The sequence below is a fragment of the Ranitomeya variabilis genome, chromosome 7, assembly GCF_051348905.1.
Source record: "Ranitomeya variabilis isolate aRanVar5 chromosome 7, aRanVar5.hap1, whole genome shotgun sequence".
Taxonomy (NCBI): Eukaryota; Metazoa; Chordata; class Amphibia; order Anura; family Dendrobatidae; genus Ranitomeya; species Ranitomeya variabilis.
Window position 1 is genome coordinate 75,424,560 of NC_135238.1, and position 144,179 is coordinate 75,568,738.

The window sequence follows — 144,179 nt, forward strand, 5'->3', positions numbered from 1 at the left end:
TTTCAAAATTTTCGCCAAATTTCCATTTTTTTCACAAATAAACTCAGAAATTATCGACCTAAATTTAACACTAACATGATGCCCAATATGTCACGAAAAAACAATCTCAGTATTGCTAGGATCCGTTGAAGCGTTCCTGAGTTATTACCTCATAAAGGGACACTGGTCAGAATTGCAAAAAACGGCAAGGTCATTAAGGCCAAAATAGGCTGGGTCATGAAGGGGTTAACACACTGACATGCTGCGATCTGTGAGTACATTGACACACTGACATGCTGCGATCTGTGAGTACATAAACACACTGACATGCTGCGATCTGTGAGTACATTGACACACTGACATGCTGCGATCTGTGAGTACATTAACACACTGACATGCTGCGATCTGTGAGTACATTGACACACTAACATGCTGCGATCTGCGAGTACCTTAACACACTGACACTGTACTAAACTAACATTTAAGGTACCTTCACACGAAGCGACGCTGCAGCGATAGCGACAACGATGCCGATCGCTGCAGCGTCGCTGTTTGATCGCTGGAGAGCTGTCACACAGACCGCTCTCCAGCGACCAACGATGCCGAGGTCCCCGGGTAACCAGGGTAAACATCGGGTTGCTAAGCGCAGGGCCGCGCTTAGTAACCCGATGTTTACCCTGGTTACCAGCGTAAAAGTAAAAAAAACAAACAGTACATGCTCACCTGCGCGTCCCCCAGCCTCCGCTTCCTGACACTGACTGAGCTCCGGCCCTAACAGCACAGCGGTGACGTCACCGCTGTGCTTTCACTTTCAGTTTAGGGCCGGCGCTCAGTAAGTGTCAGGAAGCAGAGGCTGGGGGACGCGCAGGTGAGCATGTACTGTTTGTTTTTTTTACTTTTACGCTGGTAACCAGGGTAAACATCGGGTTACTAAGCGCGGCCCTGCGCTTGGTAACCCGATGTTTACCCTGGTTACCAGTGTAAAACATCGCTGGTATCGTTGCTTTTGCTTTCAAACACAACGATACACAGCGATCGGACGACCAAATAAAGTTCTGGACTTTATTCAGCGACCAGCGACATCACAGCAGGATCCTGATCGCTGCTGCGTGTCAAACGAAACGATATTGCTAGCGAGGACGCTGCAACGTCACGGATCGCTAGCGATGTCGTTTCGTGTGAAGGTACCTTTACACAGATTTAAAGAAAAAAGTTGGTGACTGCTTCTTAAGGTGGACTGTTTTGTTTGTTTTACAATGGAGGTGAGTATATATGAACCAATTCTATGATGACAAAATGCAACTTCCAAGCCACACACTTATCTTTTTCCAACACTGTTTTCTGGGCTCTAGATGATTTTCTGCAGTGACTCTGTGTGATGGCACGTTACTGAATCATGATAGAGCACTGTGCACACGATCACTATTCCCTGGAATTGCCAGCATAGTGATTTTGTACGAGTTTGCATCTGCATACAGAGCTCCCGTTTTACTGCTCTTTTCCACAGCGCACCTCTATACTGCCCCGTCTCCATATAGAGCTCCCCTATACTGTCCCTTTTCCATTTAAAACCGACTATACTACCTCTTCTCAATCAAAAGCACCCTATACTACATGGATCTAAATACAGAGCCTCCTATACTGCCCACTACTCCATGCAGAGCTCCTCTATACTATCCATTTGACATACAAATCCCCATACATACTGTCCCCTTCCCCATACTGAACTCCCTTTTACCCATGCAGACCCCAATCCATATTAAGTCCTTCTATCTAAAAGAGACCTCCGAAAATTCAGCTCTGCAAATACTTATCTTCTACCAGTTGCTGTTCTTAGGCCCCTTTAACATATCAGGTTTTTGCCATTAGGCACAATCCAGCAAATTTTGAAAAAAAAAACCAAATCCGGCAAAAGTTGCCTCCAGATCTGTTTTTTTCTCATAAACTTGTATTAGCGACAAATTGCGACGGATAGCCTCACATTTCATCTGTTTTTTGCTGGATCCGACCAAAATTAGTTTTCCGGCGGCCGGAGAAAATGTACAGAGGAACATTTTTTCTGTCCGGTGAAAAAACGCACAGCGACGGATCCGGCAAAAAAACGGATGAAACGTGAGGTGAAATGATGGAATCCGGTTGCCGATTCCATTTTTTTAAAGAAATCGTGCATTTTCCATTCTGGAAAATTTCTCTCTCTCTCGAACAGGAAGTCGAAATTCTATCCCCAGGTAAAAAAAAAACTGAAAAACCGGATCCAGCGGAAAAACGGATCCGTCGCACCAGTTTTTCACAATTTGCAACGGATCCTTTTTTTTCAAAATTAGCTGGATTGTGCCTGATGGCTAAAAACTGATGTGAGAAAGGGGCCTTACACACTCCCATCCTCTGGTGCTGTAGCAACGTTTGCAACACTGCACATCAAGTTTGGGAGCTGATCCCAGATGTGTTGTAGTTTGCATCTTCATTTGTATTCATTATCCCTCCACAAAGGTCCCGGTAAAGGAAACTCCACTGTGCTTCACTGTTGCCTGCAGACACATACTATACCACTCTCCAGCTCTTCAGAAAAGAAAACAGCCTCATGTTTCAGCCAAATAATTCAAGCTTTAACTCTTCAACTCATGCATCCAGAGAACCTGCTACTGCAATTTTTATGCACCTCATTTCCCACAAGTATGTTTACATGCAAAGTTGAGTCAATTGACCTTGTTTTCATGTCAAAGGCATGGTTTGTGGCCGCAGTTCCTCCACGAAGACCACATTTGGACAGAATTCTCTGAGCAGTAGATGGGTATAGCTAGGTCCCACTAGTTGCTGGCGGTTATGAGCTGATTGCACTGCTGAACGTCTTTCAATTTTGAAGGGAAGTATGCATGATGTGCCTATCATCTGCTGCACTGTTTCCTTCGCCAACCACCATGTCCTCATTGTTGTCCATTTTTTTGGGTGCTTAAAAACAGGCAGATATTTATCCATCATGTAGTGCTATCAGGAAGGGATTTGATTGGCTCCAAATTTAATCCACAGCAGAACAACCCAAAACATACAATCAATGTCATTAGCAACTATCTTCAGCATGAAAAAGGAGTCGTGATAGTGATAATATGGCCCCAAGAGAACCATTATCATCGAGTATGTGTGAGATTGCATTAAAAATCAGAAGGATTTGCACAACCCTACATCCAGAAAAGCTTTCAAGATGTTTGGAGCTACCTCACTGCCAAGTTCATCCAGAAACTATGTGCAAGTGTACCAATAAGAATTGATGCTTTGATGCTGTTTTGAAGTCAAATGATGACCACATCAAACATTGATTTGATTTTGATTTCTCTTTTGTTATTCATCTTTACATTTTGTTAATTGATAAAAATAAACTCTGATCACTTCCATTGTCGAAAGCATTCCTACATTGCAGCATTTTTTGTCACCTATCTAAAATTTTTACAAAATACTGTATATTTTGCATTTTGCAGATTCCAGATTCCATAAGTGGTGGCAGATCACCGGCAGTGAACCCAAAGGAATAATTAATTTGGTTTCAGATTTTGCTGGTTGCAATGAAATAAAGTCATTTGCTTTGTGTTTTACATTGTTGCGTTTGTTTTTGTTAGATTATAAAGCACATTTGTTCAATGCTAAGGGAATTGTGTTAATAAAGTGATACAATAAAGCTTTTTAAATCCCTAAGATGCAGTACAAATGTGTTTCATAAGTACAGTACGTGCATGGCAAACAATGCAAATTACTTCTTTTTATCATGGTCACTATAATTCCATCCCCATGGTAGAATACTTTAAATAGTTGTAATCAGGTGTTCGCAGACAAACAATAATCTTGTATGTATTGCAGTTTTACAGAGATAAACTCTAAAGAAAAAGATATATATATTTTTTTCATGTATGAAACTGTTGCACATCAAACGAAAAGCTGGAATAAAATCCATTAACATAATTTTCTAAAATGTATTAAAGTTCAAAGAAAAAGTTTAATGAAATCAAACTTCAAAGACAAAAGAGAATATTTTCTTATTTTCATAAATAAAACTGAGGTGGAACATTATACAGTTGAGTTTGACACATTATATTACAGTAATTATTCAGCATAAACCAATCTGACATGACTGACGATAAAATACGTAGGCCTTTCTTCCTATATTTCATGAAAGAGGAAAGAACCAGCATTGCAAATCTACATTAATAATATGCACAGTCATGATTGAAACCTGAAAATTATCACCCACTATCCGAACGTTGAGATTTGCTATTTATGGAGCATTAACCTCTAATGTACTGAAGAAGGCATAGATTTATCTTTCTCAGTAGCAAAAAAGTAGTATTTAAATTATATTTTTTACCAATCCTCTTAATAGTTGCTAATTGTCCCACCACCGGGAATGGTAACTATCTAATTATGATGTGATGTGATTGTGATGTTGGTTCCCTGTTTAATGGAGCATCACTCCATTAATTGTGTAAGCAACTGGTGAAGATAGCCGACTAAAGTGCCCAACTTTTTTCATCAGTCCCATACAAAATGAAGGGAGTGTCAATCTGACTTCTTGATCTACAGTGCATTTAAATGGCGAATACAAAACCCTCTAACTCTTCTGATTAGTGGGGATCCCAGTGATCAAGTGATCATAAACATCACTTATTCTGTGGATAGGTGATAAACCGTAATTGTAAGACATCCCATGAAGATAAGGTTGACTTTTCCAAATATTTACAATGATATCCTATTTTTAGGGAATTCCTACCAGAAAATGCCCTATCTAATTTTTGGGAAATTTCGAATGTTTATAGGACTGAGGGAAGTGGTTAAAGATGAAGGAATCAATTATAGTCTAATTTATTTCTAATTACTCCAAATTTGTGAATTCAGGAAAATCCAAATTTTAAATATGTAATTTCACTGCCACTTTATTGGTTTTTGATGGCTGATACGGGGTTAAAAAAAACCTCTGATACTAACCTATCCTTTACCGTGCCGGTGCCACAACTTCTGTTGCCTAAATTGTCCTCTGATCAGCCCCTTCTCCTTCTTTTTCTTACTCCAGCTCTTTTTCTTCACACTCCAGACTCAGCATAGTGCACATCATTAACATGAATTTATAATTGATGAGCTGATAGGAAAACTGGATGGAGAGCAGCAGTAGTGGTGGGACAGGTATGGGGACGTTCAAAGGAGAGGTGAGTATAAGAGTTTTTTTGAACCCCTTCCTTGCAGATTTGATTCTCACTGAAGTAAATCTATGCAAATCAAATCACTTTCATAAATGTATCAAATCTGCTTGAATTGAGTTTCGAGGGTTTCAAATTCAAAGGCCCCCAAACACATTAGGCTAATGTCGGCCAAACCAGAAAATATCGAGGGGTTGGCCAGCAGTCTGATATGTGTGGACCTCTTAACAGATGATTGCTGGGAGAGATATGGATTCGCACTGTCCAATTTCAGACTGTTTATCCTTTATTCTTTAGATATAAGATGTGTCAGGCAACAGCTCTCTCACAGAGACCACAGGAACACTGGGCAGAACAATTTCTGTATATAGCAAGAGAGCTGTTGGCCAAATGTGTATGTGGGGCTTAGCAGTAATCCCTTTACTGTTGCACCAGATCAGTGAAGCTTTGGTTCCAGAGACTGTGATATGTGCTGCAACTCAGTGCAGTATGTAGTTTAAGCAACCGATACATTTACAATAGTGAAGCAGGCTTGGTATTTTATTTTGCTGATCTCATGATCCTGTAAGATCTTCAGTAAGTTATACTTTGATGACCTATCCTAAAATAGGTCATTAGTGTAAGTACAGTACATGGAAAAACCCTATTGAATATAGCCAAGTGTACTGCTGACTTTTATGTAAATAATCGAAAAATTCTGCTGATGACCATGAGTAAGGTTCAGCCAGTAATTATAAAGCTGCATTACTAATTCTAGCTCTAAGGATAAAGCTGGTTACTAGAAATGAGTGAATGTCCTCAGATATGTTTGGATATCACTCGAGTATCTGAGTGCTCGGATGTGCTCGGCACTTGATGAGTATTAGCCAGTGCTCAATTTCAAACTCAAATTCCCACCCCAAATGTTTGGCATCTCTTCCACACCTTATAAATATGCTGGGATTGCCTGTGAGTCACTGTAATTCCATAGCCATCTTGGTAGTAACATTACTGTGACTGACGGGCCGTATGACATCATCAGGGGTTATAAAAGGGCAGGCTCCCCCAGGGTCGGCACACTGACGCCAATATACAGCTCTGTGAAAGTTCTTGTAGGAGGGAAAGAGTGCTTGTTCAGGCATGTGTGTGCACAGTTTAATGAATCAAAGTCCTGTAGTGTAGTTACTGGTGCTGAGTAGATATTAGAAGATTGGGGCGCACTCTGTCATGTTTCAAGGTGCTGATGGAACGGGGTACGTGACCCCTCGACCAAGGCAAGAGAGATTTAACTCACACTCTTTATTTCAATGCTGGAAGTCTTTTATTAATTCATGTAAACAGACATGAACAGAATGTTGCTGTAAAATGAGCAACAAAGTTAGATGTTTTGACTACTCCATGGTATTTATCACCATGTCGATTGGTTGTTGTGACAAGGAGAATATTATTTCTAAAGAAGGATAGGCTTCAAAAGGTTTATGCAATAAGGTGCTGTGCTGTTATGGCTTCATGTGGTGCTCCAGCGCCTATTTTGCTGTTTGGCAGAGCCACTGCACAACCACAGAAATACCGCAATCCCATCTCATGACTGAGTTCCGGCTTTTACTTAGCCTGCCAAATATGATCAACCTTTATGGATTCTGCACAGTTAGGTGCCTCAACAAGCTGGTGAACAGGTGGTCTTTGAAAGATCAGGGCCAGACATGACAGTTTCTTCACACTCATCTCCCATCTGGTCTGCTCCTAGAAGCTGGAAAGGAAAGTTTTTTCAGGAGATTCTGGGTTCGGCTCTTCAAAGACCATTTGGAATGACATCAGGAAGGCTTGCTGTTCCAAAGTGATAGGAGCCCCTATCTCCCATAGGGGGTTGAGACATGCCTGGGTATCTCCAGAGAAGTGGGACTTTAGGAATCCCACCTTTGCCCGATCTGAGGAAAAGTGCCACATGCACTGCTCCAGAAACCCAAAGCACTGGTTCAGATACCCATAGTACAGTGTCATAAGATGTATCAAAATGTTTTCCTACAACAAAGAGGGAGGTGGAAAATAGAAGTCAGTTCACCACATCCAGAAGCACCTTGCTGGGTCAGTTGAAGCCATAAAGGGCCGTACCAGGCTAGAACGTGAAAATGGCTAAAGAAGAAAGGAAGGTTTTCCAGAGGCAAATGTCCAAATCATAAATGGATAATCCAGTTGGATAAAAAAATCGCCTTTTATTATACCAACATAAGAAATATAAAAGCTGGCCACCTAGAAGATGGCATGTATGGAAACTGGCACGTTTCAGCAAAGAGCCTTAATCAAAGTGTGTATCAAAGCATACTGAACAGAGATATGCTATACCTTACCTGATCCCAATACAGGTGTAGTGAATAAGGGTTGGATGATTGTAACAAAGTTTAACCATAAAGTATGAGGTGGAAACTACAGACACAGATTTGCTAACAAAGTAAGGGGAAAAAAAGGAAAAAAAGAGAATAAATAATACAAATAAAACATATCATACACAATATACAAACAATTATTAACGATTAAAATAATCAGCAATACATACATTAATTAATTATATTGTAAAACTAAATCTTGTCTGGAATTCATACCATGAGAGACTCTAGTTTGAAGCTTGATCCAAAATCAATGCCACAAAAATTTCAAAGATTTGTTATTACCATGGTGATCATGGTAAAAATATTTAGAGACTGCGGAAAAGTTTACCGCAGTAGTATTAACTGCATCGGACCAGACACCTCCTTATCCGTTTCTTCAGAGGTCCTGCAGTGCAAGCTACTGTATATACTCGAGTATAAGCCGGCCCGAGTATAAGCCAACACCCCTAATTTTGACATAAAAAACTGGGAAAACTTAATGACTCGAGTATAAGCCTAGGGTGGAAAATGCAGCAGCTACTGGTAAATTTCAAAAATAAAAATAGATACCAATAAAAGTAAAACTTATTGAGACATCAGTAGTTTAAGTGTTTTTGAATATCCATATTGAATCAGGAGCCCCATATAATGCTCCATACAGATCATGATGGCCCCATAAGATGCTCCATACAAAATAGGCCCCATATAATGCTCCATACAGTTTATGATGGGCTCCATAAGATGTTCCATATTAAAATATACCCCATGTAATGCTGCACAGATGTTGATTATGACCCCATAAGATGCTCCATAGACACATTTGCCCCGTATAATGCTCCACAAATGTGGATTATGGCCCCATAAGATGCTCCATACAGATATTTGCCCCATATAATGCTGCACATGGCCCCATAAGATGCTCCATACAGATATTTGCCCCATATAACGCTGCACATCGCCCCATAAGATGCTCCATACAGACATTTGCCCCATATGCTGTTGCTGCGATTAAAAAAATAAAAAATGACCTACTCACCTCTCAGGCCCCCGACACTTGCTATATTCCACTGCTGTGTCTTCCCCATCCTCTTCACTGACGTTCAGGCAGAGGACAGCGTGTACTAATCACGTCATCGCGCCCTCTGACCTGAGCGCCACTGCAGAGGACGCGGAAGACGCAGCGGCACCAGCGGTGGAACGGGGAGCAGGTGAATATCGCACACTGAGTTATACTCACCTGCTCCTGGCGTGATCCCTGCACGTCTGTTCCCCGGCACCGGCAGCTTCTTCCTATAGTGAGCAGTCACATGGTACCGCTCATCACAGTAATGAATATGCGGCTCCACCCCTATGGCTGCCAGCACCAGGGAACCAGGGACATGCAGGGACTGCGCCAGGAGCAAGTGAGTATTATTACACAGCTCCGCTCCCCCTCCCCTGCCGACCCCTGGGCATGACTCAAGTATAAGCCGAGAGGGTTACTTTCAGCTCAAAAAAGTGGGCTGAAAATCTCTGCTTATACTCGAGTATATACGCTATATATTTTATGTTGCAATACTCACATTCATTAAGGTAAATCACCCCTGTTGTATTGCGATTAATCACATTTTTAATTGTAAAATTTTGATTAGTAGTAACAGATTTAAATTTATTTTTCCCGCTCTCAGTTTTCGGTATTATGTTACTTATTAATAGAGTATTACTTGCTTTCGGTTACATTTTGGTAGTATTTAACACTTCAAAAAAGCCATCAAAAGATTTCTTGTATGCCATTATTCATCCATAGAGTACTGGAGGAATGCTTGGGACCTGCTAGCTGCAAGGTACCGATAGTTGGCCTCCCGGGAGTAGGTAGTTTTATACAATCGTCAGCAATGATTAGGATCCATGGAAGAGTTTGAGACACGTCATCACAACCTGTTTAACCAGCCAACAGTAGAAACAGATCATTTGCCTGGAAGGCTGCAACAGCTGACAGCAGGATCCAAGGTTACGTTCATCAAAATGGAGGGTCAATATTGCTGGTATACTGTGGGTGTGATCTGAGAAGTAAGGAAGCAGGATGAACTCTACTTGAGAAATGACCATGCCTGGGAGAGGCTTCTTGAGGTAGCTTGTGATGGGGCTACCACCCACAGTAGATCATACTGTCCTTGTGGTTACTCACCTCCTATGTGGGAACAGATGATGGTGCTGGTGAGACATGGGGCTGCCACTCATTTTTACATGTCAGGGGCTCCAGCTCCAAAGCCAGATCACTTACAGTCCAGTCACCTGGGAATCGGGATTCAAGAAGCAGGTGGAAGCAGTTCCCCCAGCCTCCAAGGAAGGATAAGAAGAAGCGGACACCTGAAGAGGATTGCTGTATTACTCTCTTATAATATTTTCCTGGCTTTGCACTTTCTGCAAAGCGATCATAAAAGAAAAAAGTGCAATAAAGACCAATAAGGTAGATATCTAATATATAAAGCTGAATGTGTGTGTGTATATGTATGTATGTGTGTATGTCCGGGATTGGCATCTGCACTGTCGCAGCTACAGCCACAAATTTTTGCACAGTCACACGTCCGGACCTCGAGAGCATCATAGGCTATGTTGTGAGGCAAAATTTTAACCCCGCGTGTGCCAATTCACTAAACAATTTTGCTCCTATCTACATAATGGGGAAAAAGTGAAAGGAAAAGTGTTGGAGGCAAATTGCAGCTGCCAGATGTGAACAAGGGGGATTTAACCCCTTTACCCCCAAGGGTTGTTAGCACGTTAATGACCGGGCCAATTTTTACAATTCTGACCACTGTCCCATTATAAGGTTATAACTCTGGAACGCTTCAACGGATCCTGGTGATTCTGACATTGTTTCTCGTGACATATTGTACTTCATTATAGTGGTAACATTTCTTTGATATTACCTGCGTTTATTTGTGAAAATAATGGAAATTTGGCGAAAATTTTGAAAATTTAGCAGTTTTCCAACTTTGAACTTTTATGCAATTAAATCACAGAGATAAGTGACACAAAATACTTAATAAGTAACATTTCCCACATATCTACTTTACATCAGCACAATTTTGGAACCAACATTTTTTTTTGTTAGGGAGTTATAAGGGTTAAAAGTTGACCAGCAATTTCTCATTTTTACAACACCATTTTTTTTTAGGGACCACATCTCGTTTGAAGTCATTTTGAGGGGTCTATATGATGGAAAATACCCAAGTGTGACACCATTCTAAAAACTGCACCCCTCAAGGTGCTCAAAACCACATTCAAGAAGTTTATTAACCCTTCAGGTGTTTCACAGGAATTTTTGGAATGTTTAAATAAAAATGAACAATTAACTTTTTTACGCAAAAAATTTAATTCAGCTCCAATTTTTTCTATTTTACAAAGGGTAATAGGGTAAAATTGACCCCAAAAGTTGTTGTACAATTTGTCCTGAGTACGCTGATACCCCATATGTGGGGGTAAACCACTGCTTGGGCACATGGCAGAGCTCGGAAGCGAAGGAGCGCCATTTGACTTTTCAATGCAAAATTGACTGGAATTGAGATGGGACGCCATGTTGTGTTTGGAGAGCCCCTGATGTGCTTAAACATTGAAACCCCCCACAAGTGACACCATTTTGGAAAGTAGACCCCCTAAGGAACTTATCTAGATGTGTGGTGAGCACTTTGACCCACCATTTGTTTCACAGAAGTTTATAATGCACAGCCGTAAAAATAAAAAATCATTTTTTCACAAAAATGATTTTTTCGCCCCCAATTTTTTATTTTCCCAAGGGTAAGGGAAGAAATTGGAACCCAAAAGTTGTTGTCCAATTTGTCCTGAGTGCGCTTATACCTCATATGTGGGGGGAACCACTGTTTGGGTGCATAGCAGAGCTCGGAAGGGAAGGAGCGCCATTTGACTTTTCAATGCAAAATTGACTGGAATTGAGATGGGACGCCATGTTGCGTTTGGAGAGCCACTGATGTGCCTAAACATTGAAACCCCCCACAAGTGACACCATTTTGGAAAGTAGACCCCTTAATGAACCCATCTAGATGTGTTGTAAGAGCTTTGAACCCCCAAGTGTTTCACTACAGTTTATAACGCAGAGCCGTGAAAATAAGAATTAATTTTTTCCCCACAAAAATTATTTTTTAGCCCCCAGTTTTGTATTTTTCCAAGGGAAACAGTGTAAATTGAACCCAAAAAGTTGTTGTCCAATTGGTCCTGAGTACGCTGATACCCAATATGTGGGGGGAACCACCGTTTGGGCACATGGCTGAGCTCGGAAGGGAAGGAGCGTCATTTGGAATGCAGACTTAGATGGAATGGTCTGCAGGCGTCACATTGCATTTGCAGAGCCCCTGATGTAACTAAACAGTAGAAACCCCCCATAAGTGACCCCATATTGGAAATTAGACCCCCAAGGAACTTATCTAGATGTGTTGTGAGAACTTTGAACCCCCAAGTGTTTCACTACAGTTTATAATGCAGAGCCGTGAAAATAAAAAATATTTTTTTTTACACAAAAATTATTTTTTAGCCCCCAGTTTTGTATTTTCCCAAGAGTAACAGGAGAAATTGGACCCAAAAGTTGTTGTCCAATGTGTCCTGAGTACGCTGATACCCCATATGTTGGGGTAAACCCCTGTTTGTGTGCACGAGAGAGCTCGGAAGGGAAGGAGCACTGTTTTACTTTTTCAACGCAGAATTGGCTGGAATTGAGATCAGACCCCATGTCGCATTTGGAGAGCCCCTGATGTGCCTAAACAGTGGAAACCCCCCAATTATAACTGAAACCCTAATCCAAACACACCCCTAACCCTAATCTCAACTGTAACCCTAACCACACCCCTAACCCTGACACACCCCTAACCCCAACTGTAAATGTAATCCAAACCCTAACCCTAACTTTAGCCCCAACCCTAACTTTAGCCCCAACCCTAACCCTAACTGCAGCCCTAACCCTAGCCCTAACCCTAGCCCTAACCCTAACCCTACCCCTAGCCCTAACCCTACCCCTAGCCCTAACCCTATCCCTACCCCTAGCCCTAACCCTACCCCTAGCCCTAACCCTAGCCCTAACCCTAGCCCTAACCCTAACCCTAGCCCTAACCCTAGCCCTAATCCTAGCCCTAACCCTAGCCCTAACCCTAACTCTAGCCCTAACCCTAATGGGAAAATGGAAATAAATAATTTTTTTTAATTTTTTAATTTTTCGTAACTAAGAGAGTGATGAAGGGGAGGGTTTGATTTACTATTTATAGCACGTTTTCTAGCGGATTATTATGATTGGCAGCCGTCACACACTAAAAGACGCTTTTTATTGCAAAAAATGTTTTTTGCGTTACCACATTTTGAGTGCTATAATTTTTCCATATTTTGCTCCACAGAGTCATGTGAGGTCTTGTTTTTTGTGGGACGATTTGACATTTTTATTGGTAACATTTTAGGGCACGTGATTTTTGTGAGGCAGAATGACCAAAAACCAGCTATTCATGAATTTCTTTTGGGGGGGCGTTTATACCATTCTGCGTTTGGTAAAAAGGATAAAGCAGTTTTATTCTTCGGGTCAGTAAGATTACAGCGATACCTCATTTATATAATTTTTTTATGTTTTGGCGCTTTTATACGATAAAAACCATTTTATAGAAAAAATAATTATTTTTGCATCGCTTTATTCTGAGGACTAACTTTTTTATTTTTTCGCTGATGATGCTGTATGGTGGCTCATTTTTTGAGGGACAAGATGACATTTTCAGCGGTACCATGGTTATTTATTTCAGTTTTTTTTATCGCATGTTACTCCACTTTTTGTTTGGCGCTATGATAATAAAGCATTGTTTTTTGCCTCTTTTTTTACGGTCTTCACTGAAGGGGTTAACTAGTGGGACAGTTTTATAGGTCGGGTCGTTACGGATGCGGCGATTCTAATTATGTGTACTTTTACGTATTTTTTATTTTTATTTAGCTAAAGGAATGCATTTATTGGAACAATATATATTTTTTTTATTATTACTTATTTAGGAATTTATTTTTTTTTTACACAAGTTATTTTTTTTTTTTTACATTTTTACTTTGCCCCAGGGGGGGACATCACAGTAAAGTGCCAGATCGCCGATCTGACACTTTGCTGTGCACTGTGTCAGATCGGCGATCACACAGAACAGCAGGGAGGCTTCCCGGCGCCTGTTCTGAGCAGGCGCTGTGAAGCCACCTCCCTGCAGGACCCGGATGCAGCCCCGCGGCCATTTTGGATCTGGGGACTGCAGGGAGGAGACGCTCGGTACAAGGTGAGCACATCGCCTTTTACCGATCGTCTTAGGGAAGCATGCAGGGAGCCCCCTCCCTGCGCGATGCTTCCCTATAATGCCGGCACACTGCGATCATGTTTGATCGCAGTGTTCCGGGGGTTAATGTGCTGGGGGCGGTCCGTGACCGCTCCTGACACATAGTGCCGGATGTCAGCTGCGATAGTCAGCTGACACACGCCCGCGATCGCGCTGGACGTACTATTCCGTCCTTGGGAAGTAGGGCCCACCCCACATGGACAGAATAGTACGTCCGATGACAAAGGGTTTAAAGAATGAGAGCGATGGCGCCAAAGAGTATATACCGTACAGTTGCTAAGGTGGGGCCCCGACATGGGATACTCACCACACAAATGGGGATATGAACACATACACAAAATGCACCACACACTACCACGTGCTTGAACACATATACCACCTTCAGCACCCATTTCACCACACACACACCAACCTCGACAATCTGCACCGTCGCAGCTACAGCCACAACATTTTGCACAGTCACACATCTGGACCCCAAGAGCGTCATAGGCTATGTTGTGAGGCAAAATTTTAACCCGCATGTTACAATTCACCAAACAATGTTGCCCCTATCAGCAGTTATTAACCCAGGCGAAGTCGGATAGTACAGCTAGTATTTAATACAACAGAATTTTATTAATAATATTGAATAATAAAAAAAAATCATAAAAGATGAAACAGGTATTGGAGCATGTAACCCATACAATAATAAATATATTAAAGATATCGCTAAACCCCTGGTAGGTTTTCAAGATATTGCATAATGCCCCAAAATTATATAAATTATATGAAATCACCTTAATAATAGAACATATGTCAAAGAAACCAGTGAAAATAAATATAGTGACAGCTAATTAAAATAATATATATGATACAAGTTTAAAAATAAATGTGCAAGACTATGTGCAAAAGTTGTATGCAAAACCGTGCAATTCCTAAAACACATATACTGCAGCAAAAAGCTGTGCAATCAGATGAAGCAAAATACAAAGTGCAAACAGTGCTAGACAGTCCAATATGACAATGTTAACAGCAAATGTGCTAATAAATTAGATCAGGTGCATCATAGAAGTATATTAAAACATCTCAGTAAGGCATAATTTACCTAAGGGAAACGTGCTGCTAGGTCCCCTATGGGCATTTCGGTGCTGTGTCTTCTTCCGGGGGCAAACTCCTTGAAAAAGCCATGCTGGTGAAACGTACATTGGAGTTGAAGTTCTGGGGAGCCATGAATCATTGCTAATTGGTATTTTTATATTCCTTCTGTATATTTTTTACGCACTTTATTTCAGGCTATGCCTCCAGTCTGTTCATCCACTTCTTGCACTTTATGAAGATTATTCTGATCTGAGGATCTCATCCTGGTAACTAATGGCAGTCAGGCTACCTCTGGTGAGCAGCCCTCCAAAGAAATGCCATCCCACACCATTACTGACTCATTGCCAAACCGGTAATGCTGACGAATGTTGCAAGCAGCAGATCACTCTCCATGGTGTCTCCAGACTCTGTCACTTCTGTCACATGTGCTCAGTGTAAACCTGATTTCATCTGTGAAGATCACAGGGCGCCAGTGGCGAATTCACAAATCCTGGTGTTCTGTGGCAAATGCCAAGCGTCCTGCACGGTGTTGGGCTGTGAGCACAACCCCATCTGTGGATGTCAGGCACTCAGACCATCCTCATGGAGTCGGTTTCTGACCATTTGTGCTGACACATGGACATTTGTGGCCTGCTGAAGGTCATTTTGCAAGGCTCTGGCAGTGCTCCTCCTGTTCCTCCTTGCACAAAGCCTGAGGTAGCAGTCCTGCTGCTGGGTTGTTGCCCTCCTATGGCCCCCTCTATGTCTCTTGGTGTACTGGTTTGTCTCCTGGTAGCACCTCCAGCCTCTGGACACTACGCTGACAAACACAGCAAACCTTCTAGCCACAGCTCGCATTGATGTGCCATCCTGGATGAGCTGCACTACCTGAGCCACTTGTGTGAGTTGTAGAGTCCATCTCATGCTACCATGAGTGTGAAAGCACAACCAACTTTCAAAAGTGACCAAAATATCAGCCAGAAAGCTTTGGTGCTGAGATGTGGTCTGTGGTCCCCACATGCAGAACTACTTCTTTATTGAGTGTGTCTTGATATTTGCCAATAATTTCCATCTGCTGTCTGTTCCATTTGCACAACCCCATGTGAAATTGATTGTCAAACAATGCTGCTTCTTAAGGCTTATTTCACACTTGCATCATGTGACGTACGTCGCAATCCATCGTTTTGGGAAAAAAACGGATCCTGCAAATATGCCCGCAGGATGCGTTTTTTTCCCATAGACTTGTATTGCTGACGGATTGCTACGTATGGCCATATGTCGCATCCCTCGTGCACTGGATGCGTCGTGTTCTGGCAGACCGTCGACACGAAAAAACATTCAAGGGAACGTTTTTTCGTACGTCGCGTCCGCCACTTCCTACCGTGCATGCGCAGCCAGAACTCCGCTCCCTCCTCCATGGACTTTAGAATGGGCAACGAAAGCGTTGAAAAACTGCATCCGCTGCCCACATTGTGCCACATTTTCACAACGTACGTCAGTATGTCGCGCCGACACTTAGCGATGGACCCGTACCGACGCAAGTGTGAAAGAAGCCAAAGTGGACAGTTTGATTTCACAGAAGTTTGATTTAATTGGAGTTATATTCTATTGTTTAAGTGGTCCCTTTATTTTTTGAGCAGTGTATATTTGATGTAAATGGAATCTTTCAGCTGAATCGAATAAATCAAATCTATATATATATATATATATATATATATATATCAAATTAAAATTTGGGAGATTTGCTTAACTCTACAAGCTATCTTTATCATGCCTCCAATCCTTTACCTGTTAAAATATTTAATGAAAACAGTCACTTTTACTTATATCTGTAACTGCTCCATTGTTTCTAACAAGAGCTTCCAAAAGGAAGAAGATTTATCAAAGATTTCATGCCAAATTTCTTGTGTAAATATATTGAAATATTTTGAATTTACTAAATTCATAAATTGTAAATGCCATATTTATCAATCCCCAGTGTCAAATGTCATGACACAAACCATGTATTGGAGGAATTGGGAAGGGCTTTTTTGTCACATCATAGAAAAGAAATAATGTTAATTATGACAACTTATTTCAAATTTGAAATTTCAAGTTCTTATCTTTCTCTTCAATATTTGATTTCCTTTATGTGCTACTGTAATAATTTTATGCTCATGCTCCTGTGTTCCCACTCAGAAGTACCATATAGTCCAGTGTTTCTCAACTACATTCCTCAAGTCCCACCAACTGGTCAAGTTTTCAGGATATCCTTAGTATTGCATAGGTGATAATTTCATCACCTGCTCAAGAATTAATTCCATCACGTATCCAATACTAATGAAATCCTGAAAACATGACCTGTTGATGGATCTTGAGGACTGGACTTGAGAAACACTGATATAGTGCAATGTAGAAGACATGTAGCTCTGTAGACCCACAGCAGCTTTTCACTGCTAAATTTTAAATGTTATTCTACCGTCAAATGTTCATCTAAATAATTCAATTTAAACTTTCCATGATCAAATATGGCAGCATCTCTCCATCCACAAAGACATTTTACATTTGATTGTTACTGCTTGTCCTGCTTGCAGCTAACATCTACTGTACCTTCTGTTTGTATTCCTACATTATCAGCTAGCTCCAATCAAATGTGAATACTCAGGTCCCATAGGGATGTTCTCTTTGATCTGTTTAGTATAAGCTCTATATTTCACTTTAAAATCAATGTGCACAACATATGTCCTCTATGTTAATTATAACTCCAGCTGCTTCACACAAGGTAACTACAGGATTCTATCTAAATACTAGTTACTGAATGGTGTAATAAGATGTACTAATATTTTTCAAATAAAAATCATAATAATTGAAACATTAACTGTAATTTCCTCCATACATTGCAAAATGTTTTAAAATAAATTTGTATGCCAAAATTACTCACCTCTATTACATCAATCCTCATTTTTCACAAAATTACTTGTTATAGGATCCAGAATGTTATTAAAAAACAATGTGAATCTGCCTCAAAGATACATCTATATTTTTAATATTAACATTTTAAGGTACATGGAGCTCATCATGTTCATTTTTTATTATTTTGAGCAAAAAGTTTTTTTATCATGTAGCATAAATAACAATAAATTAAAGCTCCAATTAATCATTTGCATTTTTTAAGTCACACTGGCCTTGGTTCCTCATTGTTTTTGCATCTGATTTTTTCTCTAGTTCTGTGTGTGCTGCATGTTTTTGCTTGCACCTAATTCATTATTCTGTTTATGCAAAATAAGGGAACACTTAAACAACAGAATATAACTCCAAGTAAATCAAACTTCTGTGAAATCAAACTGTCCACATAGGAAGCAACACTGACATTCAATTTCACATGCTGTTGTGCAAATGGATTAGACAACAGATGGAAATTATTGGCAATTATCAAGACACACTCAATAAAGGAGTGGTTCTGCAAGTGGGGACCTGTTGTGAATTAGACTTTTTGGCTCCCTCTTGTGGTTACTAGTGATATGACTCTGGGATTGTCTTTCCTCAGTTTGGCACCCACCTGGGTCGTTAGTCCAGGGGTGTGGCTATATAAACTTCCTGGATCCTTAGTCCAGTGCCTGGCATCGTTGTAATCAGATCCTTTCTGTTTGCTCCTGTCTGATGGTCCTGGTTCGTGCATAATTAAGCTAAGTCCTGTTTCTTTGTTTTTTGGTTATTTGCTTTGCTCTTATTTTTGGTCCAGCTTGTACTAAATGTGATTCCTGACTTTGCTGGAAGCTCTAGGGGGCTGGTGTTCTCCCCCCGGGCCGTTAGACGGTTCGGGGGTTCTTGAATATCCAGCGTGGATATTTTGATAGGGTTTTTGCTGACCATGTAAGTCATCTTACTATATTCTGCTATTAGCTAGTGGGCCTCTCTTTGCTAAATACCTAGCTCATTCTTACGTTTGTCTTTTCCTCTTACCTCACCGTTATTATTTGTTGGGGGCTTGTATCCAACTTTTGGGGTCTTTTCTCTGGAGGCAAGAAAGGTCTTTCTTTTCCCTTCTAGGGTTAGTTAGTTCTCCAGCTGGCGCGAGACGTCTAGAACCAACGTAGGCACGTTCCCCGGCTGCTGCTATTTGTGGTGCTAGGATTAGATATATGGTCAGCTCAGTTACCACTGCCCTATGAGCTGGTTTTTTGTGTTTGCAGACTTAGTAATTATTTCTGAGACCCTCTGCCATTGGGGTCATAACAGTATGCCAGGCCCACATTGAATGTTTAATGCATTGCAGAAGTGGGATAATAAGAAAGGAAATTCTGAGTTTTTTTTTTTTTTTTTTTCCTCTCTTCCTCCCCTTTACCTCTGAGTGGCTTGTGCTTGCTGCAGACATGAATGTCCAGACCTTGATTACAAGTGTAGACCAGCTTGCTGCTCGTGTGCAGGGCATACAAGATTTTGTTACCAGTAGTCCTATGTCTGAACCTAAAATACCTATTCCTGAACTGTTTTCTGGAGACCGATTTAAGTTTAGGAATTTCAGGAATAATTGTAAATTGTTTCTATCTCTGAGACCCCGTTCATCTGGAGATTCAGCTCAGCAAGTTAAAATTGTTATCTCTTTTCTACGGGGCGACCCTCAGGATTGGGCTTTCTCGCTAGTGCCAGGAGATCCGGCATTGGCAAATATTGATGCGTTTTTTCTGGCGCTCGGATTGCTTTACGAGGAACCCAATCTTGAAGTTCAGGCAGAAAAAGCCTTGCTGGCTATTTCTCAGGGCCAGGATGAAGCTGAAGTGTATTGCCAAAAATTTCGGAAATGGTCCGTGCTTACTCAGTGGAATGAGTGTGCTCTGGCCGCAAATTTCAGAAATGGCCTTTCTGAAGCCATTAAGAATGTGATGGTGGGTTTTCCCATTCCTACAAGTCTGAATGATTCCATGGCGCTGGCTATTCAAATTGACCGGCGTTTGCGGGAGTGCAAAACCGCTAATCCTCTGGTGGTGTTGTCTGAACAAACACCTGATTTAATGCAATGTGATAGAATTCAGACTAGAAATGAGCGGAAAAATCATAGACGTCAGAATGGGTTGTGTTTTTACTGTGGGGATTCTAGACATGTTATATCAGCATGCTCTAAACGCCTAACAAGGGTTGTTATTCCTGTCGCCATTGGTAATTTGCAACCTAAATTTATTTTGTCTGTGACTTTAATTTGCTCATTGTCTTCTTACCCTGTTATGGCGTTTGTGGATTCAGGTGCTGCCCTGAGTCTTATGGATCTGTCATTTGCCAAGCGCTGTTGTTTTGTTCTTGAACCGTTGGTAAATCCTATTCCTCTTAGAGGTATTGATGCTACGCCATTGGCGGAAAATAAACCGCAGTTTTGGACGCAGGTAACCATGTGCATGACTCCTAAGCATCGGGAGGTGATTCGTTTTCTTGTTCTGCATAAAATGCATGATTTGGTCGTTTTGGGTCTGCCATGGTTACAGACCCACAATCCAGTCTTGGATTGGAAGGCAATGTCTGTGTCTAGTTGGGGCTGTCAGGGAATTCATGCTGATTCCCCGCCGGTGTCTATTGCTTCCTCTACTCCTTCGGAAGTTCCTGAGTATTTGTCTGATTATCAGGATGTATTCAGCGAGTCCAGGTCCAGTGCTCTGCCTCCTCATAGGGACTGTGACTGCGCCATAGATTTGATTCCAGGTAGTAAATTTCCTAAGGGAAGACTATTTAATCTGTCTGTACCTGAGCATGCCGCAATGCGTTCGTATATCAAGGAGTCTCTGGAGAAGGGGCATATCCATCCATCCTCTTCCCCTCTTGGTGCGGGATTCTTTTTTGTGGCCAAGAAGGACGGATCTTTGAGACCTTGTATTGACTATCGGCTTCTGAATAAAATCACTGTTAAATTTCAGTATCCTTTGCCTCTGTTGTCGGACTTGTTTGCCCGGATTAAAGGTGCCAAGTGGTTCACCAAGATAGATCTTCGTGGTGCGTACAACCTTGTGCGCATTAAGCAAGGAGATGAATGGAAGACAGCATTTAATACGCCCGAAGGTCATTTTGTGTACTTGGTGATGCCTTTTGGGCTCTCTAATGCTCCCTCAGTGTTTCAGTCCTTTATGCATGATATTTTCCGGAAGTATCTGGATAAATTTATGATTGTTTATCTGGATGATATTCTGGTTTTCTCTGAAGATTGGGACTCACATGTGGAGCAGGTCAGGATGGTGTTTCAGGTTTTGCGTGAGAATGCTTTGTTTGTTAAGGGCTCAAAGTGTCTCTTTGGAGTACAGAAGGTTCCCTTTTTGGGGTTTATTTTTTCCCCTTCTGCTGTGGAGATGGACCCAGTCAAGGTCCGAGCTATTCATGATTGGACTCAACCCACGTCAGTTAAGAGTAGGGTTGAGCGAAACGGGTCGATCATTTTCAAAAGTCGCCGACTTTTGGCTAAGTCGGCGTCTCATGAAACCCGATCCGACCCCTGTGCTTGTCGGCCATGCGGTACGCGACTTTCGCGCCAAAGTCGCGTTTCAATGACGCGAAAAGCGCCATTTCTCAGCCAATGAAGGTGAACGCAGAGTGTGGGCAGCGTGATGACATAGATCCTGGTCCCCACCATCTTAGAGAAGGGCATTGCAGTGATTGGCTTGCTGTCTGCGGCGTCACAGGGGCTATAAAGGGGCGTTCCCGCCGACCGCCATCTTACTGCTGCTGATCTGAGCTTAGGGACAGGTTGCTGCCGCTTCGTCAGAAGCAGGGAGAGCGTTAGGCAGGGTCCACTAACCACCAAACCGCTTGTGCTGCAGCGATTTCCACTGTCCAACACCACCTTCGGTGTGCAGGGACTGTGGAAGCTATTTTTTTTTTTTTTTTCCCCTCAGCGCTGTAGCTCATTGGGCTGCCCTAGAAGGCTCCGTGATAGCTGTATTGCTGTGTGTACGCCACTGTGGAAACCAACTGCTTTTTTCAAAGCACATATCCTCTTGTTCCTTCCTTTCTGCACAGCTATCTTTTTTGTTTGTCCACACTTTTTATTTAATTTGTGCATCAGTCCACTCCTATTGCTGCCTGCCATACCTGGCTTAGATTACTGCAGGGAGATAGTAATTGTAGGACAGTCCCTGTTTTTTTTTTGTTTTTTTTGTGGGAGATTAAGATTGGCATTTCTGCTACAGTGCCATCCCTGTGTGTGCCATCTCTCACTGAGTGGGCCATAGAAAGCCTATTTATTTTTTCCGTGATTTGTGTTCTAAATTCTACCTCAACACAAAAACACTACATCAATCAGTGGGAGAAAAATATTGGCCTCAGTCAGGGCTTGTGTGCCACTGCTGTGTGTGCTATCTCTCATTCAGTGGGCTATAGAAAGCCTATTTATTTTTTTTATTTTTTTAATATTATTTGGTTTCTAAAGTCTCCCTGAAAAAAAAAAAAAACATAAAAAAACAGTGGGAGAGTAATATTGCCCTTTCAGCTTGTGTGCCAGTCTTGACTCCTGGGTGTGCCACCTCTCTCCCTCTCATTCAGTGGGCCATAGAAAGCCTATTTATTTTTTTTAAAAAATATTATTGGGTTTCTAAAGTCTCCCTTAAAAAACAAAAAATACATAAAAAAACAGTGGGAGAGTAATATTGCCCTTTCAGCTTGTGTGCCAGTCTTGACTCCTGGGTGTGCCACCTCTCTCCCTCTCATTCAGTGGGCCATAGAAAGCCTATTTATTTATTTTTTTAAATATTATTGGGTTTCTAAAGTCTCCCTTAAAAAACAAAAAATACATAAAAAAACAGTGGGAGAGTAATATTGCCCTTTCAGCTTGTGTGCCAGTCTTGACTCCTGGGTGTGCCACCTCTCTCTCATTCAGTGGGCCATAGAAAGCATTTTTTTTTTTTTCCTTGATTTGTGTTCTAAAATCTACCTCAACACAAAAACACTACATCAATCAGTGGGAGAAAAATATTGGCCTCAGTCAGGGCTTGTGTGCCACTGCTGTGTGTGCTATCTCTCATTCAGTGGGCTATAGAAAGCCTATTTATTTATTTTTTTTTTTTTCTTATTATTTGGTTTCTAAAGTCTCCCTGAAAAAAAAAAAAAAAATACATAAAAAAACAGTGGGAGAGTAATATTGCCCTTTCAGCTTGTGTGCCAGTCTTGACTCCTGGGTGTGCCACCTCTCTCTCATTCAGTGGGCCATAGAAAGCCTATTTATTTTTTTTTTAAAATATTATTGGGTTTCTAAAGTCTCCCTTAAAAAACAAAAAATACATAAAAAAACAGTGGGAGAGTAATATTGCCCTTTCAGCTTGTGTGCCAGTCTTGACTCCTGGGTGTGCCACCTCTCTCTCATTCAGTGGGCCATAGAAAGCCTATTTATTTTTTTAAAAAAATATTATTGGGTTTCTAAAGTCTCCCTTAAAAAACAAAAAATACATAAAAAAACAGTGGGAGAGTAATATTGCCCTTTCAGCTTGTGTGCCAGTCTTGACTCCTGGGTGTGCCACCTCTCTCTCTCATTCAGTGGGCCATAGAAAGGCTATTTTTTTTTTGGTTTTTTTTAATATTATTTGGTTTCTAAAGTCTCCCTGAAATAAAAAAAAAACTTAAAAAAACAGTGGGAGAGTAATATTGCCCTTTCAGCTTGTGCGCCAGTCTTGACTCCTGGGTGTGCCACCTCTCTCTCTCTAATTGTGGGCCATAGAAAGCCTTTTTTTTTTTTTTTTTTTTATATTATTTGGTTTCTAAAGTCTCCCTGAGAAAAAAAAAAAATAAATTAGGTGGGAGATTAATATTGACATTAGTGCTTGAGTGACAGTCCTGCGTGTGTGTCATCTCTGTGATTTTGTGCCACAGAAAACAGAGTGTGTAACATTGTGCCTGATTTTCCTTGTGGTCTCACCAACCTGTTAAGGGATATTGAAATCATACTGAAGTTATAGCTCACCGTGTAAGTTGTTTGACAGCAACAAATAAAGTTACTTTGGTTAAGATTTTAAAACAATGAGGAAGTCTGGTGCAAGAGGTCGTCGTGGGCGTTCATTGTCAGCTGGTAATGATGGTAGTGGTAGTGGAGCATCAGGTGGTCGTGGGGATAAAAATATTCCACCTAAGTCTGGAGCTGTGGAGCCAGTTTCGTCGTCAGGCTACACAAGGCCTCGAACGCTCTCTTTTCTGGGAGTAGGAAAACCGCTTTTAAAGGCGGAGCAGCAACAGCAAGTTTTGGCTTACATTGCAGACTCAGCCTCTAGCTCTTTTGCCTCCTCTTCCGAAACTGGTAAATGTAAAAGCAGCGCGTCGCTTGTGGATGTTCACGGTCAGGGACAAGTCGCTTCCTTGTCCTCCTCAGCAAAAACTACAACAAGAGAGAAGGATGCAGCAGGCGACACAACGGGTCACTCCATGGAGCTCTTTACACATACCGTCCCTGGCTTAGAAAGTGAAACATTTAACAGGCCATGCCCATTACAAGTATATTCTGACATGGAGTGCACTGATGCACAGCCACAGCCAGAGTACTATGCTGCTCCTTTGACTCAGACCACCACATTGCCCTCTCAGGGTACAGATCCACAATCAGACCCTGATGAGACTATGTTGCCCCGCCACGAACGCTATACCACCGACCGACACAGTGACACAGACGAAGTTGCACACGAGCTCGAAGAGGAGGTAATAGATGACCCAGTTATTGACCCCGATTGGCAGCCATTGGGGGAACAGGGTGCAGGCGGCAGTAGTTCAGAAGCGGAGGTGGAGGAGGGGCCGCAGCAGGCATCAACATCGCAACAGGTTCCATCTGCCGGGCCCGTATCTGGCCCAAAACGCGTGTCAAAGCCAAAACCTGTTGGAGCACAGCGTTGCCATCCGGTTAAAGCTCAGTCTGCAATCCCTGAAAAGGGATCCGAGTCTAGGAAGAGTGCAGTCTGGCATTTTTTTAAACAACATCCAACTGATCAGCGCAAAGTCATCTGTCAAAAATGTTCAACTAGCTTAAGCAGAGGTCAGAATCTGAAAAGTCTAAATACTAGTTGCATGCATAGACACTTAACCACCATGCATTTTCAAGCCTGGACTAACTACCAAACGTCCCTCAAGGTTGTAGCACCCTCGGCCAATGAAGCTAGTCAGCAACGCAACATCCCTTCCGTCACTGTAAGGCCACCATTTTCCGCACCACCGGCAGTATCTGTGCAGGTTTCTTTGCCAGCCAAAAGCAGTCAGGGTCAGGGAATCACCAGTTTTGTAGGAGGAAATATTGCATCTAGGGCACCGGCGGAAACAATACCGTCTCCAACCGTCTCTCAGTCTGCCATGTACACCGGCACACCCGAAAGTTCCACGATCTCCAGCTCTCCAGTCCAGCTCACCCTACATGAGACTCTGGTTAGAAAAAGGAAGTACTTATCCTCGCATCCGCGTACACAGTGTTTTAACGCCCACATAGCTAGACTAATCTCGTTAGAGATGATGCCCTACCGGTTAGTTGAAAGCGAAGCTTTCAAAGCCCTGATGGAGTACGCTGAACCACGATACGAGCTACCCAGTCGACACTTTTTTTCCAGAAAAGCCATCCCAGCCCTGCACCAGCATGTTAAACAGCGCATCGTCCATGCACTCAGGCAATCTGTGAGTACAAAGGTGCACCTGACTACAGATGCATGGACCAGTAGGCATGGCCAGGGACGTTATGTGTCCATCACGGCACACTGGGTGAATGTGGTGGATGCAGGGTCCACAGGCGACATCAATTTAGGGACAGTTGTGCCTAGCCCACGGTCTAGGAAACAGTTGGCTGTAGGCGTTCGCACCCCCTCCTCCTCCTCCTCCTCGTCCTCCTGCAGAAGCTACAGCTCTTCCACAGAACGCAGTCTGCCAACCACTCCATCGGCAGATGACACTGTTGCACACCAGTTGTCCCATTATGGGCCAGCTACTGCCAAGCGTCAGCAGGCTGTATTGGCTATGAAGTGCTTGGGCGACAACAGACACACCGCGGAAGTTCTGTCCGAGTTCTTGCAACAAGAAACGCAGTCGTGGCTGGGCACAGTAGATCTTGAGGCAGGCAAGGTAGTGAGTGATAACGGAAGGAATTTCATGGCTGCCATCTCCCTTTCCCAACTGAAACACATTCCTTGCCTGGCTCACACCTTAAACCTGGTGGTGCAGTGCTTATTGAAAACTTATCCTGGGTTCTCCGACCTGCTCCTCAAAGTGCGTGCACTTTGCTCACATATCCGACGTTCGCCTGTACACGCCAGCCGTATGCAGACCTATCAGCGGTCTTTGAACCTTCCCCAGCATCGCCTAATCATAGACGTTGCAACAAGGTGGAACTCAACACTGCACATGCTTCAGAGACTGTGCGAACAGAGGCGTGCTGTTATTTATTTGTGGGAGGATACACGGGCAGGCAGTAGGATGGCAGACATGGAGTTGTCAGGTGTGCAGTGGTCTAAGATACAAGACATGTGTCAAGTCCTTCAGTGTTTTGAGGAATGCACACGGCTGGTTAGTGCAGACAACGCCGTAATAAGCATGAGCATCCCCCTAATGCGTCTGCTGATGCAAAGTTTGACGCACATAAAGGAGCAGGCGTCTGCACCAGAGGAAGAGGAAAGCCTTGATGACAGTCAGCCATTGTCTGGTCAGGGCAGTGTACAGGACGAGGTAGCGGGCGAAGAGGAGGTGGAGGACGAGGAGGATGATGGGGATGAGTATATTTTTAATGCCGAACCTTTCCCGGGGGCACAGGAAATTGGTTGCCTGTCACGGCCGGGTTCTGGTTTTTTGAGGGACACAAGTGACGTAGATTTGCCTGCAACTGCCCCTCAACCAATCACAACCGGAGATTTGACAACTGGAACTTTGGCCCACATGGCGGATTATGCCTTACGTATCCTAAAAAGGGACACACGCATTACGAAAATGATGAACGATGACGATTACTGGTTGGCCTGCCTCCTTGATCCACGCTATAAAGGCAAATTGCAAAATATTATGCCACATGAGAACTTGGAACTAATATTAGCAACCAAACAATCAACTCTTGTTGACCGTTTGCTTCAGGCATTCCCAGCACACAGCGCACGTGATCGTTCTCACACGAGCTCCAGGGGGCAGCAGACTAGGAGTGTTAGGGGTGCACACATCAGAAGTGGCGTTGGACAGAGGGGTTTTCTGACCAGGTTGTGGAGTGATTTTGCTATGACCGCAGACAGGACAGGTACTGCTGCATCAATTGAAAGTGACAGGAGACAACATTTGTCCAGTATGGTTACTAACTATTTTTCATCCCTTATCGATGTTCTCCCTCAACCGTCATTCCCATTTGATTACTGGGCCTCCAAATTAGACACCTGGCCAGAATTGGCAGAATATGCATTGCAGGAGCTTGCTTGCCCGGCAGCAAGTGTCCTATCAGAAAGAGTATTCAGTGCTGCAGGTTCAATATTAACCGAAAAAAGGACTCGTCTGGCTACCCAAAATGTTGACGATCTAACATTCATTAAAATGAACCACAACTGGATTTCGAAATCTTTTGCCCCACCTTGCCCGGCCGACACCTAGCTTTCCTATGAAAGGCTCTTGCCTGTGAATTACTTTTCTAATGTCTAATTTGCTGCAGCTGATTGTACAGCATACGACATGTTTACACCTCCCTAAATGGCCAAACTCCCCACACGGGGCCGTGGTATCGCGACTTGGCGCAAGCACCCGTGAGACTGCTGTTTGTCTGAAGAGGTGGGTGTGCTCGCTTTTGGTTGACGGCATTGCTACTGGGTCCCTCATAGTACAATGTAGTGTCTCTGGCGGTGGTGGTGCGCACCCAACGTCAGACACACCGTTGTAACATGAGGGGCCCTGGGGCGGTCCCGCCGGCCTCTAGAGAGTTCCCCCCTACCCCAGCTCAAAATGTGCTCTACCACATGCAAAATTATGTCGCACAGCTCCACCAATCTTTAGTCTATTCGCTGACATCATTCAATGTCTGGCACTGACAATACAAATTTGTAGACATCTATGATGCAACTTAAAGTAGTCTGTGTCTGTGTCCTATATTGGCACCATTAAATAGTTACTGCCAAATTACTATGTCAGAAACTCAGCAGATGAGCCCACCCCTGTACCTAAGTATGCCACCTTTTTTTTTGTTTTGGTTGTTTTGCGAGACATTAACATCTATTTATATTTTGGGAGTACTGGGACAGACACTCCTTGCACTACTCCTCCACTCACCACCAAGCTGCCCGTGTATCCATGTAACCGCTGTAAAACTGCCATGAGCCTATTGTTTGTTATTTTAGGCCTTTGATAGCCTGTCTGCGGTCCCTACTTTAAATACTCCTCCACTCACCACCAAGCTGCCTGCCCGTGTATCCATGTAACCGCTGTAAAACTGCCATGAGCCTATTGTTTGTTATTTTAGGCCTTTGATAGCCTGTCTGCGGTCCCTACTTTAAATACTCCTCCACTGACCACCAAGCTGCCTGTGTATCCATGTAACCGATGTAAAACTGCCATGAGCCTATTGTTTGTTATTTTAGGCCTTTGATAGCCTGTCTGCGGTCCCTACTTTAAATACTCCTCCACTCACCACCAAGCTGCCTGTGTATCCATGTAACCGCTGTAAAGCTGCCATGAGCCTATTGTTTGTTATTTTAGGCCTTTGATAGCCTGTCTGCGGTCCCTCCTTCCACTAGTCCTCCACTGACCAGACCACTGCTGCCCGTGTACCCCTGGAACCAATTATAAAGTGCCTACAGCCAGCCCATTTTTTTATGTTAGGCCTTTGAAGCCTGTCTGTGGTCCCTCCTTCCACTAGTCCTCCACTGGCCAGACCACTGCTGCCCGTGTACCCCTGGAACCAATTATAAAGTGCCTACAGCCAGCCCATTTTTTTATGTTAGGCCTTTGAAGCCTGTCTGCGGTCCCTCCTTCCACTAGTCCTCCACTGACCAGACCACTGCTGCCCGTGTACCCCTGGAACCAATTATAAAGTGCCTACAGCCAGCCCATTTTTTTATGTTAGGCCTTTGAAGCCTGTCTGCGGTCCCTCCTTCCACTAGTCCTCCACTGGCCAGACCACTGCTGCCCGTGTACCCCTGGAACCAATTATAAAGTGCCTACAGCCAGCCCATTTTTTTATGTTAGGCCTTTGAAGCCTGTCTGCGGTCCCTCCTTCCACTAGTCCTCCACTGGCCAGACCACTGCTGCCCGTGTACCCCTGGAACCAATTATAAAGTGCCTACAGCCAGCCCATTTTTTTATGTTAGGCCTTTGAAGCCTGTCTGCGGTCCCTCCTTCCACTAGTCCTCCACTGGCCAGACCACTGCTGCCCGTGTACCCCTGGAACCAATTATAAAGTGCCTACAGCCAGCCCATTTTCTTATGTTAGGCCTTTGAAGCCTGTCTGCGGTCCATACTTTAAATACTCCTCCACTCACCACCAAGCTGCCTGCCCGTGTATCCATGTAACCGCTGTAAAACTGCCATGAGCCTATTGTTTGTTATGTTAGGCCTTTGATAGCCTGTCTGCGGTCCCTACTTTAAATACTCCTCCACTCACCACCAAGCTGCCTGCCCGTCTATCCATGTAACCGCTGTAAAACTGCCATGAGCCTATTGTTTGTTATGTTAGGCCTTTGATAGCCTGTCTGCGGTCCTTACTTTAAATACTCCTCCACTCACCACCTAGCTGCCTGTGTATCCATGTAACCGCTGTAAAACTGCAATGAGCCTATTGTTTGTTATTTTAGGCCTTTGATAGCCTGTCTGCGGCCCCTACTTGCAATACTCCTCCACTGACCACAATGCTGCCTGGAGTGCCTGCCTGTGTATCCATGTAACCGATGTAAAACTGCCATGACTGCCTACTGTTTGTTATTTTAGGCCTTTGATAGCCTGTCTGCGGCCCCTACTTGCAATACTCCTCCACTGACCACAATGCTGCCTGGAGTGCCTGCCTGTGTATCCATGTAACCGATGTAAAACTGCCATGACTGCCTACTGTTTGTTATTTTAGGCCTTTGATAGCCTGTCTGCGGCCCCTACTTGCAATACTCCTCCACTGACCACAATGCTGCCTGGAGTGCCTGCCTGTGTATCCATGTAACCGATGTAAAACTGCCATGACTGCCTACTGTTTGTTATTTTAGGCCTTTGATAGCCTGTCTGCGGCCCCTACTTGCAATACTCCTCCACTGACCACAATGCTGCCTGGAGTGCCTGCCTGTGTATCCATGTAACCGATGTAAAACTGCCATGAGTGCCTACTGTTTGGTATTTTAGGCCTTTGATAGCCTGTCTGCAGCCCCTACTTGCAATACTCCTCCACTGACCACACCAATGCTGCCCGTGTACCCCTGGAACCTATTTAAAAGTTCATAGAGCCTAGTTATATATTTTATTTACTATTAATAAGGCCATGATGGACTACGCTGTACCACGCTACAAGCTAACCAGTCGACACTTCTTTTGCGAGAAAAGCCATCCCAACCCTCCACCAGCATGTAGAAGACCGCATTGTCCATGCACTCTGGCAATCTGTGAGTACAAAGGTGCACCTGACAACAGACGCATGGACCTGTAGGCATGGCCACGGAAGATTACGTGTCCATTACGGCGCAATGGGTTAATGTGTTGGATGCATGGTCCACAGGGGACAGCCTACTAAGTCTGTCTGCAGTCCCTAATTCAAATTGTCCTCCACTGTCTAAATCGGAGCTTCCACCTTCTGGCTTTCGGCCTATAGTATCAGAAATTAAACTGCATTTGGCCTTCAACTTTGGTTAGGGCCTACTAACGGCTTCTGCCCCTCCCTGGTGTTGCCCTCAACTAAATAAAGCTGAGCTTCAACCTTCTGCTCCAAATTACCATTTTAAAAAATGCAATAGGCTTTTCCGGCCTACTAAAGGTGTCTGTCTGTGTGCCCCTGCCTGGTGTTGTCCTCAACTGAATAAAGCTGAGCTTCAACCTTCCGGCTCTCATTAAGTGGTTTTTAAAAAACAAAATGGTGGTTAGGGCCTACTAACGGCTTCTGCCCCTCCCTGGTGTTGCCCTCAACTAAATAAAGCTGAGCTTCAACCTTCTGCTCCAAATTACCATTTTAAAAAATGCAATAGGCTTTTCCGGCCTACTAAAGGTGTCTGTCTGTGTGCCCCTGCCTGGTGTTGTCCTCAACTAAATAAAGCTGAGCTTCAACCTTCTGCTCCAAATTACCATTTTAAAAAATGCAATAGGCTTTTCCGGCCTACTAAAGGTGTCTGTCTGTGTTCCCCTGCCTGGTGTTGTCCTCAACTAAATAAAGCTGAGCTTCAACCTTCTGCTCCAAATTACCATTTTAAAAAATGCAATAGGCTTTTCCGGCCTACTAAAGGTGTCTGTCTGTGTGCCCCTGCCTGGTGTTGCCCTCAAATAAATAAAGCTGAGCTTCAACCTTCTGCTCCAAATTACCATTTTAAAAAATGCAATAGGCTTTTCCGGCCTACTAAAGGTGTCTGTCTGTGTGCCCCTGCCTGGTGTTGTCCTCAACTAAATAAAGCTGAGCTTCAACCTTCTGCTCCAAATTACCATTTTAAAAAATGCAATAGGCTTTTCCGGCCTACTAAAGGTGTCTGCCCCTCCCTGGTGTTGTCCTCAACTGAACAAAGCTGAGCTTCCACATTCTGGCTTTCGCCCTATACTATCAGATATTAAACTGCATTTGGCCTAGTAGTGTGGTTAGGCCCTTGAAACAGTGTCTGCTGCTCTTGGGTTTGCTACTCCACTGAACAAAGCAATGCCGCCTGTTTAGTCCTGTTACCAATTTTGAACTGCATTTAGCCTACTTTATTCTTTGGCCCTATATCTGTTTCCTCCTCATCCTGCCCATTGCCCAGCCACTGCTAAATGAGTCTGCTGGTACATTGACCTAGACCACTACATTCCCCTTGTACTCTACACAGCCAGAATCTGACCCTGCTGAAAGTAAGGTTCCCCTTCCCGCATGTTATACCACCTTACACAGGGACAAAGAGGAAGGTGCAGATGAAAGTGCAGGTTCCTTCATCAGGTGGGGGGGCATACTCGTTGGCGACGTCACTGGCACAGGGCCCCTCAGAGTACGCAAAAGTGTCGCTGCTGGTGGGAGGCGCCCCCGCCATGCAAACACACCGCCGTACTTTGAGGGGCCCTGTGCCAGTGCCAATGCGAACGAGTGGGCCCCCCCCCTGCTTGCTCAGGATCACAGCACTTGCAACGTTTAAATACTTACCTTTCCCTTCAACACCGCCGTGACGTAGTCCGCATTTCCTGGGCCCACGAAAAACTTGAGCCAGCCCTACTCCCCCCACAACTTTCCCCCAATATCCTATGCCCAACTATTATTATACAGTTAATTAAGATTGGCAAGCTTCAGAAACAAGAATGGATGTTTTTGGCATTAAAATGGGCACTGTAGGTGTTTTCCTGGCCTCCACTCACTGCCGACTATGCTTCCCCATTGACTTGCATTGGGTTTCGTGTTTCGGTCGATCCCCGACTTTTAGCGATAATCGGCCGACTGCACTCGACTCGACTCTGGACAAAATCGGGTTTCCCAAAACCCTACTCGATCTTAAAAAAATGAAAGTCGCTCAACCCTAGTTAAGAGTCTTCAGAAGTTCTTGGGTTTTGCTAACTTCTACCGTCGTTTTATCGCTAATTTTTCTAGCGTTGTTAAACCTTTGACGGATATGACCAAGAAAGGTTCTGATGTTGCTAACTGGGCTCCTGCAGCCGTGGAGGTGTTCCAAGAGTTAAAGCGCCGGTTTACTTCGGCGCCTGTTTTGTGCCAGCCTGATGTCTCACTTCCCTTTCAGGTCGAAGTGGATGCTTCTGAGATTGGGGCAGGGGCCGCTTTGTCGCAGAGAGGCACTGGTTGCTCGGTAATGAGACCATGTGCTTTCTTCTCTAGGAAGTTTTCGCCTGCTGAGTGGAATTATGATGTTGGCAATCGGGAGTTGCTGGCCATGAAGTGGGCATTTGAGGAGTGGCGTCATTGGCTCGAGGGTGCTAAGCATCGTGTGGTGGTCTTGACTGATCACAAGAATCTGATGTATCTCGAGTCTGCTAAACGCCTGAATCCTAGACAGGCCCGCTGGTCATTGTTTTTCTCCCGTTTTGACTTTGTGGTCTCGTATTTACCAGGTTCAAAGAATGTGAAGGCTGATGCTCTTTCAAGGAGCTTTGTGCCTGACTCTCCTGGAGTCGCAGAACCAGTTGGTATTCTTAAAGAGGGAGTTATCTTGTCGGCCATTTCTCCTGATTTGCGACGTGTGTTGCAGAGATTTAAGGCTGGTAGACCTGACTCTTGTCCACCTGACAGACTGTTTGTTCCTGATAAGTGGACCAGCAGAGTCATTTCCGAGGTTCATTCCTCGGTGTTGGCAGGGCATCCGGGAATTTTGGGCACCAGAGATCTGGTGGCTAGGTCCTTTTGGTGGCCTTCCTTGTCACGGGATGTGCGGTCATTTGTGCAGTCCTGTGGGACTTGTGCTCGAGCTAAGCCTTGCTGTTCTCGTGCCAGCGGGTTGCTCTTGCCCTTGCCTGTCCCGAAGAGGCCTTGGACACACATTTCCATGGATTTCATTTCAGATCTCCCGGTGTCTCAGGGCATGTCTGTCATCTGGGTGGTATGTGATCGCTTTTCTAAAATGGTCCATTTGGTGCCTTTGCCTAAGCTGCCTTCCTCTTCCGATCTGGTTTCTGTGTTCTTTCAGAATGTGGTTCGTTTACACAGCATTCCTGAGAATATTGTGTCTGACAGAGGATCCCAGTTTGTTTCCAGGTTCTGGCGATCCTTTTGTGCTAGGATGGGCATTGATTTGTCGTTTTCGTCTGCCTTTCATCCTCAGACTAATGGACAAACGGAGCGAACTAATCAGACTCTGGAGGCTTATTTGATGTGTTTTGTTTCGGCAGATCAGGATGATTGGGTGACCTTCTTGCCTTTGGCTGAGTTTGCCCTTAATAATCGGGCTAGTTCCGCTACTTTGGTTTCGCCATTTTTCTGCAACTCTGGTTTCCATCCTCGTTTTTCCTCGGGACATGTGGAGCCTTCTGACTGTCCTGGGGTAGATTCTGTGGTGGATAGGTTGCAGCAGATCTGGAATCATGTGGTGGACAACTTAAAGTTGTCACAGGAGAAGGCTCAGCGTTTTGCCAACCGCCGCCGCGGTGTGGGTCCCCGACTTCGTGTTGGGGATTTGGTATGGCTGTCTTCTCGATTTGTTCCTATGAAGGTCTTCTCTCCTAAATTTAAGCCTCGCTTCATCGGTCCTTACAAGATATTGGAAATCCTTAATCCTGTGTCCTTTCGCTTGGATCTTCCGGTGTCGTTTGCCATTCACAACGTGTTCCATAGGTCTTTGTTGCGGCGGTACGTTGTGCCTGTGGTTCCTGCTGTTGAGCCTCCTGCTCCGGTGTTGGTTGAGGGCGAGTTGGAGTACGTGGTGGAGAAGATCTTGGATTCTCGTCTCTCTAGACGGAGGCTCCAGTATTTGGTCAAATGGAAGGGCTATGGTCAGGAGGATAATTCCTGGGTGGCCGCCTCTGATGTTCATGCGGCCGATTTGGTTCGTGCCTTCCACGCTGCTCATCCTGGTCGCCCTGGTGGTCTTGGTGAGGGTTCGGTGACCCCTCCTTAAAGGGGGGGTACTGTTGGGAACTATACTTTTTGGCTCCCTCTTGTGGTCACTAGTGATTTGGCACTTGGATTGTCTTTTACCAGGTTGGTGCTCACCTGCTTCGTTAGGCCTGGGGTGTTGCTATTTAAACTTCCTGGATTCTCAGTCCAGTGCCTGGCATCGTTGTAATCAGTTCACTTCTGTTTGCTCCTGTCTTCAGGTCCTGGTTCTTTGCAAGATAAGCTAAGTCCTGCTTTCGTACACTTGATCATTTGCATTGTTCTTATTTTTTTGTCCAGCTTGTACAATATGTGATTCCTGTTATTGCTGGAAGCTCTAGGGGGGATTTCAAATATTCCATGTTATATGCAGTCAGCACCAGAACAATAGAATGAGGGTAATATAGTGGTTAAAACAGAATCATATTAGTAAGCAAGCAAATAAATTTAAATATTATTGTTAACACTAAAGGGTTAAATTACATCAATGGGGGTATAACAAGGGTGACAAAAAGCTACAGTTATTTGAACAATTATAGAAATGTTAGTCCATTAGTAAAAGTTCAAAAGCAAGTAAGCATTGAGTGGTGATGAAAACTTCATCCAAGCAGAAGATTTGCTTTAAACATAAAACATAAAATTAAACATAAACATAAAAAGAGAAAATCCTCATGAGCAGTATCAGCAGGTCAAAGCCTGAGAGAGCATATCAGGCTACTAATATGGTCATGCAACATGCATAACACTGGTATACACGTAGGCGATATCAGAGAGACCGCAGGTCCCGGAGAGGAGCTGCTGAGCTTAGAGACTTGAGCCAGCAATGTCCAGAAAAACTGACCAGGCAGTGAACTCTGTGTGATCAGCCAGAGATGATGCCTGGCCTTGCACTGGGGGAAGTTCTGGAGGTCACAGGAGGCAAAGGTCTTAGGCAGTGAGCGTATCCAACAGGCCGAGGGGCTAAACAGTTGCGACGTCTGTATAAGCTTGTTAAAGGACCTTTTGGTCACATGATGCAGAAGGTCCTTTATTAAAAAACAAAAGCTGCTCACTGCAGCTCCAGCCGCCGTCCTCAACAGAGGAATGAGAAATTATAAGTCAGGAAAATAGCGGTCTCTTAGGAGCGCTCCAGAACTGAGACGCAAACTGGGGACAATTTTGTCAGGCATGCCATGTAGATGGAAAACATGTTTAATGAACAACGCCACCAAGGCCCATGTTGAAGGTAACCGTGGAAGCATAACCAAGTGCACCATTTTAGAAAAATGGTCGGAAAATACCCAGATAACAGTGCGCTACGAGACATGGGTAAGCCCACCATGAAGTCCATCCCGACCATCTCCAGGGCCTGTCTGTCACCAGCAGGGGGTAAAGTAGCCCAGCAGGCTGTTGCAGAGGAGACCGATTCTTGGTGCAGGAGACATACACCCGAATATAGTCCCCGACGTCATGAGCCATATGCGGCCACCAGTACATCCTCGCCAGAAGCTCAGATGTCCTCTTGGTCCTAAAATGTCCACCCACCCTGGACGAGTGAGCCCAAGAGAGAACCTCAGGTCACAAATTAGATGGAACGAAAGTCTTGCCTGGGGACACAGACTCTAGAGAAACCGGAGCCACAGTTCTCAGGCTCTCTGAAGGGACAATAAGCCGAGGCTCCTCCTCCTCTGATGATACTAAGGAGCGGGAGAGCTTCGGCACAAGTGTTCACAAGAAAATGGAGGGTAAAGTGGAACCGGGAGAAAACAGGGACTATCTGGCCTGGTGAGAGTTTAGCCACTGGGCGGTTTGCAAATACACCAAATTTTTGCGGTCGGTGAAAACTTGGAAGAGAAAGCGAGCTCCAGGAGGTGTCTCCACTCTGAAAAGGCCAACTTCATGGCTAGCAACTCCCTATCCCTGATGGAATAATTCCTCTCTGTCGGTGTGAAGGTCTTGGAGAAGAAGCAAGGATGCTTCCGACCTTCAGCATTCCTCTGGAAGAGGACTGCTCCAGCACCGACGGAAGAGGCATCCACCTCCATGGAAAATGGTTTATCAACATCGGGGCGATGTAAAATAGGAGCGCCAGCGAAGTGTGACTTGATAGAGAGGAAGGCTTTGGAGACCTCCTCCGACCACAATTTTGGATTAGCTCCCTTCTCCTGAGGGCAACTAGGGGAGCTACCAAAGTTGAGAAGTGGAGAATGAATTGGCGATAATAGTTGATGAACTCCATAAACTGCTGCACCGCTTTTAGAGAATGATGTTCCTGCCAGTCCATCACAGCCTGAAGCTTGGCGAGATCAATAGCCAATCCTTGGGCCGAAATGATATAGCCCAGGAAAGCCAAAGACTCCTCCTCAAACACACACTTCTCCAAGATGGCATAGAGGGAGTTTGCTCATAGGAGTTCGAAGAGTTTGCAAACATCTCTCCGGTGGGATTCATATCTGGAGAATAGATGAGAATATCACCCAAATAGACTACAACCGAGGTGGAGAGCATATTCCGGAAGATATCATTCACAAAGTCTTGGAAAATGGATGGGGCATTACAGAACCTGAAGGGCATCACCAGGTATTCATAGTGCCCATCCCTGGTGTTAAAAGCCATCTTTCATTCGTCCCCCACACGGATGCAAATCAGGTTGTAAGCACCCTGCAGATCTAGTTTAGTAAACACCCTTGCTCCCCAAAGCCTATCAAAGAGCTCAGATATCAGGGGCAGTGGGTACTTATTCTTAACAGTGATGCCATTAAGACCCCTGTGTTCTATGCATGGATGTAGTTCTCCGTTCTTCTTCTGCATGAAGAAGAACCCAGCCCCTGCGGATGACACTGACTTCCTAATGAATCCTCTTGCCAGATTCTCCTGGATGTACTGAGACATTGCCTCTGTCTCCCGGAGAGATAATGGATGGATTCGACCCCGGGGAGGCTCAGCACCAGGCAAGAGGTCAATAGGACAGTCATAGGTGCTGTGAGGTGGAAGGGTATCCGCAGCCCTCTTGGAGAACACACCCACATAGGGCCAATAGTGCTTGGGGAGAGAGGAAAGATCTGCGGGTGCCTCAGTAGTAGCAACCTGAACGCATTCCCTCTGACATCTACCCTCACAAGATTCACTCCATCCCAAAATTCTGCCTGTGGACCACTCTATATGAGGGGAGAGGTAATGTAGCCAAGGTATCCCTAACAGGACCTCATCAATTCCCTCAGGAATGACGGTAAAGAGATCATCTCCTGATGGGATGACAACATAGAAAGAGTAAATGAGATGGTCTGGTGTGTTATCTTTGAGGGCAGTGTCGACCTATTCACCATTCGTACGGTCACTGGTTTGGTGAGCATCACCAGAGATATTGCGTGCTGTTGGGCGAAGGCAGAAGACAAGAAGTTGCCGTCCACCCCGGAATCCCCACAAAGCTCTACCATATGAGTGGATGGGCCTAAGGTAATTGTCCCCTTAAAGGACAATTTGGGGGAAAACGTTGCTGTGTCTAGTATACCTCCTCCTACTACCACTAGACTCTGATATTTTACAGACCTCTGGGGACATTTCTAAGGCATAATGTCCCGACTGCTAGCAGACTGGACAGACCTTGAGTGCACGAGAGGTCTGGGACTTAAGGTACCTTCACACTAAGCGACGCTGCAGCGATATCGACAACGATGCCGAGGTCCCCGGGTAACCAGGGTAAACATCGGGTTACTAAGCGCAGGGCCACGCTTAGTAACCCGATGTTTACCCTGGTTACCATTGTAAAAGTAAAAAAACAAACAGTACATACTCACCCTCTGATGTCTGTCACACGTCCCTTGCCGTCTGCTTCCTGCACTGACTGTGAGCGCCGGCCGTAAAGTACAGCACAGCGGTGACGTCACCGCTGTGCTCTGCTTTTACTTTACGGCCGGCAGTCACAGTCAGTGCGGGAAGCAGACGGCAAGGGACGTGTGACAGACATCAGAGGGTGAGTATGTACTGTTTGTTTTTTTACTTTTACAATGGTAACCAGGGTAAACATCGGGTTACTAAGCGCGGCCCTGCGCTTAGTAACCCGATATTTACCCTGGTTACCACTGTAAAACATCACTGGCATCGTTGCTTTGGCTGTCAAACACGACGATACACGCCGATCTGACGACCAAATAAAGTTCTGAACTTTCAGCAACGACCAGCGATATCACAGCAGGATCCTGATCGCTGCTGCCTGTCAAACACAACAATATCGCTATCCAGGACGCTGCAACGTCATGGATCGCTAGCGATATCGTTTAGTGTGAAGGTACCTTTAGACCCCGCTTGCGACACCTCCATGGCCTCATATGGCTTGGACGCCTGCACCGGAGATCCCAGAGGTTTGGCGAATGTGGGAGCCAGCCAAAACCTCTGCCTACATTGGGCTAGCTGCATTCGCTCGTTAAAAGGAAGGTTGATGCAGGTAGATATAGTTATTAGCACCTCCAGTGTGGCAGGAATCTCCCTAGTGGCCAAGGCGTCCTTCACATGGTCAGCCAGCCCTCTCCAAAATACAGGGATGAGGGCTTTATCTGGCCACTCCAGCTCAGATGCTAAAGTCCGGAAGTGGACGGAAAAATGACTGACCATGGATGAACCCTGTGTCAATGCCAGCAGTTGGAGCGACGTATCATGGGTGACTTGGGGTCCCAAAAAGACCTGTTTCACAGTGCTCAGACACCTCGGAGCACTCTGCACCACATGATCGCCATGCTCCCACAGCGGCATAGCCCACTCTAATGCCCTGTCTGACAAGAGAGGAATAATTAATCCCACTTTAGCCCGCTCTGAGGGGAAACGTGCAGCCATGAGCTCAAGGTGAATCGCACACTGGTTCACGAATCCCCTACAAGACTTGTTATCAATTTATCTGGCAGCGGGAGGTGGGATAAGGTCAGAACAGGGGTGGCAGTGAAAAAAGTGGCTGCAGCCACGTTAGCAGCCTGAACAGCTACTGCGGTAACATCCACAGCTAAGGTTGTGAGCTCGAGAGCAGCCAACCTGCCCTCCAGCTGCTGGATGTGCCGCTGCAGTCACTGTTCGTCCACCATTACTAGCCAGACCCTGGCACTAGTGTAATGTTAGGACTGGTGAAATGCACCAAATAATATTTAGAGAGGATATGAGGTGCGTTCGCAGTCCAGGATCCACCGTGCAGAAAGGACACCAGCTGCTCATAATGGCGGGCTAGATGGCGGTATTATGTTAATACACACACGGGTTAGCTTCACCCGGTATGAAGGAAGCAAACCCTGTTGCATCACAGGGCCACGATACCGCACAGAGAGTGCAAGTCAAGGGTCACAGAACTCTGTCCCAAGACACAGGGAAAGAGTTCCTCTAGACTTCTTACGCTTGATACCATTACTGTGGTGTCAGGGGTAGAACTGAACTAATAATAATAATTTATCGCACACGAGTGCATACAACTCTGTTCTGGTGGATGCCACTAACCACCCTAACCAGGGCCTGGAAAGCGCACTAAGCACACAGTGCCACTCTGGCAGTTGCTGCTGAGATGCTGAATTGTGTGCAGGATGTGCAGAGTAGCACTGTTTGGCGCTAGGTAGCTTCCACCATTCGCGAGCAGGCAATAACACTAGGGATGGGAATGATTTGGAGCTTTCATCCATCAACAGGCATTCATCTACACACACACAAGTAAATCAGTTTACACTAGCGCATGGCCGAGCAGCCATGTGCACCTTTTACAGTAGTAGTGCTCCAGGACCTTCCTGATTGTCCAATAGGAACCACAACAGAACCTGAGCATGTGACCCCCGACCTACAATGGGAGGTCATCACATGGGCATGTTCAGTATGGGAAAAGCAGAACATAGTCCCAGAAAGGCCTGCTTGCTGCTGATCAGTGCTGGCTACAAAGGCAGAGCCTGGAAAGGCAGCAGTAACCATTTGCACAGTATCAGCTTGAGCCAGACGCTGGGACCGACATCTCCACTGAGCAGGTTCCACTGCAGCTGGAGGAGAATTGGAGACCACAGCGGACATGGTTCGAGATTCCTCCTGTGCAGCGGCGGGAACTCAACACCTTAATATGTGGTCCCTAAAAAATGGTTTTATAAATTTTGTTGGAAAAATTAAAAATTGCTGAAAATTGTAACCCTTCTAATGTTTTAAAAAAAAATTTACGTTTGACAATTAATGCTGATGGGAGGTAGATGTGGTAAAAATCATTTATTTTCTACTTTGTGTGGTATAAGTATTTTAAGAGTTAAAAAATTCAAAGGTTGAAAATTTTCAAATTTTTTTATTTTTTGCGAAATTTTTGATATTTTCAGAAATAAACACAATTCATATTGACCTAAATTTACCACTAATGCAAAGTACTATATGTCATGAAAAAACAGTCTCAGAATCACTGGTTTACGTTAAAGCATTCCAGACTTATTACTGTCATGACCCAACAGAAGTCATTCCAGCAGATGGCACAATATACACATATACACACAACAAGATGGTAAAGTGGAGAGGAGGGCCCTAAAAATAGGGAACAAGGTTCAGGGGCACCTCCCGAGCTCCAACCTAAGCCTGTGCCTGAACTCCCCTAATGCCCTATGCAGGTCCTTTTCCCCCCGCCATCACGTACCTCATCCCTAACTGTCACCTCACAATACTCTGGCTAGGTCACTGGCCGGCAAGGACGCTAGCCTCACCACGGCAGATAGTACAAACACAGGGGATAGTGACAAGAATGAGACGGACTAGCTAAATACACAAAACTTAGCTCCATGCTCTGCTGCCCAGCTGCACACCACAGAGAATACGGAAAAAAGACCCCGATATCCACAGAAGAAGCAGATTCAGCACTGTCACCAGAGAGCTTCGACATAAAGGCTGGTCTACCTAGAAAACTCTATTACCAAAAGTCAGCTGATGCTTAAGGTGACTATTTAAAGGATGGTGGGAGTGTTTACCACCCACATCAGTTGACCAGCAAACCACAGCTGCCAGCAAGGAAACTGACATTAACCCTTGCTGGCCTGAAAGGAAATAAGCTACATTTCACTTATATCAGAACCAGAGCTGCCACGAATCCAAACCTGAATCATGACAATTACCTCATAATGTGACACTGATCAGAAGTGAAAAAATTGGGCTGGCCAGGAAGGGAAAAGCAGGTTGGTGGGATGAAGGTAAAACTAAGTGGGTAAAACTAAGCTGTTTTCTTTTGGACCTTTAGGACCCTGCTATTATATGCTATTATAAATTTTAAAAGCAGAGTCTACCAAAAAAACACTATTTACATAAATCAGCTATTCAGTTAAGTACCGTATATGCAGATATTTTGTTAATATACTATCTTTACTTTGCTGCATTTAAAACATATCACACAATGAAATATACTAGAAGAAAAAAAGCAATGCTTATTCTGTTTTTATTGAGTTTCTTTCCAGATTTAAAAATGTATACATTTGTAAGTAAATCTCAACTCCCTGCTGCTTTTAATTTCTAAATACAATTCTAATTCCTGCTTCAATTTAAGCTATGACTCTAGTGAATAGATGTTCATAAATCTCTCTTAGAATTTTACATACACTCACTATGCCCCTTTACCTTGTGCAACTGTAAGCAATCTGCTATATTCAATTGTTTTAAACAGCCCCCAAAATCCTTACGCATTGATTTTATAAACCTTGCACCTGCGCCTGTGAGAAAGTTCCTCTAGGCTCAATCCCGTACTTTATAATTAGCTTCCAATGCGAGGACTGACCCTTACATGTCTTAACCAAATCTGTGAATCTAGCTAATCTTCTGTGCTGCTATTTTTTTATATCTTATCTCTGATTAATTGATTTACGTTTGAGTGTAGTAATATTTGAATATTCAGAAAAACATACTGGCATTTAATAATTCTATATATATATTGCTAAAATTGATGGGTAACATTCTGTTCTTTTCTTTAAATCCCTTGTGTAAACAGCCCTTTTGGGGAAGGACTCTGAAGTAGCTTTCTGCTCTAGAACTACTTGTATCTTTATCTTCTAACTACTCAAGTACATACACATATTTACAAAATTGTTACCCATCTGTTCAAGTAAGAAAAACTCTACAATGGTTACTAAAAAAAACTTGAAACTGAAAAAGGTAATTTTCAATTTATGTTTACAGAATATAACTAGTGGAAAGCAGACAGCTTTTGAATTGTGATTTAATAGAAAAGTAAAAAAAAATGAAATGGAAATATGACAAGTAGTGTTGAGCATTCCGATACCACAAGTATCGGGTATCGGCCGATATTTGCTGTATCGGAATTCCGATACCGAGTTCCGATATTTTTGTACTGATACCAATGCAAGTCAATGGGACACAAGTATCGGAAGGTATCCTGGATGGTTCCCAGGGTCTGAAGGAGAGGAGACTCTCCTTCAGGCCCTGGGATCCATATTCATGTAAAAAACAAAGTATAAAATTAAAAAATATGGATATACTCACCCATCCAGCGGCCCCTGGACCTTACCGATGTAACCGGCAGCCTCCGTTCCTAAGAATGCAGTGAGTTTAGGACCTGCGATGACGTCGCGGCTTGTGATTGGTCGTGTGAGCGGTCACATGAGACGTCACGTGACCAATCACAAGCCGCAATGTCATCGAAGGTCCTTCACTGCTCATTCTTAGGAACGGAGGGTGCCGGTTACATCGGTAAGCTCCAGGGGCCGCCGGAGGGGTGAGTATATCCATATTTTTTATTTTAATTCTTTATTTTTTACATGAATATGTTTCCTCTCCTTCAGACCCTGGGAACCATCCAGGATACCTTCCGATACTTGTGTCCCATTGACTTGCATTGGTATCGGGTATCGGTATTGGCGATATCCGATATTTTTTGGATATCGGCCGATACCATCCGATACCGATACCTTTGAGTATCGGAAGGTATCGCTCAACACTAATGACAAGTAATAAAGGTCATCAGCAACTTTGAGAGTGACCTCTACCCCCTTAAGTTTATCAACCCCAAAGCCGCTGATGAGTTCCTGTCAGGTATCACTAAGCATCTTGATTCTACAGGTTCGGTGGCCATGGACATGCCTCTAAATGTCATCAAATTGCTTTCTGCTGCTAAATACTTTAGGTACGGCAGGACCCAGGTTAGTGATGGTCTTACAGTAAAGCTCTATGTAGCAATGGTATACCTCATCTGTCAGGACCTGTTGGAGATGTAGGATGAGATGGTGATGGAGGGCAGAATGCATCCATCTCTGAGGTAAGGAATGTTCACTATCCCATACAAGTGCAAGAGGGAGACATGCAGCTTGTGGATTTGGCAGCCCATCAATCTTCTGATTGTGGACAACATGATCCTGGCCAAGGTGATTGTGACAAAGCTGAATATAGTCATACTATGGATCATCCACTCCAACCAGACCAGCAGCATCCCCATGTCTCATCCCAGACAGCCTCAGCCTCATGTGAAACATGGTCGAGAACATCAAAGTCTGTTGAGTAAATGCAGCCCTGGTCAGTTTGGATCAGGAAAATGTCTTTGACCAAGTTTCCCATGAACTAATAGGCAAAATACAGGACAGGTTGGAACAGGGTAATATGTGTTAGGTGTCAAGTTCCCGCCACTGCACATGGGGAATCTCGAACCATCTCCGCTGCGGTCTCCCATTCTCCTCCAGCCGCAGTGGAGCCTGCTCAGCAGAGATGTCGGTCCCAGCGCCTGGCTCAAGCTGATACTGTGCAGCTGGTTACTGCTGTCCTTCCAGGCTCAGCCATCGTAACCAGTACTGATCAGCAGTGAGCGGGCGCTCCTGGGACTAAGTCCTGCCTTTCTTCTTCTGAGCAAAGAAGATTCCCTCTATGCCATTTGGAGTAGTGTGTGTTTGAGCAGGAGTCCTTGACTTTCCTGGGCTATATCATCTCTGCCTGGGGATTGGCCATGGATCCCGCCAAGCTACAGACTGTGATGGAAAGAACCCCATTATCTTAAAGCGGAGCAGCGCTTTAAGGGGTTCATTAATTACTATCGCCAGTTCATTCCCCACTTCTCAACTTTGGTAGCTCCCTTGGTTGCCCTCACCAAGAAGGGAGCAAATCTCCAAGGCATTTCTCTCTATTAAGTCACACTTCGCTATCGCTCCCATTCTACATCACCCCGATGTTGATAAACCATTTATCATGGAGGTGGATGCCTCTTCCATCGGTGCTGGAGCAGTCCTCTTCCAGAAGGATGCTCAAGGTTGGAAGCATCCTTGCTTCTTCTTCTCCAAGACCTTCACACCTGCAGAGAGGAATTATTCCATCGGGGACAGGGAGTTGCTAGCCATGAAGTTGGCCTTCTCGGAATGGAGACAACTCCTGGAGAGGGCTTGCTTTCCCTTCCAAGTTTACACCGACCACAAAAATTTGGTGTATCTACAGACTGCCCAGCGGTTAATTCTCACCAGGCTAGATGGTCCCTGTCCTTCTCTCAGGTCCATTTCACCTTTTTTTCTCTCATTTTCTCTCCGGGGAGAAAAACATTTGCGCCGATGCTCTCTCCCACTCCGTAGTGTCATCGAAGGAGGAGGTGCCTCGGCTTATTTTCCCTTCAGAGAGCCTGAGAACTGCGACTCCAGTTTCGCTACAGTCTTTTCCCCCTGGCAAGACTTTTGTGCCATCTAATTTACCACTGGAAATACAGGACGGTCTCCCCGGCCAGTCATCCATGCCCGCCTGGAACCTATGAAAAACCCGCTACTGTCTAAAGTGTCCCTTTATGGAGGAAACATCACTACATGTCTTTTGAAATGGAGCTTCGCAGAGCACCTGTTAGAGTCTCTGGATGATGACCTGAGGGACTCTGAGAATCTGCTTGGGGGCCTGATAAAAGGTCATTGAGGGCCGTAAATGGCTCTGTGGCATGAGATTCCCCACCCCTGCTGTGTTTTGTCTCAACACGTGAATAAATACATCACATTTTTGCAAAGATATACCACAAGAGTGCGGCTCATTTTTCTATAGTAGGCAGTGTGAGAACTTACTAGGTGATGACCACCTGACAGCCAACAGCAAGGCACTGGATCATATACTAATAAAACCCACTGGCTCTTTTGGATTCCAAAAATGTTTCCTCAACTAAAAGGTGGGAACCTCAGAAAAGAATTTCTTCCCATTACTAAGGCGTGGGTCCCCTAGACTGGTAAAGCATATGCGCTAAGTCCTCCGCTAGGACATTAAAAATTGGTCGTGGCTAGGTCTTCCAGCAAGACAATGACCCAAAACATACAGCCAAAGCAACAAAGAAGCAGCTCAAAAAGAAGCTCATTAAGGTCATGGAGTGGCCTAGCCAGTCTCCAGACCTTAATCCCATAGAAAACTTATGGAGAGAGTTGAAGCTCCAGACTGCCAAGCAACAGCCTCAAAATCTTAATGATTTAGCGATGACCTGCAAAGAGCAGTGAACCAAAATCCCTCCTGACATGCGTGCAAACCTCATCATCAACTACAAAAAACATCTGACTGCTGTGCTTGCCAGCAAAGGTTTGGCCACCAAGTATTAAGTCTTGTTTGCCAGTGGAATCAAATACTTATTTCTCACTGCAAAATGCAAATAAATTTATAGAATTTATACAATGTGATTTTCTGGATTTTATTTTTTATATTCTATCTCTCAATGTTAAAATTAACCTACCCTTAAAATTATAGACTGCTCATGTCTTTGTCAGTGGGCAAACTTACAAAATCAGCAAGGGATGAAAAAATTATTTATTTCATTGTATATAAAATAATGTTAGAGGTAGATCAGCATTCTTAATGTGGGCATCATAAAAACCCTTAAAAATAGACAAGACAAGAAAAAACATTGGATTTGAGTTTATGTTCCGCTGCTGTCATCCAGTGGTGTTGAGAAGTCTGGGCCAATTCAGCCCATGCTCATTTTGATAAGAGACAGCCTGCAACATTTTCAGTTGACAGGTAGATGCAATTATTTTTTATAATACCCTTGTCGGCACTAAAAGCCCGCACTGACAAAACACTAGCGGAAGGGCAGGCCAGGAACTCCAAGGCATAGAGAGACAGTTCATACCACGTGTCTAGCTTGGATACCCAATAGTTGTAAGGCACAGAGGAATCACAGAGGATGCTGGCACAGTCGGCTAGGTACTCTTTCAGCATCTTCCAAAACTTTTCCCTCCTTGTCTGAGTACCTTGCGCATCAGGGCCTGGACAATGGGAGGGTCTGAGAAAATTGTCCCCGACCTTTGATCGTGTTTCCCTGCATCTGCTGCATCTAGTGTGTGTCTCCCTCATCTCTACTCCTTGGTTGTCCAAGGAACTGTGTCCTCTCACACCAGTGTTGTCAGATGGTTTTTCTTTAATCGTTTTTCAACTAGGGACTTCTAGTAATGAAACATTATTTTAGATCTCTCTGCCATGGGAAGGAGAGATGGAAAGTTCTCCCTGTTGCATGGGTCTGGAAGAATGACCAACTAGTAATATGTGTTGGCCAAAATATGTATAACGGGAGGGTCATGGAAAAGGCAGTGGAACATGAACTCAGCCATGTGTGTGAGACTGCCAACAGCCAAGACTTCCCTGTCCCCACCAAAAGGATGACTGTCCATCTTCTCCTCCTTGTGCTGATCCTCCTCCTTTTCCTCCCTATGCTCCTCGTCTTCAGGCCAGCCATGCTGAACAGACTGCATGAAGGTAGTGTGGGTAGTACCATCATAGTGCAGGCAACCAATTTATTACCCAAACCACGTTGAGAGGAGGAGATGAGGCTTGGCAGTGTAGCATCACTCTGTATAGTTTCTTGCTCCATCTCAACTTATTCCGCCTGCAAAGCCTCCTCTTTAATTGTGAGCAGCGAGCGTTTCAATAGACGGAGAAGTGGGATGGTTACACTGATTATGGCATCATCGTTGCTCACCATCTTGGTCGAGTCCTCTCCTCAAACTTTTGGAGAACTGCACAGATGTGAGGTCAGATATCCAGGCCCACTCATCAGCTCTTATGTGTGGAGGCTGACTGGAATACCAACTGACATGTTGCAGCTGGTATTTAACTGCTGCCCTCTTCTGCTCACAAATTCTTGCCAACATATGTAACGTTGAGTTCTAACTCATGGTGACATTGCTCACCAGTCGTTGAGCTTGAAGTTGCAAATGCTGCTCCATCACTGACAGGATGGCAGCAGCTGTAGCTAACTTACTGAGAAACTGCTGAATGACTAAATTGAGCACGTCGGCCACGGATGGTACATGTGTGAGGTTGCCAAGATTCAGAGCTGCCACCAGGCCGTTGTCTCACATGACGATGCTTGGTTGTAGGTTCAGGGGAACAGACACAGATCAGACTGGTCTGTTAGAACTTTTGACAACTCTGCAATGGTGTGCGATATGTCACCTAGGCAGTTTAACTTCAGTAGAGCCTGTTGCAGGTTAGCAGAGGCAGTGCTGCAGTGCTTTCAGCGTGTGACTGATGTTAACACTTCTGAGATTGAGGGTGAGGAGGAGATGCAGGAACTGCTGTAGAAGGAGGATAAACCCTGTTTGAACCAGGGCCCACAATCCTCAGTGCTGTTAAATCAATGAAAATTGGGATATTTTTCATATGGACCATCTACTCCTGTTTTTTTGGTATTGTGGTCTCAATATGAGAGAGTTCATAATTAACATTGTTTGGCCCTGACATTAAAAGGCATTGGGCCTTATCTGCATGATGGGAATACTTTGAATTTTGTTCTATGCATATGGTTTCAATTTTTGTGGTGCTGTGGATCCCTCCCCTGTTTGCTGCTGTCCTTGCTCTGCACTTCACCTTCCCAGGTTGGATCAGTGACTTGATTGTCCACCACGTCATCTTCCAATTCCATAACCTGTCCTCCTTTTGACTTGTTGTCTTGCCAACATGACTTGTTGCCAATTGTGTCTCATCATCATCCACCTCTTGTGACACTAATTGCAATTTTCCACCATCACCTTCTTGTGAGCATGGTTGGTGAAATTTTTGGGCATCACTAGATGTGATCTCCTCCTGAGATGGGCAGGGGGAGAGGCCAGAATCTATAAATGGAAATGTGAACAGCTCTTCAGAGCATCCAAGTGTTGGATCACTTATCTCCGGGCACTCGGCATGGTCGAAGGAAGGAAGATTAGGGTGAGGATTATGTCATACAGAATCATGGCTACTGAGACTGGATCATGTGGAATACAGAGTGGTGCTGGCAAAAATTACTGGAGGCATTATTTACTATCCATCCAACAACCTTTCAACACAGGTCTGGATTTAAGTGTGTGTTCCACGCCCCCCTATAAAATGGGACAGGAAGCTAGGTCGACATAATCTGTGTTTGTTATGCTCCTGCAACAGGCACAGTTACCTTGCCCTAAGCCTTGGCCTCTGCGCCCATTATCAGCATCCCGTCCACTTCTCTGTTCCTTACCACGCGCCATGCTCATTTTAAATTATGTATGATTTATCCCTGTTGAGAAAACTTTGCAGGATTAGTATCGCAGAGAAAATGATCCCACCTCTGATGGACTTGTTACAATGCAGAAGCAATGTAGCGCTGTTATTGCTAACCAACCAAGTCTAGCTGTTTGCTTTTGATGCAAAACTGGTGTACTATAAATGGTGTATAATATTTGCCTGCTGAAAAAGATTTGCAGTAATACTATCGGAAAATTTGCCCACCTCAGATGGACTTGTTACAGTGCAGGAACAATATTGCAATGCTATTGCTAACTAACCAACTCTGGCTGTATGCTTTTCATGCACAAACTAGCACAGTATAAATGGTGTATCATTTTTCCCTGCTGAAAAGTTTTTGCAGGACTTCTATAGCATGAAACTGTCCAACTCAGATGGACTGATAAGAGTGCTTCAGCAATATAGCAATGCTATTGCTAACCAAACAAGTCTGGTGGTATGCTTTTGATGCGCAACTAGCGCAACAGAAATAGCATATATTATTTCCCTGTTGAAAAAAATTTGCATAATTAGTATCGCAGGAAAATTTTTTCCACCTCAGATGGACTTGTTAGAGTGCAGGAGCAATATAGGAATTCTATTGATAACTAACAAAGTCTGGCTGTATGCTTTTGATGCACAATTGGCTCAGTAAAAATGCCGTAAAATATTTCCCTGCTGAAAAAAATTGTAGGATTACCATTGCAGGAATATTTTTGCCCACCTTAGGTAGACTGCCTACAGTGCAGGAGCAATATAGAGATCCTATTGCAATCCAACCAAGTCTAGGTGTATGCTTTTGATGCACAACTAGCGCAGTACAAATGGCATATAATATTTTACTGCTGAAAAAACTTTGCGGGATTAGTATAGCAGGAAAATGTACCCACCTCAGATGGACTTATTACTGTCAGGACTCTGAACATTTTTATTACCTTTTGTGCATTACTGCCCTTTCCAAGATGGCGTCTTTGGTATCATGTGCACTGTGTCTTCCTGCTATAAAACTCCACCCCAGCCTTCAGTCTGTGCTAGAGTATTCTGCCTTGCATCCAGCTCCTGACCTCTGATTACTCCCTGGCTATATACCTGCTCCTGTGAACCTGTGTGGTGATCCTGCTACTCTGCTCTGAGTTCAGGATAATATTTCTCTCCTCAGAACAATTTGCAGGATTAAGAGCAAAAAAGATTATTATTAGCTCTAAGAACTTGAAAGGCTTTTGGTATGAGTTGCAGCAGAAAAGAATTGCAATTAGACCTATCCTGTCCTACACGATCCCTTCAGCACAATCTCTCCTTAAATGCTGCTATCAGCAGTATGAATATTGATTATAGGTAGCCCTCAAATGGCTGCTGTTGCAGTTTAAAGAAATATTACAGATGTCTGATCCCTGCTTATAAGCAGCTACAACTCTGTCCCTAGCTCAGCAGAGCAGTACTTCTCCCTGCTCTGCCTGTGTCTGTTGGTACACTGTGTCAAGCATCAGGTCACGGGTCTTATAGAGACCCGATAAAGATATGTGGCCAACCAATCACAGTAATGCCAGAACCAAGATGGCTACAGCATTACAATGATTAGCAGGTAATCCACACATGTTGATTGGCTGTCTAAGAAGCGTCAAACATGTGGGGTGGTGACCCAAGCTTGTGTGTGAGCATTGAAAAATACTCGCCAAGTAACATGCATCTCAAGCACATTGATGCACGAGCGAGTAACAAGCAGTGACAAGCACGTTCACTCATCACTAGTGATTACCTCCCTAGACAAAATATGTGTGACTTAGGAATTTATTCACAATGACAATTTTTTTTTATTATTTTTTTTCTATTCCCAAAGAATAGTATAAGTAAAGTGAGCATAGTCTTAGCTAAACTTTGTAGCCGTTCACAACTTTGAAATTAAGTTTTTTCTTTTTTGTGAAAATAAGGACTTTTATTGCTTTAGTTACAATAAACTCTACAATAACTTTTGAGGAAAAATAATATTTTGTTGTTCATGCATTTTATAAATAATGAATTGTATGATAATAAGAAACAATTTCCTTCATTATTCTGTTAGCTAATATTGCAGTAACCAAGAATATCTAAATGTCAAAGCAATTGAATTTGTGGGCACTTTTTTTTTTTACAGAAACAAAACTTAATTTAGTCTACATTTAACAATTTTCCCTTGCAGCCACAGCTGTAACTAGATTTGAAGAATACTGAAAACAATGTATTGCAATAAAGTGCAGGCACAGTATAATACCGCTTAAAAATACAAATAATCGGTTTCTTAATTTGAAATCACAACTGTACAGAAGCAAAAATCTTAAGAACAATTTAATTTAGAAGAAACTAAATTTCATCCAAAAGGTGAAGCATATATTATTTGTGTAATCTGGTACTTATACTGTAGTGCTTTATATTGTAGTATATGATGGTTAAAACTACTTTTGTAGCAATAGATCTCCAGTTTGTTTGCGACTGCATTTGCTGATCAAAATATATTGATGTGTTTTGAAAGGCTTGTTTCGAACAAGGCTCAAAAGCTTTTTGTTGATGCTGATGTATGTCAAAAGTTATCCAGCATTTATACATGCAGTATTCATTACAGAGAATGAAAAAAGTGTCAATGAATATTACTATTTTGGGGGGCATCAAAGAGATAAATAAAATTCAATTTACATGTACTGGGTGGAAAGACAAAGTTTTAAAGCTGTGCCCCTAAAAAAAGCATTTAAACAAAATTATTTGTCAAAATGTATGTTTAATTACCCCTTTAGGTCCAGGCTATATTAGTCTTCAGTGCAACATATTTATAGATTTTTTATTTCCTCATTTCAAAATTAATGTTTTCATCATTTTGGGGAAATGCAGAAATATAGTTTATGGGGCAAATTGTTCATGTTTTTAAATATACCATTCATTGGATGCATATACATTAACATTTAATTTTATACAATTTAATTTTGGAAGAACAAGGAAAAAACACCATTTTGCCACATTGTATTTCATGTATTTATGTTGGTCATGGTTGACTTACAAAGGTATAATAAGTGAAGGATGCGAAGATACCAAATGTGTGACTGTTATATTCGGCTACGTTCACATTGCCATTTTGTTTTTAGAAATAGACAGTTAGGCTGTGGTCACATGTTATGATTTTGCAGGGGGGTTTTGGCAGCTTTTTTATGCAAATGTTCAGCTGCATGTGACAGTACCAGCAAAGTCTGTGAGATTTCAGAAATCTCATGCACACACCAGGGTATTTTTTCCTAAATGTTTTGTAACAGAGTGAAAAGTCATATACGGCACTCTTGGGTCAGTGAGTAAGGTGCCCAAGTAGGGTATCCAGCCCGTAAATCACGACTTCAAAAAACTTACCACTCAGATAGAATTATATTTAACAATTTAGTTCCTTTTTATTTTGTATTCAATGTCTTTTTTGACATTTTTTATCTTAATTCAGACCTTCATCAGAGCTGAATGCGGGGGAGAAGGAGGAACCTGGGTAAAATAGAGCAAAGTGTTGCGAACCTTTTCTCTATGGAGTGCGCTCTCCATAGCGATGCAGTTCGCAACACTTTGCACCATTTTACCCAGTTTCCTCCTTCTCCACAGCATTCAATTCTGATGAAGGTCTGAATTAAGACCAAAAACATTTGAAAAATACACTGAATGCAAAATAAAAAGGAATTCAATTCCTAAATATAATTCTATCTGAATGCCAAGTTTTTTTTTTACATCACGTTCTGTAAAAGAGCTTTGTTTTTGAAAAATGCAGCATTTCACTTCTTTCAACATTTTTGCAGTATTTTTCACCAATTATAAGCAATGAGTAGTGGAAAAAAACATTGCAAAAAAGCAGTGTCAGGTTTTGCGTCTTTTTTTTTTGTGCCAAAACCTGATGCTCGGCCAGGAGCACACACTACACACGCTGCTTAAAGCTCACTTATCTGTTGGCCCTAATCCTATAACTGACGCAGTGTATTATCATTGGCTCTTCCTATTAGGTCCATTAGTACGTAACTGATGAAGGTCCCGAACTTGGGACCGAAATGTTTGTTGGTACTAGAAAGTAAATCTTTCACAAGCATTAAGTTGAGTGCCAGGTTCTTCAGTCTATTATCACATGGTGTGGGAACCTACCTGAGCACCACCATTAGTAGTGCACACATATTTATCTTATGTACTCACCCACAAGCCTGACAGGCTGAGAGGCCCCTTTCTCTAGCACCAGTGAAACAGCGCCTGGTCAGCCTGGAAGTTAAACAGAGAAATGGGCATGTGGATTTGTGTATCAAGATAAAAGAGCAACCTAAGTTTAAATTATATATTTAATTGCCTTAAGAGCACACTGCACTCTAAACAATACTTTATAAACATGATGGTTACACTTATACAATGGTAAATTATGCAAATACAGATAGTGGTGGGAAAAAAGATTTAAGGAGAATATATGGGTCAGTTACCAGTAAATGAAAGTCCTGGTTTGTGGGGGAGGGGCTGCCACATGAGAGGCTTGTGGTCCCCTCTGTTCCTTGACTTCTCCCCATGTGATATGTCATCATGACCTCACCAAAGAAAAGCTGTGCACGAGCATTTAAAACCTTGGTCATTTCCTTTTCCACCCACGCCATGGTCCTTATCTACCTCCCGTGGAGGTTTGAAGCTAAATCTCCAAAACCTATGAAAGATCATAACTCCTTTCTGGATGGTTGTAGGGTAGCAGTACTGGCGCCATTGAATCAGGCCAGGCTTCTGCTAGGCGTTAAGACCAAACACAGCTTTACTAACTGGCTTCTAGTAGCTGTTCTATATATTTCCATACCCATAGGTGCTAGAACGGATCAAGACCCTGGAAGGCAGTCGGTCCGGTTCAGAGATCTCTGAAATATACATGATTTATGGCAAGAACGTATAGTATCTCCATAACTGTTCTTCTTTTTTTTTATCAGTTTTCCAAAGGATCCATTTTTTTCAGATTAATTTTTATTATTTTTTTAAAGTGTTACAGAAAGATAAACACCTTTATGCCTCAGTATTCATGGCATTGTCACAATAATCATCAGACACAGATTCTTATAACATTAGCAGGAAGACAAACACAATTGTTGTGTCGCAAATAAAGCTATGGAAGCTCTATCGGGGAAAGAAAGGTCTCCAGAGCAGAAAGAATAAATAAATTATACATTATATAAAAATGAAGACAAAAACTCCAAACCACCCTGCTCCATTTCAACACAAACCCCACTTCTGACTTAGTATCATTCCTCTACACTGTGTGCAAAATTATTAGGCAAGTATTTAAACAATATCATAATTTTTATGCTGATTTTCCATTTCCAAGTTGTATAAATTTGAATTCTTGTTCATTTTAAGCATATCAAGTGATGTCTATTGGTTAGTGATGAACGAATGTGCTCGGATAATATGGTAAGATTAAGAAACTGGTAGACTGAATGGATGGAAGGCTTATGACTGTTATTTAAAAGAAGGGCATCTATGTAGGTCATTGATCATAGAATCATAGAATGTTAGATTTGGAAGGGACCTCCTGGGTCATCTGGTCCAACCTCCTGCTCAAAGCAGGATTCACTAAATCATCCCAGACAGATGTCTGTCCAGCCTCTGTTTGAAGACTTCCATGGAAGGAGAACTCACCACCTCTCGTGGCAGCCTGTTCCACTCATTGATCACCCTAACTGTCAAAAAGTTTTTTCTAATATCTAATCTGTGTCTCCTCCTATTCAGTTTCATCCCATTGCTTCTAGTCTTTCCTTGTGCAAAGGAGAATAAAGATGATCCTTCTACAATGTGACAGCCCTTGAGATATTTTTAGACAACTATTAAGTCTCCTCTTAGTCTTCTTTTCTGCAAGCTAAACATTCCCAAATTCTGCAACCGCTCCTCTTGGGACATGGTTTGCAGACCAGTCACCATTCTGGTCGCTCTTCTCTGAATTTGTTCCAATTTGTTGATGTCTTTTTTAAAATGTGGTGTCCAAAACTGGACACAGTATTCCAGGTAAGGTCTGACCAAAGAGGAGTAGAGGGAAATAATGACTGCGTAATCTAGACTGTATGCTTCTGTTAATACATCCCAGAATTGCATTTGCCTTTTTTGCTGCTGCATCACACTGTTGACTCATGTTAAGTTTATGATCTATTAGTATACCCAAGTCTTTTTCACATGTGCTGTTGCTTAGCCCTATGCCTCCCATTCTGTAAATGCTTTTTTCATTTTTATTGCCCAAATATAGTACTTTGCATTTTTCTTGTTAAAAACCATTCTGTTAGTTGCTGCCCACTTCTCCAGTTTATTTATATCTCTTTGAATCCTCATTTTTATTTATATGTCAGAAATGTATTTTTGTACACTTGGAGTTGTTTAGCTATCATTCTCACTTTAACAGATGAAAATAAATAATTCAGATGGGAAAATGTATGTATTTCATTTAGTTGCATAATCATTCTGCACACTAATAGTCACCCAAAAATTATCCACACAGATATTCTTCTCAGAAAGGCAAAATCTTACTTTAAAATTATTATGCAGATACCAAACACGTTTAGTTTTTTTTTTAATTTAAGGATTGAAAAAACAATTTGTAAAAAAAAATCTTTAGTTTTCCAAGACCTGTAATATTTTCAATATTCAGGATATGGGATTTTGTAAGGGCTTATTTTTGCACCCTGAGCTGATGTTTTAAAATATACTATTTTGGGGTAGATACTATGTTTTGATTACACGTTATTGCATTTTATTGCAATGCTGCGGTGACCAAAAATGTAATTCTGGTATTCCAATTTTTTGTTTCAACTTTTGGATTGACCAACAGCACTGTAATTACTCAATAATAAAATTAATCACTGAAAATACACAATGCCTAATAAGTGTGCCCACAAAGTAGGTAGAAGAGAAAATCATGTCACAGAATCCCATTTGCCTCAATCTCAGAACTAGATGTAAGTGCGGCTCAGCAGCTCCAAAAAAGACTATAATAAGAAGAATAATGCTATATTTTTAAATATCATCGATTGCCTCTCAGTTATGACTCTAGATGCCATGTAGAGCCCTTGAATGGTAGTACAATCTTCACTGTTTATGCATGTGTACATTTTTGGAAATAAAGGTTCCCCATTTCTTAAAAATGATTTGGCCTTTTCTTTTTCTTTCAATGTTTTCCAATCTCTCCATCTCCATACCTTTCCAGCTGTCTCTGCACATCTCTTATTGGTGGAACCGATTTTTGATCCTTTTGCCGCTAAGAGTTTAGGTGATATCCCATATGACATTGAGCCATTTAGAGAGTATTTAAAAATAATTTTTAACAGCAAGTTTAATAATAATCTATTAGATTTTACTAATATATTGTGATTAAAAAGAATGGGTCAACATTGCAGCCTCATTTTTTTTTACCGAGAGAAGAGAACACAAATAAATTAACATGAAAAGACACACTATTTATCCATGTTTTTTCTGTACACTACAAATATTAAAAATATTTTTTGTTGGTGACAAAACAGTTGTCTAGGCAGAAGTCCAATTCTGCATAGATGTGTGCCAGGATATCTTCGGTTATAGTCTTCATTGTTTCAGTGATGTGTTGTCTTATATCATTCAAATTCTGTGGCTTGAGGGCAGATACACTGAGTTCTTGATGTAGACCCACAGAAAGAGGTAGCAAGATGATAGATCTGACAATCATGGAGGCCAGTACAACATGCCCCATCTGAATTTAAATATATTGAAGCTATACTTTTAAGAGGATGCATCATGATTCCACTCCTCACTGTGTCTGGGATGTAGCTACTGACAGCTCAGCCATCCAATCTGGTACAGGGGAGTGCTGATGTTGTCAGTACTTTGATTGACAGCTCAGTCATTCAGTCTGATACAGGGGTGTGCTGATTGATATGTTGGCCATCCAGTCTGAGACTGGGAGCCATTGGCTGTCTCCAGGTATTAATTATCTCAGGTGATTGCTAGACTACTTAACTGGGTTGTTACTCCCAGACATACATTCAGGTACTGTGTGGTTTATCTCTGTATGCTTTGCATTCTGTTTGTAGATCTCTCATTGCCTAACCTTGGACCTTGTTCTGACCATCCATATGTTTAACCCCTCTGATCCACAATCCTTCTGGCATTCTGACATAGGAAGGTTACCTGACTACTTCTGTGTCACTTCCTTCTGTTTATAATGTAGTATCCTGACTATCTCATCTCACAGTTTGACTCTTTTTCTTTTTCGCCATTAAAGATCCTATCCACACGGTCTGTGACCAGGTGGAGAATTTGACACAGATGATTCAAGATCAGGTTAAGGAATGCCAGAGTCTGGAGTAAACACGATGTCAGTTGCAGCCCTCCACTGCCAGCAGTGGCTGTGACATCAGTACCCTTTGATGTAAAGTTGATCTCTACCAAACCTATAATGGAAGAGAAAAAACAGTTTAGGTTATTCAGGGAGAGCTGTAGGTTTTTTTTAACCTTGCACCCCTGGTCGTCAGGGGAGGAGTTCCAGCAGGTGGGAATAATCATGTCTCTACTGTGAGGGGTTCCTCAAACCTGGGTATTTTCCTTGTCCGCACACGCCCCAGAATGGTTTTCTGTTGATGCCTTTTTTGACAGTTAAAGTCTCATATATGAAGAACCTGACAGGATCCAGGTTGCAGAGGCTAAGATCATGAACCCGGCACAGGGAGGTTGTAGAGCTGGTGACTACTGTACTCAGTTCTCGCAGTGGTCCACTGAAGTTCTGTGGAACTATGCAGCTCTCAGATGCCAGTTCCACAAAGGCACTTCTGACACCCTTAAGGATACTTTGGTCTTTCATGGTGTAGACCATGACCCAGGCCATACAAATGGACCCACAGAATCTGTGAGAGACTCGGTAAACACCAGGCTGCACCTATGCTTCCTCAGAGTAGGTCAAGTTGCCGGAGGTGGAGCCAATGGAGGTTAGAGTTACCAGTCTTCAGGTTGTGGAGAAAAGTCGTAGACAAGATCTTGGACTCTCTCTGTACTTTGGTCTCTCTGTACATTTTCTCAAAAATTGCCCAAATGGTCCTAAGGCTAGCAAACCGTCTAGAGGATTTTTGAGTCTGGGTGACAGCAGAGAAGGTCACCCAGACTCTTAAGTACCTTTTATTTCCTCTGATAGAGTACTGATAAATATGGTGTTATCCTTTGAGAACAAGGTGTTATCACATTGGCATTGATTGATTGTGGTCTGTAGCTAATTTTATTGATTTAGGACTGGTTCTGAAGTTAGGGTTAGGGACAGTTAGCTTGTAAGGAAGTAAACAATTAAAACTTCACACTTGACATTACACTATTTGCCCAGAATTTGGTTAAGAGCATACTGAAGGATTTCACCCACCAAGTGGGAGCACTCCACTCTGAATCCATTTCCTGTTTTGTTTTGGATTTTTTACCTGCTGGGTTGGCAAGTTGCCTAAAGCTCACCTTTACAAATTGTCTGGGCCTGAACGGATCGACATGAAAGAATATGCTAATTAAAGTTTACAAATTAATCATATCATTCCTTCCTCCTTCCCAGTAGCTACTGGATTTTTCTTTGTAAAAAAGAAAGATTGGGGTCTCCATCTTTGTCTCGATTTCCAAGAACTAAACAAAACCACGATTGAAATACTTACCCACTTCATCTCATCCCCAACCTACAAAATCAGCTTCTGGGAGCCAGGTTGTTTTCTAAATTTGATCTTAGTGGGGCTTACAATGTGATACTCATCTGGAAGGATGATAAGTGGAAAACAGCATTTTTAATGTCTGCGGGTCTATTTGAAAGCGCTGTCGTGGCATTTGGATTATCCAATGCACTTGGTGTGTTTAAAAATGTTATGAATTATATTTTCTCTGATTGCATTGGAAGATATGTAGTGATTTACCCAGATGATATTCAAATTTTCTCGCCCGATTTGGACTCTCACCAGGAACATGTCCATAAATTAAAGAAATGTGTTTTTTCTGTTCAGGAAATTTGATTCTTGGGGTTTATCTAGTCAGCATAAAGGCCCCGTCTCACATAGCGAGATCGCTAGCGAGATCGCTGCTGAGTCACAAGTTTTGTGACGCAACAGCGACCTCCATAGCGATCTCGCTATGTGTGACACGTACCAGCGATCAGGCCCCTGCTGCGAGATCGCTGGTCGTGTTGGAATGGCCTGGACCTTTTTTTGGTCGTTGAGGCCCCGCTGACATCGCTGAATCGGTGTGTGTGACACCGATCCAGCGATGTCTTCACTGGTAACCAGGGTAAACATCGGGTTACTAAGCGCAGGGCCGCGCTTAGTAACCCGATGTTTACCCTGGTTACCAAAAAAAACAAACAGTACATACTCGCCTTTCGGTGTCCAGGTCCCTTGCCGTCTGCTTCCTGCTCTGACTGAGATCCGGCCGTACAGTGAGAGCAGAGCGCAGCGGTGACGTCACTGCTGCGCTCTCACTTCTCACTGTACGGCCGGCACTCAGTGAGAGCAGGAAGCAGACGGCAAGGGACCTGGACACCGAAAGGCGAGTATGTAGTGTTTGTTTTTTTTGGTAACCAGGGTAAACATCGGGTTACTAAGCGCGGCCCTGCGCTTAGTAACCCGATGTTTACCCTGGTTACCCGGGTGCTGCAGGGGGACTTCGGCATCGTTGAAGACAGTTTCAACAATGCCGAAGTCGTTCCCCTAATCGTTGGTCGCTGGAGAGAGCGGTCTGTGTGACAGCTCCCCAGCGACCACACAGCGACTTACCAACGATCACGGCCAGGTCGTATCGCTGGTCGTGATCGTTGGTAAATCGCTATGTGAGACGGGGCCTTAAGGGTTTAAGAAGGACCCTGGGCAGAAAAGACCTGGAAACTATAGGCAGAGACTTGAAGACCTATGCCATAAAGTGAAGGAACTGGGAGCACAGGTCGTCTTCTCATCCATCTTCCCAGTGGATAGACATGGACCAAGGAGATTGAACAGGGTTCTACAGGTGAACAACTGGCTATGTCGATGGTGCCATGAGAAATATTTTGTGTTTCTTGAACATGGAGTGAAGTACCTGTATGATAGACTCCTTGCTAGAGATGGGTTACATCTTACAAAAACAGGAAAACACATTTGATAGACGCTTTGCTACACTCATCAGAAGAGCTTTAAAATAGAGCAATATGGGAAGGCAAATATACGGCCAGGAAGAAATATGCAGCTAACGAATTCTTTTGAGAACCCTGCTATTAGAAGTAGAAAGGAAGAACAAAAATAACAAACTCTGAATGTAAATAGAGGAGAAAGAGAAGTCAACTGCAAACTAAAATGTGTCTATACAAATTCACAGAGCATGGAAACAAACATGGAGAATTGGAGCTGCTGACATAGGAAGAGAGATATGATGTCATAAGCCTCAGTGAAACTTGGTGGGATGATACACATGCTTGAAATACACACATTGAAGGCTGCAACTTACTTATTAGAAACAGGATTAACAAGAAGGAAAGAGATGTTGCGTTGTATGTTAGGAAAATGTACTGTATATCTCCACAGAGATCCAAGCTTCAGAGACTGCTAGCTCTGTAGAAACTGTTTGGTTAAAATTTCAAGGAGAGAAAAATAGAAATGACACTATTGTAGGCGTTTACTTTAGGCATACTTGACAGACTGAAGATATGGATGAACTCTTTTTACATCAGAAAATTCTTATCTTCTCTTGCTGAAAACATTATCTTTCAAAAGGTAGAAGAGAGAACAAGAGGATCTGCAATCTTGGACCTAATTCTTACAAACTGTAAGGAAATGGTTGAGGAAGTAAAGGTAGCTGAGAATGTAGAAGGCAGCTATCATGCTATCCTCAAATTTCCAATTTCAAGAGGAGGAAGACAAATGAGGACTCAATCTTTAAGACTGAACTTCAGAAGACAGATTTTAATGGACTCAGAAAGAGGGTAGGAAAGGTCCAATGGCTAGATGTTCTAAAGGACAGAAATGTCCTAGCAGGATGAGAGATTTTGCTAAGCATTTAAAGAGACCAAGTTGGATGAACACAATCACTTAATCACTTGTTAAAAAGGAAAAAATAAATGTATATCAAATGGAAGGAGGGGCATATGTAAACAAGAATATAATGCAGGGAATGCAGGGCAAGAGTTAAAAGAGCTAGAGCCACTAATGAAGTAAGACTTGCAAAGGGAGACCAAAAGCAGCAAAATTGGATTTTGGGGTATGTCAAAAGCAAAAAAAAAATAATGTAGGATTGTTGCAGGATGAAAAAGATGAAGTGGTCAAAAATGATGTTGAGAACCCCTATTTTGCGTCTGTGTTCTCTAAGAAAGCAAATGTAAAATCAACTGATCTTCACAGTGCCATTGAAGGGATAAAATAATCCACTCTATCCATAAACAGAGAGATAGCGAGGGAACACTTAGCTACCGTATTTTTCGGACTATAAGACGCACCGGACGATAAGACGCACCCCAAATTTTCATAATAAAAATAAGGAAAAAAAAAAATGTTTCAAATGGGGGTACGTCTTACAGTCCGAATTCAGCTTACCAGTGAAGGGCTCGCCACAGGTGGAGAAGTGGTCACAGGGGCCTTTCGGTGGTCCAGGCTGGTGCGTTGGCCTCCAGGAAATCCCATCCCAGGCTGGTGCTCTGTGCTTGGGCAGGGGTGGAGGCTCTGTGTCCGGGGCAGGGGCTGGGCTCCGGGGCACAGGCTGGGCTCCGGGGCACAAGCTGTGCTGCGGGCAGTGGCTGGGCTCTGGGGCACAGGCTGGGCTCTGGGGCACAGGCTGGGCTCTGGGGCACAGGCTGGGCTCTGGGGCACAGGCTGGGCTCTGGGGGCACAGGCTGGGCTCTGGGGCACAAGCTGTGCTGACGGCAGTGGCTGGGCTCTGGGGGCACAGGCTGGGCTCTGGGGGCACAGGCTGGGCTCTGGGGGCACAGGCTGGGCTCTGGGGCACAGGCTGGGCTCTGGGGGCACAGGCTGGGCTCTGGGGGCACAGGCTGGGCTCTGGGGGCACAGGCTGGGCTCTGGGGGCACAGGCTGTGCTGCCAGCAGTGGCTGGGCTCTGGGGCACATGCTGTGCTGCGGGGCTGTGGCAGCGGCTCTCTGGGCTCAGTGGGGGCTCCGACGGCATATACTTACAAATTATGCGGCAGCAGCAGCGGCGGCGGTCCCGATGCAGCCATGCTGGTGCAGCTGTGGACGTGCTGCGGGCAGGGACTGTGCTGCAGGCAGGGGCTGTGCTGTGGGGCTGTGGCAGCGGCTCTCTAGGCTCAGTGGGGGCTCCGACGGCATTTCTTCAAAGCCCGGAGGCCCCCCGCTCATCCGACATGTTGCGGTGGCCTCCGAGAACATAGGCGCCAGGAAAATGGCCGCCGGGCCGGCGCATGCTCAGATTCAGATCTCGTTGACGAGATTTGAATCTGAGCGTGCGCCGGCCCGGCGGCCATTATCCTGGCGCCTATGTTCTCGGAGGCCACCGCAACATGTCGGATGAGCGGGGGGCCTCCGGGCTTTGAAGAAATGCCGTCGGAGCCCCCACTGAGCCTAGAGAGCCGCTGCCACAGCCCCACAGCACAGCTCCTGCCTGCAGCACAGTCCCTGCCCGCAGCACGTCCACAGCTGCACCAGCATGGCTGCATCGGGACCGCCGCCGCTGCTGCTGCCGCATAATTTGTAAGTATATTCCGACTACAAGACGCACCCCCATTTTCCCCTTACATTTTTGGGGAAAAAAGTGCGTCTTGTAGTCCGAAAAATACGGTAATTTAAATGCATTTAAATCTCCTGATCCTGGTGAATTACATACTAGGGTACTAAGAAGTATCGTTTCTCCTTGCGGAGAGTGACATGTTAAGCATGTCAAGTTGAGGACACTTAAAGCTGCAATACTCCTCTGGGAAATATGCAAATTGTCTCTTCAGAGAGGAAGAGGACTAGAACTCTAGTGCCACCTTTTGGAAGTAGCAATCCTAACAGTCAGTGACGACCCTTTAATGAGCCTTGTCACATGTCCAGTCGTTGGCTTCCTTCTGCTACTCTGTCACGCCCTACTGAAGGATCAATCGGGTGGACCCACTGGACCGCAAATACAGCGGTTGCTGATACCAGGAAGGGAGAGCCAGACCGGGGAAGCAGGTTCAAAAGCTTTATTGTAAAGAAATACAAATATAATAGGGGAGACACCCCAAAGGAAGGCCACAGGACCAAAACACCAGGGTGCCTCTAAGGAGTCCAAGGCTTGGAGTGACCCCTATACAGAGATTTCCCCTTGACCTCCAATAGAGGGTCCGATGAAGCAGAAACCTGTGCTAAACCGACCTAGGAGGTTGGGAAGAAATGAACGGACAAAAACTGGGCAGAATGAGGAACTTGGAAGCAGGCTGAAGACTGCAGGGAACCGCACTGGATACGGGACTCAGGATGCCGAGAAGACCAGACACGATCCTAGGGAAAAAGGTAAACAGAGTAAGACAGGCAAATTGGACTGGTAAGCCTAGCTAGACAAGACCTGGAGCAGCGACTTCATGATAATAGAAGTTGCCCAGGCGGCGTCCAGGAGTGACTGAGATCCTTATATCCCTCCAGCCTCCAGGTGATAGGCCGGGAGGAGGGGCAGTGAGTGGAGAGGGGCTGGCCCTTTAAGAAGCCAGAGAGCTCACCTGCCTTCCCCCTATGCACTCCCTAGGAGAGGAAGAGGAAGGAGGAAGTGCAGCAGACATGGGAGCAAGGACCCGGGCAGCATGTCTGCAGGGACGGACCCCAGAGCGCTGGCGGACGACCGGAGCGTTACCCTGCTGGCTCCGGACAGGACCAGAAGAGGTATGAGCAGGCGGGGAAGAGAAAGTGGATGCCCTGGACCGTGAGGTGGTGACAGTACCCCCCCTCTAGGCCCCCCTGGGCAGCGACTGGCAAGGAACCGACGTAGGAGACGAGGAGCATGGATGTTGCCCTCCGGTTCCCAGGACATCTCCTCAGGACCAAACCCCTTTCAGTCAACCAGGTACCATGTGGCACGCCCTCTCTTCTTCACGTCCAGAATGGCACTGACCTCATACTCATCATTGGCCGAAATCGGAGGCGGACGCTCTCCCGGATCCTGGGAGAAGCGGTTGAGGATCACAGGTTTGAGGAGGGAACGGTGGAAAGAATTATGTATTCACAGAGAAGGAGGCAGTAGTAGCCGATAGCACACATCGTTGAGTCTCCGGGACACCTCGAACGGTCCGATGTACCGAGGTCCGAGCTTGAAGAAGGGCACCTTAAGGCGGACGTACTTGGCTGATAACCATACCTTGTCACCCAGTTGAAACATCTGGGCATCAAGTCTTCTCTTGTCGGCATGGTCCTTCATACGCAGGGATGCTTTCATAAGAGCTTCACAAGTCTTGTTCCAGATGTTGGCGAAGTCGCGAGCCACAGCCTCTGCTGCAGGATTGGGAGTCGCGATGTCCAAGGGAGTCGGGATCCTCGGGTGCTGTCCATATACAATAAAAAATGGAGTGTTACGAGAGGACTCACCAACATGATTATTGTACGAGAACTCCGCCCAAGGCAGTAGGGACGTCCAATTGTCATGGTGTGCGTTGACAAAGTGTCGTAGAAAACCTGCCAACACCTGGTTTACCCGTTCCACCTGTCCGTTAGACTGTGGATGATAAGCCGAAGAGAAGTCCAAGGCAATATTGAGTTTCCTGCAGAGAGACCGCCAGAATCGGGACACAAATTGTACTCCCCTATCGGAAACAATGTTGGAGGGTAACCCATGCAACCGGAGGATATGTTGAACAAACAACTCGGCCAGCTTGGGTGCCGAAGGAAGACCAGGCAGAGAAACGAAGTGACTCATCTTGGAAAATCTGTCCACCACGACCCAGATGACAGTATTCCCGGAGGATGCAGGGAGATCCGTGATGAAGTCCATCACAATGTGTTGCCATGGTTTTGATGGTATAGGCAAGGGCAAGAGTTGACCAGCGGGAAGCCGTTTGGGGGTCTTGTTGCGGGCACAGGAAGAACAGGCAGAGACGTAGTCTGACACCTCTTGACGCATCCCAGGCCACCAGTAGTGCCGACCGATCAACTGTAGAGTCTTTGTCAGACCCGCGTGACCGGCTAGTAAGGAGGAATATCCCCAGCGAAGGACGCGTTCTTGATTCTGTTCGGGAACCAGCGTCTTACCAGGAGGTACCTGCGACAGTAGAAGCGGTGCAACCATGATCACCTTGGATGGATCGATGATGGGACGAGGTTCCTCCTCCTGATCGTTGGTAAGAAAAGACCGGGAAAGGGCGTCGGCCTTGATATTCTTATCTGCGGGACGAAAATGAAGACGGTAGTCAAACCGAGCAAAGAATAAAGACCAACAGGCCTGGCGAGGATTGAGCCTCTGGGCAGACTGGAGATAGGCCAAGTTCTTGTGGTCGGTGTAGATCACCACCGGGTGCACCACGCCCTCTAGGAGATAACACCACTCCTCCAAGGCCATCTTGATGGCAAGCAACTCACGGTCACCAATGGAGTAGTTCCGCTCACAGGGAGTAAAGGCCTTCGAAAAGAAGCCACAAGAAACCATACGTCCGGAGGCGGCTTTCTGCGTGAGGACGGCCCCAGGACCTGTGGAGGATGCGTCCACCTCCAGAAAGAACTGCTTCTCCGTGACGGGCCTGTGCAGGGCTGGTGCGGAGGAGAAGGCCCGTTTGAGTGCCTGGAAGGAACACTCGGCCTCTGGAGTCCATCCATTAGCAGGTACTCCCTTGCGTGTGAGTCCTGTGAGAGGCTTGACCAGATCCGAGAAGTGCTGGATAAACTGCCGGTAGTAGTTGGCGAATCCTACGAACCGCTGGATGGCTTTGATCCCGACCGGCCAAGGCCAGTTCATGATGGCCGACACCTTGTCAGGATCCATCTCCAGCCCAGAGTCAGAGACGATGTATCCAAGGAACGGCAGAGAAGACCGCTCGAAGAGGCATTTCTCATACTTGGCATACAAGCTATTCTCCCGTAATCGAAGGAGAACTCGTCGGACGTCTCTTCTGTGTGTGGGTAGGTCTGGGGAGAAAACCAAGATGTCATCCAGGTATACCACTACACATACGTACAGCATGTCACGGAAGACGTCGTTCACGAACTCCTGGAAAACGGCTGGTGCGTTGCACAGTCCGAAGGGCATCTGTTGTGATTCGGTTATTTGGCTCCCCCAGTGGTCTCTTGTGGTACTAGTGTCTTGTGAGCTTTTCACCTGTTTCTATCAGGATGTGGGAGTTTCCTATTTAGCCTTGTTCCTCAGTCATTCCAATGCCGGCCATCAATGTAACCAGAGTCTTTCTGTTGCATGTACCTGCTCCCAGTCTGCTGACCAGCTAAGTTGGACATTTCTGTCCTTAGTCTATTTTTGTATGTTTTGTCCAGTTTGCAGTTATGTGATTCTCTGCAGCTGGAAGCTCTTGTGGGCTGAAATTGCCACTCCGGTGCCATGAGTTGGCACATGAGTTTAAGGTAATTTCAGGATGGTTTTTGATAGGGTTTTGTAGCTGACTGCGAAGTCCACTATTGTATCCTTCTGCTATCTAGTTAGTGGGCCTCGCTGTGCTAAATCTGTTTTCATACTACGTTTGTCTTTTCACCTTAACTCACCGTTATTATATGTGGGGGGCTACTATCTCCTGTGTGGAATTTTCCTCTGGAGGCAAGCCAGGACTGTGTTTCATCTATTAGGGGTAGTTAGTCCTCCGGCTGGTGCGAGACGTCTAGCGAAAACGTAGGCACGTTCCCTGGCTACTATTAGTTGTGTGTATAGGTTTAGCATCGCGGTCAGCTCTAGTTTCCATCACCCGAGAGCTTGTCCGTTTTTCTATGTTTATGATGTTCCCCTGCCATTGGGAACCATAACAGTATGGCCGGCCTACATGTTTAATCTATGGGCTGAAGCAAGAGAGAAAAAGGAACTGTGTGGAATTTTTTTTTTTTTTTTTTCTCTGAAGTTGCACTCCAGCTCTAATTGCAGTCTCCTGCTTTCCTCTCCTCTTAACCCCTGAATGGCTCAGATTTTATCTGTTGAAATATGGATCTCCAGAGTCTGGCTACAAATTTGAATAATCTTGCTGCTAAAGTTCAGAATATACAAGATTTTGTTATACATGCTCCTCGGTCTGAACCTAAAATTCCTTTACCAGAGTTTTTCTCCGGAGATCGATCTTGTTTTCTGAATTTTAAATACAATTGTAAATTGTTTCTTTCTCTGAGATCTCACTCTGCTGGAGATCCTGCACAGCAGGTTAAAATAGTGATTTCATTATTGCGGGGTGACCCTCAAAATTGGGCATTTTCATTGGCGCCAGGGAATCCTGCGTTGCTCAATGTGGATGCGTTTTTTCTGGCCTTAGGGTTGCTTTATGAGGAACCTAATTTAGAGATACAGGCTGAAAAGGCCTTGATAGCCCTCTCTCAGGGGCAAGATGAAGCCGAAATATATTGCCAAAAATTTCGAAAATGGTCTGTGCTTACTCAGTGGAATGAGTGCGCTCTGGCGGCAAATTTCAGAGAAGGTCTCTCTGATGCCGTAAAAGACGTCATGGTGGGGTTTCCTATGCCTACGGTTCTGAATGAGTCCATGACAATGGCTATTCAGATTGATCGGCGTTTACGGGAACGCAAACCTGTGCACCATTTGGCGGTGTCTTCTGAGAGGGTACCAGAGAGTATGCAATGTGATAGTTTTCTGTCCAGAAGCGAACGACAGAATTATAGGCGCAAAAATAAGTTGTGCTTCTATTGTGGGAATTCAACTCATGTTATATCAGCATGCTCAAAACGAACAAACAAAGTTGCTAAATCCTCTGCTATTGGCACTTTGCAGTCCAAGTTTATTTTGTCTGTGACTTTAATTTGTTCGTTATCTTCTATTGTCGCGGATGCTTATGTGGATTCTGGTGCCGCTTTGAGTCTTATGGATTGGTCCTTTGCCAGGCGCTGTGGGTTTGATCTAGAGCCTCTGGAAGTCCCTATACCTTTAAAGGGTATTGATTCTACACCATTGGCTAGTAATAAACCACAATACTGGACACAAGTGACTATGCGTATGACTCCAGAACATCAGGAGGTGATTCGCTTCCTTGTGTTGTTTAATCTACATGATGTATTAGTGCTGGGATTGCCATGGTTGCAAACCCATAACCCAGTCCTTGACTGGAAAACAATTTCTGTACTAAGCTGGGGATGTCAGGGAAATCATGGGGGCACACCTTTGGTTTCCATTGCTTCATCTATTCCCTCTGAGATCCCGGCTTTTTTGTCTGATTATTGTGATGTTTTTGAGGAGTCTACTCTTAATTCTCTTCCCCCTCACAGAGATTGTGATTGCGCCATAGATTTGATTCCTGGCAGTAAATTTCCTAAGGGTCGTTTATTCAATCTGTCTGTACCTGAACATGCTGCTATGCGAGAGTATATTAGGGAGTCCTTGGAAAAAGGACATATTCGTCCTTCTTCGTCTCCTTTAGGAGCAGGGTTCTTTTTTGTAGCCAAAAGAGATGGTTCTTTGAGACCTTGTATTGATTATAGACTCTTAAATAAGATCACAGTCAAATATCAGTATCCTTTGCCATTGCTGACAGATTTATTTGCTCGCATTAAGGGAGCTAAGTGGTTCTCTAAGATTGATCTTCGCGGTGCGTATAATTTGGTGCGAATTAAGCAGGGGGATGAGTGGAAAACCGCATTTAATACGCCCGAGGGCCATTTTGAGTATTTGGTAATGCCTTTTGGTTTGTCAAATGCCCCTTCGGTCTTTCAGTCTTTTATGCACAATATTTTCCGTGAATATCTGGATAAATTCATGGTTGTGTATCTGGATGATGTTTTGATTTTTTCGGATGACTGGGAGTCTCATGTTCAACAGGTTAGGAAGGTTTTTCAGGTTTTGCGGACCAATTCTCTGTTTGTAAAGGGTGCAAAGTGTGTTTTTGGGGTTCAGAAGATTTATTTTCTGGGGTACATTTTTTCCCCTTCTTCTATTGAGATGGATCCTGTTAAGGTTCGGGCAATTTGTGACTGGACGCAGCCGACTTCTCTTAAGAGCCTTCAGAAATTTTTGGGCTTTGCTAATTTTTATCGTCGATTCATAACTGGTTTTTCTAGCGTGGTCAAGCCTTTGACTGATTTGACTAAAAAAAGGTGCTGATGTTGCCGATTGGTCTCCTGCTGCTCTGGAGGCCTTTCGAGAGCTTAAGCGCCGCTTTTCTTCTGCCCCTGTGTTGCGCCAGCCTGATGTTTCACTTCCTTTTCAGGTGGAAGTTGATGCTTCCGAGATTGGAGCGGGGGCGGTTTTGTCACAGAAAAGTTCAGATGGTTCAGTGATGAGACCTTGTGCGTTCTTTTCTCGAAAATTTTCGCCCGCCGAGCGAAACTATGACGTTGGTAATCGGGAGCTTTTGGCGATGAAATGGGCATTCGAGGAGTGGCTTCATTGGCTTGAGGGTGCTAGACATCAGGTGGTGGTCTTGACTGATCACAAGAATTTGATTTATCTTGAGTCGGCCAGACGTCTGAATCCTAGACAGGCGCGCTGGTCGTTGTTTTTCTCTCGGTTTAATTTTGTGGTCTCGTATCTGCCAGGTTCTAAAAATGTGAAGGCTGATGCCCTTTCTAGGAGTTTTGAACCTGATTTCCCTGGTGATTCCAAACCTACGGGTATCCTTAAGGATGGGGTGATATTGTCTGCTGTCTCCCCTGACCTGTGACGTGCTTTACAAGAGTTTCAGGCGGATCGGCCTGATCGTTGTCCGCCTGGTAGATTGTTTGTGCCGGATGAGTGGACCAGTAGAGTCATCTCGGAGGTTCATTCTTCTGCGTTGGCAGGTCATCCGGGAATTTTTGGTACCAGGGATTTGGTGGCTAGGTCCTTCTGGTGGCCTTCCCTGTCTCGGGACGTGCGTACTTTTGTGCAGTCTTGTGATATTTGTGCTCGAGCCAAGCCTTGTTGTTCTCGGGCTAGTGGATTGTTGTTGTCCTTGCCTATTCCTAAGAGGCCTTGGACACACATCTCTATGGATTTTATTTCTGATCTCCCTGTTTCTCAGAAAATGTCTGTCATCTGGGTGGTGTGTGACCGTTTTTCTAAGATGGTTCATTTGGTACCTTTGCCCAAGTTGCCTTCCTCATCTGAGTTGGTGCCTCTGTTTTTTCAGAATGTGGTTCGGTTGCATGGTATCCCAGAGAATATAGTTTCTGACAGGGGATCTCAGTTTGTGTCCAGATTTTGGCGGGCGTTTTGTGCCAGGATGGGCATTGATTTGTCTTTTTCGTCTGCATTTCATCCTCAGACGAATGGCCAGACGGAGCGTACTAATCAGACCTTGGAGACTTATTTGAGGTGTTTTGTGTCTGCTGATCAGGATGACTGGGTCACCTTTTTGCCGTTGGCAGAGTTTGCCCTTAATAATCGGGCCAGTTCTGCCACTTTGGTTTCCCCTTTCTTTTGCAATTCGGGGTTCCATCCTCGTTTTTCATCTGGTCAGGTGGAATCTTCGGATTGTCCTGGAGTGGATACTATGGTGGACAGGTTGCATCGTATTTGGGGTCAGGTGGTGGACAATTTAAAGTTGTCCCAGGAGAGGACTCAGCATTTTGCTAATCGCCATCGTCGTGTTGGTCCAGCCGGAGAATCTAGCTACCCCTAGTAGAGGAAAACAAAGACCTTTCTTGCCTCCAGAGAAGGGGACCCCAAAGCTGGATAGAAGCCCCCCACAAATAATGACGGTGAGGTAAGAGGAAATGACAAACACAGAAATGAACCAGGTTTAGCACAGAGAGGCCCGCTTACTGATAGCAGAATAAAGAAAGGTAACTTATATGGTCAACAAAAACCCTATCAAAATCCACACTGGAAATTCAAGAACCCCCGAACCGTCTAACGGTCCGGGGGGAGAACACCAGCCCCCCTAGAGCTTCCAGCAAAGGTCAGGATATAGATTTGGAACAAGCTGGACAAAAATACAAAACCAAAACAAATAGCAAAAAGCAAAAGGCAGACTTAGCTGATATAACTGGAACCAGGATCAGTAGACAAGAGCACAGCAGACTAGCTCTGATAACTACGTTGCCAGGCATTGAACTGAAGGTCCAGGGAGCTTATATAGCAACACCCCTAACTAACGACCCAGGTGCAGATAAAAGGAATGACAGAAAAACCAGAGTCAAAAAACTAGTAACCACTAGAGGGAGCAAAAAGCAAATTCACAACAGTACCCCCCCCCTTAGTGAGGGGTCACCGAACCCTCACCACGACCACCAGGGCGATCAGGATGAGCGGCATGAAAGGCACGAACTAAATCGGCCGCATGAACATCAGAGGCGACCACCCAGGAATTATCCTCCTGACCATAGCCCTTCCACTTGACCAGGTACTGAAGCCTCCGCCTGGAGAGGCGAGAATCCAAGATCTTCTCCACCACGTACTCCAACTCGCCCTCAACCAACACCGGAGCAGGAGGCTCAGCAGAAGGAACTACAGGCACAATGTACCGCCGCAACAAGGACCTATGAAATACATTGTGAATAGCAAACGACACAGGAAGATCCAGACGAAAAGATACAGGATTAAGGATTTCCAATATCTTGTAAGGCCCAATAAAACGAGGTTTAAATTTGGGAGAGGAGACCTTCATAGGAACAAAGCGGGAAGAAAGCCATACCAAATCCCCAACGCGTAGTCGGGGACCCACACCGCGGCGGCGGTTGGCAAAGCGCTGAGCCTTCTCCTGTGACAACTTCAAGTTGTCCACCACATGATTCCAGATCTGCTGCAACCTATCCACCACAGAATCCACCCCAGGACAGTCAGAAGGCTCCACATGACCCGAAGAAAAGCGAGGATGGAAACCAGAGTTGCAGAAAAAAGGCGAAACCAAGGTGGCGGAACTAGCCCGATTATTAAGGGCAAACTCAGCCAACGGCAAGAATGTAACCCAATCGTCCTGATCAGCAGAGACAAAACACCTCAAATAAGCCTCCAAAGTCTGATTGGTTCGCTCCGTCTGTCCATTAGTCTGAGGATGGAAAGCAGACGAAAACGACAAATCAATGCCCATCCTACTACAAAAGGATCGCCAGAACCTGGAAACGAACTGGGATCCTCTGTCTGACACAATATTCTCAGGGATGCCGTGCAAACGAACCACGTTCTGGAAAAACACAGGAACCAGATCGGAAGAGGAAGGCAGCTTAGGCAAAGGAACCAAATGGAACATCTTGGAGAAGCGATCACATATCACCCAGATAACGGACATGCCCTGAGATAGCGGAAGATCAGAAATGAAATCCATGGAGATATGTGTCCAAGGTCTCTTCGGGACAGGCAAGGGCAAGAGCAAACCGCTGGCACGAGAACAGCAAGGCTTAGCTCGAGCACAAGTCCCACAGGACTGCACAAATGACCGCACATCCCTTGACAAGGAAGGCCACCAAAAGGACCTGGCCACCAGATCTCTGGTGCCAAAAATTCCCGGGTGACCTGCCAACACCGAGGAATGAACCTCGGAAATGACTCTGCTGGTCCACTTATCCGGGACAAACAGTCTGTCAGGTGGACAAGACTCAGGCCTATCAGCCTGAAATCTCTGCAACACACGTCGCAGATCCGGAGAAATAGCTGACAAGATAACTCCATCTTTAAGAATACCAACAGGATCAGCGACTCCAGGAGCATCAGGCACAAAGCTCCTAGAAAGAGCATCGGCCTTCACATTCTTTGAACCTGGTAAATACGAGACAACAAAATCAAAGCGGGAGAAAAACAATGACCAGCGGGCCTGTCTCGGATTAAGGCGTTTAGCAGACTCGAGATACATCAGATTTTTGTGATCAGTCAAGACCACCACACGATGCTTAGCACCCTCGAGCCAATGACGCCACTCCTCAAATGCCCATTTCATGGCCAACAACTCCCGATTGCCCACATCATAATTTCGCTCGGCAGGCGAAAACTTCCTAGAGAAAAAGGCACAAGGTTTCATAACAGAGCAACCAGGGTCTCTCTGCGACAAAACGGCCCCGGCCCCAATCTCCGAAGCATCCACCTCAACCTGAAAGGGAAGTGAGACGTCAGGCTGGCACAAAACAGGCGCCGAAGTAAACCGGCGTTTCAACTCCTGGAAAGCCTCCACGGCAGCAGGAGCCCAGTTAGCTACATCGGAGCCCTTCTTGGTCATATCCGTCAAAGGTTTCACAATGCTAGAAAAATTAGCGATAAAACGACGGTAGAAGTTAGCGAAGCCCAAGAACTTCTGAAGACTCTTAACTGACGAGGGCTGAGTCCAATCAAGAATAGCTCGGACCTTGACTGGGTCCATCTCCACAGCAGAAGGGGAAAAAATGAACCCCAAAAAGGGAACCTTCTGTACACCAAAGAGACACTTTGAGCCCTTGACAAACAAAGAATTTTCACGCAAAATTTTAAAGACCAACCTGACCTGCTCCACATGCGAATCCCAATTATCAGAAAAAACCAAAATATCATCCAGATAAACAATCAAAAATTTATCCAGATACTTCCGGAAAATGTCATGCATAAAGGACTGAAAAACTGAAGGCGCATTGGAGAGCCCAAAAGGCATCACCAAGTACTCAAAATGACCTTCGGGCGTATTGAATGCGGTTTTCCATTCATCACCTTGCTTAATGCGCACAAGGTTGTACGCACCACGAAGGTCTATCTTGGTGAACCACTTGGCACCCTTAATCCGGGCAAACAAGTCAGACAACAGCGGTAAAGGATACTGAAATTTGACAGTGATCTTATTTAAAAGCCGATAATCAATACAAGGTCTCAAAGATCAGTCCTTTTTTGCCACAAAAAAGAATCCCGCACCAAGAGGGGAAGAAGACGGACGAATATGTCCTTTCTCCAAAGACTCCTTGATATATGAACGCATAGCGGTATGTTCAGGTACCGACAGATTAAACAGTCTTCCCTTAGGAAATTTACTGCCTGGGATCAAATCTATAGCACAGTCACAGTCCCTATGAGGAGGCAGTGCACTGGACTCAGACTCACTGAAGACATCCTGATAATCAGACAAATACTCCGGAACTTCCGAAGGCGTAGAAGAAGCAATAGACACAGGCAGGGAATCCCCATGAATACCACGACAGCCCCAACTTGAGACTGACATAGCCTTCCAGTCCAGGACTGGATTATGGGTCTGTAACCATGGCAGCCCTAAAACAACCAAATCATGCATTTTATGTAAAACCAGGAAACGTATCACCTCGCGGTGTTCAGGAGTCATGCACATGGTAACCTGTGTCCAATACTGCGGTTTATTTGCTGCCAATGGTGTAGCATCAATACCCCTAAGAGGAATAGGATTTTCTAATGGTTCAAGAGTAGTGTTGAGCATTCCGATGCTGCAAGTATCGGGTATCGGCCGATACTTGCTGTATCGGAATTCCGATACCGGGATTCCGATACTCTTGTGGTATCGGGTATCGGGTATCGGAACAACATTAATGTTAAAATGTGTAAAATAGAGAATTAAAATAAAAAATATCGCTATACTCACCTGTCCGACGCAGCCGGGACCTCAGCGCAGGAACCGGCAGCGTTGTTTGTTTAAAATTCCCGCTTTTACATGGTTACGCGAAGTCCCGGCTTGTGATTGGTCAGGGCGGCCATGTTGCCGGGCCGCGGACCAATCACAGCAAGCCGTGACGTAAATACGTCACGGCTTGCTGTGATTGGTCCGCGTCCCGGCAACATGGCCGCCATTAACCAATCACAAGCCGTGACGTCACGGGAGGCTGGAAACGCGCTCATTTTAAAAAGGGCGCGTGTCCAGCCTCCCGTGACGTCACGGCTTGTGATTGGTTGCGTCGCGGTCAACCAATCACAAGCCGGGAGGCTGGACACGCGCCCATTTCAAAATGAGCGCGTCCAGCCTCCCGGCTTGTGATTGGTTGATCGCGGCGCAACCAATCACAAGCCGTGACGTCACGGGAGGCTGGACACGCGCCCATTTCAAAATGAGCGCGTCCAGCCTCCCGGCTTGTGATTGGTTGATCGCGGCGCAACCAATCACAAGCCGTGACGTCACGGGAGGCTGGACACGCGCCCATTTTAAAATGAGCGCGTGTCCAGCCTCCCGTGACGTCCCGGCTTGTGATTGGTCAGGGCGGCCATATTGCCGGGACGCGGACCAATCACAGCAAGCCGTGACGTAATTTCGTCACGGCTTGCTGTGATTGGTCCGCGTCCCGGCAACATGGCCGACCTGACCAATCACAAGCCGGGAATTCACGTAACCAAGTAATAGCGCGATTTTTAAACAAACAACGCTGCCGGTTCCCTCGCTGAAGTCCCGGCTGCGTCGGACAGGTGAGTATAGCAATATTTTTTATTTTAATTCTTTCTTTTACACATTTATATGGTTCCCAGGGCCTGAAGGAGAGTTTCCTCTCCTTCAGACCCTGGGAACCATCAGGGATACCGTCCGATACTTGAGTCCCATTGACTTGTATTGGTATCGGGTATCGGTATCGGATTGGATCCGATATTTTGCCGGTATCGGCCGATACTTTCCGATACCGATACTTTCAAGTATCGGACAGGATCGCTCAACACTATTCAAGAGTAAAACCACAGCTCTTAGCAAATGAGAGATCCATGAGACTCAGGGCAGCACCTGAATCTACAAACGCCATGACAGGATAAGATGACAGTGAGCAAATCAAAGTTACAGACAGAATAAATTTAGGTTGCAAATTACCAACGGTGACAGGACTAACAACCTTAGCTATACGTTTAGAGCATGCTGAGATAACATGTGTAGAATCACCACAGTAGTAGCACAAGCCATTCCGGCGTCTATGAATTTTCCGCTCATTTCTAGTCAGGATTCTATCACATTGCATTAAATCAGGTGTCTGTTCAGACAACACCATGAGGGAATTTGCGGTTTTTCTATCACATTGCACCGAATTAGATGTCTGTTCAGACAACACCATGAGGGAATTTGCGGTTTTGCGCTCCCGCAACCGCCGGTCAATTTGAATAGCCAGTGCCATAGTATCATTCAGACCTGTGGGAATGGGAAAACCCACCATAACATTCTTAATGGCTTCAGAAAGGCCATTTCTAAAATTAGCGGCCAGTGCACACTCGTTCCAATGTGTCAGCACGGACCATTTCCGAAATTTTTGGCAATACACTTCAGCCTCGTCCTGCCCCTGAGACATAGCCAGCAAGGCCTTTTCTGCCTGAATCTCAAGATTGGGTTCCTCATAAAGTAAACCGAGCGCCAGAAAAAACGCATCAAGATCAGCCAATGCCGGATCTCCTGGCGCCAGCGAAAAAGCCCAATCCTGAGGGTCGCCCCGTAAGAACGAAATAACAATTTTTACTTGCTGAGCAGAATCTCCAGATGAACAGGGTCTCAGGGACAAAAACAATTTACAATTATTCACGAAATTCCTAAACTTAAACCTGTCTCCGGAAAACAGTTCAGGAATCGGTATTTTAGGTTCTGACCTAGGATTTCTGATAACATAGTCTTGTATGCCCTGCACACGAGTAGCCAGCTGGTCCACACTTGTAATCAAGGTCTGGACATTCATGTCTGCAGCAAGCATAGCCACTCTGAGGTAAAGGGGAAGAAGAAAAAAAAAACTCAGAATCTTCTTTCTTATAATCCCTCTTCTGCAATGCATTAAACATTTAATACGGGCCTGGCAAACTGTTATGACCCCAATGGCGAGGGTCTCAGAGGAACGTGGAAGTCTGCAGAATACAAAAATCCAGCTCATAGGGCAGTGGTAACTGGGTTGACCATATATCTACTCCTAACGCCAACACTAGAAGTAGCCGGGGATCATTCCTACGTTGATTCTAGATGACACGCGCCAGCCGGAGAATCTAGCTACCCCTAGTAGAGGAAAACAAAGACCTTTCTTGCCTCTAGAGAAGGGGACCCCAAAGCTGGATAGAAGCCCCCCACAAATAATGACGGTGAGGTAAGAGGAAATGACAAACACAGAAATGAACCAGGTTTAGCACAGAGAGGCCCGCTTACTGATAGCAGAATAAAGAAAGGTAACTTATATGGTCAACAAAAACCCTATCAAAATCCACACTGGAAATTCAAGAACCCCGAACCGTCTAACGGTCCGGGGGGAGAACACCAGCCTCCCTAGAGCTTCCAGCAAAGGTCAGGATATAGATTTGGAACAAGCTGGACAAAAATACAAAACCAAAACAAATAGCAAAAAGCAAAAGGCAGACTTAGCTGATATAACTGGAACCAGGATCAGTAGACAAGAGCACAGCAGACTAGCTCTGATAACTACGTTGCCAGGCATTGAACTGAAGGTCCAGGGAGCTTATATAGCAACACCCCTAACTAACGACCCAGGTGCGGATAAAAGGAATGACAGAAAAACCAGAGTCAAAAAACTAGTAACCACTAGAGGGAGCAAAAAGCAAATTCACAACAGTTGTCTTCCCGTTTTGTCCCTATGAGGGTCTCTTCTCCTAAGTTTAAGCCTCGGTTCATCGGTCCTTATAGGATTTTGGAAATTCTTAACCCTGTGTCTTTTCGTTTGGACCTCCCAGCATCCTTTGCTATCCATAATGTTTTCCATCGGTCGTTATTGCGGAGGTATGAGGTGCCAGTTGTGCCTTCTGTTGAGCCTCCTGCTCCTGTGCTGGTTGAGGGTGAATTGGAGTACGTGGTGGAGAAAATCTTGGACTCCCGTGTTTCCAGATGGAGACTTCAATATCTGGTTAAGTGGAAGGGCTACGGTCAGGAGGATAATTCTTGGGTTTCAGCTTCAGATGTTCATGCCTCTGATTTGGTCCGTGCCTTTCATAGGGCTCATCCAGATCGCCCTGGTGGTTCTTGTGAGGGTTCGGTGCCCCCTCCTTAAGGGGGGGGTACTGTTGTGATTCGGTTATTTGGCTCCCCCAGTGGTCGCTTGTGGTACTGGTGTCTTGTGAGCTTTTCACCTGTTTCTATCAGGATGTGGGAGTTTCCTATTTAGCCTTGTTCCTCAGTCATTCCAATGCCGGCCATCAATGTAACCAGAGTCTTTCTGTTGCATGTACCTGCTCCCAGTCTGCTGACCAGCTAAGTTGGACATTTCTGTCCTTAGTCTATTTTTGTATGTTTTGTCCAGTTTGCAGTTATGTGATTCTCTGCAGCTGGAAGCTCTTGTGGGCTGAAATTGCCACTCCGGTGCCATGAGTTGGCACATGAGTTTAAGGTAATTTCAGGATGGTTTTTGATAGGGTTTTGTAGCTGACTGCGAAGTCCACTATTGTATCCTTCTGCTATCTAGTTAGTGGGCCTCGCTGTGCTAAATCTGTTTTCATACTACGTTTGTCTTTTCACCTTAACTCACCGTTATTATATGTGGGGGGCTACTATCTCCTGTGTGGAATTTTCCTCTGGAGGCAAGCCAGGACTGTGTTTCATCTATTAGGGGTAGTTAGTCCTCCGGCTGGTGCGAGACGTCTAGCGAAAACGTAGGCACGTTCCCTGGCTACTATTAGTTGTGTGTATAGGTTTAGCATCGCGGTCAGCTCTAGTTTCCATCACCCGAGAGCTTGTCCGTTTTTCTATGTTTCTGATGTTCCCCTGCCATTGGGAACCATAACAGGCATCACCCGGTACTCGAAGTGACCATCACGGGTGTTGAAGGCGGTTTTCCACTCGTCACCAGCCCGGATGCGGACAAGGTTGTAAGCCCCTCGCAGGTCCAGCTTGGTGAAGATCCGGGCTCCCCGGAGCCGATTGAAGAGTTCTGGAATAAGAGGTAGTGGGTACTTATTCTTTACCGTGATAGCGTTTAATCCGCGGTAGTCAATGCAAGGACGGAAAGACCCATCCTTCTTTTTCACGTAGAAGAACCTGGCTCCCACAGGGGATGTGGACCTCTGGATGAATCCCCAGGCCAAGCTGTCTGTGACGTATTCTGACATCGCTTGAGTCTCAGCAGGGGACAGAGGGTAGATTCGTCCTGTAGGAAAAGAAGCACCTGGAACCAAATCGATGGGACAATCATAAGGCCTGTGCGGGGGCAAGATCTCTGCTTCTCGTTTATCAAAGACATCCGCATATGCCCAGTAGGCCTCCGGAAGTCCGGGCAAGGACGTAGGTGAGGGAGGCAAACGGATAGGCCGGATGGACAGCAGGCAACGGCTATGGCAGGCCGAACCCCAACACTGGACCTCCCCATTACGCCAGTCTATGACTGGCTCATGCATACGCAGTCATGGCAGACCGAGCATGAAAGGCGGGGAGAGAGTGGGTAGCACGTAAAAGGCAATCTTCTCAGCAAGGAGAGCTCCGATCTGAAGCTCCACCTCACTGGTAATGCCCTCAACGGAATCTTGTAGGGGTCTCCCGTCTATGGTGGTGATGATGCGGGGATGCTGCAGGGGGTGTATAGGAATGCCGAGGCGGAGAGCCATGTCTCGCTGAATAAAGTTACCTGCAGATCCCGAGTCCAAATACGCCAACTCTGAGAATCGCCTGTCACCGACCTTCACCTGTATGGAAACAGTTAACGGTTGAGAGGTATCACTCTCACCTAGGATGGCCTCTCTTACCTGTCCTAGGTGGAGGAGTTTTCCGGTCTTCTGGGACATTGCCGACGAAAATGGTTGGAGCCACCACAATAGAGACTGTTGTGAACTGTGTTTCTGGGCTCCCTCTTGTGGTCACTAATGGTATTGTATGAGTCATGTCTTCTGCAGGCCTGGGCTTCAGCTGTTTCATTAAGCTGTGGGTGTTCCCTATTTAGTCCTCCTTAGGACTCAGTCTCTTGCCTGGTATCGATGTATTCAGTCCAATTTGGTCTCCTCCTGATTCCTTGCCATCTGTCTCATGCAAGAAAAGCTAAGTCCTGTTTGCATACTTTGGATCATTTGCATTATCAGTGTTTTTTGTCCAGCTTGCTCAAAATGTGATTTTCTAGCTCGCTGGAAGCTCTAGGGTGCTGATATTCTCCCCTCACACTGTCAGTCGGTGCGGGGGTTCTTGAATATTCAGCGTGGATGTTTTTGCAGGGTTTTCTGCTGACCGCATAGTTCACTTTCTATTTTCTGCCTATCTAGATTAGTGGGCCTCACTTTGCTGAATCTAGTTCATCTCTACGTTTGTGTTTTCCTCTTGCCTCACCGTTATTATTTGTTGGGGGCTTTCTATATCTTTGGGGTTAATTTCTCTGGAGGCAAGTGAGGTCTTATTTTCCCTCTAGGGGTAGTCAGTTCTCCGGCTGGCTCGAGACGTCTAGAAACAACGTAGGCACGTTCACCGGCTACTTCTAGTTGTGTGTTAGGATCAGTTATGCGGTTAGCCCAGTTTCCACCTCCCTAGAGCAGTTCCTATGTTTTTGTAGACTTAGCCGGAATACCAGAGATCTCCTACCACTAGGATCATAACAGTATACCAGGCCCTAAAGGAAATGTTTAATGCATTGCAGAAGCGGGATTAAAAAGAAGTTCTGAGTGGTTTTTTTTTTGGTTTTTTTGCTGCAGTCTGTCTAGCTTCTTTCATCCCCTTATTCTCTGAGTGGCTTTGAGCTCTGCTGCAGACATGAATTTTCAGACTCTGACTTCTAGTGTGGATCAGCTTGCTGCAAGGGTGCAAAGCATTCAGGATTTTGTCACTCATAGTCCTATGTCTAAACCAAAAATACCTATCCCTGAGCTGTTTTTTGGAGATAGATCTAAGTTCCTGAATTTTAGGAATAATTGTAAATTGTTTCTGTCTCTGAGACCTCGTTCCTCTGGGGATTCCACTCAGCAAGTTAAAATTGTTATCTCCTTCTTGCGTGGTGACCCTCAAGATTGGGCCTTCTCTCTGGCGCCAGGAGATCCTGCATTGGTGAATGTTGATGCGTTTTTTCTGGCGCTTGGTTTGCTTTATGAGGAGCCTAATCTTGAAAATCAGGCCGAAAAGGCGTTGCTATCTCTCAAGGTCAGGACGAAGCTGAGGTGTATTGTCAAAAATTTCGGAAATGGTCCATGCTTACTCAATGGAATGAGTGTGCCCTGGCCGCAAATTTCAGAAATGGTCTTTCTGAAGCCATTAAGAATGTGATGGTGGGGTTTCCTATCCCTACAAGTCTGAATGATTCAATGGCTCTGGCCATTCAAATTGATCGGCGTTTGCGGGAGCGCAAATCTGCTAATCCTTTGGCGGTGCTGTCTGAACGGACACCTGACCTTATGCAATGTGACAGAATTCTGACCAGAGCCGAACGGCAAAGTCATAGACGTCAAAATGGGTTGTGTTTTTACTGTGGTGATTCAACGCATGTTATCTCAGCATGCCCTAAGCGCTTGAAAAGAGTTGTTAATCCTGTCGCCATTAGTACTTTACAGCCTAAATTTATTTTGTCTGTGACCTTAATTTGTTCATTATCTTCTTAATCAGTCATGGCTTTTGTGGATTCTGGTGCTGCTCTGAGTCTGATGGATTTGTCGTTTGCCAGGCGCTGTGGTTTTGTCCTGGAGCCGTTGGAATTTCCTATTCCTCTTAGAGGAATTGATGCTACGCCATTGGCGGAGAATAAACCTCAGTATTGGACGCAGGTGACCATGTGCATGACTCCTGTACATCAGGAGGTGATTCGCTTCCTTGTTCTGCATAATTTGCATGATGTTGTCGTTTTGGGTCTGCCATGGCTACAGACCCATAATCCAGTTTTGGATTGGAAAGCTATGACTGTGTCAAGTTGGGGTTGTCGGGGGATTCATGGCGATACTCCGTTGGTGTCTATTGCTTCTTCCACTCCTTCTGAGACCCCTGAGTTTTTGTCAGATTACCAGGATGTATTTAGTGAGCCCAGGTCCAGTGCCCTTCCTCCTCATAGGGACTGTGATTGTGCTATAAATTTGATTCCTGGTAGTAAATTTCCTAAGGGTCGACTCTTTAATTTATCTGTACCAGAGCATGCCGCGATGCGGAGTTATATAAAGGAGTCTTTGGAGAAGGGACATATTCGCCCATCCTCTTCTCCTCTTGGTGCTGGATTCTTTTTTGTGGCCAAGAAGGACGGGTCTTTGAGTCCTTGTATAGATTATCGTCTTCTGAATAAGATCACGGTCAAATTTCAGTATCCTTTGCCATTGTTGTCTGATTTGTTTGCTCGGATTAAGGGTGCCAGTTGGTTCACCAAGATAGATCTTTGTGGTGCGTATAACCTTGTGCGCATTAAGCAGGGAGATGAATGGAAAACAGCATTTAATACGCCCGAGGGTCATTTTGAGTACTTGGTGATGCCTTTTGGACTCTCTAATGCTCCTTCTGTGTTTCAGTCCTTCATGCATGATATCTTCCTGAAATATCTGGATAAATTTATGATTGTTTATCTGGATGATATTTTGTTTTTTTCTGATGATTGGGAGTCCCATGTGAACCAGGTCAGGATGGTGTTTCAGGTTCTGCGTGATAATGCTTTGTTTGTGAAGGGCTCAAAATGTCTCTTTGGAGTACAGAAGGTTTCTTTTTTGGGTTTTATTTTTTCCCCTTCTACTGTGGAGATGGACCCAGTCAAGGTCCGTGCCATTCATGACTGGACTCAGCCCACGTCTGTTAAGAGCCTTCAGAAGTTCTTGGGCTTTGCTAACTTTTACCGTCGTTTTATCGCTAATTTTTCTAGCGTAGTTAAACCTTTGACGGATATGACCAAGAAAGGTTCTGATGTTGCTAATTGGTCTCCTGCGGCCGTGGAGGCCTTTCGGGAGCTGAAGCGCCGGTTTACTTCAGCGCCAGTCTTGTGCCAGCCGGATGTCTCTCTTCCCTTCCAGGTTGAAGTTGATGCTTCTGAGATTGGTGCGGGGGCCATTTTGTTGCAGAGAAGCTCTGATGGCTCTGTGATGAAGCCATGTGCTTTCTTTTCCAGAAAATTTTCGCCTGCTGAGCGGAACTATGATGTTGGTAATCGGGAGTTGTTGGCTATGAAGTGGGCATTTGAGGAGTGGCGACATTGGCTAGAGGGAGCTAAGCATCGTGTGGTGGTCTTGACTGATCATAAAAATCTGATTTATCTCGAGTCCGCCAAGCGTCTGAATCCTAGACAGGCTCGTTGGTCATTGTTTTTCTCCCGTTTTGACTTTGTGGTCTCATAACTGCCTGGTTCGAAGAACGTGAAGGCTGATGCGCTTTCTAGGAGTTTTGTGCCTGACTCTCCGGGAGTCTCAGAACCGGCTGGTATTCTCAGAGAGGGAGTGATTTTGTCTGCCATTTTCCCAGATTTGCGACGAGTGCTGCAGAAATTTCAGGCTGATAGACCTGATCGTTGCCCACCAGAGAGACTGTTTGTCCCTGATAGATGGACCAGCAGAGTTATTTCCGAGGTTCATTCTTTGGTGTTGGCGGGGCATCCTGGGATTTTTGGTACCAGAGATTTGGTGGCTAGGTCCTTTTGGTGGCCTTCCTTGTCGCGGGATGTGCGTTCCTTTGTGCAGTCCTGTGGGATTTGTGCTCGGGCTAAGCCTTGCTGTTCTCGTGCCAGCGGGTTGCTTTTGCCCTTGCCTATCCCGAAGAGGCCTTGGACGCACATTTCCATGGATTTCATTTCGGATCTTCCAGTATCTCAGAAGATGTCTGTCATCTGGGTGGTGTGTGATCGTTTTTCTAAAATGGTCCATTTGGTGCCCTTACCTAAGTTGCCTTCCTCCTCCGATTTGGTTCCTTTGTTCTTTCAGAATGTGGTTCGTTTGCACGGCATCCCTGAGAATATTGTGTCTGACAGAGGATCCCAGTTTGTGTCCAGATTCTGGCGATCCTTTTGTGCTAAGATGGGCATTGACTTGTCGTTCTCATCGGCTTTTCATCCTCAGACTAATGGCCAAACCGAGCGAACTAATCAGATGTTGGAAACTTATTTAAGATGTTTTGTTTCTGCTGATCAGGATGATTGGGTGACCTTTTTGCCACTGGCCGAGTTTGCCCTTAATAATAGGGCTAGTTCTGCCACTTTGGTTTCGCCCTTTTTCTGCAATTTTGGTTTTCATCCTCGTTTTTCCTCGGGTCAGGTTGAACCTTCTGACTGTCCTGGGGTTGATTCTGTGGTAGATAGGTTGCAGCAGATTTGGAACCATGTGGTGGACAATTTGAAATTGTCACAGGAGAAGGCTCAGCGTTTTGCCAACCGCCGCCGCGGTGTGGGTCCCCGACTTCGTGTTGGGGATTTGGTTTGGTTGTCTTCTCGGCATGTTCCTTTGAAGGTCTCCTCTCCTAAGTTCAAGCCTCACTTTATCGGTCCTTATAAGATTTTGGAAATCCTTAACCCGGTGTCTTTTCGTTTGGACCTTCCAGCGTCATTTGCTATTCATAATGTGTTCCATAGGTCCTTGTTGCGGCGGTACGTGGTGCCTGTGCTTCCTGCTTTTGAGCCTCCTGCCCCGGTTTTGGTTGGGGGCGAGTTGGAGTACGTATTGGAGAAGATCTTGGATTCTCGTATCTCTAGACGTAGACTTCAGTATTTTGTTAAGTGGAAGGGCTATGGTCAGGAGGATAATTCCTGGGTTGTCGCCTCTGATGTTCATGCGGCTGATTTGGTTCATGCCTTTCACGCTGCTCATCCTGATCGCCCTGGGGGTCTTGGTGAGGGTTCGGTGACCGCTCCTCAAGGGGGGGTACTGTTGTGAACTGTGTTTCTGGGCTCCCTCTTGTGGTCACTAATGGTATTGTATGAGTCATGTCTTCTGCAGGCCTGGGCTTCAGCTGTTTCATTAAGCTGTGGGTGTTCCCTATTTAGTCCTCCTTAGGACTCAGTCTCTTGCCTGGTATCGATGTATTCAGTCCAATTTGGTCTCCTCCTGATTCCTTGCCATCTGTCTCATGCAAGAAAAGCTAAGTCCTGTTTGCATACTTTGGATCATTTGCATTATCAGTGTTTTTTGTCCAGCTTGCTCAAAATGTGATTTTCTAGCTCGCTGGAAGCTCTAGGGTGCTGATATTCTCCCCTCACACCGTCAGTCGGTGCGGGGGTTCTTGAATATTCAGCGTGGATGTTTTTGCAGGGTTTTCTGCTGACCGCATAGTTCACTTTCTATTTTCTGCCTATCAAGATTAGTGGGCCTCACTTTGCTGAATCTATTTCATCTCTACGTTTGTGTTTTCCTCTTGCCTCACCGTTATTATTTGTTGGGGGCTTTCTATATCTTTGGGGTTAATTTCTCTGGAGGCAAGTGAGGTCTTATTTTCCCTCTAGGGGTAGTCAGTTCTCCGGCTGGCTCGAGACGTCTAGAAACAACGTAGGCACGTTCACCGGCTACTTCTAGTTGTGTGTTAGGATCAGTTATGCGGTTAGCCCAGTTTCCACCTCCCTAGAGCAGTTCCTATGTTTTTGTAGACTTAGCCGGAATACCAGAGATCCTCTACCACTAGGATCATAACAAGAGACACAACCTCCGGGTGACTCTCTCCTCACGCTCCCGGGGACTCAGCCGGAGACGATCCACCTCCATGGGTTTGGGTGCTTCAGCAGATGAAGCGTTACCTGGTAACAGAGGCCTCTGAAAAGAGGGTGCCAATCGAGGTGGTCTTCTCTCCTGGATTCTCTCCTCTGTGCGTTCTTGTAGGCGGCGATCTATCCGGACGGCAAGGGAGATGTATTCGTCGAGGGTACCGGGAAGATCTCGTACGGCGAGCTCGTCCTTCAGGCGACTGGATAACCCTCTCCGGAAGACACCGATCAGGTGCTCGTCAGACCAGCGAAGCTCAGAAGCCAAAGTGCGAAACTGTATGGCGTATTGGCCAACCCGACAGAGTACCTTGCTGTAAGTTGAACAACTCCTCCGTGGCAGAAGCCACCCGACCTAGCTCATCAAAGATCTTCCGGAAGGTGTCCAAGAAGGCCCGCAAATCGGAAACAATGGGGTCCTCTCTCTCCAGTAGTGGGTTGAACCAGGCCAAGGCCTCGCCCTCCAGGTGTGATGCCAGAAAGGCCACTTTCGCCACATCCGTAGGGTATTGATGAGTGAGAAGCCTGAAATGCAGCTGGCATTGGTTGATAAAACCCCTGCACATTTTTGGATCCCCAGAGTACCTGGTGGGTTTGCAGAGATGAGGGGAAGAGAAGACGCCTCCTACGGCACCGGAACTCAACACGGATGCAGCAACCGGGGCAGAAGGAGACCGCTGCAGATTCGAGAGCCGCTCGTCCACAGACGTCATGTAATCCAGCATCTGGGTCTGCATCCGTCCTTGTTGATCCAGCTCCTGATGGAGATCTGCAAGATGAGAGGAGTAAGATGCATCCACCCCCTGAGGGGAACTTAGACGGGCCTCAAGGGTCCGCATGAACGCAACAAGCTGTTCCTGGCTCTGGCAGAGACTAGCGAGCTCCCTCTGAGCATCGAACCTGGCATCAGCGGGGTCCATGGCCTGGGCAAAATCTGTCACGCCCTACCGAAGGATCAATCGGGTGGACCCACTGGACCGCAAATACAGCGGTTGCTGATACCAGGAAGGGAGAGCCAGACCAGGGAAGCAGGTTCAAAAGCTTTATTGTAAAGAAATACAAATATACTAGGGGAGACACCCCAAAGGAAGGCCACAGGACCAAAACACCAGGGTGCCTCTAAGGAGTCCAAGGCTTGGAGTGACCCCTGTACAGGGATTTCCCCTTGACCTCCAATAGAGGGTCCGATGAAGCAGAAACCTGTGTTAAACCGACCTAGGAGGTTGGGAAGAAATGAACGGACAAAAACGAGGCAGAATGAGGAACTTGGAAGCAGGCTGAAGACTGCAGGGAACCGCACTGGATACGGGACTCAGGATGCCGAGAAGACCAGACACGATCCTAGGGAAAAAGGTAAACAGAGTAAGACAGGCAAATTGGACTGGTAAGCCTAGCTAGACAAGACCTGGAGCAGAGACTTCAGGATAATAGAAGTTGCCCAGGCGGCGTCCAGGAGTGACTGAGATCCTTATATCCCTCCAGCCTCCAGGTGATAGGCCGGGAGGAGGGGCAGTGAGTGGAGAGGGGCTGGCCCTTTAAGAAGCCAGAGAGCTCGCCTGCCTGCCCCCTATGCACTCCCTAGGAGAGGAAGAGGAAGGAGGAAGTGCAGCAGACATGGGAGCAAGGACCCCGGCAGCATGTCTGCAGGGACGGACCCCGGAGCGCCGGCGGACGACCGGAGCGTGACCCTGCTGGCTCAGGACAGGACCAGAAGAGGTATGAGCAGGCGGGGAAGAGAAAGTGGGTGCCCCGGACCGCGAGGTGGTGACATACTCCAGGATCCATATTATTTGTGCCTGTATAGTTTGTGGGTGTCAGAATAATTTCATGATTCCTTCTTGATTGTTCATCCTGGGGTTGCTGCTACATGGAAAGCCATTGCTAGACTTTTTGGTGGCCATCCATGCATAATGATATTAAAGATTTTGCATCTGTTTGTGAAGTCTACGCACATGCTAAAGTTAGTCACAGCCGGCAGGCCAGGGATTGGCTCCTTTTCCAATTCCAGAAAGACATGGACTCATTTGTGTATGAATTTCATTATGGATTTGCTTCTGTCTGATGGGAAAACTGCTATCTGGGTGGTAGTTAACCGATACAGCAAACAGGCAAATTTTGTTCCTTTGTCAGGATTAGCTAATGCAAAGACACTCTCCATGATATTACTCATAGTATAAGGTTACATGGGATGCCTCTAAGCATTGTGTCTGATAAAGGAGTACAATTTGGCTATAAATTCTGGAAAGCTTTTTGTATTAAACTCGGGATTGACTTGTCATTTTTGTCTGCATACCACCCAAACACTACGGTAAAACTGAGAAGACAAATCAACCTTTGGAACAAATTTTAAGGTTCTATGTAGCATCTTGGCAGGAGGACTTGTCTTCGTTTTTACATCTAGTTTAGTTTGCTTTTAACAGTTGAGTAAATCAGTCTACTAGAACTTAATTGTTTTCCTGTAATTATGATTTTCATTCCCATTACGGTGAATTTTCTAGGATTAGTTCCGAATGTCCTTGGTTTGAGGTTGCCGTACAGAAATTTGGGGATGTCTGGAGGGAGGTTCAAAAGAATATTGGCACTGCAAAGATTCACCAAAGATGAAATGCCAATAGAAGAAGTTTGGTGGGTCCTGTTTTAAGATTGGGGATAAGGTTTGGTTGTCATCTGTCATCTAGGAACATTAAACTTCAAATGCCGTACTCAAAGTTGGGCCCCAAGTTTATTGGTCCATATGAGATCCTAAAGGTGGTCAATCCTGTGGAATTCAGATTAAAGTTTCCTTTATCCCTTTGCATCCTTAATGTGTTCCATAAATCTCTATTAAAAGTGTTTGTCCCTTCGGCATTGTCTCCCTCATCCCCACCTCCTGCTGTTTCAGTCGACAGTGGCTTGGAGCATGACGCTCAGAGTTGTGGATTCTTGGTGGATCTTAAATTCCATCCATTATCTCATCCACTGCAGGCAATATGGACCAGTGGAGAGATCATGGATCACAGTTCTAGATGTGAAGGCCAATGGGTTAGTCAGGGCCTTCCATCTATAATTTCCTGGGTAGTCCAGTGACCCCTGCTAATAGAGAGGGTATATCACAGTTCTGCACCTCCGCGTGTACAGGGGCCGATTATGTACTTTGATTGACAGCTCAGTCGTCTAGTCTGTTACAGGGATGTTCTAAGGCTAAGTTCACACTAGCGTTGTGCGCCGCTGCGTCGGCGACGCAACGCACAACGCACGCAAAAACGCGGCAAAACGCACGCAAAAACGCTGCGTTTTGCGACGCATGCGTCGGTTTTTGCCGAAAATCGGACGCAATAAAAATGCAACTTGTTGCGTTTTCTTGGTCCGACGCTTGCGGCAAAAAAGACGCATGTGTGGCACAACGCAACAAAAAAAAACGCATGCGTCCCCCATGTTAAGTATAGGGGGCGCATGACGCATGCGTCGCCGCTGCGTCGCCGACGCAAACCCGACGCACATTAGCTTAACGCTAATGTGAACGTAGCCTAAGCTGTCAGTGTATTAATTTACAGCTTGGCTGTCCAATCTGAGACTGGGAAGCGCTGGCTCTCTCCAGGTATTTATTATCCCAGGTGATTGCCAGGCTACTTAACTGGGTTGTTACTCACACACCTCTGCCAGATGTACATTCAGATACTGTGTGGTTTGCCTCTCTGTGCTGCGTTCTGTTTGTGGATCTCTTGTTGCCTGACCTTGGACCTCGTTCAGACCATTCATCTGTTTAACCTCTTCTGCTTTAATCTGCTATCCTCTTAGTATTCTGACCTCAGAAAATTCCTGACTAGTCCTTTATCTCTTACTTCTGTTTGTGACATACCATCCTTGCTTTTGACCTCTGAGTCCTTGACTATCCCTTCTCACAGCTTGAGAAACGTCATTTCTTTCGGGTCCCCCTATTTTTAATAACCAACAAAGGCAAATCAGACATCTGAGTGCTGCTATTAATAGGCTGGGAAGATCCATGGATTATTATTATTATTATTATTATATTGGCCACTTACCAGCATAATACGACCAGCTCACAGCTATCTGATTTCCCTTGGCTGGTTATTAAAAATAAGAAAGACATTACATTTTTGTTTTCAATAATTTATTTTACACTTTCAGGCCAGTTCATGTGGTGTGCCAGCCAATCAGAGCCATGCCAATACTTGGCATGGCTGTGATGGGATTAGAAAAGCTTGTTGATTGCCTGCGCTGATGGCTTTATTAGGCTGCAGAACCTGAATACTAACTTGGATGTACAGTAAGAAGTCCCAGTTCAGGGTTCAGAACCAGACATAACCAGTCAGGAACTAGAGATTAGCAAAAGTGTTCAGAAAACGTTCGCTAATCTCAAATTTGGCAAGAACGTATCACATTCGGATTCGAGTTAGCTTTCACAAGCATTTTTACTCAAAGTCGGCAAAATTTGGTCACAGTTTTCTAAATCATTGTGTTTCCACTAATGCTTTTGTTATTACTTTGACTAGAATAGTAGTGCTGTATGATGAGCCTCACCTCACCCCCTATCTGTCGGAGTCCCACAAGGTTCAGCCCCTGCTCTTCTCCATTTACACCTTTGGCCTGGGACAGCTCATAGAATCTCATGGCTTTCAATATCACCTCTATGCTGATGACACACAGATCTAGATCTCTGGACCAGATATCACCTCCCTACTAACCAGAATCCCTCAATGTCTGTCCACTATTCATCCTTCTTCTCCACTCGATTTCTGAAACTTAACATGGACAAAACAGAATTCATCATCATTCCCCCATCTCACGCGACCCCCCCATCGAACCTAACCATTACAGTAAATGGCTGCCCACTCTCCCCAGTCCCACAAGCTCGCTGCCTCGGGGTAATCCTTGACGCTGATCTCTCCTTCAAACCACATATCCAAGCCCTTTCCACTTCCTGTTGACTTCAACTCAAAAATATTTCACGAATCCGTTCATTCCTCAACCAAGAATCTGCAAAAACCCTAGTCCATGCCCTCATCATCTCTCCCCTTGACTACTGCAACCTCCTGCTCTGTGGCCTCCCCTCGAACACTCTCGCACCCCTCCAATCTATTCTAAACTCTGCTGCCTGACTAATCCACCTGTCCCCCCGCTATTCCCCGGCCTTTCCCCTCTGTCAATCCTTTCACTGGCTCCCCATTGCCCAGAGACTCCAGTACAAAACCCTAACCGTGATGTACAAAGCCATCCACAACCTGTCTCCTCCATACATCTGTGACCTCGTCTCCCGGTACTTACCTACACACAACCTCCGATCCTCACAAGATCTCTCTCTCTACTCTCCTCTTATCTCCTCTTCCCACAATCGTATACAAGATTTCTCTCGCGTATCACCCCTACTCTGGAACCCTCTACCACAACACATCAGATTCTCGCCTACCATCAAAATCTTCAAATAGAACCTGAAGACCCACCTCTTCCGACAAGCCTACAACCTGCAGTAACCACCGATCGACCAAACCGCTGCATGACCAGCTCTATCCTCACCTACTGTATTCTCACCCATCCCTTGTAGATTGTGAGCCTTTGCGGGCAGGGTCCTCTCTCCTCCTGTACCAGTTATGACTTGTATTGTTTAAGATTATTGCACTTGTTTTTATTATGTATACCCCTCCTCACATGTAAAGCGCCATGGAATAAATATAATAATATATATAACAATATATAATAATAATCATAATAATAATAATGAGCGGGGTGGACGTGTTTGATGAGGGGAAGGGGGTGTGGAGAGAATAGAAAAGCGTGTGGAGAGGGTACAGGAGCAGCACAAGCTTTCTTATTTGCACAGTAAACATCCACAATGTCACGATACAAGGTCTTCTGTGATTGGCTGCCGAAGTCACATGTCCCTGGCCATATAAAAAGTGGACATCTTGTTTTACTGGTGCCATTGTCTCAATGTCACAGTGCAGTGAGGTTGATCCTGCTCTGGTGCTGCTGAAAGTGAACTTAAATAGATACGATCCTATCCTGTGTGAAATCGATGTTCCATCATCGAAGTAGCTGTGTGGCAGTCTCCAGAAGCCCAATTTGCTACTCCAAATCACTTGTGCTAAAATTGTGTTTCAGTGGCAAATCAGAAGGCCAGATTCCCACTTAAAAATCATTAGGCCTAATATAGTGGTGCAGCCACGAGTCCTAATTAGCTACTTCAAATTTATTGTGCTAAAACTGTGCTTCATTGGCAACTCAGAAGGCCAGATTTCCACGTAAAAATCATTAGGCCTACTATGGTGGTGCAGCCTGGAGGGCCAATTAGCTACTCCAAATCATTTGTGATAAAACTGTGTTTCAGTGGCAAATCTGAAGGTCAGATTTTCACTTAAAAATCATTAGGCATAATATTCAGGTGCAGCCACGAGGCCCAATTAGCTACGCGTTTTGGTGTTTTGATTCTGTTGTTTATAATTTTTTGTATTGCTACGCCTCATACTTAACTGATTAATTTATTTTATGTTTTGATAGATCAGACATTTCTGAACTTGGCAATACCAAATGTGTGTTTTTTCCAGTTGTTTTATTTTTAATGGGGCAAAAAGGGATGATATGAATTTTTGTGTTTTTATTCTTTTAAACATTTTTTTAACTTTTTACTGTATTTATTAGTCACCTTGGGAAGCTTTTAGCTGTGATTGTCCGATCACAGTGCTATGCATAGCAGTGCTACAGTATTGCTGTGTATAGCAGAAATCACAAGGTCCTATGAAAGCGAGCCACCAGCAATGTTGAGCAGATTGCCGTTTGTCATGACAACCCGAGTGGAATTAATGATGTGCTTGCTGTAACTGGTTAATAGCTGTGAGTGGATCTATCTGCGACTGTTAGAGGCACGTGATGGCTGATTTTTATGAGCCAGCAAGTGCAGAGTAAGTTGTGGGCTAAATGTGCGAGCCCGCATTAAAAGCAGGGACACGGCCGATGACGTATATGTATGTCATTGGTCGTGAAGTGTAAACATAGTAATTTTCATGCAAAGCATCTTTGTAATCTAAAAATTAATACGAGCTCGTTTCAATGTGCTGTGTTACAGGAGAACATGAGGACAAATTTATTGTAAGTGATGATGCTCCTTAAGGACCCAAGGCTAAAAAGAGAGACCTCCTCAAAGACACCATGATTTCTACTGTATGCCTGGCCTCACTGATCTAATAATTGATATCTGTCCAGATGAGAAAGTGGTCGCTTTCTCTGACAATAAGGTTATTTTGTCTTGAATTTGATTAAAAGATTGCTCACATAAAAGACAAGTGGTGTTCTAATTTACATTAAATGCATTAAACAAACATTTGGCATTCATAACAGTACATAATGAAATTGCAGTTTAAGCAATAACCTAATGACTTTTGGGTCTTCAACTCTAGGCTGACAGTGAGGGATAATTAATGTCCATTAAATTAACAGTTAACCTTATAAACAATGATAAACAATATCTTTTAGAAAACAAGAGGACAGAAGACACATTCAGAATCTGCCTCCTCATCCAAGCTTTGCCAAGGCACAGACATACAGCTCTGGAAAAAATTGCAAAATGTTCAGTTTGTCTAATTTTTCTCTTGGATTTTTTTATAGGTATATTTTTGAGTAAAATGTAAATTGTTCTTTTATTCATAGTAACATAGTTATTAAGGTTGAAGGAAGACTTTAAGTTCATCTAGTTCAACCCATAGCCTAACCTAACATGCCCTAACATGTTGATCCAGAGGAAGGCAAAAAAACCCATGTGGCAAAGAGTAAGCTCCACCTTGGGGAAAAAAATTCCTTCCCGACTCCACATACGGCAATCAGACTAGTTCCCTGGATCAACACCCTATCAAGGAATCTAATATATATAACCTGAAACATTATACTTTTCAAGAAAGGCATCCAGTCCCCTCTTAAATTTAAGTAATGAATCACTCATTACAACATCATACGGCAGAGAGTTCCATAGTCTCACTGCTCTTACAGTAAAGAATCTGCATCTGTTATTGTGCTTAAACCTTCTTTCCTCCAGTCGTAGAGGATGCCCCCTTGTCAGTGTCTCAGGTCTATGATTAAAAAGATCATCAGAAAGGTCTTTGTACTGTCCCCTCATATATTTATACATTAAAATAAGATCACCCCTTAGTCTTCGTTTTTCCAAACTGAACAGCCCCAAGTGTAATAACCTATCTTGGTATTGCAGACCCCCCAGTCCTCTAATAACCTTGGTCGCTCTTCTCTGCACCCGCTCTAGTTCAGCTATGTCTTTCTTATACACCGGAGACCAGAACTGTGGTTCTGGTGTGGTCGAACTAGCGACTTGTATAGAGGTAAAATTATGTTCTCCTCATGAGCATCTATGCCTCTTTTAATGCATCCCATTATTTTTTTTGCCTTTGTAGCAGCTCCCTGACACTGGCCACTAAATGTGAGTTTGTCATCCACCCATACACCCAGGTCTTTTTCATTGACGGTTTCGCCCAGAGTTTTAGAATTAAGCACATAGTTATACATCTTATTACTTCTACCTAAGTGCATGACCTTACATTTATTCCCATTAAAGCTCATTTGCTATTTATCAGCCCAAGCTTCTAGTTACATAAATCATCCTGTAATATAAAATTGTCCTCATCTGTATTGATTACCCTGCAGAGTTTAGTGCCATCTGCAAATATTGAAATTCTACTCTGTATGCTCCCTACAAGGTCAATAATAAATATGTTAAAAAGAAGAGGACCCAATACTGACCCCTGTGGTACCCCACTGCTAACCGCGACCCAGTCCGAGTGTGCTCCATTAATAACCACACTTTGTTTCCTATCCCTGAGCCAGCTCTTAACCAACTTACACATATTTTCCCCTATCCCCATTAGGGATATCAATGTATCAACCTTTTGTGTGGCACCGTATAAAAAGCTTTTGAAAAGTCCATATACACTACGTTCACTGGGTTCCCTTGGTCCGGTCTGGAACTTACCTCTTCATAGAAGTTGATCAAATTAGTCTGACAGGAACGGTCCCTAGTAAACCCATGCTGATATTGGTCATGAGGTTATTCCTCTTCAGATATTCCAGCATAGCACCCTCCAGGATTTTATCCACAGTAGAGGTTAAGCTTACTGGCCTATAATTTCCGAGTTCAGTTTTTGTCCCCTTTTTGAATACTGGCACCACATTTGCTATGCGCCAGTCCTGTGGTACAGACAATATTATTATGGAGTCTTTGAAGATTAAAAATAATGGTCTATCAATGACTGTACTTAATTCCTGCAGTACTCGGGGGTGTATCCCATCCGGGCCCGGAGATTTGTCAATTTTAGTGATTTTCAGACGCCGCCGTACTTCCTGCTGGGTTAAGCAGGTGACACTTAATGGGGAATTTTTGTTATCACTGATCATTAGTGTTGAGCGATACCGTCCGATACTTGAAAGTATCGGTATCGGAAAGTATCGGCCGATACCGGCAAAGTATCGGATCTAATGCGATACCGATACCCGATACCAATAGAAGTCAATGGGACTCATGTATCGGACGGTATTCCTGATGGTTCCCAGGGTCTGAAGGAGAGGAAACTCTCCTTCAGGCCCTGGGAACCATATTAATGTGTAAAATAAAGAATTAAAATAAAAAATATTGCTATACTCACCTCTCCGACGCAGCCTGGACTTCAGCGAGGGAACCGGCAGCGTTGTTTGCTTAAAATTCGCGCTTTAACTTCCTTACTTGAAGTCCCGGCTTGTGATTGGTCGCGCGCCGCCCATGTGACCGCGACGCGACCAATCACAGCAAGCCGTGACGTAATTTTAGGTCCTTCAGGATTTTAAAATTACGTTCCGGCGTTGTGATTGGTTGCGTCGCGGTCACATGGGCGACGTGACCAATCACAAGCCATGACGTCACGGGAGGCAGGAGACACGCGCATTTTAAAATGCGCGCGTGTCCTGCCTCCCGTGACGTCACGGCTTGTGATTGGTCGTGTCACCTATGTGACCGCGACGCAACCAATCACAACGCCGGAACGTAATTTTAAAATCCTGAAGGACCTAAAATTACGTCACGGCTTGCTGTGATTGGTCGCGTCGCGGTCACATGGGCGGCGCGCGACCAATCACAAGCCGGGACTTCAAGTAAGGAAGTTAAAGCGCGAATTTTAAGCAAACAACGCTGCCGGTTCCCTCGGTAAGGTGCAGGCTGCGTCGGAGAGGTGAGTATAGCAATATTTTTTATTTTCATTCTTTATTTTACACATTAATGTTGTTTCGATACCGATACCCGATACCACAAAAGTATCGGATCTCGGTATCGGAATTCCGATACAGCAAATATCGGCCGACACCCGATACTTGCGGTATCGGAATGCTCAACACTACTGATCATATTGTCTGCCATGGAATTTTCTTGTGTAAATACTGATGAAAAAAAGTCATTTAGCAGATTGGCCTTTTCCTCATCCTCATCCACCATTTCACCCAGACAATTTTTAAGAGGGCCAACACTATCATGTTTTAGTTTCTTACTATTTACGTAGTTAAACAATATTTTGGGATTATTTTTACTCTCTCTGGCAATGAGTCTCTCTGTCTCAATCTTTGCTGCCTTGATTTGCTTTTTAAAGAATTTATTTAATTTTCTGTATTTATTTAATGCCTCATCACTACCAACTTCCTTTAATTCTCTAAATGCTTTCTTTTTGTCACTTATTGCGCCCGTTACAGCTCTATTTAGCCATATTGGTTTCCTCCTATTTCTAGTATGTTTATTCCCAAACGGTGTTGTGAATTCTGCTCTTGGCTCCCTCCGGTGGTTATAAGTGGTAGCGCTGCTGTCTCTGGATCGCAGCATTCATCAGGTGTGTCCACTTTTTTGCAATTCTGACTGGGCTATTTAGTCTTGCTTGACCCTTTAGTCAGTGCCAGTTGTCCATTGTTCCTGGAGGATTCACATCCCTGCCTGGTCTCTCCTGCTTTGCTGTTCATTTCAACAAAGATAAGTTCTGGCCTTGATTTTTGCTGTCCACATGCTGTGGGCCTTATTGTTCAGTTCTTTTCCATGTTTTTGTCTTGTCCAGCTTGGTCTGTATAAGGATTTGTTTAGCCAAGCTGGTATCTCTGGAGATGCAGATATACCCTCCATATCTTTAGTTAGATGTGGAGATTTTGTATTTTCTGTGGTGGATATTTTCTAGTGTTTTAATACTGACCGCATAGTACTCTGTCCTTTCCTTTCTATTTAGCTAGAAGTGGCCTCCTTTGCTAAATTCTGATTTCAGTCTGTGTATGTTTTTTCCCTCTCCTCTCACAGTCAATATTTGTGGGGGCTGTCTATCCTTTGGGGATTTTCTCTGAGGCAAGATAGTTTTCCCTTTTCTATCTCTAGGGGTAATTAGTCCTCCGGCTGTGTCGAGATGTCTAGGGAGTGAAAGGTACATTCCACGGCTACTTCTAGTTGCGGTGTTAAGTTCAGGGTCTGCGGTCAGTACAGGTACCACCTTCTCCAGAGTACGTCTCATGCTGCTCTTAGGCCACCAGATCATAACAGTACAACTGGCCAACAATGAGTTAACTGCATCTCAGAAGAAGGGAAGGAAAGTGCTGAGCCATTTTTTTTTCTGTAGTCTGTTGTGTTTTTTTCCCTCTTTACCTCTGGGTGGCTCAGGAGTTTGGCGCTGGCATGGATGTTCAGGGATTGGCTTCTTGTGTGGATCAACTTGCTGCTAGAGTACAGGGTATTTCCGATTATATCGTTCAGACTCTGGTTTTAGAGCCTAGAATTCAAACTCCTGATTTGTTTTTTGGGGACAGGTCCAAATTTTTGAGCTTTAAAAATAACTGTAAACTGTTTTTTGCTCTGAAACCCCGTTCCTCTGGTGATCCCATCCAGCAGGTTAAAATTGTTGTATCTCTGCTGCGTGGTGACCCCCAGGATTCGGCATTTGCCCTGGAACCTGGGAATCCGGCTTTGCTTAATGTAGACACCTTTTTCCAGGCGCTTGGGTTATTGTATGATGAACCTAATTCAGTGGATCATGCTGAGAAGTCCTTGTTGGCCCTGTGTCAGGGTCAAGAAGCGGCAGAATCATATTGCCAGAAATTTAGAAAATGGTCTGTGCTGACTAAATGGAATGAGGATGCCTTGGCAGCAATTTTCAGAAAGGGTCTTTCTGAATCCGTTAAAGATGTTATGGTGGGGTTCCCCACGCCTGCTGGTCTGAGTGATTCTATGTCTCTGGCCATTCAGATTGATCGGCGCTTGTGCGAGCGCAGAGTTGTGCACACTATGGCATTGTCTTCCGAGCGGAGTCCTGAGCCTATGCAGTGTGATAGGATTGTGTCTAGAGCTGAACGACAAGGATTCCGACGTCAGAATAGGTTGTGTTTTTACTGCGGCGATCCTGCTCATGTTATTTCTGATTGCCCTAAGCGTAACAAGAGAATCGCTAGTTCTGTTACCATCAGTACTGTACAACCTAAATTTCTGTTATCTGTGACCCTGATCTGCTCATTATCGTCATTTTCTGTCATGGCATTTGTGGATTCAGGCGCCGCTCTAAACTTAATGGACTTAGAATTTGCCAGACATTGTGGTTTCCCCTTGCAGCCTTTGCAGAGTCCTATTCCTTTGAGGGGCATTGATGCTACACCGTTGGCAAAAAAATAAACCTCAGTTTTGGACACAGCTGACCATGTGCATGGTGCCAGCCCACCAGGAAGATTGTCATTTTCTGGTGTTGCATAATTTGCATGATGCTATTGTGCTGGGTTTCCCATGGTTACAGGTGCATAATCCGGTATTAGATTGGAAATCTATGTCTGTGACTAGTTGGGGTTGTCAGGGGGTTCATGGTGACGTTCCTTTGATGTCAATTGCCTCCTCCCCCTCTTCTGAAATTCCTGAGTTTTTGTCAGATTTCCAGGATGTATTCAATGAGCCCAAGTCCAGTTCCCTTCCACCGCATAGGGACTGTGACTGTGCTATTGACTTGATTCCAGGCTGTAAGTTCCCTAAGGGCCGACTTTTCAACCTGTCTGTGCCAGAACATACCGCCATGCGGAGCTATGTTAAGGAGTCTTTGGAGAAGGGGCATATTCGGCCATCTTCTTCACCATTGGGAGCAGGTTTTTTTTTGTTGCCAAGAAGGATGACTCCTTGAGACCCTGTATTGATTATCGCCTCTTGAATAAGATCACGGTCAAATTCCAATACCCTTTGCCTTTGCTTTCTGATCTGTTTGCTAGGATTAAGGGGGCTAGTTGGTTTACTAAGATTGACCTTCGAGGGGCATATAATCTTGTTCGTATTAAGCAGGGTGACGAATGGAAAACTGCGTTTAATACGCCCGAAGGCCATTTTGAATACCTTGTGATGCCATTCGGACTCTCTAATGCTCCATCTGTGTTTCAGTCCTTCATGCATGATATATTTTGGAATTATCTTGATAAATTCATGATTGTATATTTGGATGATATTTTGATTTTTTCAGATGATTGGGAGTCTCATGTGAAACAAGTCAGGATGGTATTTCAGATCCTTCATGATAATGCCTTGTTTGTGAAGGGGTCTAAGTGCCTCTTTGGAGTACAGAAGATTTCTTTTTTGGGCTTCATTTTTTCTCCCTCATCTATAGAAACGGATCCGGTTAAGGTTCAGGCCATTCATGATTGGATCCAGCCCACATCCGTGAAGAGCCTTCAGAAATTTTTGGGCTTTGCTAATTTTTATCGCCGTTTCATTGCCAACTTCTCCAGTGTGGTTAAACCCCTGACCGATTTGACGAAGAAAGGCGCTGATGTTACAAATTGGTCCTCTGCGGCTGTTTCTGCCTTTCAAGAGCTTAAACGCCGATTTACTTCTGCCCCTGTGTTGCGTCAGCCAGATGTTTCTCTTCTTTTCTCGAAAGTTTTCGCCTGCGGAACGCAATTATGATGTCGGCAATCGTGAGTTGTTGGCTATGAAGTGGGCATTTGAGGAGTGGCGACATTGGCTTGAGGGGGCCAAGCACCGTATTGTGGTCTTGACCGATCATAAGAATCTGATTTACCTCGAGTCTGCCAAACGGCTGAATCCTAGACAGGCCCGATGGTCCCTGTTTTTCTCCCGTTTTGATTTTGTGGTCTCGTATCTTCCGGGTTCTAAGAATGTTAAGGCTGATGCCCTCTCTAGGAGCTTTTTGCCTTATTCTCCTGGGGTCCTTGAGCCGGTCGGCATTCTGAAGGAAGGGGTGATTCTTTCTGCCACCTCCCCTGATTTACGACGGGTTCTGCAGGAATTTCAGGCTGATAAACCTGACCGCTGTCCAGTGGGGAAACTGTTTGTTCCTGACAGATGGACTAGTAAAGTGATTTCTGAGGTTCATTGTTCTGTGTTGGCTGGTCATCCTGGGATTTTTGGTACCAGAGATTTGGTTAGTAGGTCCTTTTGGTGGCCTTCTTTGCCACGGGATGTGCGTTCTTTTGTGCAGTCCTGTGGGACTTGTGCGCGGGCCAAGCCTTGCTGTTCCGCGCTAGTGGGTTGCTTTTGCCTTTGCCGGTCCCTGAGAGGCCTTGGACGCATATTTCTATGGATTTTATTTCGGATCTTCCGGTTTCCCAGAGGATGTCGGTTATCTGGGTGGTTTGTGACCGGTTTTCTAAGATGGTTCATTTGGTACCTTTGCCTAAATTGCCTTCCTCTTCTGATTTAGTTCCGTTGTTTTTTCAGCATGTGGTTAGTTTGCATGGCATTCCCGAGAATATTGTGTCCGATAGAGGTTCCCAGTTTGTTTCTAGGTTTTGGCGGGCCTTTTGTGCTAGGCTGGGCATTGATTTGTCTTTTTCTTCCGCATTTCATCCTCAGACAAATGGCCAAACCGAGCGAACTAATCAGACTTTGGAAACTTATTTGAGATGCTTTGTGTCTGCTGATCAGGATGATTGGGTGGCTTTCTTGCCATTGGCCGAGTTTGCCCTTAATAATCGGGCTAGTTCTGCTACCTTGGTTTCACCCTTCTTTTGTAACTCTGGTTTTCATCCTCGTTTTTCTTCAGAGCAGGTTGAGCCTTCTGATTGTCCTGGGGTGGACTCTGTGGTTGACAGGTTGCAGCAAATTTGAGTTCATGTTGTTGACAATTTGGTGTTGTCTCAGGAGGGGGCTCAGCGTTTTGCTAACCGTCGTCGGTGTGTTGGTTCCCGGCTTCGGGTTGGCGATTTGGTCTGGTTGTCTTCCCGTCATGTTCCTATGAAGGTTTCTTCCCCTAAGTTTAAGCCTCGGTTTATTGGCCCTTATAGGATTTCTGAGATTATCAATCCAGTGTCTTTTCGTTTGGCCCTTCCAGCCTCTTTTTCAATCCATAATGTTTTTCATAGATCTTTGTTGTGGAAATATGTGGTGCCCGTTGTTTCCTCTGTTGATCCTCCTGCCCCGGTATTGATTGATGGGGAGTTGGAGTATGTGGTTGAGAAGATTTTGGATTCTCGTTTTTCGAGGCGGAAGCTTCAGTATCTTGTCAAATGGAAGGGTTATGGCCAGGAGGATAATTTTTGGGTTGTTGCCTCCGATGTTCATGCTGAGGATTTGGTTTGTGCCTTTCATTTGGCTCGTCCGGATCGGCCTGGGGGCTCTGGTGAGGGTTCGGTGACCCCTACTGTGTACCTATTCTGCTCTTGGGATCCCTCCGGTGGTTATAAGTGGTAGCGCTGCTGTCTCTGGATCGCAGCATTCATCAGGTGTGTCCACTTTTTTGCAATTCTGACTGGGCTATTTAGTCTTGCTTGACCCTTTAGTCAGTGCCAGTTGTCCATTGTTCCTGGAGGATTCACATCCCTGCCTGGTCTCTCCTGCTTTGCTGTTCATTTCAACAAAGATAAGTTCTGGCCTTGATCTTTGCTGTCCACATGCTGTGGGCCTTATTGTTCAGTTCTTTTCCATGTTTTTGTCTTGTCCAGCTTGGTCTGTATAAGGATTTGTTTAGCCAAGCTGGTATCTCTGGAGATGCAGATATACCCTCCATATCTTTAGTTAGATGTGGAGATTTTGTATTTTCTGTGGTGGATATTTTCTAGTGTTTTAATACTGACCGCATAATACTCTGTCCTATCCTTTCTATTTAGCTAGAAGTGGCCTCCTTTGCTAAATTCTGATTTCAGTCTGTGTATGTTTTTTCCCTCTCCTCTCACAGTCAATATTTGTGGGGGCTGTCTATCCTTTGGGGATTTTCTCTGAGGCAAGATAGTTTTCCCTTTTCTATCTCTAGGGGTAATTAGTCCTCCGGCTGTGTCGAGATGTTTAGGGAGTGAAAGGTACATTCCACGGCTACTTCTAGTTGCGGTGTTAAGTTCAGGGTCTGCGGTCAGTACAGGTACCACCTTCTCCAGAGTACGTCTCATGCTGCTCTTAGGCCACCAGATCATAACAATGCAGTATATACTGTGCACAGGTCCTATCCAGGATGCTAATAAACGTCTCCCATTTTCTGTGTGTATTTTTATGTCTCAGGATATCGTCCCAGTTAATTGCACCAAGATCATCTCTCATCCGTTGTAAATTTGCCCTCCTGAAGTTTAGTGTCCTTGTAACCCCTCTACTACACATCTTATTAAAGGATACATGAAAACTTATTATTTTGTGATCACTATTCCCCAAGTGACCCCCAACCCTTATATTTGCTATGCGGTCTGGCCTGTTGGTTAATATTAGGTCTAGCAGTGCCCCCCTTCTTGTTGGGTCCTGAACCAGTTGTGAACAGTTATTGTCTCTCATAGTTGTCAAAAACTGATTACCTTTGCTGGAACTGCAGATTTCTGTTCCCCAATCTATTTCAGGGTAGTTGAAGTCCCCCATAATAATGACTTCTCCTTGAGTCGCTGCTTTATCTATTTGCATTATGAAGATATTCTCCATTGCTTCCATTATTTTTGGAGACTTATAACAAATCCCTATCAGTAATTTATTTTTTTCCCCCCTCCCCTTATCTCCACCCACAGGGACTCTACATTTTCATTAGATTCACTATATTATCACGCAGGATGGGTTTTAAGGATGATTTTACATATAGACACACACCTCCCCCTCGCTTATCCCTTCGGTCATTTCTGAACAGACTATAGCCCTGCAAGTTAACAGCACAGTCATGGCTCTCATCGAGCCATGTTTCAGATATTCCCACCATGTCATAATTTTGCTCCAACAACATTAATTCGAATTCGTCCATTTTGTTGGCGAGGCTTCTGGCATTAATATACATACATTTTATGTATCTCTCTGCACCTCTTTTTTTTCTTAAATTATTAATTGTTCTAACAACACCCCCCATGGCACTGCCACCCTAAACTTCCTTATTTGAGCCCAGGTCCCTATCTGTACTATCTCCCCTTCCTATAAAATGAATACCCTCCCCCCAAACCCTAGTTTAAACACTCCTCCAACCTTCTAGCTATTTTCTCCCTCAGCACAGCTGCACCTTCCCCATTGAGATGCAGCCATCCCTAGCGTAGAACCTGTAGCCAACTGAGAAGTCGGCCCAGTTCTGCAGGAACCCAAACCCCTCCTTCCTACACCAATACTTGAGCCACTTATTAACCTCCCTAATCTCCCGTTGCCTCTCTGGCATAGCACGTGGTACAGGCAGTATTTCGGAAAATATATATAAACTACTGACAACATGTCTCCGACATTCCAAGAAATACATTTTGTATTTTCTTTATGACAAAGAAAAATGGTCAAAACTAAAAAAAGGCAAAACAGTGCTTTCAGACCTCAAATAGTGCAGAGAAAACAAGTTCATAATCATTTTGAAACAACAATACTAATGTTTTAACTCAGGAAGAGTTCAGAAATCAATTTTTTGTGGAATAACCACGATTTTTAATCACAGCTTTCATGCGTCTTGACATGCTTTCCGGCTAACATAGAAAAAAAAAAAAACTCAGAAAAAACACATACCAAGTGATAAAGCCTTCCTAATACCCTGTCTGATGACAAATGCACACTTAGCAGGATGCAGCAGGCCTCCACTGATAAAGGCTAGGTGCGGCACGAGTGCAACCTACTTGATAAAAACAACCACCCCTATCCTCCAAACATTGCAGGGGTTGGCTGCCTAGCAGAAAAAATGCACATTGATATGACTCACATAGGACGCCAGTCACACTGATAGGTGTGGTGCACAGTGTCTGGTATGCAACCTATTAATGACGCCCCTTGTATTAACAGGCGGGCTGCCCAGCACTATAATATGCAGCACACGGTGACAGACGCCCCCCCAAAAAAAAACCTAACCAACATAAAAAGGCCTGGCCACATCCTGCAAAAAAGGATATGATATAGTGCAAAAAAATGTATGCATATGATAAACACATACACTATATGAGGTATTGGTTTATTATTTTGGCCAAAACAACGTAAGCCCGCAACCCAACGTCAAGGGTCCCCATAATAATGCGGGTCCTACCACTAATATCATAAAACAGCTAACATAGAAAAAAAAAAAAACTCAGAAAAAACACATACCAAGTGATAAAGCCTTCCTAATACCCTGTCTGATGACAAATGCACACTTAGCAGGATGCAGCAGGCCTCCACTGATAAAGGCTAGGTGCGGCACGAGTGCAACCTACTTGATAAAAACAACCACCCCTATCCTCCAAACATTGCAGGGGTTGGCTGCCTAGTAGAAAAAATGCACATTGATATGACTCACATAGGACGCCAGTCACACTGATAGGTGTGGTGCACAGTGTCTGGTATGCAACCTATTAATGACGCCCCTTGTATTAACAGGCGGGCTGCCCAGCACTATAATATGCAGCACACGGTGACAGACGCCCCCCCCAAAAAAAACCTAACCAACATAAAAAGGCCTGGCCACATCCTGCAAAAAAGGATATGATATAGTGCAAAAAAATGTATGCATATGATAAACACATACACTATATGAGGTATTGGTTTATTATTTTGGCCAAAACAACGTAAGCCCGCAACCCAACGTCAAGGGTCCCCATAATAATGCGGGTCCTACCACTAATATCATAAAACAGCTAACATAGAAAAAAAAAAAAACTCAGAAAAAACACATACCAAGTGATAAAGCCTTCCTAATACCCTGTCTGATGACAAATGCACACTTAGCAGGATGCAGCAGGCCTCCACTGATAAAGGCTAGGTGTGGCACGAGTGCAACCTACTTGATAAAAACAACCACCCCTATCCTCCAAACATTGCAGGGGTTGGCTGCCTAGTAGAAAAAATGCACATTGATATGACTCACATAGGACGCCAGTCACACTGATAGGTGTGGTGCACAGTGTCTGGTATGCAACCTATTAATGACGCCCCTTGTATTAACAGGCGGGCTGCCCAGCACTATAATATGCAGCACACGGTGACAGACGCCCCCCCAAAAAAAAACCTAACCAACATAAAAAGGCCTGGCCACATCCTGCAAAAAAGGATATGATATAGTGCAAAAAAATGTATGCATATGATAAACACATACACTATATGAGGTATTGGCTTATTATTTTGGCCAAAACAACGTAAGCCCGCAACCCAACGTCAAGGGTCCCCATAATAATGCGGGTCCTACCACTAATATCATAAAACAGCTAACATAGAAAAAAAAAAAAACTCAGAAAAAACACATACCAAGTGATAAAGCCTTCCTAATACCCTGTCTGATGACAAATGCACACTTAGCAGGATGCAGCAGGCCTCCACTGATAAAGGCTAGGTGCGGCACGAGTGCAACCTACTTGATAAAAACAACCACCCCTATCCTCCAAACATTGCAGGGGTTGGCTGCCTAGTAGAAAAAATGCACATTGATATGACTCACATAGGACGCCAGTCACACTGATAGGTGTGGTGCACAGTGTCTGGTATGCAACCTATTAATGACGCCCCTTGTATTAACAGGCGGGCTGCCCAGCACTATAATATGCAGCACACGGTGACAGACGCCCCCCCAAAAAAAAACCTAACCAACATAAAAAGGCCTGGCCACATCCTGCAAAAAAGGATATGATATAGTGCAAAAAAATGTATGCATATGATAAACACATACACTATATGAGGTATTGGTTTATTATTTTGGCCAAAACAACGTAAGCCCGCAACCCAACGTCAAGGGTCCCCATAATAATGCGGGTCCTACCACTAATATCATAAAACAGCTAACATAGAAAAAAAAAAAAACTCAGAAAAAACACATACCAAGTGATAAAGCCTTCCTAATACCCTGTCTGATGACAAATGCACACTTAGCAGGATGCAGCAGGCCTCCACTGATAAAGGCTAGGTGCGGCACGAGTGCAACCTACTTGATAAAAACAACCACCCCTATCCTCCAAACATTGCAGGGGTTGGCTGCCTAGTAGAAAAAATGCACATTGATATGACTCACATAGGACGCCAGTCACACTGATAGGTGTGGTGCACAGTGTCTGGTATGCAACCTATTAATGACGCCCCTTGTATTAACAGGCGGGCTGCCCAGCACTAGTGCTGGGCAGCCCGCCTGTTAATACAAGGGGCGTCATTAATAGGTTGCATACCAGACACTGTGCACCACACCTATCAGTGTGACTGGCGTCCTATGTGAGTCATATCAATGTGCATTTTTTCTACTAGGCAGCCAACCCCTGCAATGTTTGGAGGATAGGGGTGGTTGTTTTTATCAAGTAGGTTGCACTCGTGCCGCACCTAGCCTTTATCAGTGGAGGCCTGCTGCATCCTGCTAAGTGTGCATTTGTCATCAGACAGGGTATTAGGAAGGCTTTATCACTTGGTATGTGACATGCTTTCCACCAGTCTTTCACACTGCTTCTGACGCAAAAATTAAAGCAGTTCTTCTTTGTTTGATGGCTTGTGACTATCCATCATCCTCTTTATTACATTCCAGAGATTTTCAATGGGGTTCAGGTCTGGAGATTGGGATGTCCATGACAGGGTTTTGATGTAGTGGTCTCTTAATTTTTTCCAAAGCTGTATATGTATTTGAAGGCTCGATGACAGCTCTCTTAAAGCAACTTTAAGCTAACTTTCACCAAAAGTATCATCACGTCCACCAACAGTAAGTTTGTTGCTATTTCCCCTGTAACCACTCCCTCACCCATTCCTACCCAATCATCCCAGCCCGACATCCCCCTGGTCCACAATGTCGCACCTTCCAACCAAGGCTGATCCTAAACCCCATTTATGTTTATTGCTTTCAAAATTATTTTTGTTAAATTAAAAATTGTTTTTATTTTTGTTACTAAAAAATCTTTTGATTTCACAATCACTGTTTATCTCTTTATTTGAAAATGCACACATGTGATTTGTATAACGGGTGCTACAGTGGAGGTGTTATTATTAAAGTTAGCAAACAATACAGGTACATTTACAGGCGGATTAAACTATTTCATCTTTTCATGCCACATGCCCAATATCAGAAACAAAAGCAAGAAGCAAAGTGATCCCTCATTTGGATAACTTCCAATGTACTCCTCAGAGGGTGATCTTGGTAATCATGCAATGTGCTTACTTCAGGTTCCTCAAGTTCTAAGTGTTGTCGCTCTTTCACCAGGATGTAATTGTGCAAAACAACACACGCTTTCACTACTACATCAATTGTCTCAGTTTTTAGATTGATGGCTGTTTCCAAAATGTGCCATTTGGATGCCAGCAATCCAAAGGCACACTCCACAGTTCTTCGTGCCCTTGTCGATCGGTAGTTGTAAATCCTTTTTGTGTAATTCAAGTCCCGACTCGAATATGGTTTTATGAGGTTGGCACACATTTGAATCACTTCATCCCCAACCACAACAAATGGCATAGGTGGTCCTTCAGTGTTCGGAAGAGGTCGTGGCATTGGAAAATTGAAATTATTTGAAAGTCTGAAAGTCATTTGATCATCCAAATGAGCCAACATCCATGGCGACAAATTGACAGCATTTGCAATCACCATGAGAACTATCAAAAAGTATTTTTTGTAATTGAAATACTCAGATCCACTTCCAGCAAGTTTCAGAATCCGAATGTGTTTGCCATCCACAGCCCCAAACAGATTGGAAAATTACAAATGTCCTTGAATTTTTCAGCATTTTCCAGCAAGAGTTCAGTGGTAGGTTGGGAGAGGAATTCATCACGCAGAACATCACATAAAGCACGGCAGGTGTCTGCAACTATCCCAGAAAGGGTGTACACTCAAATCCGGAATTGAAAATGTAGAGATCTTAAGGTCTCTCGGGTAGCCAGGAATCGGCCTAACAGAAAAATAGAAAAAATCAATATTCAGTACATGGCTTTTATAACAATAATTCTAATGACGTGCTTCTTTTTAAAAATTACGTACCTCAGGGTCACTAACAGATATTCCTCAGCAGGAATTGCTCAACATAGTTGTGTATCCTGCCTGTTGATGGATCCTCAGACACGTAGCAGCAAGTCATTGAAGCTCTGTTCTGACATCCTTGTGTAGTCGAAAAAAAGTTTTAGGGTTTTCATGCAGCTCGGTGTACAACGAGTGGTAGGCTCCATGGCTCTCTTGTAATTCAACGATGGGGTGTTGCCAATAGCAACAATGTCTTCTCCATCTTTCTCTTCTTCTTTCTTCTTCACAAGCCACAGCAAATGGCAATGACAAATCAAGATTAAAATTGAAGCTCTCCATGCTAAAATCCATATTGCAGCTGGGTACAGCACCAAAAGATGATTGCATCTGTGCAGAGTGTATATATAGAAATTCTATGAGACACACCCATTGTGTGTGGATTGTGTTAAGGAAATTCTACTGGAAACGCATTGTCCGTTCTCCTGGAAATAATGAACGCATGCGCATAAACAACCCAAACACATGCCAAAACGCATACAAATGCATCCACATGTAGCATTTTTTTGTCATCATGAGTAAGATGATGCGCATAAAATTGCAGCATAAACATGCGTTTAAATGCGATACGCTGTGCACAGAAACACTAATGTGTACTTAGACTAAGAATGCTTTCAAAAGTAGAAGAGTTTCTTTATTTTCTACGTTAAGAAAATGCAAAGCAAATAAACAATCATCACAAGAGATTGTTATAAACATCTTGGAGAACTAACCACAGATCCTTTGTGTAAGCTTGTGCAAACCCTACTGTCTTTTCTTGTAATCACAGACAGACTCTATGATGTAGGTCTATGTGAATGCCATATCATCCCTTCTATGACTCTTTGTACTCCTTTACACTGAAGATAGTTCTTTAAGGGGTTGATTTTAATCAATAGATTTTGGAATAATAATAACTTCCACAATTCGATGTGTTTAAATAAAATGGCCTTGTACTGAGATAATCTTATACATGTGCCCCTGCTGTGTACTGTGTAATGGCTGTGTCTGTCATACAGGATATGGTCTGATCATACCACATCTCCTGGGCAGAGTTCACTGATATCCATATCAAACAGGTTAACCCCTTTCTTACCTTAGACGTATAGTGGGTGGGCTCCCCTTGTTTGCTGCAGACTCCGGCAATGAGCCCGCATTTTTTCAATCACATGTCAGCTGATTTGAACAGCTGATATGTGAGCCTAGCAACCGCGGATGGAATCGCAATTAGTGATGAGCGAATATACTCGTTACTCGAGATTTCTCGAGCACGCTTGAGTGTCCTCCAAGTATTTTTTAGTGCTCGGAGATTTAGTTTTTATTGCCGCAGCTGAATGATATACATCTGTTCACCAGCATAAGTACATGTGGGGGTTGCCTGGTTGCTAGGGAATCCCCACATGTACTTATGCTGGAGAACAGATGTAAATCATTCAGCTCGGCAATAAAAACTAAATCTCCGAGCACTAAAAAATGCTCAGAGGACACCTGAGCATGATCGAGAAATCTCGAGTAACGAGTATATTCACTCATCACTAATTCAATCCATCGACGTCTGTTATCATGTCAATCTCTGACAGCATTTAACATGCTCGCGCCGGAAGCGCATCACTAATCCTGCCTATTAATGCCCATGTCACATGACTACGGGTGGCTTGGCATGAAAACCAGGGGTCTGCAGGAGACCCCTGTGGTTGTCATTGCCATATAGCTATGGGCAAAGCTCAACGATCGGCGCTCATAGCAAGTGATCATTTTAGCTACATAGAGCAGGGCTGAAGCCCTGCTCTGTGTACTACAAGCGATCGGATGATCACAGTTTCTAGTCTACCATGGAGACTATTGAAGCAAGTTAAAAGCAAAAAAAAAAAGTTTTTAAAAATCTTAAAAAAATATATAAAAGTTCAAATCACCCCCATTTTCCCCATTCAAAATAAAACAATCAAAAATACACATATTTGGTAATGCCGTGTTTAGAATCCCCCAATTTATCAACATATAAAAAGAACTAATATGATCGATAAACACGTAACAAGAAAAAAAATCAAAACGCCAGAATTTTTTGGTTGCGGCAACATTGAATTAAAATGCAATAACGGGTGATCAATAGTTTGTGTCCACACCAAAATGGTATCAATAAAACTTTCAGCTCGGCGTGGAAAAAATAAGCACCCACCCAGTGCCAGATCACAAAAAATGGAGAAGCTACAGGTCTCTCAAAATGGCCACTTTATTAAAGAAACTTTAGATTTTTTTTCACCACTTAAATAAGAAAGAACCTATACATGTTTGGTATGTGTGAACTCATAATGACCTGGAGAATCATAATGGCTGGTCATTATTTACTGAACATGGTAAAATAGCAAAACAAAAAACTATTGTGTAATTGCACTTTTTTTTGCAATTTCACCACACTTTGAATTTTTTCCCATTTTCCAGTACACTATATTGTAAACCCAATGGTGTTGTTCAAAAGTACAACTCATCCCGCAAAAAAGGGCCCTTGCATGGATATGTTGATGGGAAACTAAAAAAGTTATCGCTTTGGGAAGAAGGGGAGCAAAAAACGGAAACTTAAAAATGGAAAAACCCAAGGTCGTGAAGGGGTTAAAGTTTGTTTTCTAGCATAAACTTTCAGCTTAACAAAAACAGCTTTTCTCCAGGCAAACCATTCAATAGCAAGAAAACCACAGTTCTTTCTCAGGGTAGGCACAGTAATGTAACACAGTCTCACCCATACAGCAGGTACAGGCAATGCTTATCCTCAGGCACAGTCTGTTCACCATTAATGATCTTTTCTTCTTCAGCAATACAGACCTTGGCTTCTTAGACACGGCTGAGCTAGTCTCCATTTGGTCACACAAGAAAGCTGTCATTCATAGCAACAAGTGATACCTGCGGTTTGGTGCACACGGCCTTTGCTGTCTCTTTTCAGATCGATTATGGCCTGATTCTCTGGAGCACCAACACAATCCACTTTTCTCAGCTTTCCCAGCTGACTGACAACAGTGAGCACATGGCCTTGTTCTAGCCATAGCTAGCCAGGCACACCTAATTAGAACCTGTCGTGCCAGGTTTTAACCCTAACCTACCTGGCTTTGCTACAATATACAATTGAAATGTATTGAGAAAATAGTTGATTTTGCAAGGTGTGGAGTACATATTCATTACCTTACCTCATTCATTACCTTAATGAGCAGTACCACGTGACTGCTCAGCACAGGACAGCTGCTGCGCTGGGACAACGGAGATGCAGGGTTGTGCAGCAACGGCACAAGGAGGGTGAGTATGACAGGGGAGGACATGGAGGATAGGGGGAGCCGAGCCGAGCCTTGTATACAAGGATGGGATGGGTGAGCCCAGCCATGCATAAAACGATGGGACAGGGGGAGCCATGCATGCAAGGGGACGGGGGGAGCCATGCATAAAAGGGGACGGGGGAGCCCAGCCATGCACATAATGATGGAACGGGGAGCCCAGCCATGCATACAATTATTGGATGGGGAGCCCAGCCATGCATACAACAATGGGAAGAGGGGAGCCATGCATACAAGATGGGACAGGGGGAGAGCCATGCATACAACAGGGGGTGCCACACAGAGCAGGACAGGGGGAGCCACACACAGCAGGACAGGGATGAGGGGACAATGCATACTCAGCTTATACTCAAATCAATAATTTTACCCAGTTTTCCGTGGCAAAATTAGGTGCCTCGGCTTATACTCGGGTCGGCTTATACTCGAGTATATATGGTATTATCACAGTTATGCCAACTGAAGCAAAATACTGGTGTTCTCACTAACATTTTCAAATACACAATTCATAATTTCTTTCATGGACGAACTATAACAGCAGACACATACATATACTATGTGTCAGAGATTAACCCCTTGATGCCGTGGTCATTTTCCACTTTTTTATTTTTGGTTTTTACTCCTTTGCCCAAACTTTTTCATTTTTCCATCAGTTTAGTCGTATGAAGGCTGTTTTTTTGCAGAACGCTTTGTACTTTTGAATGTTACCATTCATTTTTCATGGGAGGAACTGGAAAACAGGAAAAAATTCCAAGTGTGTTGAAATTGAAAAAAAAAGTGCAATTTTGCAGTATTATTTTTTTTTACCATGTTCACTATACAATATAACTGACCTGGCAATGTGATTCTCCAGGTCAGTACGAGAATACACATACCAAACATGTATAGTTTCCATTTATTTAAGTGGTGAAAAAAAATGGAAATTAGTAAAAAAAAAAAAAAAAACTTTCTTGTGTCATAACTTTCTGAGATTTATATCTTTTCAGTTTTCGGGATCTGGGGCTGTGTGACGGCTTATTTTTGCACACTGAGCAGACATTTATATTGATACCATTTTAGGGTAGGTACGATGTTTCCATTGCCTCTTATTGCATTTTATTACAATTTTGCTGTTGCCAAAAAAGTAATTCTGGTGTTTTCTTATTAACCCATTTACCAATTGGATTAATTTATTCTGCATTTTGATAGATAGGATATTTACGAATGCAGCAATATAAGAAATGTGTATTTTTGTTTTATTTTTAATAGGGCAAAAAGGGGGTGATATAAACTTTTGTGATTTTTCATTTTTTATATATATATATATATATATATATATATATATATATATATATATATATATATATATATATATATTTTACTGCATTTAACCCCTTCATGATCAAGCCTATTTTGACCTTAATGACCTGGCCGTTTTTTGCAATTCTGACCAGTGTCCCTTTATGAGGTAATAACTCAGGAACGCTTCAACGGATCCTAGCAGTTTTGAGATTGTTTTTTCGTGACATATTGGGCTTCATGTTAGTGGTAAATTTAGGTCGATAATTTTTGCATTTATTTGTGAAAAAAAATGGAAATTTAGCGAATAATTTGAAAATTTCGCAATTTTCAAATTTTTTATTTTTATTCTGTTAAACGAGAGAGTTATGTGACACAAAATAGTTAATAAATAACATTACCCACATGTCTACTTTACATCAGCACAATTTTTGAAACAAAATGTTTTTTTCGCTAGGAAGTTATAAGGGTTAAATTTGACCAGTGATTTCTCATTTTTACCACCTCACATTTGAAGTCAGTTTGAAGGGTCTATATGGATGAAAATACCCAAAAGTGACACCATTCTAAAAACTGCACCCCTCAGGGTGCTTAAAACCACATTCAAAAAGTTTATTAACCCTTCAGGTGCTTCACAGCAGCAGAAGCAACATGGAAGGAAAAAAATGAACATTTAACTTTTTAGTCACAAAAATGATCTTTTAGCAACAATTTTTTTATTTTCCCAAGGGTAAAAAGAGAAACTGGAACCCAAAAATTATTGTACAATATGTCCTGAGTACACCGATACCCCATATTGGGGGGGAACCACTGTTTGGGCGCACAACAGGGCTCGGAAGGGAAGGAGTGCCATTTGACTTTTTCAATGAAAAATTGGCTCCAATCTTTAGCAGACACCATGTCGCGTTTGGAGAGCCCCTGTGTGCCTAAACATTGGAGCTCCCCCACATGTGACCCCATTTTGGAAACTAGACCCCTCAAGGAACTTATCTAGATGCATACTGAGCACTTTGAACCACCAGGTGCTTCAAAAATTGATCCGTAAAAATGAAAAAGTCCTTTTTTTTCACAAAAAAAATTCTTTTAGCCTTAATTTGTTCATTTCCACATGGGCAACATGATAAAATGGATCTTAAAATTTATTGGGCAATTTCTCCTGAGTACACTGATACCTCACATGTGGGGGTAAACCACTGTTTGGGCACACGGCAAGGCTTGGAAGAGAAGGAGCGCCATTTGACTTTTTGAATGAAAAATTAGCTCCAATCATTAGCGGACACCATGTCGTGTTTGGAGAGCCCCTGTGTGCTTAAACATTGGAGCTCCCCCACATGTGACCCCATTTTGGAAACTAGACTTCCCATGGAACTAATCTAGATGTGCGGTGACCACTTTAAACCCCCAACTGCTTTACAGAAGTTTATAACGCAGAGCCGTGAACATAAAAAATCATTTTTCGTTCCTCAAAAATGATGTTTCAGCAAGCAATTTTTTATTTTCACAAGGGTAACAGGAGAAATTTGACCCCAGTAGTTGCTGCCCAGTTTGTCCTGAGTATGCTGGCACCCCACATGTGGGGGTAAACCACTGTTTGGGCACACGTTGGGGCTCAGAAGGGAAGTAGTGACGTTTTGAAATGCAGACTTTGATGGAATGGTCTGCGGGTGTCCCGTTGCGTTTGCAGAGCCCCTGATGTGCCTAAACAGTAGAAACCCCCAACAAGTGACCCCATTTTGTAAACTAGACCCCCCAAGGAACTTATCCAGATGTGTGGTGAGCACTTTGAACCCCCAAGAGCTTCACAGAAGTTTATAATGCAGAGCCATGAAAATAAAAAATCATTTTTCTTTCCTCAAAAATTATGTTTTAGCAAGCAATTTTTTATTTTTGCAAGGGTAACAGGAGAAATTGGACCCCAATATTTGTTGCCCAGTTTGTCCTGAGTATGCTGGTACCCCATATGTGGGGGTAAACCACTGTTTGGGCGCACGTCAGGGCTCGGAAGAGAGGGAGCACCATTTGACTTTTTGAACGCAAGATTGGCTGGAATCAATGGTGGCGCCATGTTGCATTTGGAGGCCCCTGATGTGCCTAAACAGTAGAAACCCCCAACAAGTGACCCCATTTTGTAAACTAGACCCCCCAAGGAACTTATCCAGATGTGTGGTGAGCACTTTGAACCCCCAAGAGCTTCACAGAAGTTTATAATGCAGAGCCATGAAAATAAAAAATCATTTTTCTTTCCTCAAAAATTATGTTTTAGCAAGCAATTTTTTATTTTTGCAAGGGTAACAGGAGAAATTGGACCCCAATATTTGTTGCCCAGTTTGTCCTGAGTATGCTGGTACCCCATATGTGGGGGTAAACCACTGTTTGGGCGCACGTCAGGGCTCGGAAGAGAGGGAGCACCATTTGACTTTTTGAACGCAAGATTGGCTGGAATCAATGGTGGCGCCATGTTGCATTTGGAGGCCCCTGATGTGCCTAAACAGTGGAAACCCCTCAATTCTAACTCCAATACTAACTCCAACACACCCCTAACCCTAATCCCAACTCTAGCCATAACCCTAATCACACCCCTAACCCCAACACACCCCTAACCACAACCCTAACCCCGACATACCCCTAACCCTAATCCCAACCCCAATCCTAACCCTAATCCCAACCCTAACCACAACCCTAACCCCAACACACCCCTAACCCTAACCCTAACCACAAGCCTAATCTTAACCCTATTTCCAACCCTAGCCCTAATTCCAACCCTAACTCTAATTCCAATCCTAACCCTAAGGCTATGTGCCCACGTTGCGGATTCATGTGAGATTTTTCCGCACCATTTTTGAAAAATCTGCAGGTAAAATGCACTGCGTTTTACCTGCGGATTTACTGCGGATTTCCAGCGTTTTTGTGCGGATTTCGCCTGCGGATTCCTGTTGAGGAACAGATGTAAAATGCTGCGGAATCCGCACAAAGAATTGACATGCTGCGGAAAATACAATGCAGCGTTTCCGCGCGGTATTTTCCGCAGCATGGGCACAGCGGATTTGGTTTTCCATAGGTTTACATGGTACTGTAAACCTGATGGAAAACTGCTATGAATCCGCAGCGGCCAATCCGCCGCGGATCCGCAGCCAAATCCGCCCCGTGTGCACATAGCCTTAGAGTATGTGCCCACGCTGCGGATTCCATTGCGCTATTTTCCACAACGGAATTGATAAATCCGCAGTGCAAAACTGCTGCGGTTTTTACTGCGGATTTATCGCGGTTTCTAGTGTGGTTTCCGCTGCGGGTTTACACCTGAAGTTTTTTATTGGAGCAGGTGTAAACCCACAGCCGAATCCGCACAAAGAATTGACATGCTGCGGAATATAAACCGCTGCGTTTTTTTTCCGCAGCATGTGCACTGTGGATTTCGTTTCCCATAGGTTTACATTGTACTGTAAACTTAAGGGAAACCGCTGTGGACCCGCAGCTGCGGAAACTCTGTGGTTCCGCAGCGAAATCCGCAGTGTGTGCACATACCCTAATTCTAACCCTAACCCTAACCCTAGTTCTAGTTCTAACCCTAGTTCTAACCCTAACCCTAGTGTAAAAATAAAAGTAAATATATTTTCTTTATTTTTATTATTGTCCCTACCTATGGGGGTGATAAAGGGGGGGGTTCATTTACTATTTTTTTTATTTTGATCACTGTGATAGGCTTTATCACAGTGATCAAAATGTACCTAGAACGAATCTGCCGGCCGGCAGATTCGGCAGGCACACTGCGCATGCGCCCGCCATTTTGGAAGATGGCGGCACCCATGGACAGACCGATGGATGCCAGGAGGCTCGGTAAGTATGAGGGGGGGGATCGGAGCACGGGGGGGTGGGATCGGAGCACGGGGGAGTGGACAGGAGGACGGGAGAGCGGACAGGCAGACGGAGGGGAGCGGAGCAGAGGACGGAGGACTGGGGAGGTGATCGGTGGTGGTGGGGGGGCAGATCAGGGTTTCCAGCCATGGCCGATGATATTGCAGCATCGGCCATGGCTGGATTGTAATATTTCAACATTTTCATAGGTGAAATATTACAAATCGCTCTGATTGGCTGTTTCACTTTCAACAGCCAATCAGAGCAATCGTAGCCACGAGGGGGTGAAGCCACCCCCCCTGGGCTGAGGTACCACTCCCCCTGTCCCTGCAGATCGGGTGAAATTGGAGTTAACCCTTTCACCCGATCTGCAGGGACGTGATCCCTCCATGACGCCACATAGGCGTCACAGGTCAGATTGGCACCGACTTTCATGACGCCTACATGGCGTCACTGGTCGGGAAGAGGTTAATAGTTCCCTTAGGGGGCTTGAAGCTGCTATCATTCGCATCAGCACTTCTATGTAAAGTGAAAATCAGGATGTCCTATGAATACCAGTCACTGCTGGCATTCACAAGAAAAGCATAATGACAGGCACAGGGGTCTTCAGCAGACCTCCGGCCATCAGCAATTATTGATCATGTCACAGGCACACGAATGTAGAATGACTTGACTCTATGCCGGCACATGTTTTTTGCTGCTGTGAGAGATAGACTTTGGGATTTAACAGGTTAGCAACCACTGGCAAGGCAGAGCTCATCCTGTGGCTGTAAGGGCATGGTCATTCTGCTGGATAACATGGATGATGATCCCATTGCAGTGCACGGATTGGCAGACGGTTCTACTGACCCAAGAGTGACAGCTGCATAGAAGTACATTACATGTTGTGATGCTCCGGTCAGTTTGAGCATTGCTAATGCAATTGTCATCCATGTTATATGGCCGTCTAACTGTGCTCTCAGAGGCACAAGATGGCTGGATAAATCAGTCATCATGTCCGAGCCAGCATTAAATTCATGGATATGACATACCTGTAAGTCATATGTCTGTAAGAGGTTAATGAATACATGACAATATTGTTGTAAGCATTAAAACCACAAGGCAATTATTGAAAGTTTTTTGAACAAGAAATGCAAAAGCCATCCAACCACATCAAGGTGCACTTTTTATATGGATGTTCCCTATCATTAATGTCCTACCTCTCCATGATCAAACCAGGAATCTTCTGAATGGGGAATTTAAACCTTGTTTAAGCTAGGTGTGTGGATAATGGTGCTGAGTAGGGTTGAGCGACTTTCATTTTTTTAAGATCGAGTAGGGTTTTGGGAAACCCGATTTTGTCCAGAGTCGAGTCGAGTGCAGTCGGCCGATTATCGCTAAAAGTCGGGGATCGACCGAAACACGAAACCCAATGCAAGTCAATGGGGAAGCATAGTCGGCAGTGAGTGGAGGCCAGGAAAACACCTACAGTGCCCATTTTAATGCCAAAAACATCCATTCTTGTTTCTGAAGCTTGCCAATCTTAATTAACTGTATAATAATAGTTGGGCATAGGGAATTGGGGGAAAGTTGTGGGGGGAGTAGGGCTGGCTCAAGTTTTTCGTGGGCCCAGGAAATGCGGACTACGTCACGGCGGTGTTGCAGGGAAAGGTAAGTATTTAAACGTTGCAAGTGCTGTGATCCTGAGCAAGCAGGGGGGGGCCCACTCGTTCGCATTGGCACTGGCACAGGGCCCCTCAAAGTACGGCGGTGTGTTTGCATGGCGGGGGCGCCTCCCACCAGCAGCGACACTTTTGCGTACTCTGAGGGGCCCTGTGCCAGTGACGTCGCCAACGAGTATGCCCCCCCACCTGATGAAGGAACCTGCACTTTCATCTGCACCTTCCTCTTTGTCCCTGTGTAAGGTGGTATAATATGCGGGAAGGGGAACCTTACTTTCAGCAGGGTCAGATTCTGGCTGTGTAGAGTACAAGGGGAATGTAGTGGTCTAGGTCAATGTACCAGCAGACTCATTTAGCAGTGGCTGGGCAATGGGCAGGATGAGGAGGAAACAGATATAGGGCCAAAGAATAAAGTAGGCTAAATGCAGTTCAAAATTGGTAACAGGACTAAACAGGCGGCATTGCTTTGTTCAGTGGAGTAGCAAACCCAAGAGCAGCAGACACTGTTTCAAGGGCCTAACCACACTAGTAGGCCAAATGCAGTTTAATATCTGATAGTATAGGGCGAAAGCCAGAAGGTGGAAGCTCAGCTTTGTTCAGTTGAGGACAACACCAGGGAGGGGCAGACACATTTAGTAGGCCAGAAAAGCCTATTGCATTTTTTAAAATGGTAATTTGGAGCAGAAGGTTGAAGCTCAGCTTTATTTAGTTGAGGGCAACACCAGGGAGGGGCAGAAGCCGTTAGTAGGCCCTAACCACCATTTTGTTTTTTAAAAACCACTTAATGAGAGCCGGAAAGTTGAAGCTCAGCTTTATTCAGTTGAGGACAACACCAGGCAGGGGCACACAGACAGACACCTTTAGTAGGCCGGAAAAGCCTATTGCATTTTTTAAAATGGTAATTTGGAGCAGAAGGTTGAAGCTCAGCTTTATTTAGTTGAGGGCAACACCAGGGAGGGGCAGAAGCCGTTAGTAGGCCCTAACCACCATTTTGTTTTTTAAAAACCACTTAATGAGAGCCGGAAGGTTGAAGCTCAGCTTTATTCAGTTGAGGACAACACCAGGCAGGGGCACACAGACAGACACCTTTAGTAGGCCGGAAAAGCCTATTGCATTTTTTAAAATGGTAATTTGGAGCAGAAGGTTGAAGCTCAGCTTTATTCAGTTGAAGACAACACCAGGCAGGGGCACACAGACAGACACCTTTAGTAGGCCGGAAAAGCCTATTGCATTTTTTAAAATGGTAATTTGGAGCAGAAGGTTGAAGCTCAGCTTTATTCAGTTGAGGACAACACCAGGCAGGGGCACACAGACAGACACCTTTAGTAGGCCGGAAAAGCCTATTGCATTTTTTAAAATGGTAATTTGGAGCAGAAGGTTGAAGCTCAGCTTTATTTAGTTGAGGGCAACACCAGGGAGGGGCAGAAGCCGTTAGTAGGCCCTAACCACCATTTTTTTTTAAAAAAACCACTTAATGAGAGCCGGAAGGTTGAAGCTCAGCTTTATTCAGTTGAGGACAACACCAGGCAGGGGCACACAGACAGACACCTTTAGTAGGCCGGAAAAGCCTATTGCATTTTTTAAAATGGTAATTTGGAGCAGAAGGTTGAAGCTCAGCTTTATTCAGTTGAGGACAACACCAGGCAGGGGCACACAGACAGACACCTTTAGTAGGCCGGAAAAGCCTATTGCATTTTTTAAAATGGTAATTTGGAGCAGAAGGTTGAAGCTCAGCTTTATTTAGTTGAGGGCAACACCAGGGAGGGGCAGAAGCCGTTAGTAGGCCCTAACCACCATTTTTTTTTTTAAAAACCACTTAATGAGAGCCGGAAGGTTGAAGCTCAGCTTTATTCAGTTGAGGACAACACCAGGCAGGGGCACACAGACAGACACCTTTAGTAGGCCGGAAAAGCCTATTGCATTTTTTAAAATGGTAATTTGGAGCAGAAGGTTGAAGCTCAGCTTTATTCAGTTGAGGACAACACCAGGCAGGGGCACACAGACAGACACCTTTAGTAGGCCGGAAAAGCCTATTGCATTTTTTAAAATGGTAATTTGGAGCAGAAGGTTGAAGCTCAGCTTTATTCAGTTGAGGACAACACCAGGCAGGGGCACACAGACAGACACCTTTAGTAGGCCGGAAAAGCCTATTGCATTTTTTAAAATGGTAATTTGGAGCAGAAGGTTGAAGCTCAGCTTTATTTAGTTGAGGGCAACACCAGGGAGGGGCAGAAGCCGTTAGTAGGCCCTAACCACCATTTTTTTTTTTTAAAACCACTTAATGAGAGCCGGAAGGTTGAAGCTCAGCTTTATTCAGTTGAGGACAACACCAGGCAGGGGCACACAGACAGACACCTTTAGTAGGCCGGAAAAGCCTATTGCATTTTTTAAAATGGTAATTTGGAGCAGAAGGTTGAAGCTCAGCTTTATTTAGTTGAGGGCAACACCAGGGAGGGGCAGAAGCCGTTAGTAGGCCCTAACCACCATTTTGTTTTTTAAAAACCACTTAATGAGAGCCGGAAGGTTGAAGCTCAGCTTTATTCAGTTGAGGACAACACCAGGCAGGGGCACACAGACAGACACCTTTAGTAGGCCGGAAAAGCCTATTGCATTTTTTAAAATGGTAATTTGGAGCAGAAGGTTGAAGCTCAGCTTTATTTAGTTGAGGACAACACCAGGCAGGGACACACAGACAGACACCTTTAGTAGGCCGGAAAAGCCTATTGCACTTTTTAAAATGGTAATTTGGAGCAGAAGGTTGAAGCTCAGCTTTATTTAGTTGAGGACAACACCAGGCAGGGGCACACAGACAGACACCTTTAGTAGGCCGGAAAAGCCTATTGCATTTTTTAAAATGGTAATTTGGAGCAGAAGGTTGAAGCTCAGCTTTATTCAGTTGAGGACAACACCAGGCAGGGGCACACAGACAGACACCTTTAGTAGGCCGGAAAAGCCTATTGCATTTTTTAAAATGGTAATTTGGAGCAGAAGGTTGAAGCTCAGCTTTATTTAGTTGAGGGCAACACCAGGGAGGGGCAGAAGCCGTTAGTAGGCCCTAACCACCATTTTGTTTTTTAAAAACCACTTAATGAGAGCCAGAAGGTTGAAGCTCAGCTTTATTCAGTTGAGGACAACACCAGGCAGGGGCACACAGACAGACACCTTTAGTAGGCCGGAAAAGCCTATTGCATTTTTTAAAATGGTAATTTGGAGCAGAAGGTTGAAGCTCAGCTTTATTTAGTTGAGGGCAACACCAGGGAGGGGCAGAAGCCGTTAGTAGGCCCTAACCACCATTTTGTTTTTTAAAAACCACTTAATGAGAGCCGGAAGGTTGAAGCTCAGCTTTATTCAGTTGAGGACAACACCAGGCAGGGGCACACAGACAGACACCTTTAGTAGGCCGGAAAAGCCTATTGCATTTTTTAAAATGGTAATTTGGAGCAGAAGGTTGAAGCTCAGCTTTATTCAGTTGAGGACAACACCAGGCAGGGGCACACAGACAGACACCTTTAGTAGGCCGGAAAAGCCTATTGCATTTTTTAAAATGGTAATTTGGAGCAGAAGGTTGAAGCTCAGCTTTATTTAGTTGAGGACAACACCAGGCAGGGGCACACAGACAGACACCTTTAGTAGGCCGGAAAAGCCTATTGCATTTTTTAAAATGGTAATTTGGAGCAGAAGGTTGAAGCTCAGCTTTATTCAGTTGAGGACAACACCAGGCAGGGGCACACAGACAGACACCTTTAGTAGGCCGGAAAAGCCTATTGCATTTTTTAAAATGGTAATTTGGAGCAGAAGGTTGAAGCTCAGCTTTATTTAGTTGAGGGCAACACCAGGGAGGGGCAGAAGCCGTTAGTAGGCCCTAACCACCATTTTTTTTTTTTAAAAAACCACTTAATGAGAGCCGGAAGGTTGAAGCTCAGCTTTATTCAGTTGAGGACAACACCAGGCAGGGGCACACAGACAGACACCTTTAGTAGGCCGGAAAAGCCTATTGCATTTTTTAAAATGGTAATTTGGAGCAGAAGGTTGAAGCTCAGCTTTATTTAGTTGAGGGCAACACCAGGGAGGGGCAGAAGCCGTTAGTAGGCCCTAACCACCATTTTGTTTTTTAAAAACCACTTAATGAGAGCCGGAAGGTTGAAGCTCAGCTTTATTCAGTTGAGGACAACACCAGGCAGGGGCACACAGACAGACACCTTTAGTAGGCCGGAAAAGCCTATTGCATTTTTTAAAATGGTAATTTGGAGCAGAAGGTTGAAGCTCAGCTTTATTTAGTTGAGGACAACACCAGGCAGGGGCACACAGACAGACACCTTTAGTAGGCCGGAAAAGCCTATTGCATTTTTTAAAATGGTAATTTGGAGCAGAAGGTTGAAGCTCAGCTTTATTTAGTTGAGGACAACACCAGGCAGGGGCACACAGACAGACACCTTTAGTAGGCCGGAAAAGCCTATTGCATTTTTTAAAATGGTAATTTGGAGCAGAAGGTTGAAGCTCAGCTTTATTTAGTTGAGGACAACACCAGGCAGGGGCACACAGACAGACACCTTTAGTAGGCCGGAAAAGCCTATTGCATTTTTTAAAATGGTAATTTGGAGCAGAAGGTTGAAGCTCAGCTTTATTTAGTTGAGGACAACACCAGGCAGGGGCACACAGACAGACACCTTTAGTAGGCCGGAAAAGCCTATTGCATTTTTTAAAATGGTAATTTGGAGCAGAAGGTTGAAGCTCAGCTTTATTTAGTTGAGGGCAACACCAGGGAGGGGCAGAAGCCGTTAGTAGGCCCTAACCACCATTTTGTTTTTTAAAAACCACTTAATGAGAGCCGGAAGGTTGAAGCTCAGCTTTATTCAGTTGAGGACAACACCAGGCAGGGGCACACAGACAGACACCTTTAGTAGGCCGGAAAAGCCTATTGCATTTTTTAAAATGGTAATTTGGAGCAGAAGGTTGAAGCTCAGCTTTATTTAGTTGAGGGCAACACCAGGGAGGGGCAGAAGCCGTTAGTAGGCCCTAACCAAAGTTGAAGGCCAAATGCAGTTTAATTTCTGATACTATAGGCCGAAAGCCAGAAGGTGGAAGCTCCGATTTAGACAGTGGAGGACAATTTGAATTAGGGACTGCAGACAGACTTAGTAGGCTGTCCCCTGTGGACCATGCATCCAACACATTAACCCATTGCGCCGTAATGGACACGTAATCTTCCGTGGCCATGCCTACAGGTCCATGCGTCTGTTGTCAGGTGCACCTTTGTACTCACAGATTGCCAGAGTGCATGGACAATGCGGTCTTCTACATGCTGGTGGAGGGTTGGGATGGCTTTTCTCGCAAAAGAAGTGTCGACTGGTTAGCTTGTAGCGTGGTACAGCGTAGTCCATCATGGCCTTATTAATAGTAAATAAAATATATAACTAGGCTCTATGAACTTTTAAATAGGTTCCAGGGGTACACGGGCAGCATTGGTGTGGTCAGTGGAGGAGTATTGCAAGTAGGGGCTGCAGACAGGCTATCAAAGGCCTAAAATACCAAACAGTAGGCACTCATGGCAGTTTTACATCGGTTACATGGATACACAGGCAGGCACTCCAGGCAGCATTGTGGTCAGTGGAGGAGTATTGCAAGTAGGGGCCGCAGACAGGCTATCAAAGGCCTAAAATAACAAACAGTAGGCAGTCATGGCAGTTTTACATCGGTTACATGGATACACAGGCAGGCACTCCAGGCAGCATTGTGGTCAGTGGAGGAGTATTGCAAGTAGGGGCCGCAGACAGGCTATCAAAGGCCTAAAATAACAAACAGTAGGCAGTCATGGCAGTTTTACATCGGTTACATGGATACACAGGCAGGCACTCCAGGCAGCATTGTGGTCAGTGGAGGAGTATTGCAAGTAGGGGCCGCAGACAGGCTATCAAAGGCCTAAAATAACAAACAGTAGGCAGTCATGGCAGTTTTACATCGGTTACATGGATACACAGGCAGGCAGCATTGTGGTCAGTGGAGGAGTATTGCAAGTAGGGGCCGCAGACAGGCTATCAAAGGCCTAAAATACCAAACAGTAGGCACTCATGGCAGTTTTACATCGGTTACATGGATACACAGGCAGGCACTCCAGGCAGCATTGTGGTCAGTGGAGGAGTATTGCAAGTAGGGGCCGCAGACAGGCTATCAAAGGCCTAAAATAACAAACAGTAGGCAGTCATGGCAGTTTTACATCGGTTACATGGATACACAGGCAGGCACTCCAGGCAGCATTGTGGTCAGTGGAGGAGTATTGCAAGTAGGGGCCGCAGACAGGCTATCAAAGGCCTAAAATAACAAACAGTAGGCAGTCATGGCAGTTTTACATCGGTTACATGGATACACAGGCAGGCACTCCAGGCAGCATTGTGGTCAGTGGAGGAGTATTGCAAGTAGGGGCCGCAGACAGGCTATCAAAGGCCTAAAATAACAAACAGTAGGCAGTCATGGCAGTTTTACATCGGTTACATGGATACACAGGCAGGCAGCATTGTGGTCAGTGGAGGAGTATTGCAAGTAGGGGCCGCAGACAGGCTATCAAAGGCCTAAAATAACAAACAGTAGGCAGTCATGGCAGTTTTACATCGGTTACATGGATACACAGGCAGGCACTCCAGGCAGCATTGTGGTCAGTGGAGGAGTATTGCAAGTAGGGGCTGCAGACAGGCTATCAAAGGCCTAAAATAACAAACAGTAGGCAGTCATGGCAGTTTTACATCGGTTACATGGATACACAGGCAGGCACTCCAGGCAGCATTGTGGTCAGTGGAGGAGTATTGCAAGTAGGGGCCGCAGACAGGCTATCAAAGGCCTAAAATAACAAACAATAGGCTCATTGCAGTTTTACAGCGGTTACATGGATACACAGGCAGCTAGGTGGTGAGTGGAGGAGTATTTAAAGTAAGGACCGCAGACAGGCTATCAAAGGCCTAACATAACAAACAATAGGCTCATGGCAGTTTTACAGCGGTTACATGGATAGACGGGCAGGCAGCTTGGTGGTGAGTGGAGGAGTATTTAAAGTAGGGACCGCAGACAGGCTATCAAAGGCCTAACATAACAAACAATAGGCTCATGGCAGTTTTACAGCGGTTACATGGATACACGGGCAGGCAGCTTGGTGGTGAGTGGAGGAGTATTTAAAGTAGGGACCGCAGACAGGCTTCAAAGGCCTAACATAAGAAAATGGGCTGGCTGTAGGCACTTTATAATTGGTTCCAGGGGTACACGGGCAGCAGTGGTCTGGCCAGTGGAGGACTAGTGGAAGGAGGGACCGCAGACAGGCTTCAAAGGCCTAACAAAAAAAAATGGGCTGGCTGTAGGCACTTTATAATTGGTTCCAGGGGTACACGGGCAGCAGTGGTCTGGCCAGTGGAGGACTAGTGGAAGGAGGGACCGCAGACAGGCTTCAAAGGCCTAACATAAAAAAATGGGCTGGCTGTAGGCACTTTATAATTGGTTCCAGGGGTACACGGGCAGCAGTGGTCTGGTCAGTGGAGGACTAGTGGAAGGAGGGACCGCAGACAGGCTTCAAAGGCCTAACATAAAAAAATGGGCTGGCTGTAGGCACTTTATAATTGGTTCCAGGGGTACATGGGCAGCAGTGGTCTGGTCAGTGGAGGACTAGTGGAAGGAGGGACCGCAGACAGGCTTCAAAGGCCTAACATAAAAAAATGGGCTGGCTGTAGGCACTTTATAATTGGTTCCAGGGGTACACGGGCAGCAGTGGTCTGGCCAGTGGAGGACTAGTGGAAGGAGGGACCGCAGACAGGCTTCAAAGGCCTAACATAAAAAAATGGGCTGGCTGTAGGCACTTTATAATTGGTTCCAGGGGTACACGGGCAGCAGTGGTCTGGCCAGTGGAGGACTAGTGGAAGGAGGGACCGCAGACAGGCTTCAAAGGCCTAACATAAAAAAATGGGCTGGCTGTAGGCACTTTATAATGGGTTCCAGGGGTACACGGGCAGCAGTGGTCTGGTCAGTGGAGGACTAGTGGAAGGAGGGACCGCAGACAGGCTTCAAAGGCCTAACATAAAAAAATGGGCTGGCTGTAGGCACTTTATAATTGGTTCCAGGGGTACACGGGCAGCAGTGGTCTGGTCAGTGGAGGACTAGTGGAAGGAGGGACCGCAGACAGGCTTCAAAGGCCTAACATAAAAAAATGGGCTGGCTGTAGGCACTTTATAATTGGTTCCAGGGGTACACGGGCAGCAGTGGTCTGGCCAGTGGAGGACTAGTGGAAGGAGGGACCGCAGACAGGCTTCAAAGGCCTAACATAAAAAAATGGGCTGGCTGTAGGCACTTTATAATTGGTTCCAGGGGTACACGGGCAGCAGTGGTCTGGCCAGTGGAGGACTAGTGGAAGGAGGGACCGCAGACAGGCTTCAAAGGCCTAACATAAAAAAATGGGCTGGCTGTAGGCACTTTATAATTGGTTCCAGGGGTACACGGGCAGCAGTGGTCTGGTCAGTGGAGGACTAGTGGAAGGAGGGACCGCAGACAGGCTTCAAAGGCCTAACATAAAAAAATGGGCTGGCTGTAGGCACTTTATAATTGGTTCCAGGGGTACACGGGCAGCAGTGGTCTGGCCAGTGGAGGACTAGTGGAAGGAGGGACCGCAGACAGGCTTCAAAGGCCTAACATAAAAAAATGGGCTGGCTGTAGGCACTTTATAATTGGTTCCAGGGGTACACGGGCAGCAGTGGTCTGGCCAGTGGAGGACTAGTGGAAGGAGGGACCGCAGACAGGCTTCAAAGGCCTAACATAAAAAAATGGGCTGGCTGTAGGCACTTTATAATTGGTTCCAGGGGTACACGGGCAGCAGTGGTCTGGTCAGTGGAGGACTAGTGGAAGGAGGGACCGCAGACAGGCTTCAAAGGCCTAACATAAAAAAATGGGCTGGCTGTAGGCACTTTATAATTGGTTCCAGGGGTACACGGGCAGCAGTGGTCTGGCCAGTGGAGGACTAGTGGAAGGAGGGACCGCAGACAGGCTTCAAAGGCCTAACATAAAAAAATGGGCTGGCTGTAGGCACTTTATAATTGGTTCCAGGGGTACACGGGCAGCAGTGGTCTGGTCAGTGGAGGACTAGTGGAAGGAGGGACCGCAGACAGGCTTCAAAGGCCTAACATAAAAAAATGGGCTGGCTGTAGGCACTTTATAATTGGTTCCAGGGGTACACGGGCAGCAGTGGTCTGGTCAGTGGAGGACTAGTGGAAGGAGGGACCGCAGACAGGCTTCAAAGGCCTAAAATAACAAACAATAGGCTCATGGCAGTTTTACAGCGGTTACATGGATACACGGGCAGGCAGCTTGGTGGTGAGTGGAGGAGTATTTAAAGTAGGGACCGCAGACAGGCTATCAAAGGCCTAAAATAACAAACAATAGGCTCATGGCAGTTTTACAGCGGTTACATGGATACACGGGCAGCTTGGTGGTGAGTGGAGGAGTAGTGCAAGGAGTGTCTGTCCCAGTACTCCCAAAATATAAATAGATGTTAATGTCTCGCAAAACAACCAAAACAAAAAAAAAGGTGGCATACTTAGGTACAGGGGTGGGCTCATCTGCTGAGTTTCTGACATAGTAATTTGGCAGTAACTATTTAATGGTGCCAATATAGGACACAGACACAGACTACTTTAAGTTGCATCATAGATGTCTACAAATTTGTATTGTCAGTGCCAGACATTGAATGATGTCAGCGAATAGACTAAAGATTGGTGGAGCTGTGCGACATAATTTTGCATGTGGTAGAGCACATTTTGAGCTGGGGTAGGGGGGAACTCTCTAGAGGCCGGCGGGACCGCCCCAGGGCCCCTCATGTTACAACGGTGTGTCTGACGTTGGGTGCGCACCACCACCGCCAGAGACACTACATTGTACTATGAGGGACCCAGTAGCAATGCCGTCAACCAAAAGCGAGCACACCCACCTCTTCAGACAAACAGCAGTCTCACGGGTGCTTGCGCCAAGTCGCGATACCACTGCCCCGTGTGGGGAGTTTGGCCATTTAGGGAGGTGTAAACATGTCGTATGCTGTACAATCAGCTGCAGCAAATTAGACATTAGAAAAGTAATTCACAGGCAAGAGCCTTTCATAGGAAAGCTAGGTGTCGGCCGGGCAAGGTGGGGCAAAAGATTTCGAAATCCAGTTGTGGTTCATTTTAATGAATGTTAGATCGTCAACATTTTGGGTAGCCAGACGAGTCCTTTTTTCGGTTAATATTGAACCTGCAGCACTGAATACTCTTTCTGATAGGACACTTGCTGCCGGGCAAGCAAGCTCCTGCAATGCATATTCTGCCAATTCTGGCCAGGTGTCTAATTTGGAGGCCCAGTAATCAAATGGGAATGACGGTTGAGGGAGAACATCGATAAGGGATGAAAAATAGTTAGTAACCATACTGGACAAATGTTGTCTCCTGTCACTTTCAATTGATGCAGCAGTACCTGTCCTGTCTGCGGTCATAGCAAAATCACTCCACAACCTGGTCAGAAAACCCCTCTGTCCAACGCCACTTCTGATGTGTGCACCCCTAACACTCCTAGTCTGCTGCCCCCTGGAGCTCGTGTGAGAACGATCACGTGCGCTGTGTGCTGGGAATGCCTGAAGCAAACGGTCAACAAGAGTTGATTGTTTGGTTGCTAATATTAGTTCCAAGTTCTCATGTGGCATAATATTTTGCAATTTGCCTTTATAGCGTGGATCAAGGAGGCAGGCCAACCAGTAATCGTCATCGTTCATCATTTTCGTAATGCGTGTGTCCCTTTTTAGGATACGTAAGGCATAATCCGCCATGTGGGCCAAAGTTCCAGTTGTCAAATCTCCGGTTGTGATTGGTTGAGGGGCAGTTGCAGGCAAATCTACGTCACTTGTGTCCCTCAAAAAACCAGAACCCGGCCGTGACACGCAACCAATTTCCTGTGCCCCCGGGAAAGGTTCGGCATTAAAAATATACTCATCCCCATCATCCTCCTCGTCCTCCACCTCCTCTTCGCCCGCTACCTCGTCCTGTACACTGCCCTGACCAGACAATGGCTGACTGTCATCAAGGCTTTCCTCTTCCTCTGGTGCAGACGCCTGCTCCTTTATGTGCGTCAAACTTTGCATCAGCAGACGCATTAGGGGGATGCTCATGCTTATTACGGCGTTGTCTGCACTAACCAGCCGTGTGCATTCCTCAAAACACTGAAGGACTTGACACATGTCTTGTATCTTAGACCACTGCACACCTGACAACTCCATGTCTGCCATCCTACTGCCTGCCCGTGTATCCTCCCACAAATAAATAACAGCACGCCTCTGTTCGCACAGTCTCTGAAGCATGTGCAGTGTTGAGTTCCACCTTGTTGCAACGTCTATGATTAGGCGATGCTGGGGAAGGTTCAAAGACCGCTGATAGGTCTGCATACGGCTGGCGTGTACAGGCGAACGTCGGATATGTGAGCAAAGTGCACGCACTTTGAGGAGCAGGTCGGAGAACCCAGGATAAGTTTTCAATAAGCACTGCACCACCAGGTTTAAGGTGTGAGCCAGGCAAGGAATGTGTTTCAGTTGGGAAAGGGAGATGGCAGCCATGAAATTCCTTCCGTTATCACTCACTACCTTGCCTGCCTCAAGATCTACTGTGCCCAGCCACGACTGCGTTTCTTGTTGCAAGAACTCGGACAGAACTTCCGCGGTGTGTCTGTTGTCGCCCAAGCACTTCATAGCCAATACAGCCTGCTGACGCTTGGCAGTAGCTGGCCCATAATGGGACAACTGGTGTGCAACAGTGTCATCTGCCGATGGAGTGGTTGGCAGACTGCGTTCTGTGGAAGAGCTGTAGCTTCTGCAGGAGGACGAGGAGGAGGAGGAAGAGGGGGTGCGAACGCCTACAGCCAACTGTTTCCTAGACCGTGGGCTAGGCACAACTGTCCCTAAATTGATGTCGCCTGTGGACCCTGCATCCACCACATTCACCCAGTGTGCCGTGATGGACACATAACGTCCCTGGCCATGCCTACTGGTCCATGCATCTGTAGTCAGGTGCACCTTTGTACTCACAGATTGCCTGAGTGCATGGACGATGCGCTGTTTAACATGCTGGTGCAGGGCTGGGATGGCTTTTCTGGAAAAAAAGTGTCGACTGGGTAGCTCATATCGTGGTTCAGCGTACTCCATCAGGGCTTTGAAAGCTTCGCTTTCAACTAACCGGTAGGGCATCATCTCTAACGAGATTAGTCTAGCTATGTGGGCGTTAAAACACTGTGTACGCGGATGCGAGGATAAGTACTTCCTTTTTCTAACCAGAGTCTCATGTAGGGTGAGCTGGACTGGAGAGCTGGAGATCGTGGAACTTTCGGGTGTGCCGGTGTACATGGCAGACTGAGAGACGGTTGGAGACGGTATTGTTTCCGCCGGTGCCCTAGATGCAATATTTCCTCCTACAAAACTGGTGATTCCCTGACCCTGACTGCTTTTGGCTGGCAAAGAAACCTGCACAGATACTGCCGGTGGTGCGGAAAATGGTGGCCTTACAGTGACGGAAGGGATGTTGCGTTGCTGACTAGCTTCATTGGCCGAGGGTGCTACAACCTTGAGGGACGTTTGGTAGTTAGTCCAGGCTTGAAAATGCATGGTGGTTAAGTGTCTATGCATGCAACTAGTATTTAGACTTTTCAGATTCTGACCTCTGCTTAAGCTAGTTGAACATTTTTGACAGATGACTTTGCGCTGATCAGTTGGATGTTGTTTAAAAAAATGCCAGACTGCACTCTTCCTAGACTCGGATCCCTTTTCAGGGATTGCAGACTGAGCTTTAACCGGATGGCAACGCTGTGCTCCAACAGGTTTTGGCTTTGACACGCGTTTTGGGCCAGATACGGGCCCGGCAGATGGAACCTGTTGCGATGTTGATGCCTGCTGCGGCCCCTCCTCCACCTCCGCTTCTGAACTACTGCCGCCTGCACCCTGTTCCCCCAATGGCTGCCAATCGGGGTCAATAACTGGGTCATCTATTACCTCCTCTTCGAGCTCGTGTGCAACTTCGTCTGTGTCACTGTGTCGGTCGGTGGTATAGCGTTCGTGGCGGGGCAACATAGTCTCATCAGGGTCTGATTGTGGATCTGTACCCTGAGAGGGCAATGTGGTGGTCTGAGTCAAAGGAGCAGCATAGTACTCTGGCTGTGGCTGTGCATCAGTGCACTCCATGTCAGAATATACTTGTAATGGGCATGGCCTGTTAAATGTTTCACTTTCTAAGCCAGGGACGGTATGTGTAAAGAGCTCCATGGAGTGACCCGTTGTGTCGCCTGCTGCATCCTTCTCTCTTGTTGTAGTTTTTGCTGAGGAGGACAAGGAAGCGACTTGTCCCTGACCGTGAACATCCACAAGCGACGCGCTGCTTTTACATTTACCAGTTTCGGAAGAGGAGGCAAAAGAGCTAGAGGCTGAGTCTGCAATGTAAGCCAAAACTTGCTGTTGCTGCTCCGCCTTTAAAAGCGGTTTTCCTACTCCCAGAAAAGAGAGCGTTCGAGGCCTTGTGTAGCCTGACGATGAAACTGGCTCCACAGCTCCAGACTTAGGTGGAATATTTTTATCCCCACGACCACCTGATGCTCCACTACCACTACCATCATTACCAGCTGACAATGAACGCCCACGACGACCTCTTGCACCAGACTTCCTCATTGTTTTAAAATCTTAACCAAAGTAACTTTATTTGTTGCTGTCAAACAACTTACACGGTGAGCTATAACTTCAGTATGATTTCAATATCCCTTAACAGGTTGGTGAGACCACAAGGAAAATCAGGCACAATGTTACACACTCTGTTTTCTGTGGCACAAAATCACAGGGATGACACACACGCAGGACTGTCACTCAAGCACTAATGTCAATATTAATCTCCCACCTAATTTATTTATTTTTTTTCCTCAGGGAGACTTTAGAAACCAAATAATATTAAAAAAAAAAAAAAAAAAAAAAAGGCTTTCTATGGCCCACAATTAGAGAGAGAGAGGTGGCACACCCAGGAGTCAAGACTGGCACACAAGCTGAAAGGGCAATATTACTCTCCCACTGTTATTTTTTTTTTTTTCAGGGAGACTTTAGAAACCAAATAATATTAAAAAAACCAAAAAAAAAAAATGCTTTCTATGGCCCACTGAATGAGAGAGAGGTGGCACACCCAGGAGTCAAGACTGGCACACAAGCTGAAAGGGCAATATTACTCTCCCACTGTTTTTTTATGTATTTTTTGTTTTTTAAGGGAGACTTTAGAAACCCAATAATATTTAAAAAAAAAAATAAATAGGCTTTCTATGGCCCACTGAATGAGAGGGAGAGAGGTGGCACACCCAGGAGTCAAGACTGGCACACAAGCTGAAAGGGCAATATTACTCTCCCACTGTTTTTTTATGTTTTTTTTTTTTTTTCAGGGAGACTTTAGAAACCAAATAATATTAAAAAAACCAAAAAAAAAAATAGCCTTTCTATGGCCCACTGAATGAGAGAGAGAGGTGGCACACCCAGGAGTCAAGACTGGCACACAAGCTGAAAGGGCAATATTACTCTCCCACTGTTTTTTTATGTATTTTTTGTTTTTTAAGGGAGACTTTAGAAACCCAATAATATTAAAAAAAAAAAAAAAAAAAAGGCTTTCTATGGCCCACTGAATGAGAGGGAGAGAGGTGGCACACCCAGGAGTCAAGACTGGCACACAAGCTGAAAGGGCAATATTACTCTCCCACTGTTTTTTTATTTATTTTTTTTTTTTTCAGGGAGACTTTAGAAACCAAATAATAAGAAAAAAAATAAATAAATAAATAGGCTTTCTATAGCCCACTGAATGAGAGATAGCACACACAGCAGTGGCACACAAGCCCTGACTGAGGCCAATATTTTTCTCCCACTGATTGATGTAGTGTTTTTGTGTTGAGGTAGATTTTAGAACACAAATCAAGGAAAAAAAAAAAATGCTTTCTATGGCCCACTGAATGAGAGAGAGGTGGCACACCCAGGAGTCAAGACTGGCACACAAGCTGAAAGGGCAATATTACTCTCCCACTGTTTTTTTATGTATTTTTTGTTTTTTAAGGGAGACTTTAGAAACCAAATAATATTAAAAAAAACAAAAAAAAAAATAGCCTTTCTATGGCCCACTGAATGAGAGAGAGAGGTGGCACACCCAGGAGTCAAGACTGGCACACAAGCTGAAAGGGCAATATTACTCTCCCACTGTTTTTTTATGTATTTTTTGTTTTTTAAGGGAGACTTTAGAAACCCAATAATATTTAAAAAAAAAAAAAAAAAGGCTTTCTATGGCCCACTGAATGAGAGGGAGAGAGGTGGCACACCCAGGAGTCAAGACTGGCACACAAGCTGAAAGGGCAATATTACTCTCCCACTGTTTATTTATTTATTTATTTATTTTTTCAGGGAGACTTTAGAAACCAAATAATAAGAAAAAAAATAAATAAATAAATAAATAGGCTTTCTATAGCCCACTGAATGAGAGATAGCACACACAGCAGTGGCACACAAGCCCTGACTGAGGCCAATATGTTTCTCCCACTGATTGATGTAGTGTTTTTGTGTTGAGGTAGATTTTAGAACACAAATCAAGGAAAAAAAAAAATGCTTTCTATGGCCCACTGAATGAGAGAGAGGTGGCACACCCAGGAGTCAAGACTGGCACACAAGCTGAAAGGGCAATATTACTCTCCCACTGTTTTTTTATGTATTTTTTGTTTTTTAAGGGAGACTTTAGAAACCCAATAATATTAAAAAAAATAAATAAATAGGCTTTCTATGGCCCACTGAATGAGAGGGAGAGAGGTGGCACACCCAGGAGTCAAGACTGGCACACAAGCTGAAAGGGCAATATTACTCTCCCACTGTTTTTTTTATGTTTTTTTTTTTTTTCAGGGAGACTTTAGAAACCAAATAATATTAAAAAAACCAAAAAAAAAAATAGCCTTTCTATGGCCCACTGAATGAGAGAGAGAGGTGGCACACCCAGGAGTCAAGACTGGCACACAAGCTGAAAGGGCAATATTACTCTCCCACTGTTTTTTTATGTATTTTTTGTTTTTTAAGGGAGACTTTAGAAACCCAATAATATTTAAAAAAAAAAAAAAAAAGGCTTTGTATGGCCCACAATTAGAGAGAGAGGTGGCACACCCAGGAGTCAAGACTGGCACACAAGCTGAAAGGGCAATATTACTCTCCCACTGTTTTTTTATGTATTTTTTGTTTTTTAAGGGAGACTTTAGAAACCCAATAATATTTAAAAAAAAAAAAAAAAGGCTTTGTATGGCCCACAATTAGAGAGAGAGGTGGCACACCCAGGAGTCAAGACTGGCACACAAGCTGAAAGGGCAATATTACTCTCCCACTGTTTTTTTATGTATTTTTTGTTTTTTAAGGGAGACTTTAGAAACCCAATAATATTAAAAAAAAAAAAAAAAGGCTTTGTATGGCCCACAATTAGAGAGAGAGGTGGCACACCCAGGAGTCAAGACTGGCACACAAGCTGAAAGGGCAATATTACTCTCCCACTGTTTTTTTAGGTTTTTTTTTTTTTTCAGGGAGACTTTAGAAACCAAATAATATTAAAAAAAATAAATAAATAAATAGGCTTTCTATAGCCCACTGAATGAGAGATAGCACACACAGCAGTGGCACACAAGCCCTGACTGAGGCCAATATTTTTCTCCCACTGATTGATGTAGTGTTTTTGTGTTGAGGTAGAATTTAGAACACAAATCACGGAAAAAATAAATAGGCTTTCTATGGCCCACTCAGTGAGAGATGGCACACACAGGGATGGCACTGTAGCAGAAATGCCAATCTTAATCTCCCACAAAAAAAACAAAAAAAAAACAGGGACTGTCCTACAATTACTATCTCCCTGCAGTAATCTAAGCCAGGTATGGCAGGCAGCAATAGGAGTGGACTGATGCACAAATTAAATAAAAAGTGTGGACAAACAAAAAAGATAGCTGTGCAGAAAGGAAGGAACAAGAGGATATGTGCTTTGAAAAAAGCAGTTGGTTTCCACAGTGGCGTACACACAGCAATACAGCTATCACGGAGCCTTCTAGGGCAGCCCAATGAGCTACAGCGCTGAGGGGAAAAAAAAAAAAAAATAGCTTCCACAGTCCCTGCACACCGAAGGTGGTGTTGGACAGTGGAAATCGCTACAGCACAAGCGGTTTGGTGGTTAGTGGACCCTGCCTAACGCTCTCCCTGCTTCTGACGAAGCGGCAGCAACCTCTCCCTAAGCTCAGATCAGCAGCAGTAAGATGGCGGTCGGCGGGAACGCCCCTTTATAGCCCCTGTGACGCCGCAGACAGCAAGCCAATCACTGCAATGCCCTTCTCTAAGATGGTGGGGACCAGGATCTATGTCATCACGCTGCCCACACTCTGCGTTCACCTTCATTGGCTGAGAAATGGCGCTTTTCGCGTCATTGAAACGCGACTTTGGCGCGAAAGTCGCGTACCGCATGACCGACAAGCACAGGGGTCGGATCGGGTTTCATGAGACGCCGACTTAGCCAAAAGTCGGCGACTTTTGAAAATGATCGACCCGTTTCGCTCAACCCTAGTGCTGAGCTCTGATGTGGGCCACACACCCCAATATCTAGTGAAAGGAAAAAGAAAAAAATAGGACCTGCATACCTTTAGTGTTAAATTACTAACAGGTGCATAAATACGCTATGTAATATTCAGAAAAATATTACCCTGTCCAAAAAGCCAATAGAGAGAAGGAAATGTCTTCAATTTCAGACCACTTTAATTTGGGTAATACTGCTTGGTTTATGATTTTTTACCAAAATTAAGAGGGGAGATTATTTTTTCCTGCCCAGACAAGTGAGAGTGAAGTCTTTTTTTAACATTTTTCCAGTTACAGTAAATGGATGTAAACATTCTAAATTTTCTTTTTGTTGGAAAAGAATTGTTTTGTAATTGACTCTCTGATGTGACTGTAGATCGAAGTTATTTTTCCTTTCAGAATTCACTAATTAAGAGATAAAAAGAAGCAAACACAGTACACTTCTAAATAAATAAATATATCTAATAAAATGATGTCCTCTTTTCACAGTAATTAAAGATTCAGCCTTGTAAACAGTGACTTGGAATGATTTTATGACAAATGACCAAAAACATATCAACCATGAAAACTCAGCCCTGCAAAAATCCCTTAAGCGCATGAGACTCAATCAATGTGGAATAGATGCCAGCTTATGTGATGGAAGTATTCACTCATCCAACATTTGGTGTGATGACAGCCAGTTTTTGCCCATGAATGGTACTATCCCGCACAGCCAGGCAGAAAACAATCTCTTCATTACTATTTTACTATTTATAACAAATAAAACTGTAACTAACAGAAATAAACAACCGCATAATTTATGTTAATTACATATACATATAAAATATACCAATGTTTCTAATATAAAAAAAATAGTCTGTGGCTGGGCTACCTAGATCGTCAATATCAAAATATATTGCAATAATGTAGTATTGCAGCATATAGAATATGCAATCAAATGATCCCAGGTTCAAGCGCCTGAACCCCAGTGGGAAGACTATAAATAAAGTAAAAATTAATTAAAGTTCAAATAATAAAGAGGTGCCCCACTACATTGTATAATGCCCTAATCCATTTACACCTTTTAATTAAGTGTTTTTGTAAACAACTGGGTAAATCCACGAATGGCAATAGCCGATGTCAGCGGCAGCTGTAGCCAGGGTCTGTAGATGCGGACTGAATGAGCAGTGATAGCGCCACTCACAGGCACATATGACAGCAGAAGGTATTTACAAAAATTAAAAAGTTAAAAGGTGAAAATCGATGGGGGCATTATACAATGTATTGGACCAATTTAAAAGTTTAAATCACCACTCACCTTTCCGAGATCAAACATAGTTTTTTTTTTTTATTGCTAGAAATCCTTTCCAGAATGCAAGGCAAACACATTTATATCATTAAAAATGTCAGTTCGGCACGCAAAAAATAAGCCCTCACACGACCCCAGATCACGAAAAATGGAGACACTATGGGTATCAGAAAATGGCACATTTTTTTTTTTTTTAGCAAAGTTTTGAATTTTTTTTCACCACTTAGATAAAAAATAACCTAGACATGTTTGGTGTCTATGAACTCGTAATGACCCGGAAAATCATAATATCAGATCAGTTTTAGCATTTAGTGAACCTAGCAAAAAAGTCAAACAAAAAACAAGTGTGGGACTGCACTTTTGTTTGCAATTTCACCACACTTGGAATTTTTTTCCCATTTTCTAATACAAGACATGGTAAAACCAATGATGACTTTCAAAAGTACAACTCGTCCCGCAAAAAACAAGCCCTCACATGGCCATATTGATGGAAAGATAAAAAAGTTATGGCTCTGGGAAGGAGGGGAGCGAAAAACGAAAACACAAAAACGAAAAAGGGCCGCGGGATGAAGGGTTATCATTCACCCAGAAAGCTTTTCAAATTGTTGCACCACCCTACATCTCCTTCTTCATCTCTATTTACTACCTGTGCACTATGTTCTGCCATTTCCACCTGCAGCTACAAGAATTTTCTATGGGTACAACAGCGAACTAGAATATTAAAGGCAATCATAATCATTTTCAACATCTATATTTTTAATCTTGCCCTGAAATACACATCTTTTACACTTTCCTTAATCTGACCATTTTTCTTTCCCTGCCATAAAGCGAGATGGGCATCACATACTTTCTAGATTCTTGCCAGCAGAGCCCTCCAAGTCCCCTTGTTAGGGTATGTACTCATGATTCTGAGTTGCTGCAGGTTTGACGCTATGTATTTATGCTGTGTCAAAGCCGCAGCTGCCAGATGTTACAGCATAGTGGATGGGATTTCAAGAAGGGTTCAATATTATGCCTTATAACAGGCATCTTTTACTGGCACTAGACTCTTTAAGGGCTTGTAAAAGAAGGACACCATAACAAGTGTGAACTTGCAATACTGAGGAGCATTTTTGAAAAATTATTACCGACGTTACTTTTTACATAAGTTACCAGAGAACCGTAGTATTTCATCGCAGGGCAGAAACTTTAAGCCATTTATGACTTTCAAAACATTTGTCATACATAGCAAAACAGAGAAATGTACTTCATTTTCACAACATTTAGCACCTACTGCAAATTAAATGTTATCCAAGTCTCTCTCCCACTGTACTGCGACAAGAAAAAGGCTTATCATTAGAAAAAATAGCTGATTGCTCTGAAAAGCATCATGTTTTAGACTAGGTGCCTCAAACACGTGGGCCCTGAGGCTGAGCACTATAGTTGTAGAGATATAATGGTAACCAGGCCCACAGAGGAAAGGACCAGCCAACACTAGCATCTTTTTGTAGCTTAATGCAGATCCTAGGATGCACATTCTGCTGATCTGTATTACAGTTAGGAGAGCCGCTGGCTTCCTGAACCATGATGGTTACATAAGCCATTGGCTAATTGGAGACCAGTAGCTGATGTTGGCTTGCCTGTCACGAGTGGCATATGATGTCACAGCACTGCACCACCTCATTGCCATGTGCCAGTTGTAGAGAAGGAAGAAGAAGCTTTTCATTTTGTGAGCAAGGACATATGAGATTAAATGTTAACTTTTTTGTTTATTGTGTACATAATGATTAACAGGATAGGAAACATTATTGTAGGGTGGACAACATTATTACAAGGTAGGTACCAGGATGAGGGATTGTTATTACAAGATGAGAAACATTACTACAGGATGGGGGCCAGGATGCAGGACCTAAATCCATCAACTGAAATTCATCATCAGAACCACCTGCAGTACAGAAATTCATCATCAGAGCCACCAGCAGTAATACATCCATATAACCCTCATCAGTAGAGAAACACAGCATCAAAACGCTCATCAGTACAGCCCTTTCCTTTCCATACTGCCCCCCTGTTTCCCCACTGTCCTTTCAGCCTGTGTCCCCATATATGGCACAGTCTCTTTACTGCGCTCCCTCATAACACTACTCCTCCTTGGCATACTGTCAATTCCTGGAGGTGCCCTTGCACTGTCCCCCAATGCTACCCCCCACAACTCAGTGTGTAATAATTATAGGGGATAACTCAGGAGACTCTTTGCGTGGAACAAGACAACTACAGGACACAGTTTTATAAGTCTATATTATCACACGGTGATTCAAACAGGTGCAGAGAGAAACTCAAGTCCACAACACTTGGTGTAAATATTAAATGCAGCTTAGGAGTCTATAGGAAACTTCAGAGGAAAATGCAATCAAGCAGAATGTCTATGAAGCACAGTTATTCTTGAGGATACTTGACACGAATAAATCCTTGTCTTAGTCCAAACACAGATAGATAAGCTTATAAGGCAGTTCAAATCATATCTCAGCTCAACCAGGGAGGCCTGGTCAATAGTCTCAGGTTTTTGCAGAGCAGAAACAGCTTACATGTCCAGCAAATGAGATGGAAGTAAACACGAGCAGCAGATGAAGGAGGATTATTGGAAACTGGTGTATGCAGTAGGAACTCAGAGCAGAGTAGCAGGATCACCACACAGGTTCACAGGAGCAGGTATATAGCCAGGGAGTAATCAGAGGTCAGGAGCTGGATGCAAGGCAGAATACACTAGCACAGACTGAAGGCTGGGGTGGATTTTTATAGCAGGAAGACACAGTGCACATGAGACCAAAGATGCCATCTTGGAAAAGGGCAGTAATGCACAAAAGGTAAAAAATGTTCAGAGTCCTGACATTACACCCTCCTTAGAAGCGGCCTCAGGACGATCCTGGACCTGGTTTCTCAGGGAATCTCTGATGAAAACGAGAAATCTTCTGTTGGGCATTGATGTTTTCCACAGGTTCCCAAGAGTCTTCCTCAGGGGAATATCCCTGCCATCTTATCAGATATTGGAGCCGATTCCTGCGAATCCTGGAATCAATAATTTCCTCCACCACAAATTATTCTTGCCCATCAATCACCACAGGCTGCGGAGGTGGCACAACAGGTCCCTGGAAGGTATTAGGAGATACAGGCTTTAGTAAAGATACATGAAAAACTGGGTGTACCTTCATAGTCCTAGGCAGCTTCAGCCGGCAGGCCACAGAGCTCACAATACCGTTGATCTTGAAAGGGCCAATGAATTTCTGTCCAAGTTTTTGTGAAGGAACGTTTAACTTCAGATTCTTAGTTGCTAACCACATGGAATCTCCTACCTTGAACATGGGTGCAGGTTTACGGAATCTATCAGCCGATCTCTTATAACGTTCTTGAGCTGTGGTCAGGGATTCCTTCAGAACCTCCAGATTTTGTCTCATCGCAGTCAGCCTTTCCTCCACTGCCAGAACCGGAGAATTAATTGGAGACCTAGGTAAAATGCAGGAATGATAACCCAAATTGGCAAAGAAAGGTGTAAATTTAGTGGAGGCGCTCTGAGAATTATTATATGAAAATTCGGCTAACGGCTGCAACTCCAACCAATCATCCTGGAGATGGCTGACATAGCATCTTAGATATTGTTCCAGCGTCTGGTTGGTACGCTCAGTCTGACCATTTGTCTGGGGATGGTAAGCGGAAGAGAGACAGACATTATTATTGAGTGCAGAACAAAACCCCTTCCAGAATCTTGAAGTGAACTGTACTCCACGGTCAGAGATGATCTCATCCGGAACCCCATGCAACGAAAGACATTCTGTATAACCAAGTTCACTGTATCTTTAGCTGAAGGGAGGCCGGTGCATGGAACAAAATGAGCAGCTTTAGTCAGGCGATCAACTACCACCATGATTGTATTCATGCCCCCCGATGGAGGCAGCTCCACAATAAAGTCCATTGATATAGACCCCCAAGGGCGGGACGGAACAGGTAATGGTTGTAGAAGACCCGTAGGTGCCACATGAGGAGTCTTGTAACGGGCACATACCTCGAAAGAGAGAACATAGTCATTGGTATCCTTCAGGCAAGTTGGCCACCAGAAGAATCGGCTCAGGAACACTTGTGTCTTCTGTACCCCCCTGTGACCAGCCAACTTGGAGTCATGTACCAACTTGAGGATCTGCAGACGGACGACCTCAGGGATGTAGATTAGGGTTGAGCGAAACAGATCGGTCATTTTCATAAATCGGCGACTTTTAGGCAAAGTCGGGTTTCATGAAACCCGAACCGATCCTAGTGTGGGATCGGCCATGCGGTACACGATCAGAGCACCAAAGTCGCGTTTCATATGACACTGTCACCGCCGTTTTTCATCCAATGAAGGAGGACGCAGAGTGTGGGCAGCGTGATGACATAGGTCTCGGTCCCCACCATCTTAGAGAAGGGCATGGCAGTGATTTGCTTGCTGTCTGCGGCGTCACAGGGGCTATAAAGGGGCGTGCACGCCGACCGCCATCTTACTTCTGCTGATCTGAGCATAGGGAGAGGTGTTGCTGCAGTTAGTCAGAAGCAGGGACAGAGTTAGGGAGGAAATATAAACCCCCAAACCGCTTGTGCTGGAGCGATTTTCACTGTCCCACACCACCTTTTTGTGCAGGGACAGTGGAGGTCGTATTTTAGTGCAGCAGCTGCATAGCTGTGTGCACGGTGCTGTGCTAACCAACTGCTTTTTTAAAAGCAAAATTCCTGTTGCTCCTTTCTGCACAGTTACCTATCTTGTTTATTTGTCCACATTTTTGTGTTCAGCAGTCCTTTTTATTGCTGCCATACTTGTCCTGAGCTCATTGTAGGGAGCGTGTTATTTTTTTATTTTTTATTTTTATTTTTTTTAAATAATAATTCTAGCCACTTTCTGGCACGTTCATAGTGTTGTGTTATACCACTGGGCCAGAGTTGTGGTTCTGTGTCTCCCCCCCAAAAAAAGGGAGAATACAATTTGCACACAGTGTATATTCTGCTGTACTGCCAGTATGTCGTATATATCAGGCAGCCACTTTCTGCCACATTCATAGTTTACTGTTATACCACTGGGCCAGGGTTGTGGTTCTGTGTCTCCCCCCCAAAAAAAGGGAGATTAAAATTTGCACACAGTGTATATTCTGCTGTACTGCTAGTGTGTCATATATATCAGACAGCCACTTTCTGCCACATTCATAGTTTACTGTTATACCACTGGGCCAGAGTTGTGGTTCTGTGTCTCCCCCCCAAAAACGGGAGATTAAAATTCGCACACAGTGTATATTCTGCTGTACTGCTAGTGTGTCGTATATATCAGGCAGCCACTTTCTGCCACATTCATAGTTTACTGTTATACCACTGGGCCAGAGTTGTGGTTCTGTGTCTCCCCCCCAAAAAAAGGGAGATTAAAATTCGCACACAGTGTATATTCTGCTGTACTGCTAGTGTGTCGTATATATCAGACAGCCACTTTCTGCCACATTCATAGTTTACTGTTATACCACTGGGCCAGAGTTGTGGTTCTGTGTCTCCCCCCCAAAAACGGGAGATTAAAATTCGCACACAGTGTATATTCTGCTGTACTGCTAGTGTGTCGTATATATCAGGCAGCCACTTTCTGCCACGTTCATAGTTTACTGTTATACCACTGGGCCAGATTTGTGGTTCTGTGTCTCCCCCCCAAAAAAATGGAGATTAAAATTCGCACACAGTGTATATTCTGCTGTACTGCTAGTGTGTCGTATATATCAGGCAGCCACTTTCTGCCACGTTCATAGTTTACTGTTATACCACTGGGCCAGAGTTGTGGTTCTGTGTCTCCCCCCCCCAAAAAAGGGAGATTAAAATTCGCACACAGTGTATATTCTGCTGTACTGCTAGTGTGTCGTATATATCAGGCAGCCACTTTCTGCCACGTTCATAGTTTACTGTTATACCACAGGGCCAGAGTTGTGGTTCTGTGTCTCCCCCCAAAAAATGAGGAAGTCTGGTGAAGAGGCCGTGGGCGGGGGTTGTCACCTGGTACTGATGGTGGTGCTGCATCTGGTGGTAGTGGCAAAAGCACAGTAGCACCTAAGGCTGGAGGTGTTGAGCCTGCGTCATCGTCTGGCTACACAAGGCCTCGAAGGCTCCCTTACCTGGGAGTAGGAAAACAGCTTTTAAAGCCGGAGCAGCAGGAAAAGGTTTTGGCTTTCCTTGCTGACTCAGCCTCTAGCTCTTTGGCCTCCTCTTCCCAAAGTTCAAAATGTCACAGCAGCCAGTCGTCAGTGGATGCTCCCGGTCAGGAACAAGATGTTTCCTTCTGTCCTTCTCCCAAACCAAAAGTGAAGGATGCGTCAGGTGACACAACAGGTTACTCCATGGAGCTCTTTACACATACCATGCCTGGGTTAGAAAGGGAAATTGTACACTGCCCATTACTAGAAGAATCGGACATGGAGTGCACTGATGCACAGCCACAGCTAGATTATGATGCTGTTCCATTGAGTCAGATCACTACATTGCCCTCGCAGTTTGCTGAGCCAGAATCTGACCCTGATGAGACTATGGTGCCCTGTCCCGAACGCTATAGCACCTTACACGGTGACACTGAGGAAGGTGCACATGACATTGAGGAGGAGGAGGTGATAGATGACCCAGTTGTTGACCCACATTGGCAGCCATTGGGGGAAGAGGGTGGCGCTGCCAGTAGCTCAGAAGCGGAGGAGGGTTATCCACAGCAGCACCAATCTACATCACAACAGCTGTCATCTGGCAGGCCCGTATCAGGCAAAAAATGTTTGACAAAACCAGTTTTAGGACAGCGTGGCCATCCTGTGAAAGTTGCACAGCGTGCAATGCCTGGAAAGGAATTCCATAGTAGGAAGAGTGCAGTGTGGCATTTTTTTGACCAAGATCCCAATGATCAGTCAAAAGTGATCTGTAAAAAATGCTCAAAGACCTTTAGCAGAGGGAAGATTCTTAACAATTTAAATACAACGTGCATGCGTAGACATTTAAACAGCATGCACTTGCAAGCCTGGATTAATTACCTAACGTCCCATACAGTTGGTGCTCCAGGTCTGAATGAAGGTAGTCAGCACCGTAACATTGCTTCCCTCACTGTAAGCCCACCGGTTAGGACACCAGCAGCAAATGTGGAGGGATCGTCGCTAGGCCAAAGCAGTCAGGGAGTCAGAAGGTTATTGGTAGGAAGCACTGTATGCAGGCCAACATCACCAACTCACTCTCAATCTGCCATGTCCACAACCACCACCACCGCTAGTTCCACCATAGGCAGCTCTCCAGTCCAGCTCACCCTAGAAGAGACTCTTGTTAGGAAACGAAAGTACTCATCCTGTCATCCGCATACACAGGGTTTGAACGCCCACATTGCCAGACTTATCTCATTAGAGATGATGCCCTACCGGTTGGTTGAAAGCGAAGCTTTCAAAGCCCTGATGGCCTACGCAGTACCACGCT